Source organism: Cajanus cajan, chromosome 8 (assembly GCF_000230855.2).
Source record: "Cajanus cajan strain Asha chromosome 8, NIPB_CcT2T_4, whole genome shotgun sequence".
NCBI lineage: Eukaryota > Viridiplantae > Streptophyta > Magnoliopsida > Fabales > Fabaceae > Cajanus > Cajanus cajan.
In genome coordinates this window covers 34,287,674-34,431,852 of record NC_138524.1, presented here as the reverse complement: position 1 = coordinate 34,431,852, position 144,179 = coordinate 34,287,674, and the positions used below count along the sequence as shown (strand labels likewise).

General features: G+C 34.5%; 3 protein-coding genes and 1 long non-coding RNA gene across 7 annotated transcripts; 1 reads left to right on the top strand and 3 right to left on the bottom strand.

The window, feature by feature from the left end:
* Nucleotides 1-21,684: 21,684 nt before the first annotated feature.
* Nucleotides 21,685-25,556, top strand: SDRB (short-chain dehydrogenase-reductase B). Of its 2 annotated transcripts, none has more exons than XM_083062263.1 (5): nt 21,685-21,944; nt 22,032-22,191; nt 23,051-23,223; nt 23,296-23,518; nt 24,041-24,111. In XM_083062263.1, exons 1-5 carry the CDS (start codon nt 21,759-21,761, stop codon nt 24,043-24,045), a joined length of 747 nt encoding a protein of 248 aa, XP_082918389.1. In that variant the 5' UTR covers nt 21,685-21,758; the 3' UTR covers nt 24,046-24,111. The 2 variants fall into 2 exon arrangements, with proteins under 2 accessions (XP_082918389.1, XP_082918388.1); XM_083062262.1 differs by lacking the exon at nt 24,041-24,111 and adding an exon at nt 25,224-25,556 and having other exon boundaries at nt 21,689-21,944.
* A 36,894-nt stretch (nt 25,557-62,450) lies between these two features.
* Nucleotides 62,451-65,339, bottom strand: LOC145950846 (uncharacterized). 2 transcript variants are annotated; one of them, XR_014428694.1, is made up of 6 exons: nt 64,855-65,339; nt 63,919-64,034; nt 63,437-63,503; nt 63,034-63,351; nt 62,796-62,875; nt 62,451-62,483 (listed from the first exon to the last, which is right to left on the bottom strand). It is a non-coding gene; the product is annotated as an uncharacterized LOC145950846 (long non-coding RNA). The 2 variants fall into 2 exon arrangements; XR_014428693.1 differs by having other exon boundaries at nt 62,451-62,875; nt 64,855-65,334.
* A 9,347-nt stretch (nt 65,340-74,686) lies between these two features.
* FTSH12 (FTSH protease 12) lies at nt 74,687-121,698 on the bottom strand. 2 transcript variants are annotated; one of them, XM_020377503.3, is made up of 19 exons: nt 121,289-121,696; nt 119,796-119,980; nt 119,225-119,451; nt 110,401-110,675; nt 107,528-107,605; nt 107,174-107,416; nt 105,420-105,560; nt 105,146-105,313; nt 102,202-102,314; nt 91,850-92,066; nt 90,910-90,981; nt 82,993-83,112; nt 82,790-82,906; nt 82,516-82,692; nt 77,674-77,793; nt 77,512-77,586; nt 77,023-77,130; nt 76,567-76,647; nt 74,687-75,333 (listed from the first exon to the last, which is right to left on the bottom strand). In XM_020377503.3, the coding sequence occupies exons 1-19, from the start codon at nt 121,637-121,639 to the stop codon at nt 75,256-75,258; spliced, it is 2,946 nt and encodes a 981-aa protein (XP_020233092.2). In that variant the 5' UTR covers nt 121,640-121,696; the 3' UTR covers nt 74,687-75,255. The 2 variants fall into 2 exon arrangements, with proteins under 2 accessions (XP_020233092.2, XP_029130211.1); XM_029274378.2 differs by lacking the exons at nt 77,512-77,586; nt 77,674-77,793 and having other exon boundaries at nt 121,289-121,698.
* A 15,584-nt stretch (nt 121,699-137,282) lies between these two features.
* On the bottom strand, nt 137,283-138,047 carry LOC145950437 (uncharacterized). Its single transcript, XM_083061526.1, has one exon. It carries the CDS (start codon nt 138,045-138,047, stop codon nt 137,283-137,285), a length of 765 nt encoding a protein of 254 aa, XP_082917652.1.
* Nucleotides 138,048-144,179: the final 6,132 nt, after the last annotated feature.

Here is a 144,179-nt window from a genome sequence, read left to right as displayed (position 1 = left end):
CTTGGTGGGAGTGGTCCTTGATTGATCTTTGGTATCTCTCGAGTTCTCACCCTAGGACACGTTTAGGTAGTTTAATTCTTGCTTAATACTTGTTTTTAGTTGCTTTCATACGTCTAGCATATCATAGTTCACAAAACATCAAAAATAATTTTTCATTGAAAAGAATTTGGTAGAGATTAACTACAAAGGGGATTAGTAATTTTTACTTGAAGAGGCTTGGTTTTTAAGTGGCTCTTAGTAGCTCACCTCCCTCCAAAGTTCAATTTGTATACATAATCCTCCAAGTACTTAGTCTTAACCTTGCATAAAATTTGCTTTTCAATTTTCTTTCATCAAAAAGAACCTTTCTCCTATAATGGAAGAATTTTCTACTCCACAAAGTGATAGTAATCCAAGTGATTACAATGACATGTCAAAAGTAACACATGAATTAAGATCACTTAAAATTTGGAAAGAGCAAGAGTCCAAACAAAGACTCAAAGAAAAACTTGAAAGGGAGGCTCAACTTGCTCTTTTAGAAGAGGAAATTCGTATATTAAAGGAGAAAGAAGAAAAATTACACCACAAGCACCGAAGTAGACATAGCTCCCAACATAGTTCAACCCTAGGGGAATCAATGCATGATGATAGCCTAGATTTAGGAGATCATTATCAACAACCTCCTAGAAGGGTTCATAGGACCCCCAAGCCAAGGGAATCTAGGGTAGATCTCCCTTATTTTCATGGAAATGATGATGTGGAGGGGTACCTAGATTGGGAGATGAAGGTGGAACAAATCTTCACTGCCACCAAGTGAGTGAAGAAAGAAAAGTCCCCTTAGCCACTCTAAGCTTCCAATGTCACGCTATGTATTGGTGGACTTCTCTTGTGAGAGATAGACGTCTCCATAATGACCCTACAATTCAATATTGGAATGAATTAAGGAGTGCCTTGAGGAGGAGGCATATTCCCTCTTATTACACTAGGGAGCTTATCAACAAGCTCCAAAGACTCCATCAAAAGAATATGACTGTGGAAGAGTATAGGCAAATGATGGAGTTATATTTGATGAGGGCTGGCATTAGGGAAGAAGAAAATATTACCATTGCTAGATTTTTGAGTGGATTAACTTTTGAGATAAGAGATAAGGTTGAGCTTCTGCCTTATAGAGATTTAAATGATTTGGTTCAACTTTGTATCAAGGTTGAACAACAAAATTTGTGAAAAGGTTTTAAAACAAGCTCATACTCATCTTCTTACTCTAAGTTTGACTACAAGAGGGAAGGCAAGAAAAATGATTTTGAAAAGAAAAATACTTTTCCCTCTAAAAGTCTAGACAAAGGTAAAGAAAAAGCAAAAGACAAAAAAATAAACACCTCACACATTAGCACTAAGTCTAGTGACATACAGTGCTTTAAATGTCTTGGGAGAGGCCACATTGCTTCTCAATGCCCTACTAAAAAGGTCATGATTTTAAGGGGCCAAGACATTTATAGTAGCCAAGATGAAGCTACTACTTCTCCATCTTCAAGTGAGGATGAAGAAGAAGCAAACCAGGAAGGGTCCTGTGAAGACACTTACCCTTACAATGGAGAACTCCTTATGATGAGAAGGGCTCTCCATAACCAACCTAGTGAGACACAGTCCCAAAGAGAGAACATTTTTCACACAAGATGTAATATTTCCAACAAAGCTTGTTCTCTAATTGTGGACAGTGGATCTTGGTGCAATTGCTGCAGCACTGGATGGTTGAAATGTTGGGCTTAACTACCACACCTCATCCACAACCTTATCAACTTCAATGGCTCAATCATGATGAGGATATGGTGGTTAACCAACAAGTGGAAGTAGAGTTTTCCATTGGGAATTATCAGGATAAAGTTAAATGTGATGTAGTTCCCATGGAAGCTTGTCATATGTTGTTAGGTAGGCCATGGCAATTTGATAAACAAACACACCATGATGGCCTAACTAATAAAATAGCTTTCAATCATAAGGGTAAGAAATTTTTACTTTATCCTTTATCACCTTCACAAGTGATGGATGATCAAGTGCACATGAAGTCTAAACGTGAATTAGAAACTAAAGAAAAAAAAATCTTATTAGGAAAGAGAGAGGAAAAGAGGGTTTCCTCTAAAGACTTTGTGACCAAGGGGAGTTGTTTATCCATCAAACATGCATTGAAAAGTACTCTTCTTATTCATAAAAGTCTTACTTCTTTTCCTCTTGCTGCCACTTATCTTGAAGATGAAGAACCACACAATTTTCAACCAAAGTATCTTCCACTTCAAGATATTGTGAGGAAGGAGTCAACTAATTCTAGTTTTACTCCTTATACTACTTCTTTGAAAGTGCACAAAGAAGCAAGTATTTCTTTGGTTCTAAAGCACCCAATCTTTGGATTACCTTGTTGGATGAATCCAATTTGTACTAATCTATATTCTATGTTTGTTTTTATGGGAAGTTCTTACTCTTTTGAACTTAATTTGCTTCCTTCCCTACAAACCAAATGTAGCTTATATGATTATCAAATCCAAAATTGTTTAGGGTGTTTTCTAGTCATTTTTTCTTTCTATTTTAGGCAAAGCCTAGGTTACCATTTAGGGTACTTTAGGCAAGATGTTGTAGTGTTTAAAAATCATTCTCTTCATTGTCTTAGTCATAGTGTTATTACATTTTTAGGTTTTACTTCTAGGTTATGCTTAGAAGAAGAGCCTATTTCTATTTTTAGAGAGTCTGATTTTGATGGTTTATTTTTCTTTGTTAGGTTAGATAGTAGAAATCCTTTTAGGGCCTATAATTCATTTTCTTACTCTAACATTTTTACTCTCTATACTTGGTCTGTTGTGCCTATAGGTACTACTTCTTCTTCCAGCCATCCTCGCGATTTGAGGACAAATCCTTTCCAAGAGGGAGGGGATGACGGAATCATGGTTATGAAGGCAAGAGGAGACATCCTAAAAGACCCTAGAGGAGTGGGCTAGGCATGAAGACTTGGGCCAGTCAAAGGCCCAATAGGCCCACTGGGCTTGGAAGGTCCACAGTGGAGTTTGTGCATGGGCCTGTCTTGTTGTTATTTGGTAGTATAGGTTTGGGCTTTAAAGCCTTGTATTTCTTTTAGGCCTTGTATTTTGGCCAAGTAGTTTAGGAATTTAATTTCATGGTCATTTGAATTTAGGGTTATTTAGGTTACATGTGTAGTTGCATTAGAATGTAATTAGAATCACATTTGGTGTGCATTTCAGCCATGTGCAACACATGCACATGGTGTGATCCGAAATGCAACTCAAATGGAATTCTAATGACATTCCAAATGAGCTTGCACATGGGTGATCCGGGTTTGGACACCAAAATTTGAATTTTGAATTCAAATTTTGGGCGCCTAAGGTTAAGTGAACCTTACCTTGGATCCACTTAACCTTAGGCTAACCCATGGTCACCTTGACCTAATTTTCTCCTATAAATCACTTTGGCCGAGACTTGTATGAACACTTTGGATATATTGATGAGTTTTCTCTCTTTGAATTCATCTCCTTCGAAGTCACCTTGCTTCTTAAAATCTACCCTCCTTGAGTGCTTCTCCTTGTAGAGCTAGGAACTTTAGTCCTCTCCGGACTTAGCTTCTATGCAAGCTTAGGTCACATTGAGCCTTGTGGAGTCTCCATCCTTGAAGCTTCTTCCAAGGAATTCCGTGAAGGCTTGAGGAATTCTTGTGATTTCCAAGTGGAATCATATCATCTTCCTTGGATACTATGAAACTTCAAAGGCATATAAGGTGTTTAACTCTAGAACTCTATGGTGGAAGAGTCAATCCATATGAAGTTCAACGACGAACAAAAGATTGATACAAAACTATCGGATCTAGAGGATGATTTTGTAGATTTGCAAATTAATGATCGATAGATGACAAAGACAAACATTTTGACTCAGATGTTGGAACCTCTAGAAAGCAGGATGAATTAACTGGACGAAGTTTCAAGACCTTAGAGGAATTGGAAATTCATTAATCATCATCCAGAGAATCAAATCTTGGGTGATAAGACTGAAGGTGTAAAAACTCATTCTACTTTTTGGGACCTCGCCTCTTGTGCACTAGTCTCTAAGATTGAACCTAACTACATAAACGAAGCCTTGACATACAATGATTAGATCATTGTCATGGAGAAATAACTTCATTAGTTTGAGAGGAACAACATCTAGAGCCTCATAAATCATTAAAGTGTTATAGAAACTTGATGGGATTTTAGAAATAAACTAAATGAAGAAGGTAAAATGGTATATAAAAAAAAGCTAGATTAGTAACCCAAGGTTACAATTAGCAAGAAGGTGTTGATTTTACAGAAATCTTTGCTCTTGTTGCCAAACTCAAAGCTATTTGAATTTTGTTGGCTTTTGTAGCTCACAAAAACATAAACTTTTTCAAATGGATGTAAAAAGTGCATTTTTAAATGGTCTTATTAAAGAGGAATTATACGTTAAACAACCTACTGGCTTTGAACATCCAAAATTCAAAGACCACGTGTTCAAATTACAAAAATCTCTTTACGGACTAAAGCAAACCCCTAAAGCTTGGTACGATACACTAAGTAGCTTTATACTTGGAAATGGTTTTGTGAGAGGCAAAGTTGACACTACTTTGTTCAGAAAAGAGTCTGGAATAAATTTTATAGTAGTACAAATTTATGTAGATGACATTATTTTTGGTGCTACTAATGAATCTTTGTGTGAGGATTTTTCTAAGTTAATGTAGATAGAGCTCGAAATGAGCATGATGGAAGAATTAAAGTTATTTTTGGGAATTCAGATCAAATAAGAAGATGAAGGCATCTAGATTCATCAACAAAAATACACCAAGGAACTTCTTAAGAAGTTTAGAATGGATGATTGTAAGCCTATGCCTACACCCATGCATTCGTCTGGAAGCTTGTTAAAAGATGAATCAGGTAAACCTATGGATCAAATGATTTATGGAGGGATGATAGAGTCTTTACTCTACCTCATAACAAGTAAACCTGATAGTATGTTTAGCGTCTGTCTGTGCATTAGATTTCAGTCTAATCCTAAAGACTCACTTTAAGGCTGTTAAATGCATTCTTAGATATCTTACAAGTACTCCTAACCTTAGTCTATTCTTCAAGAAAAATCATGATTTTAGGTTAACAGGATTTTGTGATGCTGATTATGCTGGAGATAGAGTTGAAAGAAAAAGCACAAGTGGAGGATGCCACTTCTTGGGAGATTGTCTCATTTCCTAGGAAAGCTAGAAGCAAAATTTCATTGCACTATCTACAACTAAAGCTAAATACATCCCCGTAGTTGGATGTTGCTCATAACTACTATGGGTCAAATATCAACTTGAAGAATACTTAAGTTTTGAATCATCTATCCCAATATTCTGTGACAACACGAGTGCCATCAACTTATCCGAAAATCCCATACAACATTCCAAAGCTAAGCATATTGAAATAAGATATCATTTCATTTGCTATTATATCCAAAAAGAAGTTTTTGACATAAAATTTATTGATATTGATCACCAATGGGTTGATATCTTTACAAAGGCTCTAGTTGAGGAATGTTTTATTTTCATTAGAAATCACCTAAGACTAAAACCATTATTAGAATAAAGATCATAGTTATTTCATCTTTCATGCATCATTTGTACATTTCAAATATTTGTCTGAACATGCATCATCGTACTATGAATCATCTGACTCATATAATCTTATGCTTACGTGTCACTTCATTAGTCTGATCATGCATCATCTATGTATTATGGCATGGCAATGTTAATAAAGCAAATGTGCACTAACATTTTGTCTAAGTGTGGCAGGTGCAATTAATGCTCACAAATGCCAAGACATCATTAGCGCACAAACATAGAAAATAGAGAACATAGGGAGAGGAGTTGAGGCGACGTGTCTTACCCTACATACCAAAAAGAAACTATCCAATCCCTCATTCCCCTAGCCTATAAATAGCCTTTTGAAACCGCCATTGCCTTTTTTTGAAAAATTATCCTATTCATCTTCTCCTACCTCCAACTTTTCTTTGCAAAGTTTTCTCAAACACATTACAGACACACTAATGGAACCCAAAGCAACAACGTCTAGCTGAAAATTACAATGGAGGAGTACCCACTTGATGTCTTCCTCCTTGGGAAGACCATAACTATTGTTGATTTACAGGTCGGTGGCTACCATGCTCATCATTTTCTTGACCTTGCAAGCTAAATAGACTATGCATTACTAAAGGCGAATTGGTTCCACACGCCCTATGCTTACTTATGGACGTCTGCCACATAGGAGACAAACACCATTATTGGGCGAGTTTAAGATAAAGTTGTCAGGATCTCTCCCTTGGTCATTGCTTTTGTCACCAACTTGATAGAGGAGCCGGAGAGATATGATGAAGATTAGGAAGTTGTTCTCACTACAGCTATAGTAGATACCTTACTCTACCAAAATGGGTTTCACCCCACCTCGCAAGGAGACTTGAAAAAGTTCCTCAGGAAGGCTAATTTGAAGCTAATTTGTAGAGTGCTCCACAACCTTCTCTTCAATGTCTTCCTCTCTTGCACTGGGTTGTGAGACCATGTCACAAACATTGACAGGTTCTGCTTATACAAGATCTTAGTGGGGGATAAGGTAAATTTGCCTAACCTTATTTACCCCCATTGGAAGACCTGCTTGGCCTAGAGAGACCATATGATCGGACAAAGAGAGATCTAATTCTGTATGTCATGCTTTTCACCAAGATCCTTGAACACCATGACATGGACTTGGCTGGCTACAAGAAAGGACCAAATGGTGGTGAGGTAAATGTGACCACCTTGAAGCAAATGGGGATTGCTTACCTCTTTGCTAAAGAAAAAAGTAAACCCAAAGCACAACAATTGCAGAAGAAATGTCGCACCAAGTGAACCAAACCCTAACCAACTACAACCCAATCACCCTCATCCACCTCTTCATCTGACCCACCATCTCCACCACCCAAGCCTAAACACCGATCACCTCATCAATGGGTTTCCAAAATCCCTCAAATTTTCGATGTCCCCTTAGACGATGAGGCACCCTTATTCAGACGTAAGGCTCCATCTTCGTTTATTGCTACCCAGCCACTAAATCACACCCATCCAATCCATCTTCCACCGCCACCACTACCACTACTAGGGATGGCAATGGGACCCCATGGGGGCGGGTAATAGTAAATCCGTTTCCGCCTCGCTGGATAAAAATTGGTCTCATACCCATCCCATATCTGTGTAGGTATCCATTGTCGCAACCTGAAAATTTTCGATCTTGCGACGTATGGTTTAGACATCTTTTTAAAAGTCTCATTAATTAAGGAATGCCCGAACACCAGACTAATCCTTAATTAATGGTTTTTGAAAATAGGTTCATGGAGTCGCCACCAATATTTTACTCAAAAACATTGGAAAAAGAAAAGGTTTTTTAAAGATCCAACTATGGCCTTGATAACCAGAATTGGGTTCGGGGGTCGGTTACGTGTAGGGAAGGTATTAAGCACCCCTACAGCGCCCTCAATTGGTACCCTATGATGAAGTTAACATTATAAGAATTAATAAATTAAATATTGAATCCCCTTTATTAATATTTATTTATTGCTTAAAATATAAATCATGCTTAAAATATAAATTAAGCGATTAACCCTAAAATATCTACATTATGACGTTTATTATAACAAAAAAAAGAGATAAAGATAAGAAATAAAAGGAAGAGAAGAAGATTAGCTGAAATACCTCTTGAACAAGCTTTATTGAATCTTCAAATATGGAAAAGGTGCTTTGTAGCGACCTTTCACACTACAGTATGTCTCACAAATCTCAAGAAATACAATAGGAGGGAGAGAGAATATAGAGATGCGATACAAATCTCAAAAAATATAATAGAAGGGAGAGAGATAGAGAATTTTCATGCTCAAAGGAGTCTTATTCGAAATTTCTCTGGCCGCCCTGAGAACTGTGCCCGAAGCTTCAATTTATAGGAATCAAAAGAGGCCAGAACGGCCTGTTCCGGATTCGGAACGGCCTATTCTGGCCCAATCAATATGGGCAAATTTCGTACCCTGGAACGACCCGTTCTAAAAACGGAACGGCCCGTTCCGGGTACCAGAACGGCCCGTTCTGAAATCAGAACGGCCGTTCTGGGGTACAAAATTTTGGCCTTTTGATGGGGTTTGGAACGGCCCGTTCTAGTCTAGAACGGCCGTTCCAACCTACAATTTTATGCCTTTTTACGAGTCTCGGAACGGCCTGTTCCAATTCCAGAACGGCCCGTTCCGGACTTGGGAACGGCCCGTTCCGATTTTCGAACGGCCCGTTCCGGGCTACTAAAACCACCTTTTTTGGCCTTTAGGCCTTCTGATGTCCTGTCTTGTTGTTTGCCTGCTTCGGAAGCTCCTTCCCTTCATAACGGAGGTCCATTTCTTTGTTTGTGTGCCCCCCGGACGAAATTGGGTGTCTACATCCATTAAGCAGGTATCCATGAATTTCTTGAATACCCACGGATATCCATGGATATTTATAAAATTTTTAAGAAATTAAAAAAATTATATCACAAATAATTTTATATTTAATGTCATTGAAATATTAAAAATAAAAATTCAATGTTAATTTTGAACTTGTATTTAATGTTAATTTTGTTGAAATAATAATAAAAATGAAAGATAATCATTAACTTAAAATACATCAATCTCACAAGTAAGTGAAAGTCTCATATCACAAAGATGAAAGATTGTAGTTTTAGGGTTATGTGGTACAAGAATAATTAAGATATTTAAGAAATATTATTAAACGGGTACTCGCAGGTATGGGTATCATCATACTCGCCCCCTCCCCGTTTATAAACGGGTAAAAACTTATCCATCCCCATTATCCGCGGGTACCCAATTAGCATGTCCATTTATTATCCGTAGTAGATTTTACCCGCATATACCCGTGGGTGAGGGTATTTTTGTCATCCCTAACCACTACCACTACCAAACCTACAACAACTCCACCTCAACCTCCTCAGCCTACACACAAACCACCAACTCCACCTACCTAGCCTACACCTCCAAATGCCCTACAACCTAAGAAGAAGAAGCGTTTAGTGCAAAACTTCATGCTTCCAATAGAGGAAGTTAGGGAATAAAGAGGGCCAAACTACTCACTATTGCTAAAGCCCAATAATAGACTGTAAATTGATGTAACCTTCACCTCCTTAGAGTAAGAACAACTAGAAATTGCTTTGAAGTTGTCCCTATGTAAGCCATCATCTCTAGAGGATAGATGACAAGCTTCATCTTCCCTAGCTTAGGAGGAGCCCAGTGCGTCTACTGCAATTATAGACAAGGTGCAGGACTTGGAGGCACCCACCATGGTTCTTGAGGAACTGGCTGCTTAGCCAACGTTTGAGGACTTGACTCAAGAGGAGTCATCGCTACAAACCTATTCTTTTAAGGGATTCTTGCAAACTCACTAGTTGTAATTGCTGAAGAGGAGCCCCTAAAGTCAGCTACTGTTATAGAATCATTTGGAGCACTGACGAATCATCTTGATGGTCTAATTATTAAAGATTACGTGTCAAATGTGACACCCTTCTACCCCATAATAGATAAGTAACAACAATAAGAATAATTCAATAAATATAACATCAAGAAGGGTCCACATATTTTAATAAAAACTCATAGGTTCACAAGTCTTGAAATAAATAGAAATAATAATAATAATAATAATAAAGTTTTACTCTTAAAAGAAAATTATCAAGGTCTCTAAAGAAAAATGAAAGGGATCCAGAATTTACAAATATAAGGTGAATATAAAACTCCTAAAAATAAGTCTCCTCAAACGACAAATAACAATTCATAACTAAAGCATCCTAAATTCATGCCCCAATGTCACATCCTATCAGAGCAGAACCCTTTCCCTTTAGAACTCAACACTATGAGTGCCTTCATCTTCACCTAAAAGAAAACCACATAAAAACAGGACGGTGAGAGATAGATAACATCATATATGAACATAGAGCTACCCAATTCCCACCCCACACCATGCACCAAAATATCATCATCAACTATAAACAACAAATACATCTCATATAATTACCAAACAACATTTTTTTTTCAATCATACAAGCTTTCATACACATGCTCACTATATGCTCATACACATCTCCTCTCCTAAGAGTCTCAACTTGGCACTCCGCACAATGGGCGTACCTCGTCAATTCCCTTAGTTGTTGCCAATGCGGGCATACCGTTCTCACACCCTCCCAGGGCCGGTATGTTGCACGGTTAAACACTCAGCGGCCCGTGCAAAGGCAATCCACCCACCGTTAAACCCTCTGTGGCCAGTGAGCTGCGCAGTTAAACACCCAACGGCCCACGCATGGAATGCCTCCCGTCATGGTCCCCCCTGTCTCAACCCCTCTCTGGGCCCAGGGTCCAATGCAATATAGTCACGTCTGGCTTCTCAAGCACCACATGCAACTCATAAGTCTCATGCAACTCATGCATCCCACGTAACTCATAATTAATGCATCTCCATTACATAACATCATCACATGTCAATAACAATCCATGCAATATCATCCTCACATGCTAGGAACCTATCATTAAGTTATCAACATCATAGACCACAAATTTCACATAATTCTTCACACACATCACAATATCTATGACATTCAGTTAATAATTTAACCATAACTCGAGATATACATATCCTTTCTAAGTGATCCCAACTCCATTAGAATCCTAACATCAATATCTACAACTTTAATGAAGAACACAAATCCTAATAAAGTCGTTTAGGTTACCATTCAGGGCTCACAAAAATTGATGTTGTGGTTCGCACACAGATTGGAAGGCTCAAATTGCAACTCACATAACTTGATCAAATATTAATATTTTTACACGATTCTTGTGTCTAAATGGTAGCCCCAGATGTCTAGTTTCTAACAAAACAAACGGAACGCGATTTGGATAACTACACAGAAAGATATCGCAAAATTACAAACGTATGTCGGGGTCCCGACGCCTGACGCCCAAAACTGGCTCTGAGCGCCCAAATCTCTGCCCAGACTCCCCTCTGTGAAATTAAACCTGCGTTTTACGAGTTTCAACAAGGTTTTTACCAATTTTCACTACTTCTACACCCCGTTGGTTCAGTTTAACTCCATTTATATTCTTCATACGTTCCAAATCAATCCATACACATCTCAAGCCTCAAAAATTGGTTTCTATTGGTTTTACAAAAAAAAAAATCTAAACTCTTCTTAACACATAAAATTCAAGTCATCAAATTTAAGGATAAAGAATTAACAAGAAAGCCCCAATGGAATTCAAAGACAATTCAAGAAATAAGTTCTTCCAAATGAATTAAGAATTTAGAACATCGATTGCACAGATAATCGTTCAGAATTTTAAATAGAGTTCCTAGAGGGACTTAGGGATTGCCCTCACTACCCGAACACCCCTATATTCACATATGAAGAAACCCATCTCCCCCGTACCTGGATGAGCAGAAGATGAATGGTCTTGGTGTGATCTAAGATCGTTCCTGAGTACTCTTTCTTAGAGCTCTTTGTTTCTCCTCTTTTTTTCCCTAACCCTTCAGAACGCAAATGAGGCAGATAGGGTTAACACCACCTGACTCCTTTCTTAAAATTAATCCATTGGACTGGGTCAACCCAACCCATTTTCCTTCTCTTCTAACCCACTTCTAATTTTCCTCAAAATAATTAAATAAAATAAATACATGTATATTATAAAATATTTTTTCTCTATAATAATAATATATTTCTGACCCTAAATATAATAATATAATTTCAATAACAAAATATCATATAAAATCAACCTTCTCTTAAAACATATAAATATTTATTTAAAAATGCTAATAAAAATACTTATTTAATACGTACAAAATAATTGTCCAAAATAATAATTATTTAAAACGTACAAAATAATATTCCTCTATAATTATTAAAATAATTATGACCAAATACCATCTAATAATAATAATAATAATAATAATAATAATAATAACCTTTTTGAAAATTGGGGTGTTACATCAAATACGAGGAAGTTCCCTCTACAATGAAGTTGAAGTTAAGGCCTATAGTTGGATTCTACCATCGAGGTCATCATTTCATCTGCCACCACAGTTCCCCACTCTTGTTGAACCTATGCATAACAATGATCTAGTGATGTCAACTAATGTTCTCTCTCTTACACCTCTCAGTTTTGATAGCTCAATGGTCCAACCCTCTTCCTCTACATCTAAGAACTTAATTTCAGCCATTCCACCATTAGAGGTTTTTAAATCCATATCAAATAGTAAATACTTTGAAATGGAGGGTATATCGGAGGAGGCAACCATAGACTCCAAGGGAAGTTGGAGCCCTTTTCCCGATGACTTGGATTTCATCACTCATCTCTTAAATTTTGATACATTTGAGAGCCAACATCTACAAGATGCTCCCAAATCGCACATCATAGCATGTATACCATCTAAGGAGCGTGTCCATGTGGCAGTTGACTTATCTAACCCACCTTGGGTAGATGATCAAACTCTCAACTTCTTGGAGAAGCAACATTTTGAGATTCAAATGCTAAAAATGAATCATGCTGTTGTGGAACTCTCTTATGGATCTTCTCCACATCTGTCTATCTTGCTTGGCGAGAAATATAGGTCTTGGATGATTCAACCATGGACCCAATTTTTCATCGAAACTACTCGTCCAACGCCTACTACATTAGATAATCCAAAAAATAAGGAGAAGTTGCCCCAATACTTAAAGGATGTGCGTTTTCATTGCTATAAGGCTTATCATACATTTGAGAAGCATTCCTTAAAAAATGACCTTGAACACTATCCTCAAGTGTTAGGCATAAGCTTTATGGCTTATCCTCTATGCAAAATGACCCCCTCTTCTTTGAACTAGCTCGTAACACATCATAGGGTATAGACATATACTTTACCATATGAAGTTACATTCCATCTATTCCTGTTGGGAAATATCATCTTCTAGTACAAGAAGTTGTTCGATCTACCACCTCCACCTTCTCTAAACACCTATGTCAAGCCCCTAGGCACCTCTACTGGACCCTCAAGCAGCTCTTACCAACATTTTTCTCCCCCTCTTCCTCCACTGGCCATGGAAGAAGATCATGATCATGTCATTGTTGGCTTTTATCGAGTTGTGCATTACACGCTCAAACCCCAAGTTAGATTGGAACGCCAAGTCCACTGCCAAGGACAACAACTCTTTAGGGTGCTTGCTCGGTTAAACACCAAGCTTTGAAGAAGACGATGACACTAACTCTTTGGACTAGCATTTTACTAGTTCCAAAAATGGGAGAGAGTATATATTTTTTGAATTATATGTTTTTGAATTTTTTGAATTTTACTTTATATTGTTGAATTTCTGAATTTTTGGATTACTTTGACTAATTTTACAATTTCTGAATCTATCTACAATTTATACCATTATGCCTTACATTGCTTTACATTTATATTGGTATTTTGCATAATTTGTATGTATACCAAAAATTACACATGTTTCACACATGATTGATACAATAACATGCTATTACAATTGCTTGAATATACACTAGGAAATGCATGTTTTCAAGGGGAGTTCCCCTACATTTTTTTAGGGGCAGTTTTCCCTACATAAATTGTTGCACTCATATGAAGTATCGTTTGTATGACTTATCTACATTGAATGCAAAATTTAGAAGTATCTATAAATGCGAGTACATTTGTATGAAATAACCATGCGTAGTCCGTAAGTCTATATATCATGCTAAATTCGTCTGATTATAGATTTCTAAGACTTATTCTTTACAACAAACTGCTTACGCTCAAAAGTTATGTCTTAGGTACTAAGGCTTACTACATTTGAAAAAGCAAACAAATAATGCTTAAACACAAAATATTTCTAAGCCAAAGAATTTTTTTTTCTCAAAAATCATTCAAAAAATCATCTTAGTCTAATCGAGGCCAAAACTTTTCTTACAAGACAGTAAAACAAGCTATATTAAAAATATGTGTTTGACACCATAAAAAGGGACGAGATTGTTAAGTCAAAATACAATTTTAGATCCCTCATGTTTTATAAGTTTTAATTATAATGAACATTACATTTTTTAGTAAGAAAATGCATTGTAAAAGTCATTGTTTCAGACTAAGTAAGACAAAGTAGCATCTGTAAGATGAAGATAATTGACAAGGTATACAAATTATCTTTAATGATCATTATTTATTGTAACTAATGAGTTTTAAATATTCAAATGGATGCTTTATTCATTAAATTCTAAAACCAATATAAATATATGCAAAACTAATTACAACAAGTTGTAAACAGACTACTATTCACTACAATTGCCTAACAAATCCTCGACAACAACGTCATAAACTTGTTAACTCTTTGATTTAACAAGTGTACTTAGTCAAAAATAATATAGATCAAATATCGTCCTCAAAGATTCGTAGACAATTAGAAGATGAATATGCTATCATCAACTTGTAATAAAAGAAACTTGATACTGAAATTAAGAAACATGAATCTTTAAACTCTATAAGAGTTAGAATTAGCATAAACAATAGGATTGAGAAGAAATTCAAATTTTAGAGATGTTGGTATTGATATTCATGTTATACAACTTGAAGTTACTCTTTGTTATAAGAACTTATTAACTCTTTCATGGTTTCAATCCACAGATATTCATTCAAATCAATTCCTCAAACTTGAAACTCTAAGAACCTTAAATCAACACCCGATTCCTCAATCTATTAATTTAATGTTCTTGCATTAAGTTAATGGATTGTTGATTGATGAATTTGAAGCTATTCCCAAACATCAAATAATCATCAAGTGCCTAGGTTCAGTTCAGATTACAAATATGTTTTCCAAGTATACTTGAAATCAAAATCATGCAAAAAAAACATTAAGCATAGAATCAAGGACTGTCATGAATAACTAAACTTCACATATATAAACCTGAAAGAGTTTGCATCAAGATTGACAAATGAACTCAATCCTAACTGGGAGAGTTTAGCTATGCATAGTCAAAGAGAATGTATATATATAACCCATAGATTAGAAGAAGAAAAAAAGAAGTGATAATCCTCGTTTCCAAGCAATCTTATTCTTCAAATCTCCCCCATGCTCTCTTCTCTCTCTCTCTCTCTTTCTTATCTCTTTTCCTTTCTTCGTTTTCTACTCTCTATTATTCTCAAAAGGTATTTATATCATAGTCAAAATAGAGGAAAAATTTGAAATTTTTTCTCCTACCGTTGTAGCACTAGGTCATAGCTGCAATGTTGGAGAGTACTTTAACTAGAAGTAAGCTCCATAACTTGAGCGTTGATTCACCGCTATAGTGGTGAAATACCCTATTCCTAAATCAATTATAGACTTCCACAACTTGAGCGCTAGCTCTGTTGCTTCACCACTATAGTCCTGGATTGGGGCCATGGTGCTAGGAATTTGTTGAGCCTCTGTTGCTTCACCGTTGTAGTAGTTGTCTAAGGCCAGACACCAGGAATCTGTTGAAGCTTCATAAATTCACAATTACGGCAATGGCTTAAGGCTTGAGTAGTGAAACTTAGAAATTCTTTTTTTCCTGCAAAATAGAGAGAATAATTGATATTTTCATTCTACCTTTTCTTATCTTGATGCTCTTTCTTAAATTATCAATAAAAGGGGATAAAAGAGTGTAATATATATATAATTAACAAAGAGAGTGCCTATAAGATTACTATTCATTGAATTGTAACACTTATCAGTTGTTGAACTTGAAGAGACTTGTTTGTAAAAGAAAACTTGGTTGTTAAAACTTGGAGAGACTTTGTGTTGAAAGAGTACTTAAATAGTTTCTTGAAGAGACAAGTCAAAAACACTTAAGTTTGAGTTAGAAGTGACTTAGTAAAAAAATATTTGTATCTTTACATAACCAATGTTGGCAACTTGACCCTTGTTCACTAAAATAGTCATATCTGAAGTTCTAGACCTCCTTTTTGAGTTATTCTAGTGCCATTGGAAAGTTAACATCCAAGGCTACAACTTTCATGAAGACTTAAAGACCAAACATACTCATGCCCGACGCATTCAGATCACGCCCATAGCAAACTCAAACAGATACACACAAGAGTCTCCATGCCCGGCGCATGTTCAACCAAAAACCTCCAAAAAACTCAAAAATTCCTTCAAAACCTGAAAATTAGCAACTTCAACCACATGCAATGCATGAAATGAAATGCATAGACTTCATACTGTTAAGTCAAACGAAAACAAAAGCACTTCCCATCAAGGTTTTAAATGAGACAAATATAATGCATATTGTTGTTACTAACAAAAAGTGTAGTAGTGTTTCAGATATGTATAAGAGCAGGAAAAGCCAAACATGAAGCAAGGTCAAGCAAAACAAGGATCTGACAAAACAAGCATATGCATAAGACAATACAAGACGACAATCAGAAGCTTCATATAGACAAACCGAAACAAAGCCTCAAGCATCGAACAATTATGAGTCAAGGCAAAGAATTCAAATAGAACTCAACAAGACTTAGACGAAGACTGGTCAAAGAATAAAAAGTCAATACTTGAGATGCACAAGGACTGCCAGACGTTGACGAAGATTGCCATGAAAGCATATGAAGAATCAAGTCTCAAAGGAAAAATCAAGGCATCATTTACAACCACACAAAAGGCTCTCAATTAAATGCATGAAAATAGAAGAAGAAAAGAACAAGAAAGTTAAGGGCAGAAGTAAAAGCTTGCATGTGTCAGAAAAAGTACATAACTTTTTCAGCTAAGGACAACATTCTACAAGCTACGTGACCAGGAAATGACAAAAAGGTTCCTAGGTCCCTGCTATATTCAGACATAGCTACTAACAAGGAAAGAAGAATTCACGTACTGTCTATAAACAGGAAGCAACATTTAATGCAAGAATTTGAGCATTAAATGAGAAGATCAAACTAGTCATGAACGACTATATCAGCTTCAACGAATATATGCAACAGGAAGATTCTACAAGACTATATATATATATCAATACCTTAAACCTTGAAAGGCAGGCTTTTGATGAGAAGAAAAAGAGTGATATCAAGCCTATAAGACAGAGAGACCAGAGATGAGCGTTCATAGTCATATGTACAATGTAAAATTGTATTTTTATCTCTATAGACTAAGGTGTTCGAAATGTCATTTATGAACAAAACCTTAGTGAGTGTTGTACACCTATGTATCCTCTCCATAAGAGTAACCCAAACACTCAAACACAAGTCTCTATAAGACTAAGGTAGCAAACCTTAAAGAGTGTAGAAAATTCTCAATCCTCTCTATGAGAGTTATGTATGCACTCAAACCAAAGCACAAATCTATCATGTGTAAAGCCTGAAGAGGCTAGGGAAAGAATACTTGTAAAGTCCGGAGGGACTTGTCAAAGAATACTCACTACTAGCCAGAAGTGGCTGATAAGAGAATACTAGCGCTGGTGAGTGAAGATGGTAGGCCAAGAGTGGTCGAGAATACTTGGGGAACCAAAAGTGGTTTAAGAATACTAGCGTTAGTGAGTGAAGCTAACAAGGCAGGAGTGGTCGAGAATACTTAGGAAACCATAAGTAGTTTAAGAATACTAGTGTTGATGAGTGAAGTCGACGGGCTAAGAGTGGTCGAGAATACTCAGGTCTAGGAGTGGACGATAATACTCAAATGTTCTTCATTCTGATATCTAGTAGAACCCTTTAGTTAAAGGAGACTAGACGTAGCTCAGTTGAGGAAACCAGTATAAAAATGATTGCACTATTTTATTTATATTTCAGGCGCAAATTTTTCTTAATTGACAAATCATGTTAAAAAACTTCTTCTATTGTCTATTCTTCATACAAACTACTTTTCAGACGAAGATACAAATTTTGTTTAACAAATATATTACACTGAAAAGTTTTATCTACTGCTTATCCTTATATGAAACTATCTTGAAAAGGAAAATGCAAGAGCTTTACTTGGTATTATTATCTAAATCATTTTCCTCAGCAGACGGTAAATCTTTCAGACGCAGTGCCTATATGTTAAGCAAATTCTACATAACCATGTGGTATTTAAAAGTGCATTGGACGAAGATTATTACTCTTGCAAAAATGTTTATAAAATTCTTTATTACTAACACACACATATTCAACCCCCCTTCTATGTGTTTTATGTCTAACTTCACATACAACTCAAAAACAACCTCAGATTCAACATGCAACTTCTCAAGGCATCAAAATCATTAAAAACCCCATTTTTCCCAAAACCCCAAAAAATGAGATGTTCATCAATCCAACCACTAATTTCTCAACATTCATGCACCAAATGAGTTCTCAACTCACATACAACCAACAAATCTACAATCTAGCTTCCCTTACCTGAAGATTTAGCTCCAAACAGCCAAGAATTTGGGAAGAAGAAAAACTTTCCTCCGAGCTTGACTCCCAAACTTCAATCCTTCAAAATCAAGCTTCCTAGCCTAAATTCCAAGAGAAGACAGAAGAAGTTAGTGATCTAGAAAAGAAGAAGAATCAACCATAGAAATTTGAGAGAGAAAGGAGCTCATGGACCTAGAGTCCTTCTCTCTAAAACTTCTCTCTAGTTTCTTCAAGAATGAACTTATGAAGTTCCCTTCTTAAAGAAAACCTTATATACTCTTCTCTCTCTAGAGTCAACTAGACTCAAAAATCTCCTCACTACGTTATAATACCCCCCAACAAATAGGAATTTTTGTTCTCAAAAATAGACTTACTTGGAAGTAGGAAAAGATACTAGTCTCTATATTGTTGCTCAATCTCCCAAGTAGTCTCACCAGTAGCTGCATCCCACAAGATCTTCACCAAGCCAATAGACTTGCCTCTCAACCTTTTCAACTTATAATCAACTACAACTACAAGCATCTTCTCATAAGTTAGGTTCTACCTAACCTAAACTTTATCCATTTCTACAACATGACTTGGATCATAAACGTACTTTCTCAACTAGAAAACATGAACACGTGTTCCACCTTAGAAAAATCCAAAGGCCTCTGCCTTCTATCAACTTCTGATTTCTACCTACTATAGGCAAACCTCATCTTCTCTTGAATCAACTTCACCTCCTCAATAGTTTGTAAAACTAACTCTAGCCCCGAGACTACCGACTCACCATCTTTGATACCAACACAGAGGAGTCATACATTTCCTACCACGCAATGCTTCAAATCCCAATACTAGCATGAAAGCTATTATTGTACGTGAACTCCACCAGTAGTAAGACTTCTTCTCAACTCCCCAAGTGGCTAGCACACAAGCCCTCAGCAAATCTTTCAAGGACTGAATCGTCCTCTTTGACTGACCATCTGATGTGGATGATAAGCAGAACCCAATCTCAACCTCGTACCTAAGGCTTGGTGTAGACTCTGCCAAAAATCTAGAAGTGAACCTTGGATCCCTATATGAAATAATACTAGAAGGCACCCCTTGGAATCGTACTAAACTACTAGTGAATTAAAATAAAATATTCAACTGGATAACAATATATATATAAGAAGAGGTAAAATAATAAATATTTATATACAAAATAACACACTATGCATATACAGTCATCCAACTAATACTATCCTAGTGTCGGTCAAGCACCAACAACTGTTACCCATAATGGTAACTCTAAGATTAGGAACAAAATCCCACTTTTCGCAGCGGTCACCACAGCCAGCTCCAACCTAGCCCTAATCTGCTCCCATACACGGTATGATCATCGCAGTCCATCCACATGGAAATAGAAGGGTAAGCTAGAGTTCAATAAACAACCATACAAGTATAGGGTAATGCTATACTACTCATTCATCCAATCATCATCACAACACAACTACACAACTTATCATCAAATCTCAACTATCAACTCATTCATATACATTATATGCAACTTGAATGCAACAACACATGCAACATCAACTAATGCGTCGTCACACATGTACAACTAGGAGATCTCCAACAACTGAGGTTGAGCAGTCTAGGTGGCATAAACCCTATCGAATCCAACGTTTAACCTATCTCAACCAGGTCAGGTATAGGGCATCGTTAGGAACTCCGAAGAGAATCAGGTATAGACAAGAATAGGCAATTACTCGGGTGTGCTACTTAGACTTAGAGGTCTAATACTACTGTCAGGGTAGAAAGGTTTGAGTATGGGCCTACCACGACTTTGGTCTGCATAACCAATCCACATATGGAGTTAGCCCACCCACTGCCCTCTAAGTACCATGCACCCTCCAGTACCTAGTCAAAGACTACATCTCTAACTAGATACCTTACTCAATTTGGTCATTCAACCATGACATGGATCGACTACTTCCATATCGCCCACACAATACTAAGGGATTCAACTTTAAAACAACTTCTAACTTATCATCTTAGTACTATGTATCTCAACATAGGACATATATCTTCACCATATGTCCCCAACTTTACAACTTTACAACTTTACAATTATAGGTATCATAACAACTTTACAACAATAACCATCTTTACAACAATAAGCAACTATAGTCATCAATCTCAACTTCAACAACTTTAAGGCACAACTTTACAACAATAGGAATTTTTATACTACTTAATTAAACAACTAGAGCAACTATAGTCAACACAATATCAACTTTATGACTTCACAACTATAGACACCCTTCATTCAGCTTTACAACAATAGTTCACACATAACATATAGCAACTTTAACAACATATCACATATTATCAACACAACATTTTCATCACATAACACAACTCATACTACATGTTTACAACCCATCTATCATGCCAACTTACACACCCAAACAACATCAATCAACCTAAGCACCCAAAGCAACTTTCAACTTAACCAAATCACTTATTGTGAAATGGCAACCTTCACATAAAATGGCATATATGAAGTTATACTACTCCTATCATGCTCATTCTTATCTCATATGAAAGATAAAAGGATTTCCTACAACTCTCATAAAGACACCAATTCCTAATTCCATCATCTACCATGTTAAAAATTCTAAAAATCGCAATAGCTATAACCAATGCTGGCAGCTTGACCCCTGTTCACTAAAATAGCCATATCTGGAGTTCTAGACCTCCTTTTTGGGTGATTCCAGCGCCATTGGAAAGCTAACATCCAATGCTACAACTTTTATGAAGACTTATCAACCAAATATACTCACGCTCGACGCATTTAGATCACGCCGGGCGCGAGGATGGATGTAGTTTCGGTCATGAACCAATATAAAAATTCTGTGTTCAATTTCATATCTCTTCAACCCTTTAATTGACATTATTCAACCCCTTTTCTAATATCTCTCTTTTCTCCACAGAAGATTTTATAGACTTGGTGAAAATTACATAAAAGTAAATCCAAAAGACAATTAAAAATAAATCTATTATTACAAATTTTACATCTCAAATAAATATAAAATTAATTCAAAATTATGTCACAAAATTAAAAATTATTATTATTTTAAAAATTAAATTAATCCAAATATAAAGTAAAAGACAAATACAAACATTTTATAATATAAAAAAAATCAAAATAAATACAAAAAAAAAAAAACTAAAACTATAATCCAACCTAAAATATATTTATTTTCCATCCTTTTCACTCACTATTTTATTTTACGTCATTCATTTTCCATTATTCAAAACAAGGCATATATATATACTTCCTTCCGCAACTACATAAATTGAATCGGAAAATTCAGCGATTAGAAGGAGGCGAAGCATGGAGTCACCGTTCAAAGCAGAGATCCTGAAGGGGAAGGTTGCTCTGATCACCGGCGGAGCCTCGGGAATCGGCTTCGAAATATCCACCCAACTCGGAAAACACGGAGCCGCCGTCGCTCTCATGGGCCGCCGCCACCAAGTCCTTCACTCCGCCGTCTCCGTTCTGCAGTCCCTCGCCATTCCCGTAACTCTCTTCCAACACTCTTTCTTTTGCCTTAACAACCTAACAAATCCTCTCTCATGCGCATGCTCTCTGTTTGTTGCGCCTTAGGCCGTGGGGTTCCAAGGCGACGTGAGGAAGCAAGAGGACGCGGCCAGGGTTGTTGAATCCACGTTCAAGCATTTCGGAAGGATTGATATTCTCGTCAATGCTGCTGCTGGCAACTTTCTCGTTTCCGCTGAGGATCTTTCGCCTAATGGATTTCGAACTGGTTCTGTTTTTGCAACTTTTTTTTTTTAATAATTTTTTTTTGAATGTGTGGATTTCGATTTATCTCGCTGATGATCACGTGAATTAAGTGGTTTTGGTAGTTTGTTGGTTTGGATTAACCAGAGTTTTGGTATACAACTCTGTTAGATGTTGGGATGGTGAAGAGAATTGCTTGTGGTAGTAGAGGTTACTTTTAGTCTATACCTAAAAAGGAAAAGAATTCCTATGTAGTTTTAGTTTTGCTTTCTGATTAGAAGTGAAATTTCAACTCATGAGGATTAATACTTGTGGAATGTCTTTTTAAGACACTTTCTACTTGAAAACTACAAAGTCACGCCTAAGACTCGTTAAGTAAAAGGTGAGATCAACCAGAGGTCTTGAGTTCGATTGCTAGGTATGCAGTTGTGTTTCGAGAGTTTTGTTGTACACAGTGGTCGCTCAGATAGAATTGCTTTTGATGTATTGTCTTTACAAAAAAAAAAATAGTATAAAGGGTGACCAATAAAATTGTGTTTTCTAATAAATTTCAGCTAATATTAGATACTGCGTGCACATATTAGTAAATCTCAATTTCGATTGGAGAGTTGCACCGAAGGTATTACTTCAAATTTTTGTTCATTATGCTAATTGCTATTAGGCACAACACAGTTCTCATATCGAAAACCTCATTTGCTTAAAGAAGAACCGTCCTTGAAAAATGTGGATAGGGTAGATTCGTTATGTTTCACATGAGTGGTTACTCTAAGACACTTTCCAAGTGACAAGTTTTCTCGGGTTTAGAATATGATGCAACCACATTTCTAAATAGGCTGAAAGAGTAAGAGAAAGGAAGTGTGATAGGATGTAACTATTCTTTGCAGTTTTGGACATTGATTCTGTTGGCACATTCACAATGTGCCATGAAGCACTAAAATATCTCAAGAAAGGGGGAGAAGGAAGGAGCAGCTCTTCTGGTGGGGGAACAATAATAAACATTAGTGCTACCTTGCATTACACAGCTTCTTGGTACCAAATTCACGTGGCTGCAGCAAAGGTTTATAGCACATTACTTTGACGTTAAAATCACCTTGTTGGCATTCACATTTAAATTTTTACTGTTCAACAGGCAGCTGTTGATGCCACTACGAGAAACCTGGCACTAGAATGGGGAACAGACTATGATATCAGAGTCAACGGCATTGCACCAGGTCCAATAAGTGACACTCCTGGCATGAGTAAATTGGCTCCTGATGAAATAAGTAGTAAAGCCAGAGATTACATGCCGCTGTATAAACTTGGGGAGAAATGGGATATTGCCATGGCTGCACTTTTCCTAGTATCAGATGCAGGTTGGTCACTTCATCTATTCACCCAAATATTTTAAATTATTGTTTCAATCTTGTCTAAATGTTTTTATCAGGGCAATAGAATATTGTTTCTGTGTATAAGAATGTTCATGTACATTGGATGTCTTGAACTTCCATTCCACTTTATTTTGTACAGCTCCCAGAATCCAAGAGAAGTATAGGAAGATTACAAAAATGAAATTCTTAATAAAATTATTTTATTTGCAGAGTATTATTATATATGCTTTAACCACTTTATCCCAAGTTCCTACCAGCCAGTACTATGCTAGACATGTTTCACCAAATGGCACTAATAGAATGCATTTAATTAGTACTTTGGTGAATATGTGCTTTGCAATACTACATATTTCTGGGAAACCATTCGGAAATCTTGGAAGATATTTTCCTAACTTTCTTCTTTCAACATCAGGGATATGTAGTTCGGTTTCTTGCATGATTAATTAGGGGTGTTTGAGAGTTTATCAAGTATTAGATTTCGTGCTTTGGTTTTTGCTGTACTGGCAGTTTAAGTATCTGACAGCGAAATCACAAGATGTACATGAGATAATTATGTAATTGGAAGCTGGATTCCTCTGTACGTTATTTCATATTCTTCATACTCCTACTCCTCTAGACCACAAGTATAATCTGGTTTCTTAAGCAGTATTCATTTGTGTTTACTTATTTTATAATATCTATTTATCCTGTAGCTCTTTTTAGTTTTTTTTTTGTATGACAGCATATAATTTATGATAAGGAATGTCTATGTCTGTTCTACTCTTGTTGCAATTTTGTTTTATATCATACGGAGTCTTGGCTTCTAGCAGATTATTCCTATGCTAGAATTGATTAAAACAAGGGAATGTTTTTTCCAGCCTACACTCCCTGTATTTTGTTTGTATGTTATGTCTTTCCAAAATACAATGCTCCTCTATTGTAATTTATAAAAGTGACGGATTTTTTTTTTACTTTCTACCTTTTTCAGAAGAGACTAGGTCTTTATCTAGATGATATATCCATCCACACTTTCGTTTCCCAAATAAACCCTTATTGCACGTCTATGTGGTATTTGATATCCTGGTTCAATTTTTTTTTAATTCTATGGCTTACATATTTGCCCAGTTGGACCTCGAACATCCGTTAAAATTTTGTTTTACATCAGATTTTTATGGCATATGCTACAATTAAGTTGGAGAAAATGGCCACCCTTAATTTTAGAAAAAAATTGTTTTGGTATAATAAAATCACCTTGAAATATTGATTGTTCTTGATTTTGCTAGGATAAATGATTCACGACGAGTAATTTGCATTTTGAATTTCCACCATAGAGTATGGCTAACCCAAATTTGGAGACACATAATAGTCATGTAATGAAATTTTCATCTGTTTATAAAAAATCTTTTTTAAAGTTGTTTCTGAACGTTCCTTCCGATATGCTCAATTGTTCATTACTTATATGCCATCATACAATTATCTGATTGATAGACTTTGTTAAAACATATCAAATTAGTATCTTTTCCTTTCACCAACTAAATAATGAGACCGTCTCATTATTCTAGAAAAATATATTCATATTTGACACTGTTATATTATTGAAATGAGGGCTATGTTATTCTAGATACCTCTCTCAGTCATCATTTTATTCATTTCCTTCTTTTTTCTTCCTTTTGCCTATGAAAACTAAAAATATTTCTGCAAATTTGTAAAGGAAAATACATTAATGGCGACACTCTCATAGTTGATGGAGGACTTTGGCTGAGTCGGCCTCGTCATTTATCGAAAGAGGACGTAAAGCAGGTATCTCGAGCAGTAGAAAGGAGATCAAGAAATGCACCAGTTTCTGTTCCAAAAAGCAAGCTATGAGCCACCAGATTCAGGTGTTAGCCACTCTGCACGGCTTAGAATCTATTTATAATGTGTAGGATATTATGGATATCGAAGATATGTGTGTTACTTCTAATGTATTGCGTAGTGAAACTTTCTCAAATAAAATGTGATTATTAGAAGTGAGAGCTAAATAAAATGTGATTATTAAAAGTAAGAGCTATGTCTGATTCTGACACCCAAAAATAAATTTAAAAAAAAAAAAATTGAAGTTGGACTTTCCACGATTGTGCCTTATGCTATTATCTGTGCTTGGAATTGACGGCCTGTGCTGTGGGCTAGTGACAGACATGGTCCATGGTGAACCAACTCTGATTACCCGCTACAAGAGGTTATCAGGTTTCAAAAGAAATTCTTTTTGTACATACTTAAATATTTTTTTATAAGTTAAAAGTATTTTTTTTTTAATTTTTATAATTTAAAATAAATATTTTTAGTTTTTATATTTATCTTTATTAATTCTTTTCAATTTCTATAGTTTAAGATATACATTTTTAGTCTCTATACTTAAATTTTTTTAAATTATTTTTAGTGTTTGTTATTATTATTTTTTTTGTAATGTCTTTCATGTTGACATGATAGACGTCTTTAATTTTGTAAAGGTAAAAAAAAAGGTATCTTAACAATGAGATTTTAGATAAGGGTAAAAGAAAGAAAAGCATGAAATCGCGATATCTAATTTAGGGTAAATTTAGTAAAATAAATTTGACATTAGTTACACAATTTTAAATACTTATGTAATATTACCACGAAATAAAAAATATTACAAATAAATTAAACATGGACTAAAATGATTAAAATGTTATGAGAATAGAGACAAATAATTATCTTAAATTATATAGACTAAAAAAAATTAAAAAAAGTATAAGGACTTAAAATTTCTATTTTAAATTATAGAAATTAAAAGATAAAATAAGCAAAATTTTAATAACTAAAAAAGTATTTTAACTTATTGTATAAAAGTAAAAGAAGGGAGTCCGAGAACTATTGATGTTAAAGAAGATGAAACTCCCACCCCTTGGCTTAGTATAGGCCTTCGTCAAAGAAGATGAAATTACATTGCATTTTGTTTATAAGTTCTATAACTCCATTTGAGCTTCATCCAACATCCTCGAATGTCATTAACTTCATTGCATTTTCTTTCCACATCCACATTGATTCACGCCGGCAATAACTCCATTTCTTCTCTTTAACACCTGCAAAGCCCTTTTTTTCTCTTAGACCGAATCACCATATGCACCCGAAGATTAAAATCGAAAATCAAAACAAAAAAAAACAAAAAAAAAAAAGAAAGAAAGAAAAACGAAGGGGAAGAAACAAAGCAAAGGAAAGTTGAACTTGGTATGTGGCTTGGAGAATAAACAAATCCATGTCAGTGAAAGGTGACTCCATGACCTGATATTAAGAAGATGCGATAAATATTATATTTTTAGCAATTGGACATTTCAAAAAGAAAATGTGAAACCAAGCTTGAGGAATTAGAAATTGAAAAATCAAAATTGAAGTTGAAAATATTATAAGAGAATTATAAGGACAATTTAATCTTTTTATTCTTATTATTATTATTATTGGACACTCATATGATGTTCAATATTATTAGAATTTGATTTTGAAACATAATTTAATTTTGCAAAACCTTTTATATAATTGAGGAATATTTAAGTTTTATAAGTAATACATTGGTCATACTTAGTTAATGTGATTTTTTAACATTTTTTTTTATAATTAGGAGGTATAATTCTCTTTTTTACTGACTTGTTTTGTTTTAAGAATAAAGTTACCTTTAGTTATAATTCCATATTTAAAACAAGAATCGAATCTTATTTCTTAATTAAGATACGCTTATACCAAATCACTTAGATCAACAATATTTTAGTTAACACTTTGTTTTACTTCCACAAATGTAAACGTGTGTTGATGGAAGGAAGAAGGAATCTCAGAGATATTATCCAAATTCAATTTTCAGATGAATTGGGTAAGACATAATAACTATTGGTATATCTCAAACATTAATTGTCATTATTTATTACAAACTAGTAATAATAAATAGTCTTTAATTTTGAAACAATTATAATAAAATCAATATAAAAACTAATAAAGTCAATTAATTATAAATACAATCATTTATAACTTTTAAAATAACAAGGATGGATAAAAAAGTACTCTTAAAAAATAAATGATACTTAAATATTTTGTTTAAATAGAAGAAAAAAAATGTGATTATGTTTACGATAAAGACCACGAAGGTAAAAAAAAAACTAAATAGAAAAGTATCATTATCTAAATGTTATAAAAAGAGAGTAAAGTATGTAAAAAAAAATATAGAAGAAAAAAAAATAGTATTCTCTCCACAAATAAAATCTTAAAAATAAACAATTTTTTTTAATTATTCTAATATTAAAATATAATAAAAATTGTTAATCTAAAAAAAATATAAAAACACATTAAAAAAGATTAAAAATATTAAAAAGTTAGACCCCCAATACGGAAAGTAGGTCCGTCCTTGAATGTAACAGGTCCTAAACAATTAATGACAAATTACTATAGTGACAAAATTAAATGAGAGAGATCCCAAGTAAAAAAATATGCAAACTCAAAATTGTCAAAGTAATTTGCTCAGAAATTGATTAAGATTCATATTTTGTTGCTTAATTAATTGGCCCAAATCTATTAACTATATGTGATACAAATATCTAATCCTAACTTCAACATAATTAATTGTTCACACGTTGAAAAAAATACCATCATAACCAAAACCAACATGTTCCCTTGCAGAAGTTTTATGATAAAAGCAACAAAAAGACTACATAGAATCCATGGACAATAGCTAACATTTCCTGGGAATGTTAAATTCTTTCTGTGGCAATATCAAAAGTGGGGAACATTGTTATTTGGGAAATTTGGAAGATGAGGAATGAGTGTGTTTGAAATAGGACCCTGATGCAAGCCCAATTGGCCCAGTTGTTAAGCATACAAGCGCTAGGCCCAAAAGTCCTAAGTGGCTGGCGGGCATCTTTAAAAGGGCTTGGGCCCAATTTTCTTATTACTCTGTTTTACTTTGGTTTGTTGTTTAAAATTCAATAATAAGCTCTTGTACCTTACATAAGGACCAGATTGTATGAGTTACGAAATTAGAAACATCTTTCTCAGAGTAATCCTTGTATAGCTTAGTTCTTCTAGCTGTCATTTATCATCGGTACTTTCATTTTTGGTATTGATAAAACATATTTGATTCATTCTTTTATGTATTATATTGGACTCATTTGACCTTTGGGAATGTCTGAAATTGATAATTTGGTTGTGATTCATTTTAGTGGATTTCTCTAGTTTTAATTCTAAATTTGGCTTTTTAGCCAAATTAAATTAAAAATAAATAAAAATATTTAAAATAAATTTTAAAAATTATTTATCGAAATAAATTGTTTCTATCATGTAGGATAATCTGAAGTGAAAACACATAGGAGGGTGTGTGTTTTCCATTTTAGGAAAATTTGAACTGTAAACGCACACCTCCTTATGCGTTTTCTATTCCAAGATTTTTTTAATTGAAAAAAAGTTAATTTAATTAATATTTATTTTTATTATTTTATTATATATTTAATTTTGACAAAATATGTATATTGTAATATTTATTGTTTTATGAAATTATGTGTGAAAAAAAAATGTAATGTTGATTCGATAATATTACACAAACAAAAAATTGATATAACATTTTAACGATTTATATTTAGTTGTTCAGTTATACGTGGACAATTTGATCTATTGTAGCCTTTAATACGATAATGTCCACATTGTTATCTACATTGTGACTTTGTCCAATCCATTTCGTTGAATATACGAGTTGATTTTGGTCGTCCTTTTGCGTGCAACTTGGAGCGATCAGGAATAATTTGAGAGTCTTGACTTGGTTGTATGTTAGCATCATTACCAATTGGATATCATTGTCCTGGATAGGCTTGAGCTATGTATTGGTTTGAATAAACCAAATCAACATAATTGTATGAATTGGCATGTGCATATGCACAAGCAGCAATGACATATGAACAAGTATATTTGTATGCTTAGAAAGCACCACATTCACAAGTTCGATCATTAAGCATTACTATCCAAGTTTGTTTGCCCCGTTGAGTTAGTGGATTGAATGCTTCTTTAACCTCAAATCTTGTGGCTTCATAATCAAATCTACAAACAATATGAGAGGTTGTATCTTCTTGATTTTTTGCGTTGTCTCCATTAACATACGACAATATTGTTCTCCTCTTTCACACGTTGTCACTGCTTCACCACATCTTTGATAAAAGTGCTCTACTAGTCTAGAATACGTGCACTTAACTAAAGTAGTGATAGGCAAATTTTGATCCCCTTTTAATATCTTATTTACAACCTCTAACAAGTATGTTATCATGTGACCATGCTCATCATTTGCAATGGTCCATTTCTCTAGTGAAATGTCATCCATCCATCGACATATTTTTGGATTTACTTCTCAAAACTTTTGTAGTTTTGTTTCAAAATAGTGTTTACAAAGTAGTATACCTTATGTATAATGTGACAATAAAGTACATTTGTTATAAAAAAAATATATAGTAATATTTGTGTTTAAGTTCAATGTAATTAAATAAGAAATAATAACGTACCTATGTCAATTAACCCTTCTTTTACCTTGACATTCTTGAAACGGTGATTGAAGTTGCTAGCAATGTGACAAATGCAATAGACATGGTATGCATTAGGTGGTTGCCAACCCAAACTTGCATTGTCAACAGTAGACTTAATACTTTGATGGAAATCTAATATCAAGCAAATGCCCTGTTTTTGGGTTACATATTAATGAATTTTGGCCAAAACCCAAGACCAATTGCTTAATGTCTGTCCCGCAACAATTAGAAGAGTATCATCCTGAGTGGTTGCAATTAGAAGAATGCCTCAATATTTTCTGTAAAGGAATGTCCCATCAATTTGTATAATAGGTTTAGTAAAATTGAATGCATCACATGCTAGTTTGAATGTCCCAAACACGTGTCTAAATTGATAGAAAAGAATGGCACAATCCAAGAGGGGGGGGGGTGAATTGGATTCTATGACCCTTTAAAAAATTATCAGAGTTTCTAGGATCTTTATTTCACTTAAAAATTTTCTATGACTGAATTTCCAAATGAAGCTTTTCTAAAGACTTGTTATGAAAATATGAATGCAATATGCCCACTTGATTACAACATAATGAGGTTCAATAACAATGCACTAATTCAGATTTAAACCATCAAGATTCACATACACTTGTTAATCAAGTTTTATCTTCTTTAAAGTTCAACCAAGAAATTACACAATGTAAAAGATAAGGTAGAAGAAGATTGCACAAGTCTTTTATACTGGTTCAGCCACTCCACATGTGACCTACATCCAGTCCTTAATCAACACCTGATTAAGATTTGTTCCACTATCTTTAATCAAGAAGGTTTACAAGCAAACACACATGCATATACTTCTATACTAAAGATAACCACTTTCTTGACCCCAAGAAAGCACCCCTTGTAGAACCCACTACAAGAAACCTTATTACTTGAGAAACCCTTCTCAAGATTTTCCACAAAGATTCACAAAGAATAAAAGGAACGAATTCACCTGGAATTCTTGAACAAATCTTTATCTTCCCCTTTCAAGAATATGATGATGATGATCTTCTACCAAAGCTTTTCACAAACGTTTTCACTCTTGGATTTCACAAAGAAAACTCTACAAGATGTCACAAAGACTCACAAAAACGTTTTTCACAAATTGTTTATTAGTTCTAACTCATGTCTGAAGTTTCTCAAAGTTCAAACAATTTATAAAAGTTTCAGACACAGATAATCAATTATTTTAAAGAATAATCGATTATTTTGTTCTTCAGGTTTTCTGGAAATCAACCAAGAACAATATAATCGATTATTTTGCTGGATAATCGATTATTCCAGAGAGTTGTTCCTGGGATAATCGATTATTTTGGCAAATAATCGATTATTACAGCAAGGCATTCCACTTAGCCTATCTGCTGAAATAATCGATTATATTTAACAATAATCGATTATTTTGAGTCAGTTCTTAAAACTTCATTTTAAGACTCAAAATAACTTTTCAATATTTTTAACTCATCATCATATACTCTCTACTTGTTTTAGATATAGATTTTCTTATGCACAAAGCATACTAAGCACACAAAACTATAGAAACATATTCACAACAATTTATATCCTAAGTTCTATTACATAGCTCCAACTCATAGCATTTTCTTGACACTTCTTTGACTTTGTTTTTGTGCTCCAAGTTGTTGTTCTCATGTTGTGATCATCAAAACTCTTTTAAGCTCTCCCAAGCTCAACATAAATTGCTGAAAATTTTCATGTACTACATCGTTTAAGACATAATCAATTGTCTCAAGAATGTACGTTAATCCTGGACAAACTTGAAGCATTTTATCCATCCATCTTGGCAATAAATCATACGAAGTGTCCAGTCTCTGAAAACTCTTGATATTACTTTTTGTTTGGCCTTTCATGCCTTCCTATATCATATCTTATAATTAAATTGGTTACTAATTCTTTCTTGTATCAACAAAATGGAGACTGAAACATCTTCTCTGACCATACCTAGAAATGATATGCAATATAGTTAATTATGTTTCATATGAATAACATCTAAAATATTTGTACAATAATTGATAAAAATAATAAATCTTACCTAAAATACAATCACATATGAATTCAGAATCCAATTTGTTATGATCTTAAGATAACATTGTATTAACACAAGTGTGCCGTCCACCTCATTTCTTGATGACCCATTTATTATTCAACCTACTTGACATTATTGCCTTCATCATCCAAGGACAACCATCATTTCTATTTGGACATTTTAAACATAATACCTTCAAACCAGATTCAATGACACGAAAAGTCTAATGTGCATTCATTGAATAATGCTTTACAACCATCTGCACATCAGCCTTAGTGTGAAATCTCAAGCCAACATAGAGTTTGTCCCCCACATGCCATAAACCAGAGACATCTAAACTAGTAAACCACGTTTCTCAATCAGGGTGGGACCAAGCACTGTATGTGTAATGCGGTATGGAATTCCAAAATGGTGTTTGTGTTGAGTTGATGAAGATGATGGGACATCTTGAAGACTCCTCAAGATTGTTTTAATTTTGATGATATGTATTATATAGATGTTGCTCAAACCTATACAAAAAGATATTGTATTGATTGTAATAGATATAGGCTTGAGTGTGTGTGTTTGTTTATGTTTGACGATGATGATGAATGCTTAATTCAAGAACTAATCAAGTTTTTTAAGAAACCAAGAATTTGATTTTTTAGAATTTCCATGTGTAAACATAAAGTAATAGATTATCATGAAAAGATAATTTACTATCAAGTGTTTAAACATACAAATATGACTTGATTCAAACAAGAGTTTTCAAGGTAACATTGTTAATCAATTACCATTCAGGGTAATAGATCACCAAGTCTGTTACTGGAAAATGATATCCAAATGTCCTCTATGTTAATAGATTACCAAGTCTGTTACTGAAAAATGATTTTCAAGTGCTTCCTGAGGAAACAGATTTCCAATAGATTAAAATAGACTCTTTTGCTTGAAATAAGGCTAAAGAATCAAAATTTTCATCGGGATAATTGATCACCACTTGAGATAATTGATTACCACAGAATGAAACTTAATTCTGGGTGCTCGGGATAATCTATTACCACATTCCGTAATCGATTACCCTAGTAGTTTTATGTTCCTAATTCAATTTTAAAGAGCTGGTAATAGATTATCATATCAGGTAATAGATTACCTCTACTATTACTCTTTATAACTAAATCACGTCTTGCACTTTAAATATCTGTCTTTTATGAAATTAAAAGAGAACAATTAGAAATTTTTTTGAAAAGAGAACATTAGAAAAAAAGATTACTTTTAGAAACAAGAATCAAGGCTGGTCAAAGAATTTTTCTGAAAAACCAAGAAGTGCAAAAATAGAACATGAGTTCTTGAAGAAAGAAATTCAATAAGTGTTTTCAATTGTGAAAGATCAATATCTACATGAAATTAGGTGATATGTTTCTAATCTTAAAACCTGTATTTTTTTTTTGAATGGTGTATCTCTTAAGATAAGGTGTCTCAACAAGAGATTTTGAAATCTTGAGTGGGATTTCTCAAGTAATTTCTGTGGGGTACAAAATTTTTGTGTGTTTTCAATCTTGAGGTGTCAAGATTGATGTTTGTTTGATTTCTTGTAATATTGTGTGTACAAGGTATTTGTAAATAATATTATAGTGAATGATCTTTGATTTAGTAGGGTGCTAAATCAGAGAAAACTAGATGTGGGTCAAGTGGATGACTGAACCAGTATAAATTTCTATGTTCTTAATCTTCTTACCCCTATCTCTTTAAGAATCTTGTTAATTTCTTGATTAAAGAATTCAAAGATTTGTGAGATATGATATTTCAATTGTTGTATATACTCTTCTTGTAATTGAAACCGATTAAGAATTTGATAATATAAAATCAACCGTTATTACAAGTGATTGTTTCACTGCATTAACTTTGATGTTATGATACTTTGGTAATAAACCTTGTAATCTACTGTTATTTGTTTAATAAAATTGAGTAAAGGTTGAGTTTTAGATATCTTGTTAGTTTTAATCAAGATTTTCAAAATTAGAGTCATCTTAGGCTAGAATCTATTTAGCCCCCCTTCTAGATTCTGGTAAACTAGGACCAACAGTTTGAATTTGCCCTACAACATAAATAATGCATGTTAAATGATTTTTTTTTACAATAGATAATACAAAATAAGAATGAGAAAAAAATAATTACCTTGTTCATTATTAGCAGGAGGTTCTATGTCAAATAGTGATTGAACATTTGTGATAAGGTCAAGGTTTGATTCAAAATCACCTTCAACATCTGTGTCGGATGAGCTACCATCTAGAATGTTGGCTTCTTCACGTCTGTCCCCATCATCATCACTTAAGTTTGTTGTAAATTCAACATTTGAATAAGGATAATTTAGAGGGGAGAAATAATTTCATGTGCTTGTTCTTCAATAATGGGGACATCATATGTGTCTTGCATTAATCTGCTATTAACATGTGGATTAGTCTCATTTGTAATTAAATTAGTCAAAGAAGTTGAAGGACCAACAATATCAATATCAATATAAAACTCAATCATGGTGTTATTAAATTAGCTTTGAAAAGCGTCAAACATGACCTTGATATCTTCATTGTCTGAAATGTCATGGCCTTCGTACTTTGGTGGATTAATGGAATAAAGATACCTACAATTGATAGAATTAATCACTTGATGGTAATGTAATTTGAGTTTATCGTGATTTTTGCTTTTTAAGTAAGAAAAATTAATTCTATGAGTAAGGTGAATAGTTTTCGTTTGACCAACAAATGATAAACCTTGATAATCACCATTTTTTTCAGTTAAAATACAACACACAAATGAAATACATTTTCAATAAAACAGCAAATAACTCTAGATTTCAAACAACCTGCAACACAAAATGATAATTTTAATTAAAATTAGAACAAGAAATTTCACTTTGAAGAAAATTAATCAACATAACATATTCACTAACAACACTGTGAAGGAGAAGTCTAAAGACACTGTGTAACTTTGAAAAGGTAATGAATGAGACGTCAGAAGTGTTGGTCCTAGTAAAACACAAATCTAGAAGGGTGGTTAAATAGATTCTTCACTTAGATGACTTCTTATGGTCTTTAAGAACTTTCTTTTTAATTCTTTACTTTCTTAGACCAATTTTAGTTAATCACATTCAGATTTCAATTCTATTAAAGATACACAATATCATATTTACTACAGTAGAACAAATTCTTGTAATCCAAATTAATTTTAGTAATTACCTTTTTTCACTTATTACCAAATTGCATGTACAATACTCTGAATTTGAATCAACAATTGATAACATTCACAAAAACAGTTTCTTGAATTTTTTGAAAATCTTTTTACCAATTTTAACAAGAATTATATCAAGATATTAAGGTTAAGAGAGAATTTGCACAATGATCTAACTAGTTCAACCACACAAGGGCCTACATCCAATTTTTGACTTAGCACCCCACTAAATCAAGTTATTTCACTATAATATTCTTAACAAATACCATGTACAAGCAATATTATACTCAGAATGTAAATCACACAATCTTGATTCCACAAGATTTCACAAACACATAATTCTTGCACCCCACAAAAATCCACTTGAGGAAAACCTATCCCAAGATTTCTCTTAACTCTTCTAGATACACCCTATCTCAAAAGAGTCATATACCCAGCACTAAAAAAAAGTTTAAAGATCAGAAACAATACACCTGATGTGTAGAATGATCTTCCACATATATTAGCTCAACAATCTTTCAAGCTCTTTCAAGAACACAAAGAACACATTTTTCTTGGTTCAATCTTGCTCTTGTAGTTTTTCTTAAAAAATTGATTTGATCTTCTCTAAAACAACATGTTTTCATATTACAACCATGTTTTTATTTTCTTTTCTTGATCTCTTTAATGTGAAGTTAGACGAAAAACACATAGAAGGGGGGGTTGAATATGTGTGTATATGAACGAGGAAATTTTTAAATCAATTTCGTAGAGAGACTCTTTTTCGTCCAATAAAAATTATTTTGAATACTTTAAGACTATGCAGGGTTGGCTTAACAAAAGATTTTCCCTCTGAAAATTTATCGTCTACACTGGGAAAATGTTTCTTAAGAAATATTAAGTTAAGCACATATATTTTACGTCTGAAAAGATTCATAGTGAAGAATAAGCATTGGACGAAGTTTTTAATATGATATATCATTTAAGCGAAATTGCATCTAAAATGTAAACAAACAGTGCAAGGATTTTTATACTGGTTCGCTCAGACTAAGCTACATCCAGTCTCTTTCAATTGAAGGGTTTCACTAGATATTTAGTGAAGTACAAGTATTATCACCACTTCTGATTTTTCAAGTATTGTCAACCACTTCTGGCCCGCCAACTTCACTCGTCACCACTAGTATTCTTTGATAAGCCTCTTCAGGCTCGTAGTGAGTATTCTCGACCATTCCTGGTTGGCTAACTTCACTCATTCGCTCTAGTATTCTTTGTTCAGCCTCTTCAGGCTCTCAGTGAGTATCCTCGACCACTCTTGGTCCTGAGTATTATCAACCACTCCTAGTTGGCTAATTTCACTCATTAGCTCTAGTATTCTTTGTTCGGCCTCTTCAGGCTCTTAGTGAGGATTCTTTGACAAGCCTCTCCAGGCTTTTACAAGTATTCTTTTCCTAGCCTCTTCAGGCTTTACAAATGATACATATATGATTTGGTTTGAGTATTTGATTTACTCTCACAAAGAGGATACAAATTTTTGCTACATTCACTAAGGTGCATGTTCCTAAGTTACACTTAGAACTCCTTAGTCTACACAGATAAATACACTATGGTACATTTGACTCTATAAGCTTTGTCTTTGGTTTCATTGCTTCATGGGCTTGATATCACTCTTCGCCAGCCTTTCCAGGTTTGAAGTCATGACATATATATATATAGTCTTGTAAAATTTCCCCGTTACAACTGTCCGTTGAAGCAGGATGTAGTCGTTCATGACTAGTTTGATCTTTCATTTAATGCACAAGATCTTGCATTAAATGTTGCTTCCTGTTTGTAGACATTGCGTGAAGTCTTCTTTGTTTTGTTAGTAGCAATGTATGACTTTAGCTGAGACCTAGGAACTTTTTGTCCGTTTTCGGTCGTGTAGCTGTAGAGGCATTGTCTTTACCTGAAAAAGTGATGTACTTTTTCTAACACGTGCATGCTTTTACTTTTGACTTGCTTTTCTTCTTCTTCTTCTTCTCTTCCTTTAATCACGCAATCATGTTGTGAGCTTTTGTATGATCGTAGACGATGCCTGAGTTGTCCCTTGAGACTTGATTCTTCAAATGCTTTCAAGGAAGTCTTCTTCTGCGTCTATTAGTCCATGTGCATCTCAAGTCTTGATCTTCGTTTGAGCATTTATCATTAATGTTTTGACTTTCTTTGGTCTGGTCAACATTGTAGATGGACAAACTTTGTTTTTGTCTGGAATACTTTTCAATCTGTGTTGTCCTTCCACTGATATTTAGTTGACTTTCTTCTGATCTTTGACCAACCTTCGTCTAAGTTCTTATGTTGTGCTCTAGGTTGTCCTTGACACACCTTTGTCTGATATTTTATTTATCATTTGGCGCTCATATGATATTCCATCTATCATTTGACTTGCTTTGTCTGATCCTCGTGATGTGCTTTGCTTTGACTAATCTTTGTCTGGTACTTTGAAGCTTTTGTTTTTGATCTGTATCGTTTGAAGCTTGATCATTTGCCTTTTTGTGCTAGGCTTGGCTTCGTTGACTTTTCCATCTGATCTTGAAGCTTTTACCACTAAAAGGAAAATGATGAATTGTGACGGACAAATTGAGACGATTATCTTGAAACCGTTGTCGCTTTGATATTGCTACCATTCATACGACAGTTTCTCCCAACCGTCGCAAAATTTTTGAACATTGCGACGATTTCTCCCAAAACCGTCGCAAAATTTTTCATCAATGCGACGGTGTCTCCTAACTGTCACAAAATTTTTCAACATTGTAATGGTTTCTCTCAAAACCGTCACAAAATTTTCAAACATTGCGACGGTTTCTCCCAACCGTGGCAAAATTTTCCAACATTGCGACAGTTCCTCCCAACCGTCGCAATCTACAAGACAAAAATTGAAATAAAAATTCACATAAAGTCATACACACTCCAAAATTATATAATTTTACTTTCAATAAAAAATAGAAAAATAAAATCATAATGACATGTAATTACATTTAGAAATGTTAAAAAGGAAAAAATACTTTAATATACTATATTAATTTTATTTCTCTATCTTTTAAATAATTTTAGAATAAAATTTTTTTATGTTAATCCTAGGAAGCTAAAAATTAAATATATATATATATATATGTTACATTTTTTTATGTGTTAGTGAAATTAATAATACATCTTAATTGTGGATTAAATCGAGAATATTGAAAAACTAATAATTAATTTATGAAATTTATTATTTTAATGGTTAATTAAGTATGAGATATTTGATAAATTCAATTATCTTTTCACAAATATTAACTTAAAAATCACTTCTAGGTTTGAATATAATACACACACACACACACATATATATATATAACCCCTATTTAATTAGAATTTAAAAGTTATTTTTAGTACAAACTAAATATTATTTTGTTCAAAAATTACGGTGAAATTTGATAAAGTTTAGGATTAAAAATACAATAGTAGATTAGACCAAAAGTAATATTTTTCTTTTGGAAGTATTATATTATCTTAAAAACCTTATGTTTTATTAACAATTATATATATATATATTGTTTAATATGAGATACACAATTATCATAAAAAAATTATATATATATATATATAGAGAGAGAGAGAGAGAGAGAGAGAGATGGGGGGGAGGAGGAATCAAATAACTCACAAAGTAACTTTTAATAAAGTTACTCTGCTCAATAACTCATGGTGTAAGTTTAATTTTATCGATCCAATTATTAAATTAAAAGTTATTAAATTTTACTAATAATTAATATAGAAAAAATTGATTAGAAAATAAAACAAGGATAAATATATTTTTTAAATTTTATATCTTAGATTTAAGATGAATAAATAAATTAAGTTAATTAATAATTTATTTAAAATGTTAAAATCTAATTTATAAAAATAATATTTTAAAAGAGAAAGGTTATAATAATACTAGTGTAACTTTTACTCAGTATTACACTGCTCAATAACTTTATATTAAATGTGAATTTTATAAATTCAATCGTTAGATTGAAAGTTTTTTACTCTTAGATCATATATACAAAATTTTATATTAATTCAAGATGATTTGATACTTCATTATTGTAAAAAAAAATTTGACGTAATATATACATTTCAAAATATATTAAAATATGAATACTTTGATTACCTTCAAGTTGTTCAATTTTAACAAAATTTGATATAAACATATAAATTGATATGAACTTTCAATCCAACGGTTGGATTTACAAAATTCACATTTAATATAAGATTATTAAGCGGTGTAATACTTAGTAAAAGTTACACTAGTATTATTATAACCTTTCTCATTTTAAAATATATAAATTATTATTTAAACTTTTAAATTAATAATAAATAATTTAAATTGTATCATAATATTAATTTTAAATAGAAATAAGTAGATTTTTAATTATAAAAGTAAGTATATATATAAATAAAGATTAATTAAATATAATATAATTTTATTAGAAATATAACTATTATATATTTATAACGGTTCGGATACACCGAAATGAGAGAGATCCAAAGATAGTATAAGTATGAGATTGTATAGTTGAGAATGACTTAAATGAATTAATTTGTACTACTTATACTCACAACATGTATCTGTTTTTTTGTAGCTTATCTCATAAGAACTCCACAGTTAAGTGTGCTTGACTTGGAGTAATATAGGGATGGGTGACCTTCTAGGAAGTTTCCCAGAAACTGTGTAAGTAAGGACAAAACATACTAAAAAGTGAAGTATGAAGTAGAATCCTTGAGAAGAATAACAACCGAATTTGAGACGTCTAAAAAATTTAATAAAATAAAAAATAAATATTTAGCTACTGATTTAGAGGCAATTAGTGGGACGAGTGTTGTAAGGGTCGCAATTTCAATTTTGCAACAGTTTGTGCGACGGTTCCAGTAACCGTCGCAAAATTCACTCATAACGGACATTTATGCGACAGTTGGCGAACCGTCGCAATGGTGTCTTTGCGGCAGTTCTAACCGTTGTAATGTAGGTCATATATCTGTCGCAAAATCGTCATTTTCTTGTAGTATACCCTTTATCTTGGTTCTGGTGTAGGAAGTGGCACATGCTATATTCTTCAACTTGCATGTACTTATGTTTTTCTGAAACACTAACACACTTGTTAGAAATAACAACATGTATTATATTTGTCTCATTCAAAACCTTACTCTGAATTGCTTCGTCTGACTTAACATAATGATCTTTCTTGCTCTCTTTTTATTATATCATTTCATTATTCTTTTAGTTTTTCAAAAAAAGTTATATTTATAGAGCAAACAATATTTCAACATTAAAAACTCATAACAGTGGTAATCTATTACCATAGCATGTAATCTATTACTAGTCTTTAAAGAAACAAAAATTAGATTGATTCAAGAATTAGGGTAATCGATTACTTATCCTGGTAATCGATTATCTCGTGTTTCAGAAATCATAAAATCAATTTTGTGTAGAAGTAATCGATTACTAAAACGGGTAATTGATTAACCCGATACTTTTCCAACTTGTTTCACTTGTTTTCACTCAAAAGTCACTATGGTAATCCATTACAATCAATACAATATCCTTTTCACATAGGCCAAAAGTATAAAATGAAGCAAACTTAATCAAAGCTAAATATGGTTACATCAAAACTAAAACTTCATCTTATAAAGATCTTCAAGAGGGCTTCAAACTCAACATGAAGAGGGTGTGTTACTTTGTTGAAGAGGTAATGAATAAATACTACAAGAAGGTTGACGCATGAACAGTGATGATGACCACCCAATGAGATCTGAGCCGTTGATTTTGTGAATAAGATCTGAGTCATTGCTTTTTCTGCAACATTTGAATACATCCTATAACAAGGCTGACACGTGAACAGTGACGATGATCAACTGGTGAGATCTGAGCCGTTGATTTTGTTGGTGAGATTTTAGTCGTTGCTTTTTCTACAACATTTGAATACATCCTACAACAATGATGACGCATGAACAGTGATGATGACCACCAGATGAGATCTCACCCGTTGATTTTGTTTATGAGATCTTAGTCGTTGCTTTTTCTCAACATCTACATACATCCTACAACAAGGCTGATGCATGAACAATGACGATGACCACCCGATGAGATCTGAGCCGTTGATTTTGTCAGTGAGATCTTAACCATTGTTTTTTTTACAACATCTAAATACATCATGCAATAAGGTTGACGTGTGAATAGTCATCAAGTGATGATGACCACCCGGTGAGATCTCACCCATTGATTTTGTCAATGAGATCTTAGCCATTATTTTTTCTGCAACATCTGAATACATCATGCAACAAGGTTGATGTGTGAACAGTAACGATGACCACCAGATGAGATCTCACCCATTGTTTTTTCTACAACATTTGAATACATCCTACAACAAATCTGACACGTGAATAATGACGATGACCACCCGATGAGATCTCACACGTTAATTTTGTCGATGAAATCTTAGTCGTTGCTTTTAAACAATAGGGGCTAATTTACACAATTAAAAAGCATTCATAAAAATTAACTCATGTTTATTGAAACTTGTAGATTACATATATTGTCAAACAACAAACCATTACAACAAACTTTTGAAACAGAAACATATCTTTGTGTGAATACATTCACAACAACAAACACTTTAAAATGTAGTTAACGTAATCTAAAGCACACATTGAACAATAAACCATAATGATCACAAACACCATCACTTTCAAATGATACAATTTTATTTATCAGTTTCAACTATAGTATGTTCAACCGATGATCAAAATAAGCTGACATTAAATTCGATATCATCTATAATGGAATTTGAATATCCTCAATAACAATGAAAATATCAATAATTAAAAACTTTAGATCTTTAGCAAAACTATTGAAAATAAATTTGACGTCGTCATCTTGAATTAACTTGAATGGTGTATACTAGTAGCAACCATTTTCAATTGATGTAGGACATCGATAATAAACTTCAGAAACTCGTTTGCAATAAAGTGTGATTATCCTTCATTGTATCGCATGCCACAACTCATGAAGTGTCATGTCGACCCGTAGCTTGATTAATCTTCCATCCTAATTTTCATTCATAACATAGCCAATACCAACATTTGTTTGAATGATCTCGACATTACTATAAATAGCTTTAAAAACTATTCTGAAATTCATTTTCAAAAAGGTTTGTCAATTGTATTTGAAAGAGATGAATGTAGGTGTGTGAAATGAACAAACAAGACCCTTGTATATATAGGCAGTAGTCAAGGAAACAATTTGTTAAATTTCCTGCTAAGTCCTCATAAAACCAAACATTTATAATTTTATTCTTCAATAACAAAAATATTACATGTTAAGCAAAATACATTAAAAAACAAAAAACAAAAAACTTCATCTCTATGGTCTCCACATGGATCATGCTCATCATGGGGAGTAAGAATGCATCGCCTTTGCCTATGTCTAGCTCCATGATCCAGACTTCTCTTAACGCCATTCTCATCATCTACATCATCTCCATGACGCGTATAGGGGTGTGACTATTCTACTGCATTTAGGTCATGACCTAAACCTAGATGTTGGAATGAACTACAACCACCCAAAAAACCACCTGATGGTTCACCAAAGAGATAAGGCAAATACGATGCAAATGGAGTCATCATGTTTCCTTGATATGTAGAAGGATTAAATGATGGCTGCATACTAGAAACATATTCACCAAACATCATGGTCATAGGGATATTTGGTACAGTATATGGTGTAGGTGTGGCAACTGCATCACTATCACCAACATCATGTTTGGATGCAACATGAACAGAAGAGTAAATATATTATGTATAATTTGTAGATGGTGACATAGGAGTCACATAATAAGTCCCTATAGGGGTCTCACTCAGTGGTGTGGGCAACTCTAATGATTGGTACTCAACCCGCCTATGTCAACGAGTAAGACCTTGACCTTCCCCAATATGTTGGTGGAGCTGGTCTAGAAGGGTAAGTAACTTTGTGCACCTTGTGATGAACCTCCAAAAAACTTGTTATGTTCTCCCTCATGGCAGCCAAATCTAAAGCGTCTTTATGCTCTGGACTGCTATCGTGGTAAATGTGCTCTAACACATCAACCTAAAAAAAGGAGTAAAAAAATTATATTTTTTAATAATTAACACAAATTTATAAAATAAATCCTTCTTTTAATAGTTAAATAAAATTATACTAACCACATATGCATTCTTCGTAGTATGATGTGTCATCCATCGTCAAGTATGTTTTCTATACCAAACCATGTACTCAGGGTTAGAACTTAACTTTAGCGTATTATATAAATGTTGTGTCCATACATTATCCAATCGTGATTGCCACTCCTGAATAAACTGTAAGTGTGTAACACTCTAGTCGATATCATCCTTGCCTCATAAAGTAAGATCATCCAATTTATTAGGATGAATCAGATCAAAAGGAATGTGATGGCATCCTAGCTTGCATGAACTTGAGATGATCAACAAGGAATAGGATTCCTTCTCCAAGGATCAAGTTCTTCAAAGGTGGCACATGATTTTAGAGAGGATTATGAAAGAATGGACGAATGGAAGGTAAGGTAGAAGGTGTTTGATGAAAGGCTTGAAAGGTGCACTCTAGGGTTGGCTCACTTCATTGATGATGAAAGCTACTTCTAGGGTTTTTCTCTCAAGGTGGAGATGGTAGGGTTTGGCCAAAAATAGCCAAGGGAGACTAAGGAAAATAACAAGGCTCAAAGGCTCACTCAATATTATAATTTCCAAAGTATTTAAGAGGTGTGGTGCCTAGGGTATTTATAGGAGTGAGAGGCATCTAGGGTTGTATTTAGGGTTGTATTGGCCAAAATTTACAATTCCAAATACACACCAAATGAAACCCAAATTAACCCTAGATGCAACTTGGTGGCCAAGGATGGAATCTTTGGGTTTAGTTAGGCTACATCTAGGTGCATGATAAGACCATGCAACCTTTGCCCTCCACTTGGACCTAAGCCTTTCTAAGTCCAAAAATAGGTCCAAACACCACCAAAAATGTCTCTAGCTCCCTAATTAAATACCTTAGCCCAAAATTAAAATCCTATGATCTAAAGCACCCCATAATACAAGGGTAAAATGAGAAATGCAAGTGAAAATAAATTCTAGGTCCTAAACACCCCAAAATACAAGGGTAAAATGGGAAATACAAGTAAAATAAATCTTATGTCTAAGATACCCAAAATTAGGCCACCGGCCCGAAACGGGCTTTCGGCATTCGCGAAGGATGGTTGGACTCTTTTATTTGTTTAAAAATATGGATTGCCATAATGACTTATTCTCAAACTGAGACCTTGTCAAACGAGTAATTTTATTAAAAGGCTCACCAATCCATGTTAATCCCAAGCGGGACCCTCCATGGATTAGTGGTTTTCATAAAAAGGAAGGGTTCATGGAGTCGCCACCAATGTTTTACTCAAAACATTGGAAAAAGAAGTTTAAGGCAATCGATTCAAAAATCGACTTCGGCCATTACAACCAGAGTCGGGTAAGGGAGTCGGTTACGCGTGGGGAAGGTGTTAGCACCCCACAGCGCCCCTTTCGGGTTCCCTATGACAGATTATTTCTAAAAATAATAGTGCGAAATTACTAAATTACCCCTTATTTATTCTAAACAATTATAACTTAACTATCTACATGATGACAGTTAAATATACACACAGAAAGCAGTAAAAGGAAGGACTTTAAGAAGAAACCTTTGAAGCGTGCTTTTATATTCAAGTAAAACTGGGAAGCTTTTTGGCGTTCCCTCGCTCTACAAGCCCGCTCGCTCCCTCCTAGAAAATTTTAACTATGGAAATCCGGAGGATTTCCCTTCGACTCAGTTCGAGACTCAAGCAAAAAGCTCAGAACTCGAGAACTTTGTCGGATCAACTCTCCGAGTGATTTCTAGGCAGAGCACTGCTCAAAAAAACCCAGAATACTCAAGAAGAGGGTTAAAACTCAGTGTAAAAGTGTCTCATGACGTTGAAATGACGCCATATTTATAGGGATGAGGCGCAATACGGCCTCTGGGGGTCAATACGGTCCGTATTGAAGTTTTGAACTACAATACGGCCGTATTGAATTCAATACGGCCGTATTGAAGTTCAAAAACCTCAATACGGCCGTATTGAAGTTCAGTGCAGCCGTATTGAGTTCAAAAACCTCAATACGGACGTATTGAAGTTCAGTGCAGCCGTATTGAGTTCAGTGCAGCCGTATTGAAGTTCAGAAACTTCAATACGGCCGTACTGAACCCTTGGGAGGCCGTATTGGGCTTCATTCCCTCCACTTTCTTATTTTTTGCTACTCTAAGACCTCTAAACCTACAGATTGTCATCCTAGGGTCTTCCAGGGTCTTCCAGGAGTCCTTCCGGCTGACTTTCCTTTGATCTTCGAGAGTCTTCGAGTTTTATTTCCGACCCGGACAATTTTAGGGGTCTACAGGGCTGGGCAAAATTAACTAAACTAAACTAAAACTATTAAATAACTGAATTATTTTAAACTAAAAAACTAAAACTATTTAAAATAAATATGAATTAAACTATTTTTTAATTCAGTTTTAAAAAACTAAACTTATTTAAGTTACAGTTCGGTGAACTATAAGTAACTACAAATTAAAAAATAAAAGCACGCACGGGCACGACACGGGTTGACTCTTGTACGTTATTAGGAATCTCTAACTCACACCAGCCACCGCCCACCGCAAGGTAAATGCGAAAATGCAATCTTCCTTCACAGTCACATGTTCAAAATAATGTTATTTGTCCTTCTACATTACCTTAATACATTTAGGAGAAATTCCTTTTTATCATCTTTAACCTGTTGGTAGATAACAATGGTTTTTCCAGTTTTGTGTGATTAAATATGAATAAAATGGTGTCATATGTCTCATCTATCCTTTCTGCTCTTGCTTGAATGTGATTGCAGCAGTATCGATAGAGTCCATAGAGCAATGTGGTTGGAAATCTTGCTCATATACACTTATGCAATATTTTATTTGTATATCAAAGTGACTGTTTTTGAGTGAATAGAAGTTTTTTTTATGAAACATTTTTCCTTCTGAGCTGAAATATTCTTTCAGACTTATCTTTTTTATCGCTCTTAAGAAAACCAACTGGGGAAATCAACTTATTCTTCTCATGTTAAACAATTCTTTTTTTGCGAATCTGAGTTTTTAATTGTACTTGTAAGTTTGGTATGGTTTGTAGATGACTAGATGTGTGTAGTCTGGGGACCTCTAAAATTTGTTTTTTTGAACAGCTTGTGATGGTTTCATTGTGGCTGTTTCAATTTATGATGCAAATACTTACTATAAGTGCAACTTTGTTCTTTGTTGCAGGTTGAGCAAGATGGATTCTTCCCTGCAGATCTGCTTTTCCTGGCTAGTACGAATGTAGATGGTGTCTACTACATTGAGGTTCATTCATTCATTTCAATTTGAAAAAATGAGTGGTCTTGACATTCTTTAGCAGTTACTGCGGTTTATTAATTCAGATTTTTGGGTGGTAGACTGCTAATTTGGATGGTGAAACCAATTTGAAGATTAGGAAAGCATTGGAGAAGACTTGGGATTACCTGACTCCAGAGAAGGAATCTAAATTTAAAGGTTCACTTTTTCAAGGTATTAAGAAAAGTTAGCACAGTTTAGAAGCAGTTCATAAATAGTTCAGTTCGAAAATAGTACAGTTCAGAAACAGATTAAGGTGCATAACAGTTCAGTTTAGTTCATATTATAGTTCAGTATAGTTTAGTACAGTACAGTTTAATAGAATAAAAAATAGTTCAGTTCAGTTTGTGTAATCTAATTTTTAGTTCAGTTCAGTTTAATTGAACTACTTTTCAGTTTAATATAGTTTTAACAGTTCAGTTTAGTGAAATTTAATTTTCCCACCCCTACCCAAAATACAAGGGTGAAAATGGGAAAATTAAAGACAAGGGCAAAATAGGAATAAAAATAAAGTCTATGCCAACAAGGCTTAGGAGGATGATCAATATGAGAAGCATGCCTTTAGGGGTATTAGCTCCCCTATCCTTTTCCAATCTCCTAGCCATGGGCCTGGTGATGGGTCCCACAAGAAGCTCCAAAGATGGTCTTCCATCAGAATATGTTGGTCCATGCTAAATTACTGCATTACACGATCCAAATAATGATACTCAACAATGTGAAAATCAATAAGAGGTACAACAGCCCTCCAAATTGTAGAGTCTTGTTGACAGTAAGGAGGTAATGTAGACAATAGCTGAATATATGGTTGCCATACAACCTGCATTAAACAAAAACGATTACTATATCAATATCAATTAAATATAATTATAAATAATATTTAAGCTTAATAAATAAATTCTTACATCCTGTTGACCTAATTGATCAAACATTTTTTTTATATTTGACTATTTTTTCCCCTTTTCCAAGTTTGTGCAAATCATTGTTCCACTTGTTAGATTGGTAAAAACATTGTTAATATAATATACTATTAAATTTTCAAGCTTAATATGTTCAATATACCACAAATTATATACTTACTAACCTTACACCTAGAGGAATACCAATAACACAGCGATTGATATGGTGGTGCAACTATTGAAAATTGGTACCATGCCTATACCTGCATGCAACAACATACATGCACCACCTATTTCCTTGTGGTCATAGTTGATGGATACACACAACTCTCTGTACATATATTTGCTAACACAATTGATCCCCAACTCATACAACCACAATAATCCAAGTCAGCAAGCATAGCCAAATATCTCAAAGGTACATATGTACCTGAATGATCAACAAATAGGAAATCACCAATGATTCATAGAATAAACTCTCTAGTAAAGCGTTCTAATTGCTCTTGGCTATGCAAATTCTTAGATATATCAAAAAAATGGTTGTCGATCCAATTCATCTTCAACTTGCCACCACTCATCACATTAGATGGGGGTGAAACTCCTAATAGTTGTTTCAACAAATGAATCCAATTTCGTGTAGCAAATCCAGTCATGGGCTCCCCATCAACCTTCAACCCAAATATAATGGCAACATCCTCCAACATAATAGTACACTCGCCGAAGGTCATGTGAAATGTATGGGTTTTCGATCTCCAACGCTCAACTAATGCAAATATTAGGTAATTGTCAATCGGAAAATACATAAAATATGCCACCTCTAAAAAACCAACTCGATGTAATAAAGATTGGATTTCATCAAGAATTGTCCTATCACACAATTCACTTTTTATTGCTTTTCTGACTTATAATACTCTGTCTTCTACATCATTCCATACATGCTCAGACACATGATATGGTTGTAACTTTAGTAACGACTCGTCCATGGGTCCAGGATGAACAAACATATATTTGATTAAAAAAATTCAAGTATAAATGAAAATTTATAACTAACAAACATATATTTCTTTCTTTATTTTTTATACATGTTAAATAATTAACATAATTTATAATACTTCACAACATAATTTCAACATAATAAAATAATCACTATCACAAATATTATGAAATTAATTATATTTTTAAATTTAAATCTTATAAGTAATCTTTTCTGAAATTATAATTTCGAATACAAGAAGTTATGAGATTAGATGAACACCACCCTGCAAGATAAATTTACAAAATATATATATATATATATATATGTATAACCACATATGTATTAAAAATAAATAAAATCACACATAAATCAATCATATTTTAACAAAGTAAATTATTAAATTTTTCTAACAATATTTTTTTGTCACATATTTTTAAATTAAACATATATACAACATTTTGCACACAAATTTACTCAATAATAAAATAATGAATGTCACAAATATTTAATTCATAACATATAAACTATAAAATAAAAAATATAACTTAAAAACATATATCATAATTAATCTTTCATTTAAATAGTAAAAAGATACATAATATATAAATAATCACAATATTTTATTATTTGTAGACATTAACTATTTAATTATACATATAATATTTAACAAAATATTTCCTAAATAATTAAAAACTCACATACATATAATATTTATATAAATATTGTTACTAACCTTCAATTAACTTGTGCAAAGAAAAATTCTCCAATTAAGGGGATATGAACAATGGAACAGTAACAATAACAACAATTTCTTTTAACAAACTTAACCTAAATACTGAACTATGAAATATCAAATATGAGAGGGATGAATTTTTTTAACAGAGAAGCGGAGTATAAATGAAAGAATTTAGAATGAGATGAAATTGTAGAATGTAAAAAATGAGAGGGTGGATGATGTATTTATAGGAGGTAGAAGAGGGAAAGGGCGGGTAGATTTGGAAATTTAAATTTTGAAATTCAAATAATGCCTAGGCCCCTTCCCTCAGAATCTTGCATGTGCATGTACCAGGGGCGCAGTCTATGCGAGCACAGTCCTTAAACATAAAGAAAATGCCCCCCTCCTCTTTTTGTTTAGTCGTTGGTAGCACATGGGGGAGGGTGCAGTTTACACAAAAAAACGCACCCCTTCCTCTTTCTATTCACACGCACTTTACATCCCCCCCTGCATTTTCTTAAAAAATGTGCCATGTTGACACAAACTATTTACTTTGATAAATAGTTTCTCAAACTTTTTATTTTAGGTATTTTTAATTTTTTATTTTGGTTGAAAAGCCTCTAAATTCTAGTTAATTTTTGTATTTTCTTACTTTGACATGTTATATTATGTAGGTCATATCTTGAGCTTCCAAATTCAAAAATGGATGTTTTTTTGTCCTTAGAAAGCTAAGACAAAGATTTACAAAAGTGTCTATTTCTAGCCCAAGCTATTTTGGACATCTTTAGACATAAAAATGTGTTTGAAATTTCTACCTCTACACTTGAATGAAAATTCTCATTAGGAGCAAAACAAAGATGTTTAGTCTTGTAATTAGAGAATTGGGGTTGTATTTAGACCAAATAATTTAGGTATCTATAAATATGTGTTTGCAGCTTGTGTTGTACACTTTTTTGTCATTTTTCATATTTTATACTTGTTTCTCTTATAAGTTTCTCTCTCTCTCTCTCTCTCAAAATTTTCTTTTATTTTTCTTGTTGATTATGCTACAACATCTTGATGGAGATACTTAGCTAATCTACTTTTCATTTTGAGGTTTGATGAATTAGGATAAATTTTGTATTCTAATTTAATTTTTTTGTTAAAATTCTTCATCTTTTTCTTTTCTTTTTTAGACCTAATTTCATGATTTGTGATTATAAATTGCATTTTTAGATCTAGATTTGAATTATATTAGGACTAATTAATCCAATCTAAATGAAGAATAGATAATTAATTAATTGTCTAAATCAACTATTTACAGTTCTTGAATATATGAAAATTAGGTTATACGATTGCTAATTCCACTTTTGTGAAATTCTTATATCTAAATTTAGATCTACATTCAATTTAAATTCATGTCAACGAGATGATGCTTGAATTTTAATTTTATTTTGAATTATAAAATTGTATTATAAGGATTCAAATCTTGAATGGATGATTTTTCAATTTGATTCATTTTAATTTCTTTGCATATTAATTGCGTTTGCTAGAATTTTTGTGATTTCACCTAAAATCTCTTATCTAACATTGCATGATAATTTTTAATTCAATTGATTTGTGTCTTCGAGAAAAATAACTTAGGTTGTTCCTTACATTGCGAATCTAGTTATTTTTTTATATAATAACCCGACAATACTATCAATACCATGCCTTCCAAAATGACTAAAGATGATGATCCCCTTCAAAATCTCACTACCAAAATCACCAACCTCCAATCCTAGTTTGATTCCCAGTCAGAAATATTTGACTCTCGTGACGCCACAATTTAGACAACCATGGATCATAATTGAGAATTCCTTTCCAACATATCATGATTAGGGATAACAATTTGTAGGGTCTGGGTATGGTCCTATAGTACCCATTCCCCATACCCACATTTAAAAATGATACTCGTATCTAGTCCCATACTTGCGTGGATAGTAATTTCAATTCCCATCCACATGTCTGTTAGGTACCTATGTACTTATGTATAAAATAAATGAATCAATAAAGAGATAACATTTCAGACAAGAAAACATAATATTAATTTGTCAGGTTTTTAACATAACAAAAATCTAACATAATAAATTTTATAAATGAAGATTACAAAACATTCAATTCTTGTAAATAAACTTTTAAAAAAAATTAACATAACATTAAACTTCCATCATAACCACGTATTAACAATATTCTCTAAGAATTGTGAAAAAAATTATATAGAAATTAGTTAGGTTAAAATTATAAATTAAATTATATAATATAAATTTCAAAAATTAAGTATGTAAACATTTGACTTCATCATCAAAATCAACTTTTCCATATTTTTGTAAACACTTGTCTTCCAAGTTTATATAATTTTTGGTCGAGTAATGTCAATAGAAACAACATGACAAGAAAATGAATTATAAGATAATTTAAATTAATAATTAAAATCAATAATAAAAAATAAAACAATTTTTATTAAATAAACAATTTAATTATTTATTATCTTGTTGTCTGTGTTTTAACAAACTTTGTATACATATAAGTGTATTCAGAGTAGATTCATGAAACCTATGTTAAGTCGGACGAAGCAATTTCCAGTAAGGTTTTGAATGAGACAAATATAATGCATATTGTTATTTCTAACAAGTGTGATAGTGTTTCAGATAAAGACATAAGTACAGGCAAGTTAGCTAAGGAACAAAGAATATACATGTATTACCATCTACATCAGAACCAAGCTAAGCATCGGATAAAGGTTTGATCAAAAGAAGGAAAATAATGAAGCCTCAGATGATACAAGACCATGGACAAAACTAAGTCAAAGCATCCTAGACGGAGTCAAGAGCTTGCACAGTTGACTAGACGAAGACTCAAATACACAGACGAAAACCAAGAATGTTGGATTACGTCCGAAGTCACAACGATAAGAACTACCTAGCATCCACACTCTCAAAAGGACACATGAAGTCATCAAAATTGAAGAAGGGAGAAAAGAAAAATGGACTAGTGCTTATTCACAAATCAAAGTCGCATGTGTCAGTCCAAGTACACCTATCAGCCAACAAAGGACAACACCTCTGCAGTAATAGTATCAGGGAAGTACAGAGACATCTAAATATCAATCACAGAAGCAAACAAATGGTACAAAAGATCTCGAGAAGCGCAGATTCAACAAGCAAACATTTAATGCAAAATCAAAGGCATTAAATGTAACAATCCATGAAGATTGTACAAACTAGATGAAAGAATCAGATGATAGCTAATCAAACATAAAAAAAAAAGTCTACTCATGGACGGAAAATGACTACCACCAGAATGAGACACTGAAGTATCAAACAAAGCTTATGAGGAATAGTCAAGGCAAGACACAAACCAGACAAGCCGAGACAAATAAAGGAAGTGATGTAGGAAACGAGCGTCAAGAGAAGAATAGTTGGAACACGAATATGTGCCAGAAGATCATAAAATACTTAGACAAAGATGTGTCTAGTACAACTATCCTAAAGCGCAAATCAGACGAGGCATATGTCTAAGGTCAAAAGAAAGTCAACTATGCATCAGATGAAGGACATAACAGACTGAGAGACACTCCACATGGAAACAATGTTTGTCTATTCACATTGTTAATCGGACCAAAGAAAAGTCAAAGCAATAAACTCAAAGCATTGTTATCCCTGTAGACTAAGGTGTTCAAGATGTCAGTCATGAACAAATCTTAGTGAGTGTTGTAAACCTATGTATCCTCTCAGTGAGAGTAATCCAAACACTCAAACACAAGCCTCTGTAGGACTAAGGTAGTGAAACCTTAGCGAGTGTAGAAAGTTTCCAATCCTCTCGGTGAGAGTAACCCAAACACTCAAACCTGAATACAAATCTATTATGTGTAAAGCCTGAAGAGGCTAGGAAAAGAATACTTGTAAAGCCCGAAGGGGGTTGTCAAAGAATACTCACTACTAGCCAGAAGTGGCTGATAAGAAAATACTAGCACTGGTGAGTGAAGCTGACGGGCCAGGTGATGGAATAACACTAAGGCCAAGAAGACCAAGAGGTGATATATTGAAGGAACCAAGAGAAATGGGTTAGTGTTGAAAAATCATAGGAGGAATAAGCCTACTTTTGGGCCTTAGCTCCTAAGTTTTTATAGCATTTATTTTTATTCCTATTTTTGCCCTTGTCTTTAATTTCCTATTTTACCCTTGTATTTTGGGGTATCTTAGTCATAGGATTTATTTTCTTTTATATTTCCCATTTTACCCTTGTATTATGGGGTGTTTTAGATCATAGGTTTTTAATTTTGGGCTAAGGTATTTAATTAGGGAGCTAGACACATTTTTGATGGTGTTTGGACCTATTTTTGGACTTAGAAAGGCTTAGGCCCAAGTGGAGGGCAAATATTGCATGATCTTATCATGCACCTAGATGTAGCCTAACTAAACCCAAAGATTCCATCCTTGGCCACCAAGTTGCATCTAGGGTTAATTTGGGTTTCATTTGGTGTGCATTTGGCACCCTAAATGCAATCCTAGATGCCTCCCACTCCTATAAATACCCTAGGCACCACACCTTGTAAATACTTTGGATATTGAATATAAAGAGAGTCTTTTGTGCCTTTATATCTTTCCTTAGTCACCCTTGGCTAATTCGGCCACCTCCCTCCCATCTCCACCTTGAGAGAAACAACCCTAGAAGTGGCCTTCATCATCATGAAGTGAGCTAACCCTAGAGTACCCTTCTCAAGCATTTCCTCAAACACCTTCTACCCAACCTCCATTTTCGTCCATTCCATCATCATCCACCCTAAAACCTTGTGCCACCTTTGAAGAACTTGATCCTTGGAGAAGGCGTCCTATTCTTTGTTGATCATCTCAAGTTCATGCAAGCTAGGATGCCATCACCAGGAGTGGTCGAGAATACTTGAAGAACCATAAGTGGTTTAAGAATACTAGCGTTGGTGAGTGAAGCTGGCAGGCCAGGAGCGGTCGAGAATACTTGGAGAACCAAAAGTGGTTTAAGAATACTAGCGCTGGTGAGTGAAGCTGGCGGGCCAGGAGTGGTCGAGAATACTTGGAGAACCAGAAGTGGTTTAAGAATACTAGCGTTGGTGAGTGAAGCCAACGGGCCAGGAGTGGTTAAGAATACTTGGAGAACCAGAAGTGGTTTAAGAATACTAGCGTGGTGAGTGAAGCTGGCGGGCCAGGAGTGGTCGAGAATACTTGGAGAACCAGAAGTGGTTTAAGAATACTAGTGTTGGTGAGTGAAGCCGACGGGCTAGGAGTGGTCGAGAATACTCAAGGCCAGGAGTGGTCGAGAATACTCAGGGCTAGGAGTGGTCAAGAATACTCAGGTTCAGGAGTGGACGACAATACTCAAATGTTCTTAAACTTCATATCTAGTGGAACCCTTCAGTTGAAGGAGACTGGACGTAGCTCAGTTGAGCGAACCAGTATAAAATGTTTTCATTACTTTTCCTGTTTAACTAAGAACAAGTCCTCCTTACTGAGTAAATCTTTCTGAAAGACTTCATCCAACATTTACATATCGTTAAAACCAATCTTCAGACGAATATGCAATTTCGTTTAACAAGCATATTACATTTCATCAATCTTAGCCCCACATTTTAACCCCTTCCAAAATTCACCCACCCAAACTACAACTACTCTAAAGACTTTGAACTTGTGGATAGGCTTTTTTAAGTTGATTAGTGCATCATGTTCTACTAGGTCCCTTGGGATCAACAAGTTCCCATTTCAACATTCTATAAGAAGAGGGAGCCCTTAGTTGGTTTAAATTGATGTATAAAAATCACTAACTGGGCGATTAACATACATTTGCAAGGGCTTTGGAGATTCGTTGTTGCCCTTCATCATACAAAAATCACCATGTTGAACTGTTAAAGTTTTGCTAGACAGGCTTTGTTCTTGAATTTCAAACAACTTTTGAGGAGCTTTGTAATAAGGTATTTGGTGTCCCTCCTAATGTTATTAAAAAAACATTCAAGATTACTTATAGAAATACTATTCCTGTAATAAATAATTCCTTACTAATTCTCTCCTTATCTTTGTTCCTGTAAGAAACACTTCCTTACAAATTCTCTCATTATCTCTGGTCTCCTTTGGGGCTCTAAGTAAAACTGTCCAAATCCTTGCTCCAAGTGATGGGGAGGGTACCTGCAAGGGCACTGTCGCAACCCAAAAATTTCCGATCTTGCAACCTATGGTTTAGACATCCTTTTGAAAATATCATCAATTAAGGAATGCCCGGATGCCAGACTAATCCTTAATCAATGGTTTTGAAAATAAGTTCATGGAGTCACCACCAATGTTTTACTCAAAACATTGGAAAAAGAAAAGATTTTTAAAAGTCCAATAATGGCCTTGATAACCAGAATTGGGTTCGGGAGTCGATTACGTTTAGGGAAGGTATTAAGCACCCCTACAACGCCCTAAATCGGTACCCTATGATGAAGATAACGTAATAAGAATTAATAGTTTAAATATTTAATTCCTTTTATTCATGATTATTTACATGAAAATTAAATTACACGGTGAACCCCTAAGATATCTACATAATTGCGTTTATTATAGTAATATGTAAAATAAAAGAAGAGAAAGATAGAACAAGAGATTGATGAGTAATACCTCGTAACAAGCTTTATTGGATCTTCAACTATGGAAGTTTTAGGTGCTTTGTGGCAACCTTTCACACTACAATCTGCCTCACAAAACTCAAGAAATACAATAGGAGAGAGAGAGAGAAATTTCGAGCTCTATGGAGTTTTAGACGAAATTTTTTAGGTCCTTAGAACTGTGGCCGAGATTCCTATTTATAGGCATCAGATGTGGGTCGGAACGGCCCGTTCTGGATTCGGAATGGCCCGTTCCGAATCCGAACGTTATGTATTATTTTGTACCCTAAAACGGCCCGTTCTGAAATCATAACGGCCCGTTCCGGGAAACCAGAACGGCCCGTTCTGATTTCAAAACAGCCCGTTCTGGGGTACAAATTCTAGGCCATTTGATTGGTTTGGAACGACCCATTCTGGTCTAGAACGGCCCGTTCCAACATATAATTTTTAGGCCATTTAGAAGCCTCGGAACGACCTGTTCCAATTCGAGAACGGCCCATTCTGGACTTTTGGAACGGCCCGTTCCGGGCCACTAAAAAAAAGTTGATTTGGGCTTTTGGGCCCTCTGATGTCCTATCTTGTTGTTTGTATGCCCCCCGGACGAAATTGGGTGTCTACAGCTGCCCCTCTTTACTTGTCCTTTGGAATACCTGTGTTGCTTTTCCAAAAGCAAGTAAAGACGTAGACATTTCGTCCGGTCTTCTTCCTGTCTCTGTGTTGGTGCTTCTACGTTGCTTCTCTTGGATAGGTGTATTTGCTCGTATCCTCACCCTTTAGAGCAGTTGAGCATTGATTGCGTACTCTATTGGGTAACAAGGTTGATAAACCGTACACCTGATCTTCAGTCTTCAAGTAGGAGCTCCATTGTTTCTCTTGTGATAATGTGTCCCTTTATTTGTAGCTTGTTTAAGAGGGAGTATTATTATGCCTGGCCTCTCTAGGCTGCCTGCTGAACGGTGAGTATTATTATGCCTAGCCTCTCCAGGCTGCCTGCTGATGCTGAGTATTATTATGCCTGGCCTCTCCAGGCTGCCTGTTGATGCTGAATATTATTATGCCTGCCTCTTCAGGCCGCTTGTTGATGCTGAGTATTATTATGCCTGGCCTCTCCAGGCTGCCTACTGATATTGTGAGTATTATTATGTCGGCCGCTCTAGGTTGCCTGCTGATATTGTGAGTATTATTATGCAGACCTCTCCAGGTCGCCTGCTGACATTGTGAGTATTATTATGCCGGCCTCTCCAGGCCGCCTACTGACCTTGTGAGTATTATTGTGCCGGCCTCTCCAGGCCGTCTGCTGACATTGTGAGTATTATTGTGTCGGTCTCTCCAGGCTACCTGCTGACATTGTGAGTATTGTTGTGCCGGCCTCTCCAGGCCGCCTGCTGATGTTGATGATGTGATTGCCCCTTTTCTGTGGGAGGATGCCTGATGAAGACGAGGAATGTTGGTAGGTGGTGCCCTTGTGATGGTGGGCAAAGGAGTAAATGATGAGTATTATTATGCCTGGCCTCTCCAGGCTGCCTGCTGATGATGATGATGTGATTGCCCCTTTTCTATGGGGGGACGTCTGATGAAGACGAGGATTGCTAGTAGGTGGTGCCCTTCTGATGGTGGGCAAAGGAGTAAATGCTGAGTATTATTATGCCTGGCCTCTCCAGGCTGCCTGCTTATGATGATGATGTGATTGCCCCTTTTCTTTGGGAGGACGTCTGATGAAGACGAGGATTGCTGGTAGGTGGTGCCCTTGTGATGGTGGGCAAAGGAGTAAATGTTTAGTATTTGATTCATTGATGATTGATTGTTTGATTGTTGATGGATGGTTGTGGAATGAAAGACTGCCCCTAGGTGGATGGGCAGAAGATGTTTGTTGTGCCCCTATGTTGGTGGGCAGAGAAGTGGATGGCTAGTAAGAGTTTGGTGTTGTTCTTGTCAAGGTGAGTATTGTGATGCCTCTCCAGGCGTCTACTTGCGGTAGGGTTTTTGCTGAATTTCATTTTTTTTTTTAGCTTCGGCATTTTCATGTTTGAAGCTTGCCTTTTTTGCTATTTTTCTAAATGCTTCGGCTTTTTCAACATTTACGAAGCTTGCCTTTTTCTCATGTTGTTTTTGCTTTTTTTTTGTCATCATTGATGGAGGAATATATTCCCACGATGATGTCATTTGCTGAATCTTTATTTATGAGTATTATTTTGGAAGCCACTCCTGGCTTTGGTGAGGAAACAATGTCTAATCTTGGCATTCTCTTAGATTATCCTGCATTTGGTGAAGAGCAGGGCGTGATGGCCTCTTCATGCTTATAGGCTTGCTTGTTTGGTCATTGAGCTTTTACGAATGCTTTGTCCTGATGACTTCCTTTGACCATGGCAAGTATAATGAATGGATGCATGGATGCACATAAAAATGCAAGATAGGAATGATTTTTATTATTTGTTCATTTTTTTTGTGTAACGCCCTTCCATATTTCCCTACCTCATATGCATGCGATGTAGTTTATGCTTATGTGTTTGTTCCTAAATATGCAATTCAATTTTTTTTGTCGGGAAATTAACCTGTACGTCTTAAGGTTAATGTTGACGATTCCTTTTTATCCATGTCGTTTGTGATCATTGTCGGGGTATGTTCTTCTGAACCCAAGATCTTAGTGGCTCCTTGATTATCTGGTCAAACGTCTCTAGACTCTGTTTAGGGGCATCTCTGTCTTCCCTCTGTGAGTATTTACTGTGCATTTTCCGTGTATCTTTTCGGTATCGTTTTAATGCCATAAGGGTTAAGAGAAAAGAAAGGAGGGATGTTTGTATTTATTTATTTTTTTTCAAAAGGGTTGTTAGAAGGGGTTTTCTCAAAAGGGGTTTTTAGAAGAATGGCTAGCCAAGGTAGGCTTTGGTGTTTAGGGTTATCAAACAAAACGTATTTGCTACAAAGAAGCTATCATTGTGTTTTAGCCTTTTTGGAAAGTGGAGTGATGACTTGGGGTCGTGCTCTGATTGAATGATTCCCTTGAGATGCCCTTTGGTTTTCAACTCAGGTTGCTGCTTTAACGTCCTAATTTTTGCCTAGGTCACTTGAGATGTGTTCCCTAGCAGACATTTTTCCTTTGATGTTTTTTTTGCCTAGGTTACCTATTTTTACTTGTGGGTTGCCTAGCAGATCTTGCCTTAACTTTTGCGCAGCCCCCTTAGTGGGTTTCCTACCGGGCCTTCATTTTTTTTTTTGCAACACTCATGAGGTATGGGATGTCTTTATTTTATCAACCCTAGTCATGTTTGAATTCCTAATTGTTCCTTTGTTATCCTTTCCATGCTATTATTGAGTAACATCTTTGTTGCAAATACATTTTGTTTGTTAAGGATTGATGGATGAGGCCTAGAGTGAATATTTAGAGGGAGAAGAGAAACGAAAGAATGTTATGGCATTTAAAATAGTACTTTCAATTTACACGTGCCCCTTTAATGAAGCTCGAAGGCCCGGGCATGCCTCGAGTTCGTGATTCATACACAAAGAGATAGACGAAGGTTGCCCCCTAGAAATTCATGGATGATTTGATAATTTCAAAAAAAACCATTCCACTTGCTTGGACGTCAATGTTTCAAACTAGGAGTGAAATCATTATGAATTCTTGCTTTCGAAGGGAATACTCGAGCCACCTTTCGATTTCAACTTAGATAGACATTTTTATATATCCCTAACTTTTGCATAGGACATGTCCTATCGGGATTTTGATTCCTTTTTCTTTACCCTAATTTTTGCCTAGGACGCCTTTTACGGGTTTTCATCCTAGCGGGTTTTTGCCGCGCAATGTCTTTATTCCTCAATTGGATTTTTTCTTGTAATTCCCTAGAAGCAAGGATTCGTTCATTCTTGATCATTCCTCCTATCCTGGCAATTGTCATTTCATCATGGGAAAGTCTCGCTGTTTGAATTGTCAATTTGGGCGTGTGATGCCCCTAATTACTGATAAGTGTTTTCCGATTTGATATGTCAGATTCGCATTTGCAGTAATTTCCATTATCCGGCTAACACGCACAAAATACGTTTCTCTTTTTATTCTTATTTATTATTTACAAGGAAGGCATCTTTATCTACATGAAACTTAAAATAGGATGCAAAGACACTTGAGAATTTCAACGAATATAATTCTCATTGATTTTTGTTTAAAGAACATCTTTGCATACTATTATATGTGCCTTCCGTTTCTAATGAATGTATGCTAATGCACTATCCTAGGAGACGCATGATATTTATTTTTTACCTAAATTTTATCATGTTTTTTGACTAAGGGTTATGATGCATGATTTTTTTTGTGCTATATTTTTTTGTTTTGTTTTTTTTTTTTAAATAGACTACCTTATATGATGCTTTAGAGTTAGGGTATATAGAAGGGAGTTAAATTTTTTATCATATTTTTTTTATTAATATCTATTTGTTTATAATTTCTCTCTATTTGAAATGAACAAAAAGAGAACACCACAAATGCAACACACATATGCTCAAACAAATGTACACCTGCGAACAGTCACGTTTAAATCCTTGGTCTGTGGTCCCTGAGAGAAAAGTGCATTGTATAGGACAGTTCTAATCTCACTGGTCTTAAGGCCCCCAAGGTGCCCCCATTATAGGGACCCAGTATCTCTGTCACCGTCACCTGGCAAACTCTAAGGTCTGTTGTAGTATTTCGGGCTAGAGTAACCAGTTATCACCTTGAGTGTGATTTCCGACAAGGCTCGCAGGCTCCAAGGCCAAACTTGGGCCGGTCGTACGTCAACCACTCCCTATGTTTATTACCCTCATGCCCCCAGGTGTAAGGGAAACTGTTGTGTGCAAAGGATTGTGTACAATTTTTATCTCAAAAAGTGCAGAATTTAAACAAGCAAATAGATATTAAAGCCAAACAAATAAATAAAATAAAGTAAAGGGGAAAAAATTTAAATTATATTTTATTAAATTCATCAATTAAATGGGTCTGACCCTCTTAAAACGTCCCCAGTGGAGTCGCCATCTGTCGCAACCCGAAAATTTCCGATCTTGCAACCTATGGTTTAGACATCCTTTTGAAAATCTCATCAATTAAGGAATGCCCGGACGCCAGACTAATCCTTAATCAATGATTTTGAAAATAAGTTCATGGAGTCGCTACCAATGTTTTACTCAAAACATTGGAAAAAAGAAAAGATTTTTAAAAGTCCAATAATCACTACTAGAAAAATTAAAATTAGAGAGGGAAAAAATCCGTCACTAATTTTGATAAAATCCGTCACAAACCAATTAGTGACGGAATTTGTGACGGAAATGATTCCGTCACAAAATTTGGCGTCACAAAATATTTAGTGACGGATTATTTTCTCCGTCACAATTAGTGACGGAATTAAGGCATCACAAACAGTATAATTTCCGTCACTAATTTCTAATAATAAATGTTTAGAAATTAATAAAAGTCCGTCGCAATTTGCGAGGGATTTTAATCCCTCGCAATTTGTGAGGGATTAAATCCGTCACAAACTGTGATGAATTTAATTAAGTAGAATCCGTCACAATTTGCGAGGGATTAAATCCCTCGCAATTTGTGAGGGATTAAATCCGTCACAAACTGTGATGACTTTAATTAAGTAGAATCCGTCACAATTTGCGACGCCAGAATTCCGTCACAATTTGCGACGGATTTTATCCGTCACTAACTGGGATGAATCCCTCACTAACTATTGATGACTAAATTTGAGGAAACCATTGTTTTTAAGAGTCTGGTAATCGATTACCTATACATGTAATCGATTACTAGACAATGAAAATCATATGTTCGAAATTTACTTATTAAAAGGTTCTCTGGTAATCGATTACCAAGTACTGTAATCGATTACCAGAGCCTATTACTCTGGACTAAACAATAACATTTGTCTTCTGAAATTTAATAACAAGTAACTAAGTCTGCTATATAATCCTATCAGATGCAAACAATCATTGAAAAATGCGTTTATAGTATGTTAATGGAACAATTATTGATTCAAGATCTTGCGTATTTAATTTGTACAATTAATCTACTGTATATAATAACTCATTACTATTGGAATAAGTTGAAACAAAATTTGTATACATCATAAGCTATTATTATTAACTGTCCCAAGCCTAAACAAAATGTAAATAAGTTCTCCCAAACATCATTATTCAATATGTTCATATTAAGTGAAAGCTTACTCATAAGCTTGGCCAGGAGCTTACAACAATAAGCCATAATCAAAACTCGTTCCAATCAGATAACTGATAAAAATCATTTCAAAAAAGTGTTCACCGCATTACACACAACTCATTAACATTCAAAATCTCAATTCAGTTATCTAAGAATTAAGGCTACCAACAAACACCCAAAGGACTTGAAAATTATAGCATCCAAAACACCTCCTTAAAATGTCCATACCAACACCCATTCCAATCAGATAACTGAGAAAAATCATTAAGAAAAGCAGCTCAATCTCATTCCCACAACCTGTCCTCAATAGATACATACCCGTCACAAAAAACAATCAATTAGGCACTGAACCAAAATTGAAGGGAAAAAAATAAGAATCATCCAGAAATTTTCCATCTCAACAATTTCACAAGACACAAGATAGACAAATTTCCCCAGAGTACAAAGCATGCCTATCAGATACATTCAGTAATTTTATAAATACCCAGATCTCTAAGTATACTAATTTTCATATATACAAATTAGATTCTTCACAACAAATCACTGATCCTTAGTATTCAAAGGCAATATGAAAAAGAAGACAAAATAAATAAAAAAAAATATACATACCCCTTGGATCCTCTTTCAAGTGACAGGGCATTTGGGTCCGCTTGCCCTCTTCTTAGTGGTCTGGTACACCACCTTCCCACCTGAGACATACCCATTTGCAAAGGTCAGTTAAGCCACCAAACAACATTAACAAAAGAATACAAATCCAAAATCTATCAAAAAATTTATAAACAACTCCAAAATTTCCATGCCAGTATATGTCTGCATACAAATTAACTGTAAACCAATCATTACGTACCTATTTATCATGAAAAGATGCAACAAAAGTTAATAGCATGTTTGGTTCAGTTTAATTCTAAATAAATAATCACTTATTTATCAAAGGTTCCCTCAAAAAGTTGAAAGAAATAAGCAATTATTCTTTTAAAATAAATTGAACCAATCATGTATTAAATCACTTTTCTTCAGTCTCTATACTTGGCCACCCTTGATTAGCCTGTAACTTGACAAACTCTGCCAATATCTTGATCTCTTCATCTTCCAAACGTGCTCCAAAGGTGCACTGACCCCGTGGCATGCACTCTTTACCAAAGCCCTGCATGGAAAAGCTAAAGACCTAACAGAAAAAATAAGAGGGAATCAAATACACATCCTAAACTTAAACACCCTATGAATAGCACCAAAAATACATAGACCCTCACTCGCATTCAATGAGTCACGCAACGGCCGAAAAGCTGTGGAAGGGAGTTCCTCAAAGTCCCTTTGTACCTAAATCATACCAAATCCAAGTACTCAAAAACCACAAGAAGAAGAAGCCGTCGGGGTAAGTATTTAGCATTCTCAAACACCAATAAGCATTAACCAGACATCGACAGGAAGTAGAAGAAAAAAAATTATAAGCAGAATAATTTACAATTGGTTAATAATATAAAAGAAAAAAAAAACTACTGCATCATTGATAACTCATTTCAAAATGCAGTTTGGCATCAAATTCAGATTAAGACAAAAGATGAGAAAGATAAAAGCCATAATTGACTATTTGCCATAGTTTCCAACTTAATGTTGACAAAACAAATAATGCTCAACAATAAAACTCAAACAAAAGATAGTTTCCAATTCACCCCATCTTATACAACAACATTTGATCAGGCAAATAATTATCAAAAAGAAAGAAAAATAATACCTTTTCATAGAGGCGTTGTGCACGCTCCCTTGATGAAGGAGCAGACATCTTATCCATTTCTACTATCATCATCCATCAATTATTTCTTGACAACCCGAACTCAAATTACATAAAACCTGCAAAAAAAAAAAAACAATTATACAGTCCTTTTCAACTTCTATACAAATTGCTCACTTCAAAAATCATAGAGAATGGTTAGCAAGTAACTGATCAATTAATTTGATGATTGAATGGAACAAAACAAACAACAAGACCATATTAAACAACATACATCACAAACCAGAAGCTCTAATAATAAAAACATGACTATAAATGAACCCTCTAGAAAGTCAAACCCAAAATAAAATTCCAGTAAAAACACCAAATAATTTAAAGTCTTATGGAAGATTGTCTCAGATGAATAAACTCAAGCATCAAAAACTGAACTCACAAAACCAACAATCACACAGCACAAATCACAAATATTCATACGAATCAACACAGTAAATATTCATATGAATCAACACAATCGGCAATCAGATAATTAAAAAGACAAACAAAATATTAATAGAAAAAGAAACGACGACCATGATCAAAAACCCCTCAATAACATTGAGACCCCAAAATACCAAATCATAGACCTCAATTTTGTAAACTCTACGATTTCCACAAACTCTAAGATTTTCATAAACTCTAATAACAAGATTTGCACAACTTCGAATGTCAAAACCCCCTGCTCGCAGAGTAATTAAATTAAATAAAATAAAAAATTAATATAAAAAAAAAACACGAAACAATCCAGAAAAACGGAGGCAATACCAAATCTGCAAAATCCATCAAACAATACAACGTATTTAGGCCAATCAGGACCAAGATTTTACGGAAGAAGAAAAAAAATGAGCAGAAACTTCGAGAAGCGAAAAATTGATTATTAGAAAAAGGAAAATTAAAGCGTACCTGTGCGGGAAGAGAGCGGAGCATGGGATTGAAATTGAAGGGAGAATGAAGAAGGTCTTCGTTAGGGTTTGGTTTGGTTTGGTTGTTGTTGTGTGACAGAGAAAGAAAGAAACCTAACTGTTTAGAATAGATTCCAGAAAGAAGTGCCACCTTCGGGTTCAGGACCAGCAGGTTTAGGTTGAGGCATAACCAACGACTCTCCGAAACCTAACTATTTTCATGGCCAGCGCAGGCGAGGGGGTTGGCGAAGCGGATGTCGCGGTCGTAGGTGAGGGAAGAGCGCGGTGGCGTCGGCCTTGCAGGTGACGTGCGTCGGAGCCTGCTCGAAGACCTCGCAGAGCGTGAGTCGCAGGCGCCGTAGAGGAAGGCGTGGTTACTGGTTGAGGAAGGAAAGGGAGGGGACTAGGGTTTTTCATTCACGAGGTTCAAAAAGTTTATAGGGCGCCAAAACCCTTTTCCCACCGAAATGAAATGAATCTGATTTTTGGGCACTGTGTTTGAAATGAGAGAGTGAGGGGTTTTTGGCGCCCCGTGGGAAAGGGTTGGAGGCGTGCTGGAGGGATTTGATAAGCACACTAGTATATTCTAACTTAAAATATAATGTAATGTATTTTATCCCAACTTCCACCATTAATATTTTTTTTTATTAATATTACAATAACCACACTAGTATTCTAACTTAAAATATAATGTATTTTATCCCAACTTCCACCATTAAGAATTACAAGATTAATATTTTATCTTACGTAAATTGCATTTTGTCTCATTATAATGTTTAATTTGAGATCTTCTCATCTAATTTTAATTTTGAAATCTTAATCTTCTAATTATGGTAAATCTTAATCTTCTCACTATAATCTTTATTTATTTAATGCAATAAAAGAAAATTAATTTTTTACTTAAATAATTAATAAAAACAAAACTTTATCCATAAAAAAGTATTATTTCCATAAATATTTTATAAAAAATGAATGTTGAAAATTACAAGAGATAAGAAAGAGAATAAATTAGTATTAATTTTATCACTTTATCTTTTAATTTTTAGTATTTTTTAATGCTAAATAAATCACATAAATCACAAATATACATTCATAGAATCTCAAATGAAATAAAAATAAAAATAAAAAATTGTCACAATTACAATTCTTTAGGGACTAAAATTATCCAATTAAAACCTTAGGGATCAATATAAATTGTTAAGATAATTCTATAAGATATAGTTTTAGATATACTAGTTTATACTCTCTTAATTTCTTGTTTAGTTTCCTTAGTCAGTTTTATCTAAATTCCTAAATTTTAGGGATTGATTATGTTTTATGCCTATTTATTTTATTGTATCCATCAATTCAATAACATGAAAATACATAAAATATTATGTTATTTGATTTGAGTTAAACATGTTTGGTATTTCAATTATGAAAAAGATTATGTTATTTAATTTTTGTTATTTGTGTTATGGTATGTGGGGTAGAGGGTGTCACACAAATGATATATATTTAATAAATATAACTTATTATATATTAATATAATTTTACAAAAATAAAAATATACATATCTTATCTACTATATTTATATTTTTGTAAAAGTATATTAATATATACTAAGTTATATTTATCAAATTATCAATTTATCTATAAATATACTAAAAATATTATTGATATTAATTTATTAGCAATATTAAATTATTAATAATATATAAATTTTATTTATTTAGTAATAATAAATATATATCATTTGTTACATTAATTAAAATTATAGTATATGTTAACTTAAATAAGCAAATAATTGTATAATTTTAAATTATTATATATATATATATATATATTAAAATTTTAAAATTATTAAATTTTTAATGGGAGACATTCAAATTGTACAATTATGATATTTGAGGGACTAAAATTGTTCAATTAAAAATTAAAGAACTAAAATTGCACAATTACAATTATTTAGGGACTAAAATTATCTAATTAAAACCTTAGGGATCAAAATTGCACAATTACAATACTTGAGGGAACAAAAATGTAATTAAGCCAAAATTAAATTAATACTCTTTTTTTTTTTTTTAATTTCACAAGTTTTTTTTTAAATATTTTTAATGAATGTCTTAATTTCTTATGCTCAAAATTGATAATTTTTTATTTAATTAAATAAATTTCATAATTTTTTCAGTCTTTTAATGAAATAAAATATTTTTATTTTTATTATTATTTTTAAAAATATTTAACATATTTTCTTTAATTATAATGAGTGTGGATGCTTTGTAAATTATCACTTGAGAGTGCAAACGAGAGGTTAGAGTTGTTTGAGGCTAATTTGATGCTGTTTCATTCTACCGTTGACTGTGGATAGTTATTACAATGTCAATTAATTCATATGTTATTTCCCTTACTTTTTCTTTGTGATACATATGAATATATAGTTCTAATATTTATTCATTTAAATCAATTCTAACTCATATTTTATCACAATATTAGGATACTTGAAAACACAAGATCGAGTAATACCTATCATATTAACAACTTTCATGCAAAATAAAATATCTCCATTTTTTAGGTTGTGCTTATTTCTTTCATAAATCTAAATTAGATTAATTTATAAGTTTGCTTTTAAGCATAAAAAATAAGAAATTAAAGGATATTAATTTATTAACAAAAAATAATTTTTTTTTAATTTTTAACTAAAAATTTAAATTTTAAAATTAAAAATTATGAAATTAGAAAGATATTTTTCAATAAATAACTAAATTAGTTAATTATTATTTATTTTATATTTGTGGACATTATCTTCTTATATTTATTTTAATGACTTTTATAGTGTTTTAAAGGTTTTTAATAATTATTAGTATTTTAATAATAAATATTTATGAAAATTAATTTTTATAATATTTTGATTTTTAACTAGCCCAGAACGGCCGTTCTCAAACTGGAACGGGTCATTCTAGACTACTAAAATAGCCTATTAAAACTAAAGTGGAACGGCCCGTTCTAACACATAAATTTATGAACAATCCGCAAATACGGAACGGCCTGTTCCCAAGGTGGCACGGGCCGTTCTAAAATACTAAAATAGCCTATTAAAACTAAATCGGAACGGCCGTTCTAACACATGCATTGATGATCACTACGCGAATACAGAACGGCCCGTTCCACTTTTGGAACGGGCCGTTCCAGACATGGCTGATGTACCTTAAAATGTGATCCCAGAACGGGCCGTTCTGTTTCTCCAGTTTTGGGCAATTTTCTTATTCCGGAACGGCCCGTTTCACTTTTGAAACGGCCCGTTCCGGCCACCAGCAATTTTGATATTCAACTTATTAAAAATCTAAATTTAAGATATTTCTATTTATCAAATTCATTTTTTTATATAAAATAACATAAATATAAATTATCGTTTCAATAATTTCTAAATTCATTTTTAAAAATTTAAATATATAATCATATTTTATTATAAATTCAATTTTAAAATTAGCCTAATTTGGAATTTTGAAATTTATATAATTCTTATGGTTTTTTAATTACAAAAATTCAAATAACTAAATTTATGTTATTTTGAATATTTTATTTAGAAACTTTTAATTTTTTAACTAAAAATTTACACTTTAAAATTATAAAATTATGACATTAGAAAGACATTTTTCAATAAACAACTAAACTAAAAAACAACGTGTATTATAATTTTCATTAATACTATATTATTTGTCTATTCATACATACATATATATATACATACATACATATGTATTATAATTTTCATTAATACTATATTATACTCTCATTAAAAATTTCATAATTTTACTATATATACATACATACATATATATATATATATATATATATATATATATATACACAATATTTTAAAATTATATTATTTGTCTATTCAAATCAACGTGTATTATAATTTTCATTAATATATCAAATTGTAACATCCCGAATTTTCTATTAGTATAATTGTTTATTATTACTAAATAAATAAAATTTATATATTATTATTTTTATAATATTATTGATGAATTAATATCAATAATATTATTAGTGTATTTATAGATAAACTCATAATTTGATAAATATAACTTATTATATATTAATATACTTTTACAAAATTATAAGTATATTAATTATAAATATACATATCTTATCTAGTATATTTATATTTTTGTAAAATTATATTAACATATACTAAGTTATATTTATCAAATTATGAGTTTATCTATAAATATACTAAAAATATTATTGATATTAATTTATTAGCAATATTAAATTATTAATAATATATACATTTTATTTATTTAGTAATATTAAATATATATCATTTGTTACATTAATAAAAATTATAGTATATGCTAACTTAAATAAGCAAATAATTATATAATTTAAATTATTATATATATATATATATATATATATATATATTAAAATTTTAAAATTATTAAATTTTTAATGGGAGACATTCAAATTGTACAATTATGATATTTGAGGGACTAAAATTGTTCAATTAAAAATTAAAGAACTAAAATTGCACAATTACAATTATTTAGGGACTAAAATTATCTAATTAAAACCTTAGGGATCAAAATTGCACAATTACAATACTTGAGGGAATAATTTTGAGAGGGAATAATTCGTCACAAATATTTTCACAAAATATTTTAACCTATTTGTGACGGAATTTTGAGAGGGAAAAATCCGTCACTAAATTTTTTTTTTATTTAATGACGAAATTTGTGACGGATTTTTTAGAGACGAGGTTTATTCCGTCACAAAATTCATCACAAACATTTTTTTTTTGTTTAGTGATGAAATTTGTGACGGATTTTTAGAGACAAAAAATTTTCCGTCTCAAAATCCGTCACAAATTTTTTTTTTTGATTCAGTGACGAAATTTGTGACGGATTTTTAGAGACGGAATATATTCCGTCACAAAATCCGTCACAAAAGTCAATAAATTTTAGTCCGTCACAAAACTTAAAATTCCCTCACAAAATGCGTCACTATTAGCGATGCTGTTTTTTCCGTCACAAAATTCGTCACAAATATTAATTTTTCTAGTAGTGAATGGCCTTAATAACCAGAATTGGGTTCGGGAGTCGGTTACGTGTAGGGAAGATATTAAGCACCCCTACAACGCCCTAAATCAGTACCCTATGATGAAGATAACGTAATAAGAATTAATAGTTTAAATATTTAATCCCCTTTATTAATGATTATTTACATGAAAATTAAATTACACGGTGAACCCCTAAGATATCTACATAATTGCGTTTATTATAGTAATATGTAAAATAAAAGAAGAGAAAGATAGAACAAGAGATTAATGAGTAATACCTCGTAACAAGCTTTATTGGATCTTCAACTATGGAAGTTTTAGGTGCTTTGTGACAACCTTTCACACTACAATCTGCCTCACAAAGCTCAAGAAATACAATAGGAGAGAGAGAGAAATTTCGAGCTCTAGGGAGTTTTAGACGAAATTTTTTAAGTCCTCAGAACTGTGGCCGAGATTCCTATTTATAGGCATCAGATGTGGGCCGGAACGGCCCGTTCTGGATTCGGAACGACCCGTTCCGAATCCGAACGTTATGTATTATTTTGTACATTAGAACAGCCCGTTCTGAAATCAGAACGGCCCATTCCGGGAAACTAGAACGGCCTGTTCTGATTTCAGAACAGCCCATTCTAGAGTCCAAATTCTAGGCCATTTGATTGGTTTGGAACGGCCCATTCTGGTCTAGAACGGCCCATTCCAACATACAATTTTTAGGCCATTTAGAAGCCTCGAAACGGCCCATTCCAATTCGAGAATGGCCCGTTCCGAACTTTTGGAACGACCCGTTCCACTTTTGGAACGGCCCGTTCCGGGCCACTAAAAAAAAGTTGATTTGGGCTTTTGGGCCCTCTGATGTCCTATCTTGTTGTTTGTATGCCTCCCGGACGAAATTGGGTGTCTACAGGCACTCCGACACTCAAGTGAGTATTCGATTTAGAACAATTATCATTGTAGTATTAAATGATTATACATGTCCCATCAGTCCCATCAATTTTGTATTTATAGTGACGTTTTCAGGCCTGATGGGCCTTCTAGGTTATTGGGCTGATATAATGGATCTTATCTCTTAATTACAGTTAACGTGGATTGTTCGTTATAATTAATGTACCTTTTATTATCTAGAGGTTCGATGTTTGCCATGGCTGAGTACCATTTGGGTTACTCCTTGGCCAAGGGGGGTACTCGGCCTAAATCCTGAGGAGTAGTTGTAACCAATGTTTATTGCTCAAGCGAGGGTGAAGTCGAAGGGGTGTTTGTGAATCAGTTTTAGGCCTAGTGTGGCTTTTCTTGAAGGCCGAAGGGTAGTTCACCTGTCCGGTCGCCACTAGGGCCGAAGGGGGTACTCGATTGTAATGGGGGCCATAGAGGGTACTCGATTGTAATGGGAGCCAAAGGGTGTGTTCGGGCTCATTGATACAAATACAGAATAAAATAATGCTATTGTAACCTCATTCTATTTCCAAAGCCATTGGGCTTGCCAAATAATGTAGGCTAAGTTCAAGGATTCTAAATAAAACTGTCTAAATCCTTATCTCTAGTCTCCTTTGGGGCTCTAAGTAAAACTGTCCAAATCCTTGCTCCAAGTGATGGGGAGGGTACCTGCAGGGGCACTTTGACACTTAAGTGAGTATTCGGTTTAGAACAATAATCATTGTAGTATTAAATGATCATACTTGTCCCATCAGTCCCATCAATTTTGTATTTATAGTGACGTTTTCAAGCCTAATGGGCCTTCTAGGTTATTGGGTTGATATAATGGATCTTATCTCTTAATTACAGTTAACGTGGATTGTTCGTTATAATTAATGTACCTTTTATTATCTAGAAGTTCGGTATTTGCCATGGCTGAGTACCTATTCGGGTTACTCCTTGGCCAAGGGGGGTACTCGGCCTAACTCCCGAGGAGTAGTTGTAATCAATGTTTATTGCTCAAGCGAGGGTGAAGTCGAAGAGGTGTTTGTGAATCAGTTTTAGGCCTAGTGTGGTTTTTCTTGAAGGTTGAAGGGTCGTTCACCTGTCCGGTCGCCACTAGGGTCGAAGGGGGTGCACGGTTGTAATAAGGGCCAAAGAGGGTACTCGATTGTAATGGGAAGAGTGTGTTTGCATTGGACTTGCCAAATTAATGTAGGCTAAGTTCAAGGATTCTAAATCTATAACCAACCATCCCACATACTCCCAATCCACTCACTCAACTTTGATCTCTAACCCTTCCCATTTCACCAAACCCAAGATCACATCCCTTCCCACCTCTTCTACCAACCCTCCAACTTTACCCATTAAATGCCTATCCTCACAAAAGTTACAAGAACGAACGTGTTGCTGGATTGTTATAATTGTGATGATAAGTTTAATCTATGCCATAAATGTTCAACACCAAATTTGTGATACTTTTGTCCCATGATGACCCTAAACCTATGTTGTCATGTTGATGTTGATAATTCCACACCTAATGATTTTTATCCTAACCTAGTTGTTCACATGCAACTTTCATCTCAGGCTATGACGAGTTTTCGCTTTCTTCGTTCAAACATGAAAGTTCAAAGGGACCATTAATGGGATTTTGATTCTTTTATTGATTGACACAAAGAACACTCATAACATCATTCAACCATGATTGGCTCGACATTTGCAATTGCCTACAATACCTGCCTATTCATTTTTAACGTAATTGTTGGAAATGAAAACGACATGCAGTACCTCGAAGCCCTTCGCCTTCCTAGGGCCCAAACCTTGCAGCCCCTCTGTACCTTTTTGCCCACACTACATGACTGAGTTAAACGAAAATTTGTGACCATGGAGAATCTTGTATTCGCCACATGCAACTACCACCTCACAATAGAGTCCTTCACCGAGATAGAAGCCACGGAGAGGAAGATCCAGTGCAGACGAACATTTTGTGTTTTTGGGATAAAATAGACATTTCATAACATAAAATAAAATAATATAATAAACTTAATATAATAACTAAAGTTTTTATAACTAAAAATTCAATTAAATCTAATCTGTTCATTTTTTAAATAAATATATCCTACGATTTAAAATAACTAGTTCATGGGTGAACCATATTCACAAGACATATATAAACTTCACCGTAAATTACTTAGAAGTGAGATTCATGGTAGAAATTGTCATTAATGCATATATTTTAATTCTTGACTTTTGGTTTAAACAATTAAGGTATTGGTTATATGCACGTGCACACCCTAATCAATGTATCATTATTTTATTTTTTATTGAAAAATTTAGTCATTAAAGTTTACGAATTTATATATTATAAACCAAAATTAGTATTAAGTTATCAACATTTGTTGGTTTTATTAAAATGGGTTTGAATTATAACAAATAAGTATATATATAAATAAGGGTCCTTTTTAATGTTTAACTTTACTAAAATATTCTCCTAGAAAAATAAGAAAAGAGAAAAAAAAATTAATTTTATTAATATGATGACTAATAGAACATATTTGAAATATTCATTTGTGCACTATATTGATCTTAGTTGACCTTATGAATGTCTAACATTAATAAATTGATTGTGTTTTATTTTAATAAGCTTAATTAATTTTAATTTTTAAATCTAGTGAATTTTTGAAAAAAAAAATTTACTTTAACATTATTGTCTTGTGTAGAACATATTTGGAGTTACGAATTTAAGAATCGGACAAATTTTGTGATTCTAAAAAATATAAAACAAATCTACAAAGTCATTTCTTATAAGATAGAGTCAGTTTAGACTCTAATAACTCAAAACTGCAAATGAAATTAGTGCCTCTATATTTAGTCCGAAGTTTTCATTAGAGATCCATTTTACAATAATTTAAATTTTTAATTAAATAATTAACTTACTTATTATTAAAGCTGATTTTGACCCACGAATTTAGTACCTATAAATAAATTTTTAGTGGTTTAAGATGTTAGCATTCACATCATATTTAACTTTCGCTACAAACTTATCTAAATTCTCATTCTCACTTGGTTATTGAATCATTAGACTATTTGAGTCTTGCATCTTGATAAAAATGGAAGGTTAATTCCATTTATCAGTTTAATATTTCAAGAATTGTATTTAAATTTGATCTCTTATTTAATAGTTCTTATGAATTCTTCATTTTTTTTTCTCCTATTTTCTAGACCTGAATTTTGTAGTTCATAATTATGGTTAAATTTTAAATCCAAATTTAAATTAGATTAGAATCGATTAATTCAATCTAAACAAAATTAACTAATTAATTACTCAAATCTACCGTTAATTATTCTTGAATTCATGAAAATTAAAGATTGAAATTGTGATTTATGTTTTTGTTTTTGTGAATTTCTATATTCAATTGTTATTGTATTTCATTTTCTTTCATTGTTGATATGAAGAAAGAATTCAAATTTAATTGATAACGATGATAATTTTACCACAAGAAATAACATTTTTAATTGATGCTTCCAATTGGATTTATTTCTCTTAATCCTCACTTTTTCTGTTATTTTTTTTTAATGAATTTCCTATTTAATTGTGTGATAATTTTATATTCAATGAATATCTGTCACCAAGTATGACCTAGGTTTATTGATATGGAAGAGGGAATAAAGAAAACAGAGGAAATGAAAACACTACATGAAATTAACTGAAATATATGTTTATATAACCTGGAGCACTAATCCTTAATTTTACTAATCATTATCCTAACCAACTATGAAAATAAATCAAATCCTGATAAGGTAAGAAAATGCAATAAAAAAACCCTAAGAAATAACGAGAAAATATGAATACTAATCCTAGGAGATGTTTAAGATATGACACGATATAATAAGATATTTTCATATATTGGAACAAAAAATAAAGCCAAAATGTGTTAGAATTTAAGCTAAAATATTACGATGAATCATTAGATTTATACAAAAGTACAAACCATTGCACTAGACTCTGGCTTGAAACTCGCAAGTGTATAATTTAAAATTGAGGGCTAAAACTTTCATCCTCAATGATATATAAAAATTTGTACAACCACGAAAATTGAATACAAAATTTCAGCAGTGTGGCATACAAGTGTGCACCCCCGCCTATCCAATTTAGCAAGACAACGCGGCAATGCCTGAAGACTGTAGACACTTGACATGTCTCCAAGGCTTACCAGCATAAAGAATTCATCAGATGAGATAAATCATTGGCCCATTGAAAAGAAATATGAGCAATTTACACAGCTCCACTATGTTCTCCTGATTCCCTATTTGTCCCATAAATGTGTCTATGTGGGGTTGAAGTTGAATTTCTATGGAGAAGTCATCAACATAAAACGCCCTTTTGTGTCCCCAATAGAACTGTTGCAGGTGAGGTTGTAACATAAAGATCTGAATGTCAATGTGTCAACATCTATGGAGAGGAGCCGGATATAAGTCGGGTAACTGATATCGTAGACGATCATTATGCGGTAATGGTCCCTCCTACATTGATAAAACTAAAATTATTGCATTGCTCTGAGGGAAATGAAAAGCAGCATAGTTCCAAATGAGTTGCAAAGTTAAACAGTTGCAACAAAGGCATAATCACAAGGAGAAAATTTAAAAACTGGTTCAGGAAATGGAAAAACCTTCAATTTTCGGGGTGGTAATTGGCAAAGAAGGGCTAAGCTTTGCAAGACTTGTTGCCTAAATCAAACGATCAAGTATGGCCTGTTTACTTGATGTAGGTCCTTTTTTAGGGCCTGACTTAAGGTTCTAGTTGGACTTGCAAATCTATTTAAGAACTTTGTAAAAAGGCCAAAAGCTTTCCACTAAATAATGGGTCTAAACTTAAATGTAAGTTAGCGGAGTTAAGCCTTTAAATTAGACAATTATATAATCTTAAAATATTAACTTAAAAGTTTATTACAATAGTAATAATAATATAGGCCTACAAAATGATATTATTATTACATTGTTTATATTTACTCAAATAGGCTAATCTGTTAGACCTAAAAAGCATTTTGGATAGCCAAAAGACTAACTTTTTTAATTAAACGAACTTTTGAAAAAGCCTGAGTCAGGCCCATGGTGGATGTACGCTGCAAGGCCATAGACAAATAGTCTATCTTATTTTCATCCATAACCTTGCAGAAACTGCCTTTAATACGTATCAATGTGATACCAAACAAAGACCCAATATGATACAATTCTCAAGATCACTCTGTCTCTAACCTCCCATATAATTGAGACCTGAACTCTCCCTCCTCTCCATTTCCACTCTAAAACCAAAGACTGCCGTCTCTTTTTTCCTTCCTGTTATTTATATGCTGTTAATCCTCTCTAACCAGCTCTAACTAACTAATGGTGGGATTTCGTAACAAACAATGATATATGTCCTCTTATTGACGAGGAACAATAAGTCAAGAAATTCCAGTGCTAATTCAAAATTTGCGGATTAAAAACCAAGCAAGAAAATAAAGTAAATAGAGAAAGCAAAAATTACCAGAAGACAGAGGGTAGAGTGAGTAATTAAATAAACCAGCAGTCATCTTTCAAGTCAAACCCTCAAAAAATGTATTCATGTATAATAATAATAAAAATAATAATAATAATAATAATAATAAATGTGAGTCATGCAATTCTGCTGCGATATCAGCATATGCATGTCATATATAACAGTGTCAAAGTGTATCCAGACACTTAATCACATTAAGCAGTAGAGAAAAAAAGTACCTCATCTGGGTTTATTTGGAATGGCTTCACAAAGTCCTCAAACATTACTGGAGACAGTTCCTTCAATTTTTCTTCAACCTCCTATGGATGCATACAATAAAAGATAATTAAAAAGGGAAACACAACATAAAATTTTACACAAATGAGGGGAAAGGAAAATAAAATGATATAATCAGGCCAAAAGCATCAAAAGAGAAGAAGGGAAAAATAGGCTTGAGAAAGTCAAGACCAAATGGTCATGAGTTTGATTCTAGCCACTCTGATTACCCAAGGTAAACTAGGGACGTTATCCACACCTTAAGCCAAAAGGGCTATTGTAACAGAAGTGCGAGATATAAAACCATTCCCAGATCTCCATGGAACAACTTTATGCATTTGTGGGAGTTAGTCTTCGAAATAAGGGAAACAAAAGTATAAAAAAGAAAAACTGACAGAAGAAATAGTAGAATAGCTTACCAATCCAGTTATTCTTGACCTCTCCAACAGTTCCCTCACAATCAAGTCCAGGATGTGCCTATTATTCCTTAAAGCATTCATTGCAAGTTCTTCAGTTTCTTCAATGTACTGTCATGACATCAATTAAACCATTAAAACAGTCAAAATTATTGTAAAATCACTGAGAAAATAATTGTAGTAAGCATAAGAAAACCCATTTCTTTACTACATGGAAATTAAAAATGTTCCACTTTTTATAATATTTATTTCCCTCTTGATTATTTAGTAATAAAAACGAAATCCCCATTTTGATTAGCTTTCTCTTTCTTGCTTTCTGCACAAAAATGTCAAGTTTATCCTATGTCATCATTTTTGTAACATCTGTTTTACACAAAACACCAGTTACAAAAACCACGAGCCTTTATTAGATCAAGAGTAAAGAATTTGCATAAGCTTAGAGCTCCTTTCAAATGCCATACAACAAAGACGGGGTGAGCAAAGCTGAATTACCCTTGTCAACTCCCTTGTGAAAAGCTCAGACACCTCTGGTGTCATATCGGCAGGAATTACTTGAGGGTCATCCCACTAAACACGAAGAAAAAAAAAAGGGAATTACTTTCACATTACAGAGAAAGGTAAACACTATATATTTGGTGCTTTAAAGGACTATACTCTATATCTTATCAACTCTCCATCTGGGTTGTCTGGTCGATCCACTAAGCCAACCCTTTTTGTTAAAGCTATTAACCCCAACTTTTTATTTTGAGGGCTGATAACCATCTCCCTAGCAATCTGAAAACAAATTTCAGTGAGAAGAGAAATAATTAAAACCAAAAAATTATATTACCATCCACACCATGAAGATTTAAAAATTCAAATCAATAAAAAAAATTTATAGGTTTACACATTACATAAAAACACAGCAAATGTACATATAGAAAGAGATTCAGATGAACACTGCATAATATATATTTTAGAAGTAAGCCCTCGTAGAGAGATTCTCTTAACACAATTAAAGAAATAAATAAATATGACTGTGCCTAAGGATGATGATGCTATTGTTGTGGTCAACTGAAGTATAAGGGGTATGTTGATTGGGTAAAAAAGTAGAAAAGCCAAAGTGAAGATGAAGATTGTGAAGAGATATTAAGTGTAGTTTGAGACATGGGAAGGCCAAAAGCAAAAATATTAATAAGTATCAAGGACATGATGATGTTGTTGCATTACAAATTAATTTAGTTCAGTTCACTAACTACGGATATTATAAATTAACTTTTTTAGTTTATAAATTAACTTATTTCAGTTCATTAACTACTTGGATACGAATGTGAGTAGCAATTAGGTAGGAATCAGTTGGTTCATTGGATGTGAATACTTACACCCTAAACCCCAAATAACTTGGTGTATCTTTTTATGAAAAATGTTGGAATTGGAAACAGAAGCATTTAGTGTTGTTGTTAATGAGGGAATCAATTACTGTTACTATTTCCTGTTATATATTATGTATTTTATAGGAATAGCAATCAATTTATTTATTGCATATAATTAGACTTCCTACAAATTAGGAATTAGATTTATTCTATCATAAATAATTGAAAATAGCTTTGTACTATTTATTTGGAAGAAAGGAATTAGAAAGGCATCAAAAGGCCAACTTATTTGACATGGTATCACAAGTCAGGTTTCCTAGACTGTGATTGTCTTTGAGTCCGTTTAGGGTTCATGCTTTTGATTCTGGTTTGTGCGTTCAACGAATATCTATATCTGTTCATGCGATCAATCCTCTTTCTCTTGGTTCTTCATTTAGGGTTCGGTTTTTTTCGTTCTTGTTTGTGTCTTCATGGCTATGGAGAATCTTTGTATCTGTTTCAATGGAAAAAATTATGCTACCTAGGAGTTTTAGTTCAAGATGTTCATGAAAGGGAAAGGGATGTGGGGTCACATCGACGGGTCCTCTACTGCCCCCACAGATAACGATGCATTGACCAAGGATGTCACTCGGTCTCTACTTCTTGACAACTCTATTCCACCTAAATTTTGGGTTGAAGCCTTATCAACTGCTGTTTTTATGATCAACCGTCTTCCATCTCAGGTTCTTAGGCTTGATTCCCCTTACTTTCGTCTATTTAATGCTCATCCAAATTACCATAATCTCCATCCTTTTGTTTGTGTCTGTTTTGTCCACTTACCACCTCTTGATTGTCATAAACTTGGGGCTCAATCTGTCCGATGTGCTTTTCTAGTTATAGTCCTACTCAAAAGATTTGTGTTATGATGCCAATGCTTCTCGCTTTCGCACATCTCGAAATGTGGTTTTCTTTGATCATCAATATTTTTTTCAGTCTCCTTTTACTTCTAATGGCTTTGTTACCCTTCCCAATTTTTCTAATGGTTCTCGTCCTATAGAACGCTCCAAACCAGGTCATGTTTATGTCCGACACCAGCCTATCCTACCCCTTCGTGATGCTGATCCGCCACCTGAACCCACTTCGTTAGCACAATGCGGATCACAACACATTATTCGTCCTCCAGATAGGTATGCATTTGGGTCTATTTCTCTTACTACTGCTCTATCTAGCATATCTATTCCTACATGTTATTCACAAGCAGTTAAGGATGCCCTTTGGGTGAAAGCAATGCAAGAGGAGCTCCAAGCCTTGTAGGAGAATTTCACATGGGACATTATTCCTTGCCCACCCAGTGTTAAGCCTATTGGATGCAAATGGGTGTATTTTGTGTAGTTGAATTTTGATGGCTCTCTTAATTGTTATAAGGCTCAATTGGTCGCTTTGGGTAACAAACAACAATATGGGATGGATTATGAAGAGATGTTTTCCCCAGTAGCAAAAATGACTTCCATCCTCTCAACGATGGTCACTTCATCAAATGGATGTGAAGAATACCTTCCTTCATGGTGACCTTAGAGGATATTTACATGACTCCACCTCAGGGCTTGTTTTCTCCTTCAACTAACGTGTGCAAGCTAGAATGCTCTTTATACGACCTGCAACAAGCTCCTATGGCATGGTTTGAGAAGTTTCGATCCACTTTTCTTGGATTCTCCTTTGTCCAAAGTCAATATGATTCTTCTTTATCCATTCACCATATGACAACTGGTATTGTTCTTCTCATTTATGTTGATGATATGGTAATTATGGGTTCTGATCATACATCCATCCAGCACCTTAAAGAGCAGCTCAAGGCTCCTTTTCATATGAAAGACCTCGATCCTCTTCGTTATTTCTTAGGTCTCGAGGTTTCTATGGACTCTAAAGGTATCTTTCTCCGTCAACATAAATATGTTGAAGACTTGATTTCTCTCGCGGGTCTACACTCTACTACACCGGTGGATACTCCTCTTTGAGATTAATGTCAAATATCACCATGATGAGGGTGATCTTCTATCAGATGCTTTACTATATTGACAATTGGTAGGTAGTCTTAATTATTTGACTATCACCCGCCCTGACATTGTTTTTGCAGTTCAACAGGTGAGTCAAATTATGCACACTCCACGTCATCATCATTTAGCTATTGTTCATCGAATTATTCATTATCTGAAAGGTACCTCTACTCGTCTTTTCTTTCCTATTGGCTTCCCAACTACCTTGGTGGGATATAGTGATGCTGATTGGGCTGGTTGTTCAGATACCCGGAGATCAGTCACTAGTTATTGTATGTTCCTTGGGCCTGCATTGATTTCTTGGAAAAGTAAAAGAGTAGTCTCGTGTCCCTAAGTCCTCCATCGAATCTAAGTATCAGGTTATGTCAACAGCTTGTTTTGAGATTATTTGGCTTCGTTGTCTTTTGGCTGAGCTCGGATTCCATCAAATAGATGCAACACCTATCCATGCTCTGACAACACTAGTGCCACTCAAATTGCTACCAATTCAGTCTTTCATGAGAGCACTAAGCATAATGAAGTGGATTGTCATTCTATTCGGGAGGCTTTGGACAATCATGTTATCTCCTTTCCTCATGTCACCTCATAACTTCAGCTTGCAGACATATTTACCAAGGTGGTTCCTCGTCCACAACATCAAAAATTGATGCTTCTTGATCAACCACATCAATTTGAGGGGGGGGGGGGGGGGGTGTTAATGAGGGAATCAATTATTGTTACTATTTCCTATTATATATTATGTATTTTAGGAATAGCAATCAATTTATTTATTGTATATAATTAGAATTCCTACAAATTAGGAATTAGATTTATTCTATCATAAATAATTGTAAATAGCTTTGTACTATTTATTTGGAAGAAGGGAATTAGAAAGGCATAAAAAGCCAACTTATCTGACAGTTATTACCCATCCAATTAGCTTATTTAGTGTTTAGCCGAGTTAAATGTATATTAGTAAGTTGTGATATTTTAATTGTTCTCTTGAAAATAGTTGAAGTCAATTATTGTCTTTGTAACCATTCTTATTAGAAATAGATCAATCGGCTGAGTGGACAATTCACTCATGCACATTCAGAAAATTTCCCTTCGGCAAAAAGTCTAAGAGAGGTCTAACTGGTATCTTGAAAGCTGTTAGACATCCAAAAATTCAACTGAACCTTTCCTGTGATTGTCAGAATTTTCCAGAAACTGTCAAAATTTGCTGGCAACTTTACCAGCAACCTTCAGAATCTCTGGCTACCTTTATGGCAGATGTCAGACTTTCTGACAAATGTCAGGCTCCTGGAGACCATCAAACTTTCTGGAAAATCTCCTTTGGCGGACAGACATAAAATATTAATGTTCATGTGCACTGTTTTTTCTTTGTATTCATACTTTAGGATTTGACATTTTATCTCCCTATGTAACCTTGTAATCATTATTGTTTTTTATATATATACAATGATCTGCTGAGTGAGACTTGAACCACTCAAGCATTTTTCATCTAATCTTTAACGTCAAGCGAAATGAAGCTGAAAGATCAATGCAAAATGACATGTCCCAGTTTCCAGAATAGATCTCCACTAAACACACATGTAGGGAGGCAAAGCAATGAAAGTTTAGTGCTTATGTAATAAGTGGTCAGTGTTAATCTTGTCAAGAACGGAAGTCCAGACAAAAGACTTGACCTTAGAGTGGGAGTCTTAGATTTCAAGATAGATCTATCCAAAAGAAAACAATCACTATTTGAATAAGGAACTAAAATTGCAATATATACTGAGACAACAAGGGTGTTCTGTGGATGCACATAATATCTCAACGCATCCAAACACCTAACTCAAATTTTCCGTACCTACTCTCCATCTCTCTACTTTTAGACACTTTTCCAACTGAACTCACACCTTCACTTCTCTCTCCCCTCCTACCATGTGTATAGGCATTTACAAGCAATGTCTCATGCATAATCCCTTCCATCTCTCCTATCTTGCTCACGTGAATCATTAACAGACTGCCCTACCCTTTATTTTCTCATAGACTTTTGAGCAACAAAGTCACACTGCAATTGTCTTATATCTGTAGTATTTATCATTTGCTTGAGTAGAAAATATATCCTAAAATGATACATTAATTACCTTCGTTATCTTTTCAAGATCATCTCTTCCTCCATCAGTTATATCATCACCAAATACAATTCGTTCAGCACATCGGCCACCATGTGCCACTACCATTTGCATCATCATGTAACCAAAAGTTGTATAACCCTGGTCTACCATATCTTCTCGCGGATAGAATACAGATACTGCAGTTTCCTGGTTAATTAGAACATATATTCAATGTGAAGACAAAATAATAATAGTAATAATCAAATATCATCAGTTTTCATATTGCAGTAACCTGACATCATACCTTACCACCAGGCAGGAGCTGCGAAAATGCATGCCAGTCAAACCGAGGAAATAAGTGAGCTAGAGCTACATGACCAGCTTCATGAACAGCAAGCAGTCTCTTCTTTTCAAAAGATACCTAAAGTACAGTATCAAATTAAAAATAATAAAAAAATGGTTTAGTGTGTTAGTTTCACATTAAGAAAACTAACTAGATAGACATACCCTTTGTTCACATTTTTGTTGCTCTTCCTCTGTCAGAAGGACACCCATACCCTCAAGTAGTTGTTTATCTAGTACATCAATAATATCTTGCTGAAAAATTTTGGAATGCCCTTTTCTCACCTGCAACCAACAACTTTGTACGATCAAAACCTTTTATCATAGCTTTCTACCAGATTAACAAGAATAAATGTTACCATAACTGTCAAAATATATTTTAGGAAGTTTTAGATATTATTCCTACTGTATTTTAATTCTATATATTTGCTGTATCTTGCTATTATTACTACAATAACAATCACACAATTACAGGGATTTGTTCCCTAGAATAGGCTGTCCTTATTTCCTAAAATAGGCAACAAATTCATGTATATATATATATATATATATATATATATATATATATCTGATGTATCTCATGATTAAAAATAATAAGATATTATTTCTTCTAAATTTGAGATGGTATCAGAGCTCCTGATCCTTGGGAGCCTCTGACTGTGATCTGATTGCAGCCTTCATTGCTGCACAACCCTAGAATTCCATCACAGCCGTCACTGTTGCGCAACCCTAGAATTCCATCAGCCTTCATTGCTGCACAACCCTAGAATTCCATCGCAGCCTTCATTGCTGTGTGATCCCAAACACTCATCACAGCTTCTATTGCTGTGTGCTTCCCTACTTATCAATCTGCTTTTCTGTACCTTAATTGCAAATATTTGTAATGGCTGAAAAGGAAAATGGAGACAAGTTCCAAAATACAGGTGAGCTGCAGAATGTCCATTCAGCCTATCGATTGAATGAAAAAAATTATCTCAAATGGTCTCAACTCATTAAGACCATCCTGAAAGGGAAAGGAAAGGTCAGCCATCTAACTGATGATGCCCCTGCTGAAGACGATGCCAAATTCAAGTCATGGGATGAAGAAGACTCTATGATTATGGCATGGCTATGGAACTCAATGGTTCCGGAAATCAGCGATACATGCATGTTCCTTAATTCTGCGAAGGCAATATGGATTGCAGTAGAGCAAACCTGCTCTAAGGCAAAGGATGCTGCCCAGATTTATGAGGTGAAGGTAAAAACTATGGCAGCCAAACAGGGCACTAAAACTGTCACTGAATATGCTAATCAACTCAAATCATTATGGATGAAATTGGATCATTACAGGGTTATAAAGGCCAAGTGTTCTGAGGATTCAGCAATTCTAAGGGATTACATTGAACAAGACCGGGTGTATGACTTTTTGGTAGGCCTAAACCAAGAATATGATCAAGTAAGGATCCAAACATTGGGAAAGGAGAAGGTTCCTGGACTCAATGAAGTAGTGGCAATTGTTCGAAGTGAAAAGAGTGGAAGAAGCCTAATGCTAGAGACCCCAATTGTGGATAGTTCAGCTATGATTGTTGAAGGAGCAACAGCCATGGTTGCGGAACAAAAGAAAGTAGGCCTTCTTCCAAATCTGGAGAAGAAAAATGAAGGAGTATGGTGCACCTATTGCAACAAGCCACGCCACACAAGGGACAAATGTTGGAAGTTGCATGGAAAACCTCAAAGCAAAGATTGGGGGCAAAAAGTAGGCCCTCCAAGGAGAGGGGGGCAAGCTCATATTATTGTTGGTCCTGAAAGTCAAGGAGGATCCGTTCAACTCAACCATGAGGAGTTAGAGAGAGTAAGATCCTTTCTTAGTAAATTGGAGAAACCCACAGGTACGTGTTCATTGACATACTTTGATAAGTTCCGATTTTCTTGTGAATTTAATGTCTCAAATACACCCTTTACCCATTATTGGATTCTAGACTCTGGAGCCACAGACCATATGACACCACTCCCTAAAACACTTCTCCACATATTCCCCATGTCCCAGTAAAGAAAATTTCCACAGCTGATGGAACCCTTATAACTGCAACTAGACAAGGAGATGTCCAAATAATCCCAACCATAATACTAAAAAATGTTCTTCATGTCCCTAAATTGTCCACAAATCTGATATCTATCCAAAAGCTTACAAAAAGGACCTCTTATGTAATGTGATATTTCATAGCAACTCTTGTATATTGCAGGACAAGAAATCGGGGAGGACGATTGGACATGCTAGAGAATGGAATGGCCTTTACTACACGGAAGATCTGAATCTGCCCATTAAGAGTCACTCTCTGATATCCGAGTCCGCCATAATCAGCAAAGAAAAAGTTCAGTTGATTCATTGTTGCTTGGGACATCCTTCATTTCGGGTCAAAGTTATTGTTCCCTTCCTTGTTTAAAAATTTAAATCTGGAGAGTTTTCATTGTGAGGTGTGTGAGCTTGCCAAACACAAGCGTGTACCTTTTCCTATTAGCAATAAAATAAGCACTTCTCCATTTTATCTTGTTCATACGGATGTGTGGGGCCCCTCTAATGTCCCTAATATCTCAGCACTACTATTGTACATATAAGTAAAGAGTAAAACTAAACTCCAGTACCCCCCTACAAGCTAAAGTAGGGTGAGGAGGATGTGGCAACTCAACTATTTGAAGCTTGGACCGAAGAGCACAAAACCTAGAGGGAGAGAGAGCTTTCGTAAGAACATCAGCACATTGATCAATAGCTAGAACATGGATGACTTCAAGATGCTTAACAGCTACCTTCTCTCGAGCAAAGAAAAGATCTAATTCCATATGTTTAGTTCGTGCATGGAGAACAGGGTTGTGAGCTAGGGCCACAGTGCTTAAGTTGTCATAGAATATAATTGGAGTTGAATGAAGAACTTTGAGTTCAGAGAGTAAATTTTGTATCCAGGTAACTTCAGTAGTGGCAAGATCAAGGCTTCAATATACTGCCTCAAAGATGGAACGAGCAACAAAAGTTTGCTTCTGGGACCACTAGGACACGAGATTTGGTCCAAGGAAGATGGAAGCACCTGATGTAAATCTCCTATCATCAAGATTTGATGCCCAATTTGCATCATAGCAAGCATGAATAGAAAAAGGGGAGTTGGAAGGGGTTGGTTACAGGTGCAGTCCCTAAGATATAGCACCTTTTAGATAGCGTAGGATACATTTAACGGCAGACCAATGTTGTTCAAGAGGATGGGACATAAATTGACAGACTTTGTTCACTAAGAAGCTGATTTCGGGTCTAGTGATGGTGGCATATTGTAATGCTCCATCCACTGACCTATAGAGAGACGCATCTAAAAAATCTTCAGATCCAATTTTGGATAATTTGTAGCCACTAACCATTTGGGAAGAAATGGACTTTGAACATTCCATATCAATGCGATTTAAGAGATCCCTAATATATTTGCTTTAAGATAAGTGAGCCATCATTCTAAGTTTTCACTTCAATGCCAAGAAAGTAATCAAGGTTACCAAGATCTTTGAGTGAAAAAGCATAATTAAGTTGAGAGATTAATCTATGAAGAATGGTTGAATTATTTCCTGTAATGATAATGTCATCTACATATACCAAGATGTAGATGACATTATTGGCATTGGAGTAGATAAACAACGACGGATCACACTTGCTTGCTTGAAAGTTAAATTGCAGTAGAGCTGATTCTAATTTCTCAAACCAAGCATGGGGTGCTTGTTTGAGCCCATATATTGCTTTGTGAAGTTTACATACTAAACTCTTGTCAATAGATTCAAATCCTTGAGGTTGAGTCATATACACTTCCTCTTCAAGAATGCCATTTAGAAAGGCATTATTGACATCTAGTTGTTGAATAGGCCAATGATGGGTTAAGGCAAGGGTAAGAACAAGCCAAATAGTGACAGGTTTAATGACAGGTGAGCAAGTTTCATTATAGCCATATCCAAATTGTTGATGAAACCTCTTAACAACGAGGCGGGCTTTGTATTTTTGGACAGTGCCATCAGGGTTTTCCTTAACACAAAAAACCCATTTACATCCTATGGCAATCCTATTTGGTGGTAGATTAATAAGGGACAATGTGCCATTATGAAGTCAGGCATTGTATTCTAGGATAGGTGATGTAGGGATGGATAACTTGGAAGGAGTCATACCAGTTGTAATGTCTTGTGAGTTAGGTGATTCAGGAGGGATGTTTAGTGAGGTTGCTGATGTATGAGATTCAGTCTCCACAGTGGGTGATGTCTCATAGGTGGAAATTGAACAGTGTTCATTTGAGGAGGTTGATGAAGTGTAGGGTGTAGAAGTATGAGTGTTGGTTACAATAAGAGGAACTTGGACAGTTTCTTGGGGAGAATTGATAGTTGATGGAGAGAAGAGATCCTTGTAGGGAAACCTAGTTTCATTAAAGGCAACATCTTTGGAAATATAGAGGTGCCATCTGCTACAAGGCACTTGTAGCCATTGTGAGATGTGGATTACCCCAAAAAGACACATTCTTGTGATTGAAATTGAAGTTTGTTTTTATTGTAAGGTTGGAGATGTGGAAAACAAGAGCAACCAAAAATTTTGAGAAAGTTGTAATTTGAAGGTTGTTGAAAAAGTTTTTGATATGGAACTTCATTTTGGATAGACGATGGAAGCCTATTGATTAAGTAAACACTGGTGATAAAAGCATGATCCCAAAATTGCATAGGCAAATTAGCTTGAACTAACAAGGTGAGACCGAGTTCAACAATATATCTATGTTTACGTTCTACTACCCCATTTTGGTGAGGTGCATGTGGACATACGATACAATGTTATATTCCAACACTATTGAGATATGCTGTGAAGAAACGATACTCTCTTCCCAAATCAATTTGAATGGCTTTAATGGGTAGTTGGTATTGATTCTTAACCATAGCATGAAATTGTTTGAAAACATCAAGAGTTTGGACTTTTGCTTTTAAGAAGATAAATCCATGTGAAACATGTGTGAGAATCAACAAAGGTAACATAATATTGATACCCACATGTAGATGTGGCTGGTGCAAGGCCCCATAAATCACTGAATATTAATTCAAAAGGTGTAGTGTAAATTATAGGATATTTTATAGTTTGAGAAGACAGCTAGAAGTGAAAAGCAAGGCAGGAAATTGATATAGATCATCAGAACCAACAAAGCATTGGAGAAGAGTTTCTTTAGTAGCCTATGATTTGACCAAGCAAACTGAGGGATGAAACTAAAAATACAGAATTATCTTTTGAAAATTGACCAACACATTAGATTTTTGGTAATGGAGAGAAAAAAAAAAGAAGATTATTTAGAGAAAAATGAAATTTAGGATTTAATGGCGACGAAAAGGTAGTAACACCTATTGAATTAATATTGAGGCCCTGACCATTTCCAATATTGATTTGTTCCGGTCCTTCAAAAGGGGTAAACTGTTGAATACTTTGAGAGACATTGGTTACATGATTTGAAACACCAGAATCTGGATACCAAGTGTTATTTCCAAAATAAGAGGATGAGGCAATCATGGCCAAAGGTTGTAGCTGTAAATTTGCCTGTGTATTTGTAGAGACAAAGTACACTTGTGGGGTGGGTTGTGGCCGAGGCCCAAGAATTCCATTTTGGTGGAGTGGAGGATGAGAGAGTTATTGTGAAGATGAAGGAATGTATTGCACTGAGTAGATTGGGTGGTGTACCAAGTATTGGGATTGGCAGTTTGATTAGCAAAGGTAGAGATGGGTGTATCTAGCAAAGAAGATGGGACAAAATTCTCATCAAACCTGTAGTAACAAGAAGACACAACATGCCCGTAACGATGGCAAACCTGACATTGAAAGCCAGCAAATCTACCTCGTCCACAGCCACCACGGTTGTTGAAACGACCACCATGAGAGCTAGTTCGACCACCACAACAATGGATGAACTGAGATCTAGGTTCTTAATAGGTAAGATTTGCTTGTGGGTGTCATATGGAAGAATTGGATTCAAAGGAGGTTGCAATGACATTAATGGATGCAAAAGCTTGCTTCTTGAATTTATCAAGGCAAGATTCGTGTCCAAGAAGCAAGGTTTCAACTTCGTCAATGTACAACAGGTCAAAGCAACTGCTAATGAAAGATACAGTTGATTCATATTCTTCAGGTAAGCCTTCAAGAATGATATCAAGATGTTCTTTTGCAGGAACAGGGTCACCAATGGCTGTGAGAGCATCAACAAAGGTTTGAATGCAAAGAATATAATTTGAAATGGTTTGATTTCCAAGATTGGTGTTGCACAGTTCATTGCAAAGTTGACGGACTTTGGCATTTGTGTGAGAATGAAAGTAGGAATGTATTTTATCCCAAAGTTGAAAAGATGTCTTGCAGCCTAAAACACGAGTAAGCATGTCTTTAGACATGAAAGATTGTAACCAAGACAGCAAGAGTTGATCTTGCTATTCCCAAGCAAGATAGGATTCAAAGATTTGTCCAACATCAAGATCAATAATTGAAAGAAACTTTTGAGGAATCTAAGGGTTGATGAGAAAGTCATGAAGTTTGTCGCCCTTGATCACTGGTTCAACCTGTTGGCACCAAAGAAGGTATTTCTTGGTGTCCAACATTTTTGATATGGTGTGGGAGAAGGTAAGAGATGGATAAGAATTAGCCAGTAGATTCTTTGGATGAACAATATTGATTGGTGGAGGAGGCATTCTTTGGATGAACAATATTGATTGGTGGAGGAGGCAGTGGTGGTGGAGAAGAATCAACCAATGGAGAAGAATCAGCCATGAAGGAGGTTGTTGAGAGGATCAAGAAAGAAAGGATCGATGAGCTCTATGATACCAAATATAGATAGAGAAGTTGAGAGAAAGAAAGAATATTTCTTAAATGTAAAATATGTTTTTCACTAACTAGAGAGTACAAGTTGTGTTTATATAGAGCCAACAACTTCTAATAGAAGGTGTTGGGCTGTAATTGTTATTAGCCTATAATGGAAAGCAATAAATGTGATTAACAATACAATAGAAAATCATAAAACAAAAACTTCTCTACAAATCCTGCACTACTGTTGTACATATAAGTAAAGAGTAAAACTTTACTCCAATAATTAGCAACATGACACCAAGACTTTCATTGAGTGAACAATGCTACCTCTTTGTGTTGCTTCCATTTTTGAAACATTAAAGATGTTTTGGGGGAATTAGGCCATATAGCCCAAATGTTTTTTTTTTTATCTTTTTATTTTGATTTGTTGGACCCCAATTTGAGTCCAGTTTGGCTTCTCTCTTTTTTTTTATAATATTTAAAGCATAACATATAAATATATAATATAACAAAATAAAAAAATAATAATAAAATAGAATAAACTAAATAGTAATAGTAATAAAAAAACTATAAAAGCACAACATATAATCTAAAAAAGTAAATAATAATTTAGAATGGTAGCCATCCTGCTAGCAGTTTTGGGGTTGGGCACTCCTCGCCACTATCTGGATCAATAACTGTGGTATTAAGCATATTTATAACAAACTTAAGCATAAAACATGTATGCTCCAAATGAAGGGGTGTGAAAATACTATAGCACATGTTTCATATGTATTATCACATGTCACTAATAATTACGAATTTGATTGTATGGCAATTAATTTATCATCAGCATATCACTAGTATAAATACACATGCTGGATCTGTTTGACACAATTACCTAAACATAATAGTTGTCATTGTTTCCTTATTTCATGTAATTTATTAAGATTTGTAGCCTAAAATTACTAGGATAGTATTATTTTTTTGGGACTATATACATTGTACCCTACCATTGTAAAATTATCAGAAAATAATATTCACTTTTTCTCATATTTCAAGTTAAAGGATACATTACCTGCCTAAACAGAGAAGAAAAAGAAAAATGGAAAGCGATGCTGACAGTAATTCTATTGCCTTTTATAGTATCTAATCCTAAAGTTCACCTTCCCTTTTCTGATAAGTTATGTTGAGAGGCACCAAGAGAACTAGTGTATGCAAGATGTATTCAGGGCCAATATTGATAAATTGCAGTCTAGTAACTATTGTTCTAAGCACCATAAACTTACCGACATTATTGCTGCTTCGTTGACAAGGTTTCTTATATCTGCTCCAGAGAACCCAACAGTGCGGAAGACAAGCTGTTGAGGGGCAAAGAGAACAGCTACAGTCAGCAAAGTAGATCAAATCTCACATACAAACTCAGAATGAAAACACAAATAGGAAGAGATGAATATGATAAAAATGCATTCCAACTTTATGCCATTTTTTGGGAGTTACCCTTGAAACAAATTTTGTTTTAAACATTAGGAAATTACATTCAAGGATAATATATGATTTTAGTCCTTGAACTTCTGTCAATTTTTGTTTAGTCCCAAAACAATTTTTTTTGCAATTTTAGTCCCTGAACTTGTTAATTCTCACTTTTAGTCTTTGAATTTTTTCTCCCATTAACATTTTGGTTCCTGTCGTCAAATATTTTTGTTCATGGAGAAAATTTTCAAGCACTAAAATCAAATAAAATTTATTCAAGGACTAAAATAAAAAATTGAAAAAAGATAAGGGACAAAAAACATATTTAATCCTTTCATTTAATAATGAATATTGATACCAATATATGACTCATAATTTCAACAGTAAATGCAGCATCCTGAAATTCTTAAGAAGTTTATCTGTCTACATTTTTATTACATCGTTACTCAATGCCAACACCTTTTAACACCCATTATTGTTTGCTTTTAATTTGGTTGGAGCTAGCTTAAGCATGTTCACATTGAATCTACCCAATGCAGCCTGTTTCAAATAACATGCTCTTATCTTTCTCATACAGTAACTAACTATCATATAACTAATTTATGCTCGAGTGCCTTTTGAACTCATTATCCTACAATTATGTACATATATTAAATATTTCTGTAATGATGATGCGTGCATTTACTTAAGCTAAGAAATCATCTGAAGGGTCCTATTAAATATAAAAAAGAAATCAGAGATAGATGAACTACATACCTCTTCAAAATTCACATCCTCTGCAAGCTGCTTACCGGAACTGTGCACACCAAAAATTTGGACTCTCTGCTTTGCATCAGGCAAACCAATGTACAGACGACGATCAATACGTCCAGCACGAACAAACTCAAGATCTAATTCATCTGGCCTATTTGTGGCACAGATGAATATGATAGCTTGTCTGAGGGATAGACGATCAACACCAGTTTTTTCCTTCCTAATTTCAAAATAGATGAAAAAAGAAATCACTGACAAGAAAAAAACAATACACATGAAAACAAATTCCTAATATCTGGATATAAATACAAAACAGTACCAGAAATTAAATTAAGGTCACATATAAACAGGTGAAGTAATAGTTGCCAAAATAATAGTTCTTCAACATGTAGACCTCCGCGAGTGACTTATATAGGAACAAGTCAACAACTACATGAAGCATATAGCAACACCATTTATAATTTAAAATAAAAAACTAGACACATAATTATTAATGACATATAGATAAATTAATGCCTCATGTTATTAAAAGAATACCATGTTCTATCTTCCAGGTTTATCAAAGAAAACTTGAATAAATTTGAGAACAACAGGATGTCAAAAACAACTTTGAAAAAAGACAAGATACAGTTAATTATAGGACACTAACCCTAGTAATCACTCACTGAATTCACAGAAGACAAACCATTCCATTTTCCCTACAAACATGATCATAATTTCATTTTTCTGAATATCAAATAATCACCCTTATTTCAGAAGTAAACATGACCCAATGCTAATTATCTTCGGCTATAATTGGAAAAACCCAAGTCCAAACTAACATAGATCATTTATTAAAAAAGGGCCTAAAATAGTATCAAAGATATCATAGATCTGCTAAAAGGATCACTCCCCATTTATACATACACCAAGCCTAATAATGTTCGGCGTGAGGGAGTGTATTGGAAAAAATCCGTCTCATTTATCCTAGATCATTAAAGAATTGTCACCCACCATTTAGTCACATACCAAGCCTAGTAATGCTGGGCATGAGAGGTATATTGGAAAAAAACATAAGTCCCACATTCACTAGATTAAGACCAATATATAGTATATAAGTGGGGGACAATCCTCACCTTACAAGTCAACTTTGTAAAGTTGAGTTATGACCAAACCCACTTTTTTTTAAAAAAAATCAACTACAGATAGTACTTATCTTCAGTAGTAATCAACTAGGGCAAAGGAAGAAAACTGACACATGGATGCTTCTGTTCAAGACTTCAAGTTTTAGATCATACTTCTGCTTTTGAACGTCAAGCATGTATAGAGGGTGCCTTAGTTTCTATTTTTCAGGTTTGTCGCGAATCGACATGTATTATTTAGTTTTTGTCATAATTTGACAAGAATATAACTTTAGGTTAGATATCATAACCATTTGCTATTTGAGACTTTTTAGTGTGGTTATGTGGGTACAAGTACAACTGATAAATTTGCATTTGTATAACAACATAACTTCACTGCATTAGCCACGTCATGCATGGTGATGTGGGCATGTGGCCATATCATGCAACTGCACCACCTAATGTGTCTTTTTCATGATTGTGGACAATTGAGATAGGAATCAAGGTGCCATCTATAGGAAAACAGAATTTAGAAGAGAATATTATTGAAAGTCTGAAATGCACATTGTGCTGTACAGTTATATATATAGAGAATTACAACAAAGAGAATAACAAGACCCAAAACGGAAAACTAACTGAATACAACAACTAATAAAAGTATTTATTATTTATTCTCTAATACACCCCCAACAAGCTCAAGGGGGATGAAACACAATAGATGGGTTGATCACATTGAGCTTAGAACATAGAAACAAAAAACTTCTTGGTGACAAAGCTTTTGTCAGAACATCTGCATATTGATGTTGAGCAAGTATATGCGAAACCAATAGAGTTTTACTTAGCACCTTTTCTCTAACAAAAAAGATGTCTAGTTCCGTATGTTTGGATCTTGAGTGTAAGACAGGATTGTGAGATAAAGCAACTGTACTCTGATTATCACAGAGCACTGTAGGAATATTTATTTTTGCAATTGTTTTAGGAGAGATTGAATCCACAGAACCTCTATGACAGCTTGAGTTAAAGCTCTGTATTCTGCTTCAGTGCTCAACCTGGCAACGAGCAGCTGCTTCTTGGACCAAGACACCAAGTTAGGACCAAGATAAATGTAAGTTGCTGAAGTAGATCTTCTATCATTAGGATCAGCTGCCCAATCAGCATCAGTAAAGGCAGTAAGATTGAAGGGAGTAGTAGAAGTGGCAGAGGTGAACAGCAATCCATGTCCAATAGTTCCTTTAAGATACTTACGTATCCTTTTAACAGCTTTCCAATGTTCCTCCATTGGAGAACACATAAACTGAATCACTTTATTGACATCGAAAGCAATCTCTAGCCGAGTAATTGTAGCATATTGCAGGGCACCAACAACAGATCTGTATAAAGTTGGATCATCAAACAACGTACCCTCCTTGGCAAGTTGCTGGCCACCAACCATAGGAGTAGATACGCCCTTAGAGTCTTCCATTTTTACTCTAGTAAGAAGATCAGTGACATTTGTCTTGAGACAGAAATAACCTCCCTTTAGGAAGAAATTTGACTTCAATACCCAAGAAATAGTCCAAGGTACCAAGATCTTTAAGAGAAAAATGTCTATGGAGCTGATCAATTAGTTTTTGCAGTAAGGAGGGAGAATTGCCAGTGAGAATAATATCATCCACATAAACAAGCATGTAAACAGTGATTGTTGAATCAGATAAAATGAACAGACTAGGATCACATTTACTTTTGTTGAACTTAAGAATGATTAGAATAGAGGTTAATCTTTCAAACCAAGCACGAGGGACCTGTTTCAGGCCATAAAGAGCTTTCTGCAATTTGCAAACAAGGTGTTTGGTACCAGGTTCAACAAAACCATGTGGTTGAGACATGTAGATATCCTCGTCAAGCATTCCATTAAGGAATGCATTATTAATGTCCAGCTGTCAAATAGGCCAATTATAGGAAATTGCAAGAGAAAGAACAATCCTGATGGTGACTGGTTTAACTACAGGAGAGAAAGTTTCAGAAAAATCAAGACCAGGTTGTTGTTGAAACCCCTTAGCAACAAGTCTGGCCTTGTATTTATTAACCGAGCCATCAGGATTTCCTTTAACTCGGAAAACCCACCTGCATCCAATGGGATTTCTGCCAGAAGGTAAGTCAACCAGCTGCCATGTATTATTTGCATGTAAAGCTTTGATTTCAGCTTGCATAGCAGCAAGCCAGTTAGGATCAGTGAGAGCAACTTTCACTATTTTTGGTTCAGCACTAGAAAGCAAGAGTGTAGGATTTATTCTAGGTTTGATAATTCCATTTTTGGATCGAGTAGTCATGGGATGAACATTGAGTGTTCTAACAGAGGATGGATGAGAAGATGGTACAGTTGCAACAGAAGACGGTTGTTGAGAGGCAGAAGGCTGAGACGAAATTGACCTCATTCTATCCTTCTATACCCACCATTATGACCAGCCTTCAAAGTCGTGTCTTTGGTTGCTCTGTTTTTGTCCATGTTCATAGCACTCATCGGGGAAAGTTAGATCCTCGGGCTATCAAATGTGTCTTCATAGGTTATGCCTCAAACAAAAAGGGATACAAATGTTATAACCCCCAAAGTCGTCGTGTCTATGTCTCCAAGGATGTCACATTTCATGAAACAGAATCTTTCTTCACTAGTACTCAGCGTCAGGGGGAGAGTAATCTAGAAGAAGCTGAGTTCCTTGAGTTGTCATCTATTCCTTTGTTGCAAGATTCCGCTCTCATGGAGGATGACAAAGACCCTGGACCAATGCAAAATAATGAAGTTAGACGTTTTGAGATCCAATATCAACGAAGAGAAAAACCCGACCTGGTCGAACAGCAACTTCAATTGTCCGAACCGAAGGTAAGAACTCATAATCTTGAGGACACCTTAAATATCTCTTGTGATCTTAATCCAGATAATTTACCAATTTCCTTAAGAAAAGGAAAAAGATCTTGTGCCAAATATCCTATATCCCAATTTGTGTCTACTAAAAATCTTTCTATGCAGCACCAAAGTTTTATTTTAGCTATTGATTCTATCATAATCCCTACATCAGTACAAGAAGCCTTAAAGGATAAGAATTGGGTTCAAGCCATGAACGATGAAATGGGTGCATTGGAAAGGAATGAGACTTGGGAGATTGTAGAGAGACCAAAGGATAAGAAAGCAGTGGGTTGTCGGTGGATATACACGGTTAAGTATCGCTCTGATGGCTCACTAGACAAGTATAAAGCGAGGCTGGTTGCAAAAGGATACACCCAAACCTATGGGATTGATTATGACGAGACTTTTGCTCCAGTGGCAAAAATGAATACAGTCAGAATTATCCTTTCCTTGGCAACACACTTTGGTTGGGAGATGCATCAGTTCGATGTTAAAAACGCCTTCCTGCATGGAAGCTTAGATGAAGAAGTATACAAGGAAATTCCACCTAGATATGGTGTTGCTGGTGGAGGGAGTAAGGTTTGCAAATTAAGGAAAGCCTTGTATGGCCTTAAACAGTCACCTCGGGCCTGGTTTGGGAGGTTCACTCAGGCCATGGTATCTTTGGGGTACAAACAAAGCCAAGCTGACCATACTCTCTTCATAAAACATTCACAAGACGGAAAACTCACTCTACTTTTAATCTATGTGGATGATATGATTATTGCAAGTGACAATGAGAAGGAAAAACAGAATTTGAGGGAGAAGTTGGCTTCTCAATTTGAAATGAAGGATCTCGGTAAGCTAAAGTACTTCCTTGGGATAGAAGTTGCATACTCCAAACCATAGTAGTCAATAGCGGGCGGAGCGGTCGCTTTCGCGGCGCTCTGGAGAGGAGCGGCCCGACCCCGCCATTTGGATGTTGTCACGTCGCAAATGAGTGTCGCAGCCGGAGCGGCCGTGTCGGCGGCGGAGCGGAGCGGCCAGAAACGCGAGAATCGCAGCGCGTTTTTTGACCTACCCTTCATTAAGGGTAAGTTTGTCTTTCCATTGGGCTTTATTTGCCCTAATTTTCCCCCCTCTCGCGGAAGTCTCCTTTTCTCACTCGCGCACTCCCTCTTCTCTCTCTCTACTCTCGCACTCCTTGGACGATCGTTTCTTCTCGTCCAGCTCCGACGCACTACGGTTCCGACGGCCCTCCAGTTCCAGTTCCGACGCAGTCGTCCAGCTCCGACGCTCGTCCAGCTCCGACGTCGTCCAACTCCGACGCGCCTCCAGCTCCGACGCCGACGCTCCTCCAGCTCCGACGTGCCCCGTCTGTCTTCGTGCCCCGTCTGTCTTCTTTCTCTTTTCTATTCCTATTTTATATTTCAACAGATTTTTTTTTATTTCTCATTAAATTTAATTAAGCAGAATTTTTTTTTAATTTCTGAATAAATTTAATTTAGCAAATTTTATTTTTAATTTCTGATTATATTTAATTCAGCAATTTTTTTTAATTTCTAATTAAATTTAATTCAGCAGATTTTATTTTTAATTTCTGATTAAATTTAATTCAACAATTTTTTTAAATTTCTAATTAAATTTAATTCTTTACTTACTTAGAACTTTAGCACTTTGTTTTGAAGACATTTTATGTATTGCTTGAGTACTATGAACTTTTAATTATTAAAAATGTTTAATGCATTAAGTTAGAGTTTTTTTTAGCTATTATATATATTATTAATTATTTAATATATATAAATTAATATTAAAATAGCGGTTATCCCGCTCCGCGTCATCCCGCTATCCCGTTTTTAGGGTCGACCGCTCCGCTCCGCTATCCGGGATTGACTACTATGCTCCAAACAAGGTATCTTTATTTCTCAAAGGAAATACATTCTTGATCTTCTTAAAGAGACTGGTAAGTTGGGCTGTAAGACCACTGAAGCACCCATAGAGCAAAATCATAGAATTGGGAATGATGAGGAAAGCCCAAAGGTGGATAAGACACAGCACCAGAGACTTGTGGGAAAGCTCATCTATTTATCCCACACTAGACCAGACATAGCCTATGCAGTTAGTGTGGTTAGTCAGTTCATGCATGATCGAAAAGAAAGACACTTGCAAGCAGTAAATAGAATTATTCAGTACTTGAAGGCTTCTCCAGGGAAAGGATTGCTATTTAAAAAGGAGGGGAACTTATCCATGGAAGTGTATACTGATGCTGACTATGCAGGATCAGTTGTTGATAGGAGGTCCACCACAGGATATTGCATGTTCTTGGGTGGAAATTTGGTGACATGGAGGAGCAAGAAGCAAAATGTGGTTGCAAGATCAAGTGCAGAGGCAGAATTTAGAGCTATGGCACAAGGGGTCTGTGAATTGTTATGGATGAAGATAATACTTGATGACCTCAAAATAAAGTATGAAGCTCCTATGAGACTGGTTTGTGATAATAAATCAGCCATCAGCATTGCGCACAATCTAGTTCAACATGATCGGACAAAGCACATAGAGATAGACCAACATTTCATTAAGGAAAAATTGGACAGCGGTCTTATAGCCACCGAGTACATTCCTTCAAGACTGCAGTTGGCAGACATGTTCACTAAGGGACTTCCCACCAAGCAATTTAAAGATCTTACTTGCAAGCTGGGAATGATAGATATACATTCACCAGCTTGAGGGGGAGTGTTGTAAAATGTAATTAGAACAGATTTGTGACAGATTTGTTCTATAATAATTAGGAGATTTGTTCTATAATTAGGACAGATTTCTGACAAATTTGTTCTATAATAATTAGGAGATTTGTTCTGTAATTAGGACAGATTTGGCTGATTTGATTTGTACAGTTTTTATTTCCTTATTTCCTTAATTAGGAGACTAGTAGTCTATATAAATGTATTTTGTACAGACTCTCAATAATAAACCAATTCAAATATTATTCAAATAATATTATGTTCCTTTTTTCAAGTGCAAGGTATAGTAAATGTGTCAGAATCCTTACACTTCTCAGGAATATGAGGAACAGGTTTACCTATGAGTGTAGAAACACTTCTGCTCATACTGATCCTCTCATTACCTTTTAGCTTTCTCTTATGAGTGCACAGCTCCTTCAAGAATTTGGCATACCTTGGTATTTGCTTAATTGCATCCAAAAGAGGTATATTCACCTCAACCTTTCTGAAAACATCCAAAATCTATTTATCTACCTCTTCCATCTTCTTGCTTTCAATTGCTCTTGGTGGAAATGGCAGGGGATAGAAGATTGCTGGTGTTGGCTTGTTGAAGGTTTGCTGGTCTAAAACAAGATTGCTGGTGCAAACCAAAAGAGACATCATGGACAAAACATGTACACCCAAAGACTCTAGGTGAGACATGAAACAAGAGTTCCTTTGGAAAAATAACCGAGTAAGGAATTTTATTCTCATGAGAAGATGGCATTTTGTTCATTAGAAAACAAGTTGTAAGAATTGCATCACCCCAATGATGTATAGGAACATTAGAAAACAAGTTGTGAGAATTGCATTACGGTGCGTGCAATCTCCACAAGGTGTATATTTTTTCTTTCTGCTATTCCATTTTGTTGGGGTGTGTGTGGACATGTAGACCGATGTAAAACACCCTGTGAGGATAAAAAGGAACACAATTCAGAGGAGAAATATTCTTTGGCATTGTCACTTCTAAGAATTTTGATTATTTTTCCAAATTGGTTCGTAATTTCATTAAAGAAAGAATCAAAAATAGACAAAAGTTCAAAACGATCTTTCATTTATACCCAAGTACATCGAGAAAATTCCACGACCACCTCTCCCCTTGGAAGAGACCATAGTAGAAGCTTCAACACTGGTAGCAGGATTTTCACTCTTAGCTTCAATTGGAACTCTAAGTAGTTTGGTAATTAGGTTGTCCATTGAGGAAATTTCATGACCAGTCAAGAGTTGATCACGAACATGATTAAAATCCGAATGCAAGGTTTGTAAAATCATCACCATATATAGCCTATCATGTTTTTTCTTTATTCCTTCCAATGAATCATCATCAAGGAACAATTTTAGCTTTTCCACAATAGCTTGAGCTTCGGCCACATGAGAAAGAGAGGCTAATTTTTGGGCAGTGTCATATAGTCGCCAAATGTCATAGCATAGATACTTTGAGCCTTCTTCCAAAAAGAGCAACAAGTTTTAAAGGCTCTAAGCATTCCCAATATATTGGATTCTACAGATTGCCAAAACACAACACATAACTAGAAATCAATTTTCTTCCACTAAGCCTTACTCTCTATTGACCCCTCAATGTCTTCCTTTTCTAGGTGGTCATGGCGCCCTTGACCAAGAAACCAAAGTTCCACAGATGCAGTTCATGACAAATAGTTCTTTTCATTTAGCTTTTTTGTAGTAATAATAGGTGTCCCAACAATAGCAAGTGCAAGCCCTGAAGATGCCATAAGAGAAAGACAAAGAAAAAGACAAAGAGAAGAAGATGAACAGCAATCACGATCCAAACAGTTGCCCAGAACAATAAACTGAGGGTTGGAACAGACTCAAAAAAGGCTGACGAACACAACCATGGCAACGTGTCAGAATTCCGATGAGCAAACGATGGCACGTGAGCCAAACACACTTGATTGAACAAGAAATTGGGTTGGCACGTGAGTGCATGGAGACTCCGATGTCCCTAAAACCAACAAGTTGGATTGCGCTCAACCCTACACTTGAAAAAATTGGTCGTTGCCAACAGCGGCAAACAGTGCTGAAATAAGATGGGACTGCAGAGCGAGATTGAACCCGCTCTTATACCAACTTGAATATTGAAATTTTCAGGTTTGGGAAAAATCAATAAGTTATCTCCACTAATTTGCTTCTTTTATATATGTATACAATGTAAATCACATACACAAAATAGGCTGAAAAGGTTAAAAGCCTAAGCCATTAACATCAAAAATACAAAATATTAAAAAATAAGAGGCTTCCTTAGTAAGCTATTCTAATAGTACTTCATTGTAGCAGCACTTCGCAGTACTAAAGCACCAACATGCTAATAATGGTGTCCAAAATCCTAAGAATGCCCTCCAATATCCACATTAGAGAGGCATTTTATAGAGATCATTTTGGGATTTTGGGTAAAATATGGGTTTCAGACCCTTTCAAAGTTCATAGTTATCATGCCTCACTCCTCTCCTCTTCTACCTTATGAGTACTACCTGACTCAAGGACATGCAATCCTCCGGCAACCCATCTAGCAGCTATTTTAACATCTTTCTTGTTCTCATTCTCAGTTTTATTTTATTTTTTTTCATTTTTCTTTGGTAATCTTGTTCAGTGTAGTTAAATAGCCCTATTGCAGTGCTATGACACAATTGCATTGCAAAATTCTTTGAATCCGCAATCACATTTTGTTAAATAGCCCTATAGCAGTGATATAACACAAATGCATTGCAAAATTCTTTGAATACGCAATCACAACTCCATCTGCAATTGCAACTGCTATGGTGTCATTTTTGCATCATGTAACCTACATCCTCTTGTACTCTGCCAAGTCTCAAGCAAATTGAACTTGAGTTGATATAACAATTTTTATGCACTTTATTTTTATTTGCATGTAACTTACATTTTTATACATTTCACTATTTTCTGCAATTTGCAATTGATAAGACTGATCTCGTTACTCTTTTATTCTCATCAATTTATTTTGTGCTTTTGTCCCTCTCGTTTTTCTTTATGTTTCTCTTGTTCTCTTTGTTCCACCATTCTCTGTTTTTTGAGTCACTTGAGATCTTTGTTTGAATCATTTATATCCCAAAGACCCAAGCTCATTCACTCCTTTTTTCTCTATCTCTATGGTTATTCATGGCATCCTTAAAGAAAATTAAAATTACAAATAAAATGTCCTCACTACAGAAGCCAACTTCTCAAGATCAGGAAGTTTTGGACACTAATCCAGAAAGTCATCTCTAACACTAAAACTTTGTTCATACTGTATTTGGTGTGACAATACAAGTTTTCACCTTATATAACTGTTATATAGCACAAGATAAAAGCTAATCTCACCATGGGAGGGCTCAAACCATCAAACAAGAAATAGATTCTGATTTAGATAATGACTTTGTTTGAATAAACTTCTCCATAAGCACTTTAAGGAGAAAAAAATAATAAGGTAAAATGAATTAAGTTTCTCCAATAAGTTCAAATCAACTTAAAGACTTCAACTTTTAAGTAGCTCTCTCATCCAACTACTCATTTTTATTTTTATTTTCTACTTCTATAAATGTTTATGGAAAAGTTTATCCAAGCAAGGCCTTTGCAAATCTTTCAAATGTAATATAACCTCCCGTTTTCAAAGTGGTAACTTACTCCCCATCAAGCTGTGCAATAAGAGCCTCAAAAGTTGCCCTTCTTCGTGGATCCTTCCTAGCGTGTCTTCCAGCAATAGCATCTATTTCATCCACAAATACAAAACAAGGTGCCTGCAGAAAAATAAAGAACATTCACAACCTCAAAACATCATCCACTTTTATAGAGTACAAACCTGTAAAAATTATCTCATTGTAAATGTGTATCCAATAGGTATCTATTTTTTATTAATGAGAATTTCTATAAGAATTAGAAAGAGAAATAAGTTCAAAAAATGGAGGATAAGGAACCCTAAGATCAAAAAAGGAAACCATAACAAATAAACAGTAACCAAAGAACTATAAAACTAGTCAGTGCACACAAAAGAACTTTCTTAACATTTTGCATGCCTGAAACACTGAACCCCTGAAATAAACCATATGTGAAACACCAAAGAAAACACAACAATTTACAAATCTACCAGAAAGAAAATTTAAAGGCAAAGATAAACCCTAGGAAAGACAAGCATTCCGATCCAACCACATGGTCAATGAAATCCCATAAACTGTACATTAACAAAAGGTGTTGATTTCTTCTTATTATCAAATCCTTTAACGTGAAGGTCAAATAGGAATGGCTGGGATTGCTGACTAGTTCCGATAGCTTTCTTCCATAATGATATTTGAAATACTGGATGTATCCTTCAATGCGAAAGCAATTCTAGCCTGTAGGCCACAGTGCCTATCTTCTTCAGTGTTTTGTAAGGGCCATAAAAGTGAGGGCTCAGCTTTTTATAACTATTAGGCTTCATAGCTAATGACATCATCCTACAAGGTTGGGTTAACAAAGACTCAATACCCCCTCAATGTATTCACTTCTTGTGACCTTGTTGGCATAAACTCGCACCTGGTCCTGGGGTTTGAGAAAATTGCTCCTCAAATCCTCTAGCAGCTCATCATGTTGTGCCAATTTATTCACCTCATCCACCTTTGAAGGAATGGTTGTCCCTTTTAACAATAAAGGAGGATACAAAGCTCTAAAAATTATGGAGGCATTATTGATGTGAATCCAATTGGGTAAAAATTGAAGACTGACAAGTCCAAAGTCATTATAAAAAAAAGGATTAATGGGCTGGAATTTAAGTAGTTTGGGGATGAATAATTAAATAAGTCCATTATCTTATTTTTTTAATGTAATTTTCGTTTTATTAATTTTATTAAATAAGTCAGATGACTTTCCAAGTTACCTAGGCCAGCATTTAGTGTTTTAGGCTTCTTAATGGAATTTAATGACTTAGTGGGCTAGTGAGGAGTCAATTCTAGTGGATATTAAGTGTTAGTGGGAAATTAGCAGGAATTTATGTCATCTTGCCCATCTAAGCTTATAAATAAGAACTTTTTGTAAAAAATTTGGAAAGAGAATGAATTAGTCAAAATTTGGATATTTTTCCAATTGAGAGGATTCTCTCTCTAGGTTCATAGGAACTACTTTTGATTCTTATCCTTGAATTTCCTAATTCAAAGTGGCGAATCTTCCTAAACTTATCAATCTCTAGGGATTGTGGCGTTGTTCTTCCATTTCTTACCTCAATTCATATTCTTTTTCTTTTTCTTAATTATGAGCATTCCAGCCTAGATAGATCCGTAAAATGAATCCATCCCTCTAGGTTCATATCAATTATAGTTGGTGTTAAATAGAGGTTTGTGACCTTTTTTTAGCCATCCATTTGTGGATAGGCAATGCTAAACTTGAGTTCTTTCCCTAAGAATAGCCTCCTTACAAAATAAGCTCATAAAAATCTGGTCTCTATCTGAAACAATGGAAGGAGGAAACCAATGCAAACGCACTACCTCCTTCCCCAAAAAAAAAAAAAAACTCAACTTTCTTGACTATTGTTGGAGATCCTACATCGACTTGTAATCTAACCAAAATAAGAGTATATAACTGAGAAGCAATCCTTACTTTACAAGCCAATTTTGTAAAGTTAGGCCCAAATTCACCTTGTTAAGATGGTATCAGAGCATATTCTAGCAAGTGTTGTTCGATTCTCAGGCCACTCACTATTCGGCTGTTATCAAGCCATCTACAAATGTCCAGTCAAGTAAATTTCATATTCAAGATGTCTAGCCCTCAACATGCGAGAAGTGTAGTGGAGATCTCACATCAACGAGTGATATAACCAAACTAAAGTATAAAGTGGAAAGTAATTTTTACCTTACAAGTTGATTTTGTAATGTTAAGCCCATATTAACTTTCGTAAGATGGTATCAAATCTTATCCTAGCAATTGTTGTGAAGCCTATTAGATTACCCACTATAGTGTCATTATTAGACTACCTAGGATCAAAACTATTTAAATTTACTCTAAAAGAGTCACCCATCATTAATACACGCACCAAGCCCAACAGTTGGGCATGAGGATTGCTAGCAACACTCCTTCTAACACACCTCTATTATTGGTCAAAATTTATTAAAAACTACAAAATTATGAGTTGGGTTCATCAAATAAGAAGTGGGACCTACAAATTTTGTGATTTCCAATCAATTTCAGCTAATATTAAAGAGTATGTTTAAAATATTGTGTTAGAGAACATGTTAGCATTTCTCATTACTAATAAATGTGGCAATTTACAAATTCCCAAAAATGTAGATTTTTCTAACTTTTCCATTTTCCTACTTATGAGACCTACAATCACAAGACATACATATGATGTTTCCCGTAGTCATCATGATAATTACAGAGCATGAAAATGAAATAATTGTTCATATTTTCAAAAAGGTAACCAAAGATTTGCAGCAAAGCTACAACATGTAATTATAGTTTATCTGATAAATAGTAAAACGGATCAACAACACCTGGCATGCATATATCTAATCAAGTGCATGCAACAAAATATGACATCAGACCATCATTGACTTTTTAACTTGTGTTAGATATTAGAAGTATCTAGTATTTACTTGCTTACATTTCTCCTAGCAATGGAAAACATCTCATTGATTCTAGCTGCTCCACTTTTTTCACTATCTGTGAACTCAGCACCCGAAGCAAATACAAAAGGTAAACCACTTTCTTTTGCAAGTGTCCTGGCAAAAAGTGTTTTTCCTGTTCCTGGAGGTCCAGAGAGTAGAACACCCTGCAAGTGCAATGTGCTCTCTCATCAAATAACTTACCTCATATCATGTCACTTAAAACATAGCACTGAGGAGAATAACTGATTATGAAAAAATCAAATGTTTTACCCGAACAAACTGCACGTCCCTTTCATAGAACTGCATAGGATTTCCCATATATATCATCAACTCATCAAGAAGATCCCAAACATCACCCCCCAACACAACTTCCTTGTACATTGATTTCGTTTCACCAACATCTCCAACTGGCTGACAAACAGAGGAACAAAACTAATAATAAAACTGGTAGAAAAGGAGAAAGATAAATTACCAAATTTGAAGCGGACGCTGGATTTAATTTGTACATAAAGCCATGAACATTTCAAGGGAGGAAGACATGGTCACTGTAATTAAATGAACATGTGTCTCTCTCTTCCAAAACCCAAAAAAATAAATAGTAGAACAATCTAGAATTCACATCATTTTCCTATTAAAAAAGACAACTTAGATAAAGTACTATAGGTATTATTGTAGTTTTTATATAATCAGAATTCAAGTTTTACATCAGCAATACACGTTAACATTTAATAAAATCATTTATTATGCATATTACCAAGATGAAACTCTAATTTTGATTGGAGAACAGATACTGCATGGAAGTTTTATCCTAAAAAAATCTTTTGGCTAAAAATTTGTCATATGGTGATAGTATTTGCAAGAGTATTTCAATAGCTGAACAGAATAAACATTGTTAACATTTTATGAAAAAATCAACTATATACTGTAATTTTTGTTTCTCATAGGAACTGAGAGTTAGGTGCAATTATGTACAGAAAATAACTGCTTTAGAAATCAGTTCTTATTAGAAACTTCAAGATGACAGTTATGTATAGAAAATTACAGCTAGAAGTTAGTTTTGTATCAGAAACTGCAGGATGGCAGTTGGGTAGAAAAGAACTGCTGGTAGTTATTTATTAGGAATATATATTTGATTGTAGGTTGTGAAGTTATTTTTAGTTTGTGGACAAAGAATACTCGCTGTAGGAGACTTTTGTCTCTGGGACAGCAAATGCACTGATGTATGTGTAATAGGATACATTTGTCTATGGGACAGCTAGTGTTTTGCTATATTGCGTGTGATTTCAATATCCAATGTTGTCTTCAATTATTTTTATCAACTGGTATTCCATCAATTTTGTCCAACCTGCCAGATCAAAAGGAGGGAATTCTTGTGAACAGTGAAGAGTAAAATCATGAAATGTGTGACAAAGAGGTTGGACGAATTGCAAGAGAAAATGGAAGAGCTGGAAGCCAGAATTGAGGTTTGGATGAGAAATTAGCAAATTTTGAGAAGATTTTGATGGAAATGAGGAAATTAATGGGAAAATGTGAAGAAGAGAAAGAAAGTTCATCGAACAAAGAAGAGGAGAAAGGATCAGATTCAATCAATCATGACATAGATGAGTACCAGATGGCAGCCAAGAAGCGGAACTTCCATCTTTCAATGGAGATGACCCTATTGGGTGGATCATTATTCACTAGGGCAGAGACTTATTTTGAAGTTCAGAATATTAGTGTAGATGAGAAGATTAAATTAGCAAAGTTAAACAAGGAAGGTTCTACTATCCATTTTGCATGAGAGAAGTTAAAGCAGGAAATTTTGGGGGGCAACAGTACGAAAATCCTTTTAAAGTATTGGCCGACTTGCAACTAGAGGTGGAGTTTATAGAAGCATTTGAATTTCTCTCATCACAAGTTAATTGTTTACCCTCCTAAGAACAGTATTTGGGTTATTGTTTGGGTGGGTTGCAACCAAAAATTAAGCATCAGGTGCAAACTTTTAGACCCAAAACAAGAATTTAAAGAGTATTTCAAAAGCTTACCAGAATGAAATTTTCTGCATGAGCCATATCAAAGAGTTGATTATACTTCTTGTAAAGGAACCGCTTGGAAGTAATGTGTAGAAGCATAACAGACTCCCTAATAAGCCAGAGAATAAGTATTCCAGGTACTAATGCAAGCACAACCTTCATGAAATAATGGATCTGTCGCTTCTGAAGCAGATCTACTTCAACTCCAGAACTTGTAATAATCTCAAACAGATAAGGATCGAGAGGGATATCCACCTACCAAATAAGAGCTATGTTAATCAAATATCACTGAAGGGTACCAGCTGGATAACCTTGGAAAGAGATTTGAGATTTCTGATCACCAGTAGCAACTTTGAAGTAACTTACAACAAATTCCAATGGAAAACCTTCTTTCATTGTCACATACAATCTTTTCAAGTCTTCGGTAAAGACAATGGCTGCTACCTGTCCAAAAGAATATAGCTCAGTAACTGCCACCTGACCCAACATGTCAAAAATTTGATGCGCATAAAATTTAATTATACATAAGGCATTTAGATGATAATTAGAACAGAAATGCTGTACTACAACATTCATATTTATAGCCAGCCATTATAATTACTAATTTGATTCCAAACATTGCATTTCCCACTATATCAAATCACCAAACATCAAGAAAATGAAAACGCATTAGATCGTGAAGGTCAACTACATGAATCTTCATTGTATCAATTTTAACGTATTGCTAGAATATTAGTCTTGATCTAGAATATCATGGTAATCAAGATTCTAGCATATGCAGCACATGCTAGATTATTACTCACTATGGTCATTACTGGAATTTATAGTTGTTTATTAGATCTATAATTAGCTCTTGATTAGCTTTGATGCTTAATGGCTCAATACTGGTATATAAATAAGATAGATTTGTGTACAGAATACACAATTTCTCACAATCAGTCTTTCAGCATTAATGTGGTATAAAAGCATTACCATCTACTGTGACCTGTGTCTATTATCTCTCATCTTCTCTGTTTACACTGTTCTAAGCTAGAACCTGATAGGAACTCAAATTTTACTATTAATGTTTGATAAGAATTCAAGGAACTATCGTTGGTTGCAGTACAAATTGTGCATGAAAAAGGCAAATAGAATCTTGAGAAAAGAAAAGATATTCAGAGAAGGTTCTCTGCCCAGTGACAACAATCACCCATCCACTGTCCACCCCAAAATTCCTTGCTCCCCTCATATCCACATGTTCCCCTTGGCCCTTTTATGATTCGTAAGATCTTCTGCCCCAATCCCCTCGTGACAGCTGTCTCCTGCTAGTCTCCTACACTCCCTCTAGCAGAATTCTCCTTTCCAATTATGCCCTTAACCCCTATTTTCTTTTTCTCTCGTTAACATTAGTTGGAAGCCCAATTGCCACAGAAGTGACAATTGTCACAGAAATGAAAACTTTTCCCATCTCATGTAAAACCCTTTTTTCTTTGCTTAGCCCTAACCCCCCCCCCCAAAAAAAAAAACACCCGAGGGGTATTTTAGGGTTTAGGGTAAAGTCAAGAAGACCATACTTTATTCATCAAACACTCAACCTCAAGGGATGTGAGTTGTGAGATTATATTCTTAGTATATGAGGATGATATTATTGTTACCAGTGATGATTGGAAGGAGCAACAAGTATTGAGTCAACATCTAACATCTAAGGAGTTTGAGATATAAAACTCTTGGGAAATTTTGGGAAATAAAGTGTCCCAATCCAAGAAAGGCACTTTCGTGTGTCACAAATTTGCTCAAGGAGACAGGTAAGGCAGCTTTTAAACCTATAGGTACTCCCATTGACTCAAACCTTATATTGGGTAATGCAAATGATAGTGTGGTGGTCAATAACGAGTTGTATCAGCATTTGGTTGGAAAATTACTCTATCAGTCTCACACAAGGCCAGATATTGCATTTGTTGTAAGTTTACTTAGCCAAGTTATGCATTGTCCAAAACAAGTCCACTTACAAATCACTCATAGAATTTTGCAGTAATACCATAAAGGAAACCCAAAACGAGAAATTTTATTTAAAGGAAATGGGAATGCATTTCTTAGGCTTACACTAATGATGATTATGCAGGATTAGTGACCGATAGAAGACCCACTACTTAATATTGTACCTTTCTTGGAGGAAATTTAGTAACTTGGAGGAATATAAAACAAAATAATGTGGCTCAATCTAGTGCTGAAATGAGTTTCATGCTATGGCACAAGGTATTTGTGAGCTACTTTGGGTGAAAATTATTTTAGAAGACTTGAAGATTAAAAGGAATGGACCAATGAAACTCTAATGTGATAATAAATCAGTATAGCTCATAATTTTGTTCATCATGATCGAACAAAGCATGTAAAACTTGACAGACACTTTATCAAGGAAAAGCTTGATTTGTACTCCATATGTACCTTCACAGAATCAACTTGCAGATATGCGGTTCAGATTTTGAAAGACTTGTATGCAAGCTGGAAATGGAAAACATTTACTCTCCAGCTTGAGGGGAAGTGTTGAAAATAGGAATTCCTTTGATGTTAATTTTTCCAAGTTGCCTAGATACTTGGTATAGCTAGGTCCAATGCATCATAGGAAGTAATGGCATCTTAATTTTTCTCTTGTAAATTGTTTTGGCATTAATTATCTTTGTAATTCTCTAGAACATAAATAAATTCATTTTGCTGGGTGGAATAGTCACTCAAGCATATTCAGAAAACATTTGTCTCTCAGTTTAACAATCAACTACAGTTATTGTTGTAGTTAATAGCTGTTAATAAAATATATAATTTGTCCTTGATTAGCTCTAGTATTTCATGCACTACTAATATACAAAAAATGAACTGCACGTAGTACACAATAACAATTTCTCTCAAATTCTCTGTTTCAACAGGCATCGTATATACTCATGCCAATAGGTAGCAATACAGAGCTTCAACAATGAGAATATTGATTAGGCACAGGGATTAGTCCTTTTCTCACTCATCAGTCTACCCAGGTCATAGAATTCAATTTTTGCTTGCCATATCCTTAAACTTGAAAGAAACCACAATTATAAGCCTCTATTTGAAATATATACATATGCCCCCCTTGAAATGAACAGGGCCAAATTGTACATATTATACATAATACATAATAATGTAGATATAAATGGTAATATGACATGAATATACTTACAGGAAGAAGGCAAAATAAAGCACAATAGAATTACAATTATAGAAATAGAACTCACCTCAGAACTATCAAGTTTGTCAAGGAAATAAGTGTAAGGAAGTTTAGGGCGATAGTGCCACCATCTCTTAGCTATCCACAGAGCCCTAGTACCCTGAGTGCCTGTCACCTTTTCTGCCACATCCTTGCGAAGACTATTTTCAACCTCTTTCATGTCAAATTCAACTACATATTTGGCATTTAAGGAATCCAATTGCTCAGAAAAACGTTCTTTTCTAAGGATCTTCCTCCATTTATGAAGTCTCTCACGCCATGTAGCTTCACTTTGAACTTCACCTGCTTACAACAACAACAACTTCACCTGCTTAGAAACATGAAAAAGTATTCTGTTAAGAATTAAAAAGATGGAAACTATGTTGGCCATTAGATAGATAAAGAGATAAAATCAATCAAACTCACAATAAAGCTGATTGATTTCGCCATCTTATGGGCTTATGGCAACCATAACCAGTTAAGTGTATGTGTGTATTCAATTGAGAGAAAACTCAGAAATTTTATTGTATAACTTCTGTGAAACAATAAAATTTGAGGGTTGATAGGCGAAGAGAAGAAAGTGGAACCAAAAGAGAAATGTGAAACCCTTGTCCATTGCCAATATAGATCTGATAAGGACCCTCAAAAGGCACAGTCTATTCAATGTTCTGGATGCGTTGTCACAAGAAATGATGCCTGAGTCAGGTAACCACTGCTGAGTGTGATCACTGTTAGCAACCATTGGCTGAGGTGGTTGCAGTGGCTGATAGGATCTCTGATAGAACTGCTGGTGATGTGAAACAGATAGGAGGGAATCTCAGTATTGTACTATTATTGTGTATTAGATGAAGCAAACTGTGAAGGAACCTACTGCCATGGAAAGATAGATTCCTGAGTCTGACTAGGAATTTGAGTTTGCAGAGGTGGTTGTTACTGTTGATTGAAGTGATGGCAGCAGACAGAAGCTGTGTCTCAATTTGAAGCAAAGCTAACATTGGACAGAAAATCATTCACCTTGATTGTGGCCACGACCAGCACCTCAAAACCCAAGGAAGGGAGGATTGACATCAGGGCAGATGCTTGCTAGGACTGAGGGTGAAGAATTCATAGCAAAAGGTTGCCGAGGTATGGACTGACTAAGGTTGATAGAGAAGCAGATTCAGCTAGTGTCTTCTTTTTGTACTTCTGAATTCACAATTCTGGGGCAAGAATTAGGGCTTCAGCCTCTTCGATAGGCATAGTAACACTTTTAATTTCAATTAGCAAAGTGACCAAGGCATATTCTTGAGGAAAACCTTCAAGAATGACATTTAAATATTCTAGAAGAGCCATAGGATCACCAACAGTCAATAGTGAGTCAACCAAGGCTTTGATGCATAGCTAGAACTAAGAAATAGTACACAAGATTAGTATTGCAATAGAAAGCAAAGATTGAATCCGTGAAAGAAGCATTTCACATTTCTGTTACCAGGTATTGGGAAAAACCCAAGTCCCACATCGACTAGAGATTAGGCAATTGAATAGTATATAAGTGGAAAGCAACCCTCACCTTACAAGCCGGTTTTGTAGGGTTGAGTTAGGCTTAAATCCACTATTCTAAGATGGTATCAGAGCTATCCTAGATTCTTAAAAATGGGCCACCCACCATTTATTCACGTACCAAGCTCAATAGTGTTGGACGTGAGGGGGTGTATTGGGAAAAACCTAAGTCCCGCCAATCCTAGATCATTAAAAGGGCCACCCGCCATTTATCCATGTACCAAGCCCAATAGTGTTGGACGTGAGGGGGTGTATTGGGAAAAACTCAAGTCCCACATCGACTAGAGATTGGGCAATTGAATAGTATATAAGTGGAAAGCAACCCTCACCTTACAAGCCGGTTTTGTAGGGTTTAGTTAGGCTTAAATTCACTATTCTAAGACCAGACAAGAAAAGCTGGATTAATCTTGTTGAATTCAGAGGAATTTACAGAGAGACAACAAAATGAATGGATTCGATGGGCCTAAATCATAGGCTCAATCTCTTGAGGAGCAAGAGAAAGTTCTTATCCATGAACTCAAGCTTTTCTGTGATTTGATGCAAGAAAGCAACTGCCTAATTGGTGAGTGAGGTGCCATCAATGGCGAATGGTGGATGGCAGAAGAAGGCTGAAGGCCAAAATTCTTCCATATAACCATGCCATTGTGGCCTGTGGCACCGCCATAGTGGGCATCCTTTACAAATTGCCCATGGCAAAAATCCACCACACCATTCTGCCATGGTGTCGTGCCACCATTTAACAACAATGAGTGAGAAGAATTAAAAACGTGGCATCATTACTCAAAAGGGAATGCATCTGCACTGGTGTTGCCTGCATTGGAAGAGAATTTAGTGATGGTGGAGGTGGGCTTGCGAAAGCCATGGTTGATAGGACTCAAGAGGAGGATGGGAGCCGGTTGATTAGGTAGACACTAGTAAGAAAGGCATAATCCCATAATTGCATGGGTAGATTGGCTTCAGCCAGCATGGTGAGGTCGAGTTCAACAATGTGTCTATGTTTGCGTTCAACCACACCATTTTGATGGTGTGTATGTGGGCATATGAGACGATGTTGAATCCCAACATCGTTGAGATATGCAGTAAATGGGCGACACTCTCCTCCCCAATCAGTTTGTAGGGCTTTAATGGGGAGCTAAAATTGATTTTTAACCATGTTATGAAATTGTTTGAAGATACTAATAGTTTGTGCCTTGTTTTTGATGAGATAAATCCATGTAAAGCGCGTATATGCATCAACAAAGGTAATATAATACTGAAATCCACACGTAGAGGTGACGGAGGCAGGGCCCCATAGATCGTTGAATATTAATTCAAAGGGGGCAGTGTAGACAGATGAGGAAGGGCCAGAATGTAATCTATGAGATTTACCAAGACAACATGAATCACAAAATACTGGTGTAGTATTATTAACGGGTTGAATGTTGCAGTTGCGAAAGACTAGTTTCATTACATCAGTATTAGGGTGACCTAATCTGGAGTGCCAAGTGGCAAAAGAAACAGAGCCCTTGGTGGTTGAATGAGCAGAACGCTGCTGAGCAGTGGCAGGGATCGAGACAAATTGTAGCTTGGTGTTGGAGAGCAAGGCTGGAAACTGGTATAAGCCATCAGGACCAACCGTTCCATGGAGCAGGACTTCTCTAGTAGCCTGTGATTTGACCAAGCAAACTGAAGGGTGAAACTCAAAGAAAACAGAGTTATCTTTGGAGAACTAACGAACACTAATTAGATTTTTGGTAATGGAAGGAAAAAAAAGTAGGTTGTTTAGAGCAAAACGAAACTGAGAATTAAACGGAGAGGAAAACGTAGTGACACCTGCGGAATTTATGTGGAGTCCTTGGCCATTCCCAACATGAATTTGATCTGGTCCTTTGAAGGGGGTGAACTACTGAATGTTCTGTGACACATTGGTTACATGGTTGGACGCACCGGAATGTGGGTACCAGGTGCTGTTTCCCGTGGAGGAAGATGAGGCGAGCATGGCCTAGGGTTGAACAGGGGTAGTGGTAAAGTGGATTTGTGAGGGTGGTTGGGGTCTGGGTCCAAGAATACCAGAATTGTCAGTGGGTTAGAATCAGCCATGACCAGAATTGTCCAAGATGATTTAGAGCGAAAGAAGAAGAAGGGGAGAGGATCAACGAGCTCTGATACCATAATAGAGTTGTGAGAGAGAAAGGTAGAAAGAGAGAGAGAGAAAGAAAAACAGAGGAAACAAGAGAAAGTATATGACAAGAGAATTGTAATTTCATTAGCTAGCTGAAAAGTGAGTACAATATAGGTATATATAGAGCCAATTTATATTGGTCTATATTAACAGAAATAAATGTGTATATATATTTTAGGAGTAAAACTATACTCCAATAATGACGATGGAAGCCATGGTGGATTAGGAGATTGAGGCGGCAGCAACAATGATTGCCATGGTGGTGTTTTGCCAGAAGCCGTGGAGGCCGTTTCGTGAACTTCCAATGCCAAATCTACTTTAAGTTTGGTAACACTGCCAATATTTGCTTTTATAGGCTGATGCAAATAATCAACTTCATGAATCTCTCATGATCCTACAAGACTGCAACCTGTGCAATTCAACACATCTCAATCCAACACCAAAACCTCTAATATTTGGGTGAATCCCAACTTAAAGTACCCCAATCAAGACACTAATACCAACTTGGCCACTCCTAGTGCTATGCTTGTCAATACCTCATCCCAGGGTGACTCTACATGGATCCCTAACTCAGGTGCATCCTTCCATGTCACTTGTGAGCCCCAAGTAAGTCACTTTGATGGCCCAGACCAAATTTTCATTGGAAATGGTCAAGGTTTGCATATTAATGGTTTTGGTTCTTCCTCTTTCCTATTTACTATTGACTCAAATATTTGCTTTAAATTGAACAATTTACTTCGTGTCCCCTCCAACACAAAAAATTTGTTGAGTGTAAATAAATTTGCTAAAGACAATTAAGTGTTCTTTGAGTTTCACTCACTATTTGTTTTGTCAAATCTCAGGGGACCAATGAGATTTTACTTCAAGGTGTTGTTGGTACTAATGGACTTTATTCCTTTCCAAATTTAAAGCTTCAAGGCTCCTGTGTGTTGGTGTCTTCTTCAGCTGAAACATCTCCAGATTCTATTGCATCCTCTTGTTCAAGTGTTGATTTTAATTCTACTAATGTAAATACAATTTCTGATGAATCTTTGACCCCTAGTTCTCACACTATGTCACATACTAGGCTTGGTCATCCTAATTCTCATGTTCTTAAACTTGTTCTTAATCATTGTAAAATTGTTCCATCAAATAAAAATATTTATGAGTTTTGTTCTTTCTATTGTGTAGGAAAGTCTAATAGACTCCCTTCTTCTATTTCTAAATTTGTTTACTCTAACCCCTTAGAATTAATTTTCACTGATTTGTGGGGACCCTCTCATAGTTTACTACGTTTCCTTTATTGATGCGTTTTCAAACTTCACATGGATCTATCCTTTGAAGTCAAGATCTGAAACTCCCTGTTTTTCAACAATTTAAGGCTATGGTTAAACTTCAATTAAATACTAAAATTAAAAGCATTCAATCTGACTAGGGAGGGGAATACTGGCCCTTTACTGCCTTTCTTGCCACTCATGGTATAACTTAGATTGATTTGCCCCCACACACATCATCAAAATGGCGTGGTGGAAAGGAAACATAGACATATTGTTGAAATTGGTCTTACTATCCTTCAACATGTCTGTTTGCCTCTAACTTTTTGGGATTTTGCTTTTTCCACTGCAGTTTATCTAATTAATAGATTACCAACTGCATCATTGAATTTTAACATTCCCTTTATTGTTATATTCAATAAAACACCAATTACAAATTCTAAAGGACCTTTGGTTGTGCTTGTTTCTCTTTCTTAAGATTGTATACTACTCACAAACATGATTTTAGATCCCAAGAGTGTGTTTTACTGGGATACTCAACTTCTCACAAGGGCTATAAATGTCTTTTTGCTTCAGGCAAGATTTACATTTCTAAGGATGTGATTTTCAATGAATAATTCCTTACTCTGACCTTTTCCGGCAAAATTACACCATGGATACCTCTCCTTATCAATACTTCACTCTTAATCCAAATTAGTCTCCCCCATGTCCTAATCCTACTGCACCATCACAACAGCCTATTCTTTCTTCTAAAACTAGTGACCATGGTGTTCAAGACAGTCCTTCATTTGTGCCACTTGTGTCATAGACAAAATTTAGCTCCTCATCCTCACCTGAGTCTTCTACTCACATTTCCCATAATTGTTAATAATCATCCCATACAAACCAGGTCCAAGACTAGGGTTCATAATTCTAGGCTACAACACTTTACAGTATTTTTGGCTCATAGTGAACCAAAGGGTGTTAAACAAGCTCTAACTAGTCCAGATTGGCTTTCTTCCATGCAGCAAGAATCTACTGCTTTAATACAAAATCAGACATGGGATTTAGTTTCCTTGCCCTCTGACAAAAAGGCAGTAGGATGTAAATGGGTGTTTTGGGTCAAAGAAAATGCAGATGGATCTATAAATAAATATAAAGTTCGATCGATGGCTAAAGGATTTCACCAAGTTCATGGTTTTGATTTTCATGAGACATTTTCTCCTTATGTTAAACCTATCACTATCAGAATCATCATTACTCTTGCCCTTACTAATAATTGGGAAATTTCAATTGGATGTGAATAATGCTTTTCTTAATGACTTCTTGGAAGAAACAGTTTACATGGTGCAACCCTCAAGATTTGAAGTTGAAGACAAATCTCCTGTTCATAAGCTCAACAAGGCTCTTTATGGCTTGAAACAAGCTCCCAGGCAGTGGTTTGACAGACTTAAGTTCACTCTCATTCAGTTTGGATTTCAAGCTAGTAAATGTGATCCCGCTTTGTTCATGTATAAGCATCAAGCTCACACTATTTTTATTCTGGTCTATGTAGATGATATTATCATCACTGGCACCTCACCTCAACTCATTCAGTATATTACTCACAATCGAACTAAACATATGGAAATTGATATCCTTTTTGTTCGAGAGAAGGTTATATCCAAGCAACTTCTGATTTATCACATTCTAGCTTTGGATCAATGGGCAGATTTGTTGACCAAGCCTCTTTCTCCAACCAGATTTGAACTTCTTAGAGGCAAATGTGAAGAGTTTTCTGACAAAACCTCCACCCTAAGTTCTAGGGGGGGTATTAGAGTGTAATATGACACATAACTTTTTCATTTTGTTATAATAATAGAATATTCCAGTAGGTTTGTTGTGCCAGCTGTCATAGTTTGTTATTTTTGTAATCAGCTTTTTACGGCTGAACCAATAAGGGTAGCTACTATAAATGCTCCCTCTTTATTTTGTTTTCAGTGGGTTGAATGAAATGAAAACTTCATTTCCAGTTTAAAATTTTCTCTCTGAAATTTATCCAAGACTTATTTCCTTTAGAGAGTTTACCCCAAGAGGATTAAAAGGACACATAACTTTAGAGCAAAGGAAAAATGTATGTGGGCACAACAATTAACCATGCCTTTATGTAGTTTTATGTATGCATGTTCTACATTTGGCGACCAAACACAACTGAGAAAGTTTTAACTTGAAATAGCTAATAAAGGAAACTAAAAATCTTCTATGCAAGAACTGAGCTCAAGGATAAGAAAAAGAACACCAAGTCCAATTTGTTGCCTTTCACATTACCAAGGGGGCAAATAATTGAAAAATAGTCAATATATTAATAGAACATCAGTCTCCATCATAAACTTGTTGTATTGGTAGGAATACATAAGATCATAGCATAGGCCAAGATATCAGTTATTGGAGTATTAAGTAAGTCTTGAATATATATATATAGGGTTTTAATAGCTTTTTCCACCATGATTATAATACAATGCTTCTATGGCAAGTCAGTGAGGTGGTAACTAGCAATATATTTGTTAAAACTACAATTTAACAGAATAGTTTTGAGTGGTGAAGCTAAATCACAATTTTCTCCATTGAGAAACTTCATTTTTTTTTTCATTCAACACAATTTTGAAGTTTTTTTCCTCAGCTATCTCTCATAAGTTACTTTATTGGGATTAGGGGGGAAAAGTACCTATGAGTAGCCGTTGATGTTTTGTATGCATAGGTGTTGAATTTGGAGAAAATGAAAAGCTTTTGTTTATTGATTGATACACTGAGTGAAGCTCTGAACTACAGAATTCATACTTTCTTACTTGTGTAACTGTCAGATCAAACTATCCAGCAATCCAACAATAGAGACCAACAGCTAACTGATGTGTCTAAGAGCTGGCTTGAAACTAAAACACTTGTAGTACATGTTATAAATTCATCTTAAAGCCAATTGATTCATGCGATAATAATTGATTCATGTGATGTGGAATTTCACAACAACCTCCCCCCACAAATGCTTGCCAGAACAAACAATGCCTACCATAATAGGTGAACCACGAAAATTGGCTAAAGGTCTTAATACCATGTCAGATTTCATCTAAAGACTAATTGGCATTAAATGAAGTTGCTCGACAAATATATAAGTTGCATCCCAATAATTAAGGCAGGCGATGTGGGACTTCTGAACAGTACATGGCTATTGCATAGAAAAAATAACACAGAAGAGTAGTTCATTCTATTCTGATAAAAGGGGGCATTTGGAAGAATTTCTTTGAGCTTATCAAAATAAGCTATTTTTAAATTATTTCAATATGCTTATTATAGGAATAGTAGATATCTTTAGACGATGTGGCAATACTACTATAAATAAGTGAGTAGCAATCCTCATCTTATGAGTTGGGCCCAAAACCCATAGGTCCCTAAATCAGAACTAGGCTTGTATACCTTTTTAAGAAAGTGTGTTATGAGTCTAGTTCAACCTTACAAAACCAGCTTGTAAGATAAAGATTGCTCGCAATTTATATACACTAGTATGACCATATCTCTAGACAATGAGGGATCTCCAACACTTATGAATAAGCTTTCACTTGATAACCAGCTTACTGAAAATAAGTCTTAATTAAACTATTTACTCAAACATGCCAAAAGTCAAACTGCAAGAAAGGCATTGATAATCCAGTACATGCCACATACATATTTATTGATATCATCTTATTTCAATGCAGAAGACACAATGAAATAAAATATAAGCAATAATCAGATGAAACATCAAGCTATGCAATATTATTTCTCATGCTATGGTAACAACTTCTCAATACCCTAAAAATAAAAATAAAAATAATAACAAAAGAAAGAAAGAAAGACACATTGAAATGAAAAGTAAAAGAATAAAATAACCAAAATTATACAAAGATAACCTGAAATGCCCAAGCCTATTGATAGTTCTTTTCTGTCTTCTTTGTTTAACCTTTCATCACCCTCTATAATTTGTTTTACACGCTCCTCAGGAGCCTCTTGATCATCCTCCCATGCATCCTCTCCAACATAAGAAGTATCATGAACAAGCGTTCCATCAGGTCTTTCAATAAGCTTTTTCATTTTTAGGCCTTTTGGAATTGTGTTCTTCCACATACCCTTCTTAAATCTGAAATCAAATAAATTAACAAAAAAAACTTGGCTAAATGGATTGAACACACTAAACAGTTTGTTACATGAAATGTCAAGATTATAAAGAAGAAAATTCCCATATTGCGATTAAAGTATACTTTCTAGCAGGATAGGAAAAAAAAAATTCATTTAACTGACTGAAATCTTATCTTAGTAGGAAACTGGTGAAAGAACATTATACTTTCACAAGAAATAAAATTTGAGAAATCAACAATTAAGCTTCTAAGAGAATTATGGAAATAATAATTAGATAAGCCAAAAGCATATACAACAAGAGCAATTGTGTCCAAAGTATGTATTAATAAATGAGGATTGACTAACCTTCTAATGTTAGTAGGGGATGGCTCTGGAATTAACGCTTCCATGTAAGCTTCTGTCAATTCTTTCTTATTACGATTTATGAAAGGTGCTCGAATTGCGGCATAAACTCCTCTACAAGCAAATGCCACAACAAAAATGTAAAGAACCAAAGCACCAATTCGCTTAGGTTCCCAGTCCTTGATATTCTGGAACAAGAACAAGAAACATTGTTTTATTTTATACTAGAAAGATAATAATACAGAATAATAACAAATATAACTGAAGCCCATTTTATGGATAAAGCAATCAATACACTTTTTACGATGCTGGTCCAAGAGTGTTGGCATTATGTTTCATTAATCAATCAAAATGTTTATTAGCTAGACACGAACGGTTCTAGGAGAAAAAAACACATGAATGCTGAAGCAGTTATTAATCCAAAGCTACTGATCAGACAAACAACCTTGTGAGAATAAATTTGTATTAAATACCAGCATAAGAAAACATAAACAGCATGTATACGAAAATTTTGTAAAATCCTGTCTTATCCCATTATCAAGTACGTAAAAGAAAAGAGACGCCTTTGAAATGCAGACACTGCTAAGAAATTTTGACCAGTCACTCTCATGTTGCACTTGATTGTGGAAATTAGATTTTGTTGCCCCGCTATCTGTTTGTTTTAAGGAAACATTTTCCTTTTTCAATTACAAAAACATTACATTATATTTTTCACATTCCTAATTCCAAAGGTTTGTGCAACAAACAACAAAAAAAAAAATTCATAATTATTAGTGAACAGAAAAAATTAAAATTGGAAAACATCATCCAACGTGGAAATCATTTTTAGCTCTCACTCGGAAAAGTTTTCCATTTTCACTCATAATAACAAAAATGTAACATTATCTTTTTTTCTTCAACTTGATTCCTACATTCAAAGGCTTGTCCACTGAAACCAGAAAATAAAATCATAAGACACCATTGCAACATTCCCACACAACCAAAAAAATAATAATAATAATAACTCAACAAAAATACAAAAATATGAAATTCACAACACAATCCCAACAGCAATTGAACAAGTCAACTTTCAGTTTCACCATTCCCACTGGTTCCAATCTACAAATCGCAACACAACACACGAGTCCCAAAACACAGTAGGAAAAATATATTTTTTTATTATTATTATTAGTGAAAACCAAAAATTAAAATCAGGAAACACCATCTAATGTGGAATTCAGTTCATGCTCTCACTCAACTTAAGCACTCTCTTTGATTTTAACAAAACGTTTCCCAATTTCACTAATAATTGCAAAAACACCACATCCCCATCCCAAATACTCCACCAATAAACCAGATAATAATATCATGAATTGTTTTGGATTATGTCTCATCTCAATTGGTTGCATGGAAGAGCTACACACTTAACAAGCCTCAACATCTCACACTAATTAATGCAATGTTACGGAAAAACGAAATTAACAACACAATCCCAACACAGAAAATGAATACGTCACCTTCCACTGTTCCCACCGATTCCAATCGACAAACTGAGATACCAACTGAGTCCCAAACGTTCGCAATTCATCTCCGCTCGCCACCTCGCCAACGTTCCTCACGCCGCCACCTTCGAAGTCGAGACCCGTCTCCCTCTTCACCATTTCCCCAAACTTCACCCAAAACCGCCGCGAACCGCGCCGCAGCGACTGCGACCACGAGGGGCCATCGGGCTCCGCCGTGGCCGAGACTCGAAACCTGAGCTTCCTGCCGCCGCGCGGTGCGGTTAACGCGAAAACGTTAGGGTTTTGAGAGAGTGGCGATGAAGAAAGTAGAAGAGGGTTGGGGTTGTGTGGAATGGTGAGTTTCATCGCTAGTTTCTGGGGTTCATTTCTGGATTCGGGGGTTTAAGGGGTTTATCCATAACTCCGTAATTTCATTTCCATTTCAGATATATAATTACGTAAATTCTATAAAGACAATTTTTTCATTTTCTCTAGCAAGTTTTACTCTTTCAAAAATTATTTTTTTTATCTTTAATCACGAAAATGTAACGATTTTTTTTATTCATAAAAAAATATTTTGAAGACAAAAAAATTAAATTTACATTTTCTTAACAATATCAATTCATTTCTTTGCAACTATTAAATCAATTAAGTGATTTTGAAAATGTGTCAACTATCATTAAGTAGTGAAGATAATTTTGTATTAAGGACAAAAAAAAATATATAAGATACATTTTTATAAATGATAAATGAAAGTTTAATATGAGAGTTTATTATCTAAAGATTAGAAATAAATATTATCGTAAGAAAAATATAGTTAGAATTAATCAAACCTAATTATATATTATTATCAATATGGTTAATATTAACAATTCGTGAAACAAAGTTAATCATTATTAGTGTAAGACCCACACAATCTTTTCTCTCGTTGCTCTTTCCCTCTCTTTCTCCCATTTACTTCTCCCAAACCTCATTCATTCTCTTGTTAATTCTCAAGGTTGTTGAGCAATTGGTGTGCTAGGAAGCTTTGAAGCCTGGAATCGAATTTCCATTCCATTTTTCTTTTTCTTCTTCTTCTTCAACTTCGGAATAGCTTGAAGTTTGTCATTCACTCTATTCTAAGGTAAGGAAAGCTAAAATTTTGGGGGTTTGGATTGAAAATGTAGGGCTGATGAATGGATTGAAGGTTAATGTTGATAAATTTGTGAAATTTGCAACTATAGGGTGGATTCAATGGGGTTTTGTGTAGGGATGGCAAAGTGGGCCATGGCCCGCGGGCCGGCCCGTTGGCCCGCCAAAAATTGGCGGGCCGAGCCAATCATTTCAACCCGCCAACCCGCAAGCCCGCCCCGCCAAGCCCGCCAACCCGCCGGGCCAAATAGCGGGCCGGCCCGCCACAACCCGCCGGCCCGCATATATATTTTTTTTTATTTAATTATTTTTATGTTTATTTTATTTTGATGTAGAAGATGAGGATGAAGATGATTAAGAAAAAAAGTAGAGATAACTTCTTTCAAGAGAGCTTCTAATATTCTTAAAATAAAAATTTAAAGTTAATTAATTGTATTTAAACTTGTTTTGTGGACTATCAAAAAATTTAGTTTATAAATAATTTGTAAGTTTATAATTTGGTTTTGATTTTGGTGTAAATGGATTAATTTCTATTTGATTTTGTTTTAAGTTTGTAATTTGTTTTTGTTGAACATATATTAAGTACAATATGTATGCATTTTTAATTTCATATGATTATATTTATTTATTTGTAGCAAAACTTTTTTTATTTGACCATAAAATATTTTTTTTTCCATTTTTTTTATTTTTTATTTTTGTAAGCGGGCTGGCCCGCCAGCCCGCCCTTAGGCGGGGCGGGCCAGCATCTCCAGCCCGTTTTACATTGGCGGGGCGGGCGCGGGCCAATGGCGGGCCGGGCTGGCCCGTTTTGCCATCCCTAGTTTTGTGTTGAAATTTGGGGTTTTTGTTGTTCTTGATGTGTGGTTAAAATGTGATGATTTCTTTGAGTTATTGTGAATGCATGTGGTTTTTCTGGAGATTTCTCAGTTGTATAATGTTAGAGTTGAAAGATCTTGGGGTTGCATGCTTTGATCATTGCATGGGTTGAGAGGATTTGGAGATTGAGTTGTTTGTCTATTGGTATGAATTTCTGAGTTTCGGACGCTAAGCGTGGGTTTTCACACTTAGCATGACAATTTGAAAGTGCTGCTAAAAATCTGAGGTTGTGCATGGGATTCTACGCTGAGCGTGAGAATGAGTTGTGCCTCTAGAAGGCTGACACTGAGCATGAGAGTGAGTTTTACCTCTAAAAGACTGAGGCTAAGCATGGGGACTTAGTTAAATAAATTTCTTTTTGAATGAGTTGATTGTTTGCTTGATGAATGAGTTGTATGTCTAAAGCTTATTGTTTGAGTTTTATTATTGTTAAATGATGATGAATAAGTTGTAGAGATGTTGTATGATAAGGAACTTTAGGTGTTGAATGTTGATAAGTTATATGTTGGTAATTGTGTTGTGAAGTTGTATAGTTGTGTTGGGATATTATATGAACAATGTTGAAGTGTCCTTGAGATGTATGATGAGTAGAAAGTTGAATATGAGTAGTGATGATTGAGTTATGAGATGTTGAGATGCATGTTGAACATAATGTTGTAAACAAGTTGTGAAGTTGAGTTACTGTGTAGAGATGATATGTGAGTTGAAAAGTTATGTGTTGATTAAGTTGTTGTGCTAAAAATATAATGAGCTGTTGTGTTGTTATTCTAAGTTGTTGAGCTAAATTGGGCTGTTGAGTTGTGTGTTGATTGAGCTGTGTTGTTTAGTTGTGTTGACCACTTAGGACTAGAGGAGATGTTTTTGAAAGTTGTTCATCCTATTATGTGAATTGAGAGTGTTATGATGCTCTAAGAGCCAAATTTGTTGAAAAACCTTCCTTGGGAACTTGCCCCTTGGAGTGGATATCGTGTTGTTCTCCTCTAGGACTTAGTTAATACCGTGTGTGGGTAAGGTCGAGGCACACGTGTATAAAGCGACCACAATATAGGGATCAGGTTGAGCTATATTGCTTACAAGTGACCAAATCGAGTAAACTACGAAATCGAGAACTTAGTTTCTAACCAAGTATCGGGGGATAGTTAGTAAATTAATCACATATGTGACTTAGTTAAGCTAGCTAATGTCGTGGTAGGCCTAGACCCAACTATCCTATCCTAAGAAAGTATTATACTTCCTTGTTTAAGTAGCAGAGTCTGAGAAATGGTTATCGTGTTGTGGATTGATATCCAATTTTTTGTTGATCTAGCAAGCCCAAAAAGATCGTTGTATTGTCGGTTCGGTAGGACCTTACTGAAGTTAGCAGAAAAACACATAGAAGGGGGGTTGAATATGTGTGTGTGTATGTACAAAGGCATTTTAAAATCACTTTCGCAAGAGTAATATACTTCGTCCAAAGCATTTTCAGATATCAGACGGTTAACCAAAATTGATTAACGTAAGGTCATTGCATCTAACAGGTTTATCGACTGCTGAGGAAAATGGTTTCTAATGATAAGTATTGAAGTTGTCACACTTTCCTTTTCAAGATAGTTTCGTTTAAAGTCAAGCAGTAGATAAAGCTTTTTCATTGTAATATACTTGTTAAACGAAATTGTGTCTTCGTTTGAAAAATGGTTTTAATGATATGTAGATATTGGACAAAATCTTTCACAAAGGTTTACTTAGTAAAGAAAATTTATTCCAAGTTAGACAGGAAAAGCAATGCAAACTTTTTATACTGGTTCGCTCAACTGAGCTACATCCAATCTCCTTCAACTGAAGGGTTCCACTAGATATCAAAATGAAGAACATTGAGTATTATCGTCCACTCCTGGACCTGAGTATTCTCGACCACTCTTGGCCTTGAGTATTCTCGACCACTCCTGGCCTTGAGTATTCTCGACCACTCTTGGTACGTCAACTTCACTTACCAACACTAGTATTCTTAAACCGCTCCTGGTTCTCCAAGTATTCTCGACCACTCCTGGCCCATCGGCTTCACTCACCAACGCTAGTATTCTTAAACCACTTCTAGTTCTCTAAGTATTCTTGATCACTCCTGACCCGTCGGCTTCACTCACCAACGATAGTATTCTTAAACCACTTTTGGTTCTCTAAGTATTCTCGACCACTCCTGATAGACTATGGCCAAGGCCAAGGAATCCAAGAGGTGATATCTTAAAAGAACCAAGAGGAATGTGATGATCTTAAAGACCTTTTTCATATGTTTGTACATATAGTAGTTTCTTTGTATAGGCTTATTTTTGCCTTTGTATTTGTGAGGCACTTTACTTGCTTTTATTAGTGATTGTATATTGTTTTTAGGGTGGGTTACTTGGAGAGTTTAACTCCATTTAACCTCCTTTGTTGATACATTCATTTTATATTTTTTCAGTAAGGAAAAATGGGTGGCATTTAGCAATGTTTGAGGGTGTGACTAGTAATTGGGCCAGAACTGGGCCTAGGCTAAATTTTGCATATTAGACTCATTTTGCTCCTAATTTTTCATAGATTTGATTTAGCTAGGTCTCATCATCATATGATGAACCTAACTAAACCAAATCAAATATTTTTGAAATAAATCATGGAGCATTTTTTAGCCTTGGCCGCCTAGCTCATTCCTTTTGTTCTTAGCCAAAATTTCTAGCTTCTCCTACAAGCTTTGAAGCTTGCCTTCCAAGCTTCTAAACCTTAGTAGGTTTGGCTGACCTTACCATGGTTCTTAAGTGAACCATGGTCAAGGTTAGCTTCTCCTATAAGTTTTAGGAACCATGGATGATTAGCTATACCTATGAACCATGGTTAAGGTTAGCTTACACTACAAGCTACCTCTCCCTATATATTTGTAATTTCTACTCTTGTATTCACTTTTGGAACATTTTGAGAAATAGAAATCAGATTTCTTTCTCATTCAAGAGTCTTATAAACCGTAGAGAACTCTCTCTCTAAGGTTTCTATCAAAGTTTCTTCAAACTTTGCCTTGGTTCCTCAAGCTTCCTTCACAAGCTAAAAAGTAACCGAACCTACTCCATTGCTTCTCCACCATTGGAGAATCCTCCAAGGTGATTCCGCCACCTCAAGGAGTTCAACCTCAAGAGTTCTTCGGTCCTTTGCATGGAAAACTTGAAGAATCAACTTTCTTCTCCAAGTAGTTCCATCAGTTTTGGCATCAGAGCCTAGTGCTATTGAGGTTATGTGTTTCTAATTTTTTCTTTATTGAATCCGTGTTGTTCCTTCCTTATCTTTTTTTCTAAATTTGTGTTGCTGTATGGATCTAGTTTTATTTCATATTTTGATGATCCTATATGTCTCATGAGAAGTAATTGATTCATATTTTGCTTGTTTCCAATTCTTGTGAATCAATTCGGTTTGTGCTTTTAGGACTCTTGTTCTTGTGCATTTTTTTTATGTTTGTTTGAGTCTCTCCATTCCTTAACATGTGTCCATGATTGGACAACATTCATATTGCATTAGTTTTATTTTTGAATCACTTGTTTTGTCATAGAAGTCATGTGTAGTCCTTTTCATGTTGAAAATTCCTAGACTAGCTTGTTGACCTAATTTTTTGTGTGTTGTTTGTGTCTGAAATGTTTTGTGTATTTTCTTATTAAATCTGAACCTTACTTATATGTGCTTTTGATTTACATATTTGAGTTCATGATTTGCTATTAGTTCTAGCAAATTTCTTAGAGTTAGGTTTCCTTTATGTCTTGTTAAAAGTTTGTCAAAAAAAATTGTTAAACACTAATTCCTATTAGGTTTCTTTGAGTCTTGTGTTGTGGCTGAAACTTTTAACACTTTTTAGGCACTTAAAACAGAGACAAAACAGAGGTGTTTGTGTTCTAAAAACATTAGAAAAACAAGAGAAAGAGTGCTTAAAAATTTGACAAAAAAAATAGTACAAAATTGTGAAGCACTAGTTGAACATTGCTTGTGAACACCTCTTGTTTTGTGTGAAAATTTCTACAGCAGATTTTTATGCTTAAATCCGAGATTAATACTTGATTAAAAGGCATTAAACACTTGTGTTAACAAAGAAAAAAAAAAGAACAAAAGAAATCACAAAAGAAAACAAAAGAAAAGAACACAAGAAAAAGTCAAGGAGTGAAAATTTTAGCAAAATAGTGCTCTCGGTTTGGTAACATTTTGTGTGCCTTATCTTCAATTTTCTGTCCAGCCACATATACAATCTTTTGAGTCTTAATTTTGTTTCTAATCTTAGCTTTGATTTTGTAATCCATTCTAGTGCCTTTCATAGGTTATCCTTTGTGTGCTAGCTTTCTAAATTTGCCTTAATTTTTGCTTGTCATTTTTGTGGAACTCCTTCTAGTTTGTCTCATTTCATTCTACCAATTGGTGTAGCCATTATAAATTGTGCCTTTTCAGTTTTAGCACTAATATTCCAGCAATTGAAGGTGGTTGAGTGCTTCTTAAAAGGTGTAGGAGGCCAAGTCAAAGGAAGTCAACTTGAAGGCTTTGGTGGTTGCTTAGGGAGCTTGTTCTCTCTTGGTGGAAAGCCTCTTGAAAACACCTAGAAGTAACCAAAGTCAAGGTTGCTTCTAAAAGAAGAGTGATACACTTATGAGGGCTGCATGCTTGGTGGCTGGAATTGGAAGAGAAGGAGCAACAAAATTTTGAAAATTTTTGTGAACTTTAGAGACCAATTTTAGTGACGAAAATTTTTGTTACTAAACCTATTTTTCCTTACAAAATCCGTCTCTAAAATTTGTCTCTAATTAGTGGCTAATTTTTTTTCTTTGAAATTAAGTGCAGCCACTAATTTCATTTGATTGTGAATTTACATTTCATTTGGTGTGAATTTACATTTCATTTCGAGTGTGAATTTGCATTTCATTTTAAGTAAATTTCAATTTCAATTTTTCCTTGTAATCTTTTAATTTTCCAATTTTTGTACAAGGCCTTTATTAAGGAGTGTATTGGAGTGCCTTTGGTGTATCTCCATCTCTCCTTAAGTGTTCTAATAGTAAAACCATGTAGTACTTGTGAGAGGGTCCTTGAAGGTCTTTGGTGCCTTTTAAGCTCTCACATAGGTTTAATTGCTTTCAACGCCTAGTTTATGTTTTCTTGTCTTTAAGATTTCATGCAATTTATGTTTTAAGAAATTTGTTTTCAGCAATTTAAGTTTTCAAGCAATCTATATTTTCTTGTCATTTATGTTTTCAAGTATTGATTAATTGTACACTTTAGGCACTAGCTTGTTATTTTTCTTTGAAAAATATCTTTGTGAAAATTGTTTTGTGCAAGGCAAACGTACAAGGGGGTTTAGAGATTTTTACTTGAACAGGCTTGGTTATTAAGTGGCTCATTAGTAGCTCACCTCTCTCCATAGTTCAATTTGTACTCTTAGACCTCTAAGTGCCAAGTCTAAGCACTTCAAAAATATTATTTTCTTAAAATCTATTTTTGTGTGCAGAGAAAAATCTTGTTGTTTAAAATGTCTCAACAATCCAACTATAGTAGAAGTGATAGCTCTCCTAAAAGCATTTCTTACTTAACAAAAGAGCTAAAATCACTTAAACTATGGAAGAAGCAAGAGGCCTTTCAAAAGGAGAAGGAGAAAATTGAAAGAGAGGCCAAACTTGCTATCCTAGATGAGAAGTTGAGAATTCTTAAACAAGAAGAAGAAAAATTGAAAAAAGACATGAGAAAACACAAAAGAAGAAGACAAATGAAAATCAAAAGAAAAGAAGAAATAGAAAAAAAGAAAGAACTTTGTGCAGGGAAGAGTAAAGAGGAAGAAATATCCTCTAAAGGATTTGTGACTAAAGAGAATTGTTTTAGCACTAAAAATCCTATGAAAAAAATTCTCTTTATTCATAAAGATCTTAACTCTTCCCCTCATTCTGCCACTAGTCTTGAGGAGGAGATTCATAAATCCATTATTTTTAAAGAAAAAGAGTCTCAACTTCAAGATTTGGTGAAGGAGAAGTGGACTTCACTTAGTTCCACTTCTCATGCTACTTCCTTGGTGGTGCCCAAGGTAGATAGCCTTCCTTTGTGTAGGACTTTTCCTACCTTAGTTGTTTCAATAATGCACCCAATTTATGGAATATATTATTTGTTGGATATAACATCTGAACCTTCAAGGTTCCTTGTGACAAATTCTTTTCATAACTATCCAACAAATAATATAATCCAAAAAAATTTAGGAAATTTCTTAGTAGTATTTTCCTTATTTTCTAGGAAATGCCTAGGTTACCACATAGGGTACTTTAGGCAAGATGTTTTAGTTTTTAGGATTAAGTCTTTAGTGTGCTATAGTTTTAGTTTTAGCACATTTTTAGGATTTAGTAATATACCTAGTCTATGTTTAGGATAAACCCTAAACACTCAAAGGTAGGGCATTTCCCATTTTTATAGGAACTTCTGTACCAGAAACAATGGTATCTCCAATTATAGCCCCTCTGTGGTGTAAAATATATTTTTTCTCACCATCCCCATAGTGTATGAGACAAATGTATGCATTTCGATTAGGGTCGTATTCTATGGTTATGATTATATTAGAAGGTCTAGTATCATAGATTTCTTTAGGTTCCATAAAAGGATTCCTTCTAGGATATACCTTTCACATTTATTTGTTGAGAATATCACCTCTCATGAATTTTATTATATATTTGTAGGTGTGGCCAATAATCATGAAGACCCTCGAGATTTGAGGTCAAATCCTTTTCAAGAGGGAGGGGATGATAGACTATCGCCAAGGCCAAGGAATCCAAGAGGTGATATCTTAAAAGAACCAAGAGGAATGGGATGATCTTAAAGACCTTTTTCATATGTTTGTACATATAGTAGTTTCTTTGTATAGGCTTATTTTTGCCTTTGTATTTGTGAGGCACTTTACTTGCTTTTATTAGTGATTGTATATTGTTTTTAGGGTGGGTTACTTGGAGAATTTAACTCCATTTAACCTCCTTTGTTGATACATTCATTTTATATTTTTTCAGTAGGGAAAAAAGGGGTGACATTTAGCATTGCTTGAGGGTGTGACTAGTAATTGGGCCAGAATTGGGCCTAGGCTAAATTTTGCATATTAGACTCATTTTGCTCCTAATTTTTCATAGATTTGATTTAGCTAGGTCTCATCATCATATGATGAACCTAACTAAACCAAATCAAATATTTTTGAAATAAATCATGGAGCAATTTTTAGCCTTGGCCGCCTAGCTCATTCCTTTTGTTCTTAGCCAAAATTTCTAGCTTCTCCTACAAGCTTTGAAGCTTACCTTCCAAGCTTCTAAACCTTAGTAGGTTTGGCTGACCTTACCATGGTTCTTAAGTGAACCATGGTCAAGGTTAGCTTCTCCTATAAGTTTTAGAAACCATGGATGGTTAGCTACACCTTACCATGGTTGCTAGTGAACCATGGTTAAGGTTAGCTTACACTACAAGCTACCTCTTCCTATATATTTGTAATTTCTACTCTTGTATTCACTTTTGGAACATTTTGAGAAATAGAAATCAGATTTCTTTCTCATTCAAGAGTCTTATAAACCGTAGAGAACTCTCTCTCTAAGGTTTTTTTTATCAAAGTTTCTTCAAACTTTGCCTTGGTTCCTCAAGCTTCCTTCACAAGCTAGGAAGTAACCGAACCTACTCCATTGCTTCTCCACCATTGGAGAATCCTCCAAGGTGATTCCGCCACCTCAAGGAGTTCAACCTCAAGAGTTCTTCGGTCCTTTGCATGGAAAACTTGAAGAATCAACTTTCTTCTCCAAGTAGTTCCATCAACTCCTGGCCCATCGATTTCACTCACCAACGCTAGTATTTTCTTATCAATCACTTCTAGCTAGCAGTGAGTATTCTTTGACAAGCCCCTCCGGGCTTTACAAGTATTATTTTCCTAGCCTCTTCAGGCTTTACAACTGATAGATGTGTAGTCGGGTTTGAGTGTTTTGGGTTACTCTCACAGAGAGTATACATATATGATCTACACTCACTAAGGTTTTGCTTTTTAAGATGTACACATTTAGAATTCCTTAGTTTATAGAGAGAATTACACTAAGGTACATTTGACTCTATTTGCTCTATCTCTAATTTTGTTACTTCATGGTCTAAATATAGCTCTTCTTCATGCTTGCACTATTTCGGACCAAACAGCCAGCCCTTTAAGGTTTGATGTTGAGGCTTATATAGTCTTGTGAAATCTGCCCGTTGCAATTGTCTGTTCAAGCACATATAGTCATTTACGACCAGTTTAATCTTCTCATTTAATGCTCAGATTCTTGCATTAAATGTTGTTTCCTGTTCATAGACAATGCGTGAAGTTTCCTTGCTCTGTTAGTAGCTGTGTCTGAATATAGCAAAGTCCTAGGAAACTTTTTTCCTTTTCTGATCCTATAGCTGTGGAACTTTTGTCCTTGCCTGAAAAAGTGATGTACTTTTTCTGACATATGCATGATTTAACGTTTGAGCATGCTCTTTTTCTTTCTTCTTTTCTTCTAATAATTCGAATGACTTCGTTGTTCTTCTGTGAGTGTAGACGATATTCAAATTGTCTTTTGAAGCTTGATTTTTCAGGTGATTGTGTGTCATTCTTCGTCTGCGTCTAGTAATTGACATTTAGTATAATACTTCGACCTTTGTCTGATCATCAGCATTTTGACTTTTCCTTTCGTCTTGGTCAACCTTGTATATGGTCAGACTTTTCATTTCTTCTGGAGTTTCTTCTTGGTCATTGACCATCCTCCATTTGAGTCTTTATGTGCTACCTTAGCTTGTGCTTGGCATGGTCTTATTCTTGATTTGGCTTGTTGAGTGCTTATGTTGGTCTTTCGTCTTGTATTGTCTGATGTTTATGCCTCTACGTCATTTTCTGTTCTTATGTCTTTCTGAAACACTAACTCACTTGTTAGAGATAACAACATATATTATATTTGTCTCACTCAAAACCTTTTTGGGAATTTCTTCGTCTAACTTAACACTAACCACTTAGACTACTCACCCAGTGATGTAGGAGATCTTCTAGTTGAAATGCGTGATGACGCATATGTGTTGATGTGTTGATACTGTGTTGATATGTGTTGTATTGTTGAGGTGTTGTTAAGATGTGTAATATATGTGTTGTTTGTTGCTTGTGTGGGATGTGAAAATGAATTTATAGTTAATGTGTTGCATACTTAATTATATGAGTTATTTATTTTACCTTAACTTACCCTTGCATGTTTTCATGTGGTTTAGATTGCGATGATCATACGTTGTATGGGAGTAGGGCAGGGATAGGCTGGCGAGTTGCTGTTAGAGGCCACCTAGTGGCGGAAGCTGGATAACTTTGTTTTGTTGACTCCATTTTTTGGTAGTGTTCTATAGATTTTTATGGTTGCTGGATAAGCAACATAGTTGTATATATTCATGAGATGTAGACGTACTTATATTATATTACTGTTTTAATATATAATATGAGTTGTTTTAGTTGTGTGTTGTGCAGTGTAACTAGGGATGAAAATGGGGCGGGTCGGGTACGAGTTTCATGATACTCATCCTCGTCCCCGCGACTCAAATCCATCCCCGTACCTGTACCCGTCGGGTATATAATTTTCATCCTCATCCCCATCCCCATCGGGTATCAAGTATATTCGTATAGGCATGGCAACGGGGCGAGGTGGGGGCAAGTTTTATGTTCCCCTCCCCCATTCCCGCAGGTTTAAACCGTTCTCGCCCCCACCCCCGATACCCGTTGGGGATAAAACTTGGTACCCATCCCTGCCGTTCATGTTTCCCCGCCCTGCCCCTGCTCTTGGAATATTTTTTTTTTCTTCTTTTAATAAATGTGAAAATATTTTTTTTTAAAAAGTAAAATAATACAAATTTTTAAATTCTTTTTGGTCAAAATATCTCTCAAATAGTTTAAATAATATGTAATACATTTTTCTATTATATCTAATTATATCAAACCATGACATCAAAATTATTGATAATTTGATATAAATGGCACAACATTTTTGCTAGTATTGTTATGCCATTTCGTACTGAGATGATGTTTATAAATTCTAATTATGACAAAATACCATATTTTCCAATTCAACAAAGTTTGTAGTAATATCATAAAGTTGTCCCAATCCAACAAATTACAAAATACCATTTTTTTCATAAAAAAAGACCAAGGTAATTAGACAAAAGATAGTGTTTAAACTTATTAAATACAAATAAAAAGTAGCAACAATTTCAATTCATCATTCCATCATACATCTTCCATTTATTGATCATCTTCCAAACGGAAAGTAATGTCACTATCCTCCATCATTTCATCTACATAAAACAAAAGAAATATTTAATATGCATTAAAAAATAAATATAAAATTGTTGAGTAACGTAAATAACTCATTAAAGTAAATAATATAAAACATTACCTTCATCATCTGATCCTATTTCATCAAGTAAAATAGGAAATTCATGGATTACTTTAGAATTCTCATGACCTATAAATATCAAATATAGTAAAAAAAAAGTTAATAAAATAAAAATATACAAACATTTAATAAATTTTTAAATGTATCATCTTAAACATTACCAAAAATTTCAACACTCCATAACCAACTTTTAGTACACATTAAGGCCTCCAAAGTGCTCCAATGCATTCGACTACGATGAGGACTTAAAATTTGACCGCTAGTGCTAAATGATAATTCTGAAGCTACAGTAGATATATGAATAACTAGAATGTCCCTAGCAATTACTTAGAGTGTTGGATACTTGATACCATTCAACTTCCACCACATCAAAATATCTAAATCAGCAGTTCTTGGTAAAACATCTTCCTCTAAATAATGGTCCAACTTTGTTTTAACAAAAGAACTTCTAGCTCTTTTTTTCCTCATAATGTATATATCATACTCAGATAGGGCATCATTACTAACATTACTACCATCAATAGTTGGAGAGCTACCACCTAAATCTTTACTCATTTTTAGTCGATAATCAGAAACCAAATCATAGCACAGTTGTTGAATCATCCTAACTTGTGAAAAAGATTCATGATCAAACAACTTTTCATAATAGTATTCAAGCAACTCCATTTTATATCTAGGATCCAAAACAGTTGCAACTCCCATTATGTCATGAATCACACCCCAATATTTTTCAAATTTACTCAACATCTTTTTTGCCATTTTTGAATCAAATCATTGGGAGAAATTATCCATTTACCTATTGCCAATTTAATCTCTCAAATATTTGGAAAATACATATTAGCAGTTGGATGCTTAGTAGCATAAAATAATTTAGTGATAGCATTAAACAATTTTAGTTTTCCACACACATCTTTTGCAAATTGCCACTGTAAAGTAGTAGGCAAACATGTATATTGAGCCTCTCGTTGCTTTAACCGACTAAACACATTCTCATATGATATGGCAATTTCAAGCATTTTGTAAGTTGAATTCCATCTAGTTGGACAGTCTAAAACCAAACTCCTATTGTGAGGGATTCTCAATTATTTTGTTGTTTCTTCAAATTTTTCTTTTCTCTTAGGAGTTGCTGTCCAATATGCTACACTATCCCGAATCTTTTCTACCCCATCTTTCACCACTTCCAACCCATCTTTTACTTTAAAATTCAAGATATGTGCACAACAATGCATATGAAACAAAGAACCATCCCTTAATAAAGTGCTTAAATGTAACTTATCCTTAATTTTTTCAATCATAGCATCATTTGTGCTACAATTATCTAGTGTGATAGTCTATGATGCACGAATACGATACGCGTATTGGATACGATACGTATCCGATACGGCGATGTCAAATTTTGAAAATATAGGATACAATACGTTTAGGATACGTATTAAAAAAATTAAATAATATATATAAAATAGTAATTGCAAATAAATATCATTCAAAAATTAAAATTAAGAATATATTTCTTGATTTTTAAATTTTAAATATTACTAAAAAAATTATAAATCATTTTTTATTGTCAAGAAATAGGAATAGTATCAATTTTATCCCCTCCTTGACCATCATTTGTAAATAAGACAACTTCTATTTCTGTTTCACCAAGAGATATTGACGCCACTTCAAGATTTTCAACACCATCAAAGCTACCCCATGCATCTTCACCAATGTCCCACATTCTAGTACTCCCTTGCATATATTATTCACTTTTCCTAGACAAGAGTCGCAAATTAGTATGTACATAAACCAAGTCTTCTGCTCTTTTAGGGTTTAACTTATTTCTTTTCAGGGAGTGAATGAAGGAATAAGTACTCCAATTCCTTTCGCAACAAGATGAAGAACTAGGTTGTACAAGAAGCTTTAAAGAAAGCTTTTGAAGGAGAGGGGCAGAAGAACCATGCATTACCCACCAGGATTTAGCATCTAATGTCCATCTATCTTCAATTGAGTCAAAAGAAGCAAAATTATGAGCTTTTGATGAAAAATCAGCATATTCAAGACAAACCTTTCTTCTTTCTTTAGTTGTTGTGAAAGGCTTTTTTAAACATTTATTTCTTTTCATAGAAATTTCTTCATCCTCATGTGGGGAAATTCTATTTGGAGTCTCTTGAAGCCATTCATCACTATAGTACCTGTGAATAAATAAAAAGTTAATAAATAAAAAAATTGAGTAACTATCAAATTATTTATAAATAAATAATGAAAACAAATAAATATTTAATAGGCTAATTTTACCTAGGATTCAAAGAGTGAGCCATGCAGTGGAGAGGGGTGCAACTCTTAGTCCACCTATCAATTAATATAGAATAAACAACTTTATAAAATGTTGATGTATCATTTAACTCTTTTCTTTCATATCTATATATAGATGTCTTTACTTTTTCTAGCATACTATCCCACATCTCATAGACCAAATGAAGTGTAGGACTATCTGTGTCACAAGCCCTAAGCATACTATAAAGAGGCTCGGTGAAATTAAGAATATATGTAATTTTGTCCCACCACACATCATTCAAAATAAATTCTTTTTGATGGAGTAGGTAAGTGAAGTGAAGAGTTGTGCTTCCTTTGCCTTCTCCAATGATCATGGATCTTTGCTCCTTGATGAATTCTGGAATGAGATTGATTTAGAAGATGAGGGAAAAGTGTTTCCTAGACTAGGATGGAAGCATCCAAGCAAGAGAAACAAATAAGAAAGCTCACGGCCAAGCTAGGAGAGTAGATTTTCCTAATGCTAAGGCTTAGAGTTTGGTGACTTTGGAAGAGAACTTTGGCTGAAGTAAATTCAGAAAATTCTCATATATCTTCAAAGTGAATACATAAGGGTGAAGGTGTCAATATATAGGCCAAATAAGCAAGCTAGTGGCGCCTAAATTCAAATGTCCATCTTTGGCGCCAATATTTGAATTTCAAATGGCATTTGAAATTCAAATTTTGGTGTACCATGTGCACATCTGAAATTTATGGCAACTAGCATCATCTAAGTTGCATTTGAGACTCATTTGATGTGTATTTAGGGTGCACATGTTCAGCTCATGCAAGCTTAAAACATGTGACCTAAATTCATGCCAAATGACATCTTAATGAAACTTAGATTTAGCCTAAATGACTTAATATTGAAAACCTTCTAAATTCCTAATCTAATGGCCTAAATACAATGGTCAATCAAATACAATAAAAGAAAAAATTACAAGGATTAAAATGAGCCCAATATTGGGTATCAAAAGCCCAAAGGCCCATAAAGCCCAAAACTAGACCCAATAAGCCTATGACCTAAAAATGCTACTCTATGTGGTCCAAAATACAAGACCAAAATATATGGAACCTATACTAACAAAACATAAGAACAAAATGGCTATAACAAGATAGGCCCATGTAAAGCTCAACTTGGGCCTTCCAAGCCCATCGGGCCCATTGGGCCTTGACTGGCCCAATCCTTCAGGTCTAGCCAACTCCTCTTGGCTCCTTCAATGTGTCACGCCTTGCCTTCCTAGGCATGATTCCATCACTTTTGCAGCTTGGGCCTTATCCACATCATCTTCTCTATAAGAGTTTCATTCTTCACTAATAACCATCGATTGCAAAGCACCTTTCAAAAGTTTAAATCTCTTTAACATCACTAGAATAGATGCAAAGCGTGTTTCAGCTATAGCAAGCAATTTTAGAGGTGAAAAGTGATTAAAAATTCCCAATCTCATTGAGTGATTCATGATAAAGTTCCTAACAAAAGAAACATCATCAACAACTTGAGTAATCCAATTACATTCAGCATAAGCTACCTTATTCCTTTCAGTATTTTTGGCAGCACATATATTCTTCAATGCAAGGTTCAATGTGTGAACAACACAAGGAGTCCAAAAAATTTTAGGAAAAGAAATTTCAACAATCATTCCGGCACCTTTGCATACAAGAGCATTATCTGTTATAATTTGAACAACATTTTGTTCTCCTACTTCTTTTATAACTTCTATCATCTTATCAGCCATATAATGTTTGTTTTTAATCTCATGAGAAGCATTAATAGCTTTTAAAAATATTGGACAACCTTCACTTGTAGCCATAAAATTAATTAAAGGTCTTCTTTGGACATCTGTCCATCCATCAGATACTATGCTAACACCTTTTGCATTCCAAGTCGATTTAATAGGTTTAAGTAACCTCTCAACTTGTGCCTTCTCTTGTTGTAAGAGAGTTGTCCTCAAGGCATTGTATCCAGGAGGGAGAAAACCATTAAGCATGTGATTTGCAACAAATGAATAAGAATTCACATAATAGGGATTTCTGGCAAGGTTGAAGGGCAATCCAGAAGAAAAAAACATTCTAGCAATGAGAGCTTTGAGATTATCTCTATTTTCTAAATTAAATGTTTTCTCCAAAGGACCAACCTATCTATTTTTCAATAAAGAATTCTGATGCATTTTCTCTATAGGTAATGGGACATGCTTAGGTTTCACATTATTTTCAACCAATTCAACAATTGATTTCAACTCAACCAAATATTGATCATTTACACTTGCACACATAGAAATTCCAGTTCCATAAATCCTCAAAAAATAAGCTTTAACTCGAATAAGAACTTTTATAAACCTTTCGACAAAATTACAAGACCAACTCTTATTTCCTTCCCCTTCTGAAATTTTATCTAATATGCTAACATAACACCAAAGAGGAGCATGATCATCTTGTACAACATCGACAGAAACGAACTTACTTAGAATTTTAGAATTGTTATTAGAATCAGAACCAGAAGTATTTGTTGTTGACATCATAAATAAATAATTTTTATGCTTCTGCAAAAAAAAAGTATATCTATGTTAAATTGTTAACTGTTAAATAAATTACACAACTTAAAAATTTTAATCACTCTAAAATATGAATCATAAAAATATAAATTATAAAATATTAAGTAATTTCACAAAAGACACTATAACTTGAAAATATTAAAATAATAAATTAAATATTATCAAAAAAAATTATTTATAATTTTATATTAATATAAAGAAATTATATAAATATTGAGAATTTAAGTATTTAACTTATTTTAATATTATAATTTCATCTAAATTAGTATATATTAAAAAAATTAAAATTAAGAAAGATAATTAAAATTTAAAAAAAAAACATGTATGTAAGATTGAAATTTTGTTAGTTTAAAAAGTTGAAATTAAAAATTTGTTACAATTTTTTATACATTTTAGAGATGCTAAAAAAGAATTAAAAAAATTCTAATTATTATTAATTTACAGTTTTACATAAAATTAAATTTTTTTAAAATAAATTATAAAATTAAATATAAAAAAATGGTGAGTAATTGTCCTAAACGTGTATAATTACTAAAATAATTATCTATTTTTTTAATATTCATAAAATTAATAATTTTATGCTAACACCTTTTATATTTTTAAATAAATTATAAAATTAAATAAAGGTACAAACAGCACAATGAAATATAAAAAAGAAAAAAAAAGTGAAATGACAATAGACTCAAAAGTATTTTGCTTACATTTTAATTTTTTTAATATTTTATGCACCTTTTAATTAGTATTTAAGTATTTAACTTATTTTAATATTATATTTTAATATTATAATTTTATCAAAAAGCATATGTCACTGACTGCACAACACACTTGTCATTCAAAACTCAAAAGTGAAATATATTTGCATGGCACGCAACATTAGAAAGCAATCAAAGCATAAAGTCAAAATAGGAGAAAACTAAAAAGGATAAAAGGAGAAAAGCGTAAAGCCAAAATAGTCTCTGGTTTCCCCCAAAAGTCGAGACCAGTGAGTCGGAGACTCGAGGGAGATATGGGTGCAAGGTGTCGCACTCACTGCGCATCCTCTTTAGGTTTCCATCTCACTATGCATCACCGGAAGAATAATGGAGAAAAGGAGATTATATGCTTTACCTGGGTCACTGAAGTGCGGTTGTTTTCTAAGTCTAATCTGGTGCCTAAACGCAGCAACAAATCCTATCTGGCTTTGGAATGCAAAGTATCTCCCTCTCAAATTTGTGTTTTCTTGTTATTTTATGCTTGATTTCCGAATAATATTTTCGTACTGGAACAAATCTGGAAAATATTTTTTCTTTTTTCTTTTTTTAATAAAATCACTGTGGATACGGATGAGATACGTATCCTTCACGTATCAAAATGTATCTGTATCGAATACGTATCTGATACGGATACGGGATAAGATTTCACGTATCCGTGCTTTAGAGGTGATAATGGAAAACTTTGTGTCAATGTTCCAATCCATCAAACAATCAACTAATACATTACAAAGTTTATCACTTGAGTGAGGAGCGGGAACATAAATGAACCTAACACAATAAAATTTTGATTCAATCAATTTATCATACAAACAATTACATGACATAATATGTAGAGCAAATGAGTTAAAGAAAACTGTTACCTCAAAATACGACTTTTCAAGTTCCAATTCCCATCAATATAATGAGTTGTGACTGCCATATACTCTCTTTTTTGATTACTTGAAGTCCACATGTCTAATTTAATAGCCACTCTTCCTTGTGATGGAAGAGCATGGACCAAGGGTCCAACCACTAGAGCAATGGCCAGGAGATTACTTAAAGACTTGACTGCTTCAAAGCTTAGTGGGCCCAATGGGCTTGGCGGGCCTAGGGTGCTTTTCACTTGGGCTTTACTTGTTTGACACCACTTTTTATTGCATATTCATAGATTGGGAATTTACTTTGTTTTGGTCTTGTATTTTGGACCATAGATTAGGATTTGTAAGCTTTGGGCTTATAGGGCCTAGAATTGGGCTTCATGGGCCTTTGGGCTTTTGACACCCAATATTGGGCTCATTCTCTTTCTTGTAATTTTTTCTATTCATTGTATTTCATTGACCATTGTATTTAGGTCATTAGTATAGCAATTAAGGAGGAAGACTTGTTTAATAGGATTAGGCAAAACTAGGTTTAATTTAGCTTGCATTTAAGTTGCATTTTGAGTCACATGGATGGCGTCACCTTGGCTGAACATGTGTGACTCAAATTCAACCCTAAATGGAAACTAAATCAAACCTAAATACACTTAGCACTCATGGGATCCAGTGATGCACATGTGGGTTAAGATTTGAATTCAAATTCAAATTTGAATTCAAATCTTGGTGCCACATGTGAAGCCTTCACATTGGCGCCAAGTGTCTCCTAATTCCGAAAATATAAAATCTTCCCTCCTAGCATTTTGTACTCACTTTTGAATATATGAAATTTCTGAACATTCTTCAGCCAAATTTCCTCAAGAGTCACCGAGAGAGTGCCTTTAAAACCCTAGGAAAATTCCCTAGTTTCCTACTTTGAAGTGAGCAATCCTTTGTTGCTTGAGCTTGGATGCTTCCATCCATAGTTTAGGCTACCTTAGTCCGAAATCATCCTTCATTCAAGTGTTCTTCAATTTGGTCTTCAATCTCCAAAGGAGAGGTCCAAGCATAGGTGAAGTCAAGGAGGAGTTCATCTATCACTTCTCCTAGCTTCTCCATCAATTTTGGTATCAAGAGCAAGGTTTCTTCATTGGAGATAAGTGGCTTGATTTTGGACCATTTGTTCTTGTGTTTTGGTGTTCTTGTTTGTCATATTTTTTAGTTTCTTTTCGGATCTATAAATTTTTGAAAACATTTTATCCATAGATCCAATTGTTGATTGTATTTTGAGTTTCATTCCACAATCAACACAATTAGGTCCTATTTGCTTGTGTGTTTTTGTATTTGCTTGAGTCTTCTCCATTCCTTAACATGTGTCCGTGATTGGACTTCATTCACATTGCATTAGTTTTATTTTTGAATCACTTGTTTTGTCTTAGAAAGTCATGTGTAGTTCTTTGTATGTTGAAAATTCCTAGACTAGCTTGTTTAGCCTAATTTTTGTTGTTGTTTCTGTCTACCATTGGTCACGATTTTTGCTTATATTCTTTGTGCCTACCTATATGTGTTTTTGTTTTACATATTTGAGTTCATGTTCACTAGTAGATCATTGGTGAACTCTTAGTGTTAGGTTTCCTTTGTGTACTTAAGTTTTCAAATTACTTTCCATATCACTCTTGAATTTACCTTTTGTAACTTGAAAAATTTTAAGTGAATCATCTTACTTCTAGTGCACTAATTGTTTTGGATTCAAATTTTTAAAAGTTTGCTGGCTGGAAAACAGAGAAAATACAGAGCATTATCATTCAAAATAGTTAAAAAAAAAGAGAGAACAAAAGAATCCAACCAAAAGCTTAAAACTAGTGCACTAGTTCATCAATTTTCACTTGAAACTTTTCATTCTAGTAGATCTGGTTTCTATACTTTGGAATTGTGAAAAATTTGAAATCAAAAGGCAAGTATCTTCTCTGGAATATACATTTGAATTTAGAAAAAGAAAAGAATTAAAAAAAATATATAAAGCAAATATAGTAAGCAAAAGCCGAGAAGAACAATTAAGAAAATACACTTGAATTCCACAAAAATTTTGGACTACTAGTTTGTTTGTACTTGTTCAAATTCTTTCAAAACTTTTTAGTTTTGTTAATCTACTCTAGTACCTATCTAGGAACCTTCCTAATTGTGTGCTAGCTTTCTTTGGAGTCTTATTTTTCAGCTTTCATTTTTGGCTATCTTTGAGTCTTGTCTTAAACACTTTACTCTTCAATTTTTGGTATAAGCTTGTTAAATTGTGCTTTTGTTGCTTGTCTAGTTTTCTTTGACTAAAAATTATGTGATGGAAGTGGCCTCAAATCCTTGCTTAAGGACCAAACATTGACTCAACAAAAGTAGGAAAGGAATTGGACATAAAAGACTTTGAAACTTGACCTAATTTAGTGACCGAAAATTCCTAAACCTACCTTCACAAGAGTGATCTTTCCATTAACCTTGTGAGCAGCCTACATTCATCACTTTGTTGTGTTACTTGTGCAGGGTCCAGGAGCAACAATAATCAAGGATTAGTGGCAGATTGGAACACTTAAACAAGTGTGGGAAAACTTGGACAACAAATCCGTCACTAATTGGTCACTAAAGCCGCCACAAATTTGTTTCTAGTGTAGTTTAATTTTTTGCAAATTCTCTTGTATTTTAAATCAATTTGTAAAGATTGGAGGGAGTATTAAGAAGCTGGTCAGGTATATCTAACCCTGGTAGCTCACTCACGTGTAGTACTAGTGGAAGTGGCTTGGAAATTTCATATGTTTCAAGCTTCCACTTAGGGCAAAACGACTAGTTACTTAATCTTGCTTCCTTTAAGTTGTTTGTTCTTTAAATTGTTTACTTTGCTGCCTTAATTCGACTAGCATTGTGTAGAGTTACTTGTTCACGTTTAGCTATCTTTCAAAAATAATTGAGAAAAGCATTCAACATAAAAATCTTTGTGAAAAGTTTTGTGGAATTGAAAATACCACAAGGGAGTTTAGTGATTTCCACTTGAAAAGGCTTGGTTATTAAGTGGCTCTTTGTAGCTCTCCTCCCTTGATAGTGCAACTTGTACAGTTAGACTTCCAAGTGTTATATTTGATTCCTAGAAAAGACCAAAAATATTTTTTTGTCTCTTTTGCATAGCATATAAACTTCTTATTGCTTAAGCATGAGTCACATTTCTGAAAGTGATAGTGATCTTGAATCTCCTAAAAGTTTTTCTCAAATTGTTAAGGAGGTTGAGGCAATAAAACTATGGAGACAACAAGAGGTACTTCAAAAAGAAAAAGAAAAGATTGAAAGAGAAGTACAACTTGTTGCTCTTGAGGAAGAGATAAGCAAAATTAAGCAACAAGAAGCAAAATTTTTGGAAAAACTTAAAAAGAAAAAAAGTCGAAAGAGTTCCACTAAAAGTTCCAATGGCTCCACAAGCCAAGAGGATGTGGGTAGTTTGAATGTTGATGCATATTACCAACCCATGCCTAGAAGAGTCATTAAGGAACCCAAAGTTAGGGAATCAAGAGTTAATCTCCCTTACTTTCATGGAAAAGAAGATGTATATGCCTACTTGGACTGGGAAATGAAAGTGGAGCAAATCTTCACTTGTCATCAAGTAGGTGAAGAAAGAAAAGTCCCCTTAGCCACCTTAGCTTTCCAAGGACAAGCTATGTATTGGTGGACATTCTTGGAAAGAGAAAGGCGACTTCATAATGACCCTCCTATTACTTATTGGAATGAATTGAGAGTGCTATGAAAAGAAGGCACATACCTTCTTATTATAGTAGGGAGCTTATGGATAAGCTCCAAAGACTCCAACTAAAGAACATGAGTGTGGAGGAGTATAGACAAAAGATGGAGTTGTATCTAATTAGGGCTGGGATAAGGGAAGAAGAAAGATTGACCATTGCTAGGTTTTTAAGTAGTCTTAATTTTGATATAAGAGATAGGGTTGAGTTACTCCCTTATAGGGACCTTGATGATTTGGTCCAACTTTGTATAAGGGTGGAACAACAACATTTGAAAAATTCTTTTAAAGATAA

Excerpts from the sequence above, each read along its gene's own strand:
- SDRB (XM_083062262.1), top strand. The coding sequence starts at position 21,759 with ATGGAGTCACCGTTCAAAGCAGAGATCCTGAAGGGGAAGGTTGCTCTG. Across the intron at positions 21,945-22,031 it reads TGCAGTCCCTCGCCATTCCC|GCCGTGGGGTTCCAAGGCGA; the intron begins GTAACTCTCTTC and ends GTTGCGCCTTAG. Across the intron at positions 23,224-23,295 it reads TTCACGTGGCTGCAGCAAAG|GCAGCTGTTGATGCCACTAC; the intron begins GTTTATAGCACA and ends ACTGTTCAACAG.
- FTSH12 (XM_020377503.3), bottom strand. The coding sequence starts at position 121,639 with ATGAAACTCACCATTCCACACAACCCCAACCCTCTTCTACTTTCTTCA. Across the intron at positions 77,794-82,515 it reads ATCTTGAAAAGATAACGAAG|ATTGCTAGGGAGATGGTTAT; the intron begins GTAATTAATGTA and ends ATTTGTTTTCAG. Across the intron at positions 77,587-77,673 it reads GAGAGTTGATAAGATATAGA|TGGGATGACCCTCAAGTAAT; the intron begins GTATAGTCCTTT and ends CTTCGTGTTTAG.
- LOC145950437 (XM_083061526.1), bottom strand. The coding sequence starts at position 138,047 with ATGTTTTTTTCTTCTGGATTGCCCTTCAACCTTGCCAGAAATCCCTAT.